The following is a 144,179-nucleotide window of genomic DNA, read 5'->3' as shown; positions in this document are numbered from 1 at the left end:
GTCCTTTCAGTATCCTAGCACAAATTACCCCCATCCCATACCGACTGGCTCTACCCCCCATTCTTAGGCTCTGCCCCACATTCCGTGTCTACAGTACCTTCTTAAACCTTTTCACCGATCCCCTCTTTGGTGACCCCAACCGCAACCTCCTTCACCCTGGATGATTGATGGATTACCCGCTTACACGGTCAATTAAATCCTGGATTGTTGCTGGCACCAAGGATCTCTACAGTACTTGGTTGATTGGGAAGGCTATGGTCCGGAAGAAAGATTCTGGGTACCCGAAAAGCATATGCTGGAATTGTCTGTCTAGGGAGTCAGGAGCCGCCCCTTGAGGGGTGGTGGGGGAGGGGTAACTTTACAACCCCTGTATCTCACACTGTCCCTTTAACAAGGCGTAAACCCTGCCGAAGCACCTAACCAACCAGCTTACCTGTTCTATCAACACACCCCCCAGTACGTCCCTATTTTAGGACACCCTGGCTGAACACAAACTGCTCAGTATTGGAATTTTCTCTTGTTGAGCTGCATTTCTCTTTGCGTTTCGTCACGATCTATCTTTTTGGCTTTTTGGACTCTTCTCCTTTTGACCTCAGTTTACGGATTTCATTTCGGATTTGTTGTTCTCAGCTTTTTGGATTTTTGATACCTGGCCTTTTGAACTGTTTTTTCACTATAGTTTGTGGATACAGTCTTTGGCTTATACACTTGACTCTTTCATCTGATACCTGGTTTATTGGAATTCAGCTCTCGACTCGACTATAACCTCTGGATTACACTCCTGGCCATACTTTTTCACCCTCTGCTTATTTCTCTGCACAGGATCCAATATTCCTCTCTGTCTATATTACACGATCATGACACACATTCCAGTACAGTAATTAGTAGTGGGAATATAGGAACACTGTTCACACACAGGACCACTAGCTGTAGTGAGTAATCGTGCTGACACCGTCCTTTTTTCAAGGTCCTGGAAATGTTCGAGCATGAGTTAAAGAAGTTGTAAGTTATAACTACAGCATCAGCTTGCCTGCTGCTGTATGAGTATGTGTAACAAAGAAATTTGTTTCTGAGACAGCTGCCAAAAGTAATAGTGTTGGGATTTCTTGGATAACACGGAATTCTGTGTAATCTACACTCAAAAGCCTTTTCATTATAAAACACTGCAACATTAATTTTTTTTTTGCTTTCTACGTGGATGGGGAACAGATTCTGAGTAAACCATTACAGCTAGACTTTCTAAGCGAAGTTTGCCAAGAAGTTCGATTTCAACATCAGCCCTAACCAGGACTGCAACAGACATTATTAAATTATTAAAAAGGGTAATCTGAGATTTGCAATACACTTTGCACAGCCTTTGCCTACAACCAAATCTGCCTTTCAGTCATGCTATCCTGCAGACCCACACTTTTGCTTTGTTATATACTGTATTTGCCTACTTGCGCTTGCCTGAGGAGACAAAAACCAAAGACAAATATGTACAATACTTTTGGATTTTGTGTGTGACATTTATTAATTTTACTTTTCTAAAAAAAAAAGTTTTTTTTTTATTTTTAAAAGATCTATTTAAGAAGGAACATGAAATGTCTCCTTCACAGCATGTAGTTTTCTTTAGATTATTTAAAGAAAAGGAAAGCAAACAAAGAAGTAATGGGGCCCATTACACAAGAAGGTCTGCATGTTCACAGTTCTCAAATAGCCCAAGCTTCCTCCTGATAATCAACTGGACACACCTTCCCTGACAGAGACAATGGAAAACACCCTCTGAGGGGGGGTTGGCTAACGAAAGGGATAGAAAGATCCAAGTCTGCGCAGATGGGTGCTCTCTCTACCTGCCATGAGGCCCATGACACAAGGTGGACAGAGCAAGGGATGCCACTTTCTGCCAGACCGTGGGAGAGTGGAACAATTGGTCCAGGAACCACAGACAGAAAGAGCCATTGGCAGCAGAACTGAGGTACAGTGATGGGACTTTGATTTCCTGGGGGAAAGGAACAATGTAACAGTCTGGAGAGCTAATACCGAGCAGAGTGCAGCCTGCGGAGGATTTCCAATATGACGCATTATAGCCCAGCCATTGCGGATACTGGGGAATTTGGACGTGGTGGCATCCACTACTTCTTTGGCTGTTCTTCTCTGCACCACTACTGAGGACTAATGTTTTGTTTTCTTATATATATGGATCCAACTGTAAAGCATAAGGCATTATGGACTTTCTAGTGCCTCTTTCTCATTACCTAAATGATTATCCTCATTACCTTTCGGAGAGTTCAAAGCAATTTCAGAAATGCAATGTACTAGATCATCAGAAGCTTGGCTTTTATTAGTAACTACAAGGAAGCCAGGATTCTCTCCATGGATGAAGACATGCTGATAGGCTGATAGTCAGAGCACCAGTTTTCAAATGGGTCACAGGATGTGAATCAAAAGTTTAGATTTTTTAAAGATGTCTTCAGCTTCAGGACAGAAACTTTTATAATGCCATGTTCCCCGAAAAAAGGGGACCACATGGGTTTGGTGGACAGCCATCTAAATAGTCTGGGGTGCAGGCAGGCGGACAGGCAGACTGATGTGGATGGAAAATAAAAAAAAAAGGATAAATCATAAAAATCGGGCCAGCAGAGCACGGATTGCTCCATCAAGTCAGCAAAGGATAAGGACAGGTGTGGAGCAAAGGTCCAAGGAGAGACTGCATCCCTAGTGAAAAAAGGGAAAAGGCAGCATGGCGCAGCTCCAGCTCTGAACAAACTGCCCAACTCAGCCCGTTGATCGGAATCAATGAACCTCGGCTTTGGGACAGAACTGAGTCCCAAGGTCCACAAAAAAGGGGACAGCTGTGCTTCTCCCTGAAATATTCTCTGACACTCTGACAGAAGCGCTCAGGTGCAAATGGAATCTGAAACCTTAGCTCGCCACTTGGATCAAACTGGGGGAGACATCTGCTAGTAAAGGATAACAAAAAAACTCGTCCTTAGTCCCCTCTCATCTCCCAGAGCCCTGGGTCAGCATAGCTTCAGGGGATGGTCCCAGTCAGAGCCTAAGACAAAGGAATCTTCAGGGAGTTCAGGTTAAAGGGGTGATGCTCACCAAGCTTCGGAGCAGAATCATGAACCCTGGCTCTATAGGAGTAAACAGAGAAGGCTCTGCTGGGGTGCTGGAATGTGGCCAGGAAAAGAGATAAATTGACCCAGACAGCCAGAGAAATCAAAGGTTAGAGAAAGGAAAAAGAGTCCTAAAGGTCTAGAGAGAAAAGGCTACTCAAGAGAGAAGACAGAAAGGTAGCAGGAATGAGGGCAGTAAGAAGGAAGACTAAAGTGCAGAACTCTCTACAGAACAGGAATGGGTCTGCTAGGCTGAGGAAAAGAGGATCCTGTCAGAGCGGGAAAACCTGGAAAACTGTAAGCCCTCATGAGAATGCAATGGTCTCCCAGGGCAACTGTGGATCTAGGGACACCACAGGACAGCAGCCATAACACTCTTACAGCATGATGAAGAAAAGGAAATAATACAGAACATCCACCAGGCCACAGGTGCATATGAGCTTGTTAAAAAATAGAAGCTGCTCTCTTCTCCAAACTCTATAAAATACTTTCAATGCAGACTGCTTTGTAATTGTTATCTCCTTACAAAAACAAAATGTAAAAATGATTTAATTGTAAAATATGCACTGTCACCTGGGTGGAGAAATGAATGTGGCCTTTTGTTCACAATATTTTTTCACTGACTTGGCAAATCATGTGATTTGACTGTATCACAACAGAGGAAACTCTATCAAACCTGAGCTCTAACAAGTAATCTGTTATTATACTGTACATACCCGCTGGTTTTTCAAAATCTCTGTCATCAGGGAAATCAACAAAACGGTCAAGAAAGTCACTTACTGTAGGTCATTACTGGCTATTTTTTCTTCATAGCTGTAAAGCAGGGGCTGGCAACCTATGACACTCATTTTTGGCAAGCAAAGGGATTTCTAATGGCATGGGCAATTAAAGCAGAATGTGCAATAAAAGTCTAATAAGCCACAAAGAAATTAAGCTAAAAAATAATGCTAGACAGTTCTGTAATTCTGTGCATCAACTTTTATGGTATTATTTTTAGCGGGGCTAGCCTATGGTTTTCAAAGAAATGTTTGCAATCTGTGTTGCTGATAACATTTTTCACACTTAAGTGTAAAGTCAAACATTTTGGACAAATGGCGGTTACTAAGAAAGTTAGATGTTCTCTCATTTCAGCCATTTCAAGACATGAATATGCATTTGTTCAACATAAAGACCTACTGAAGCTGTTTGTGTTCTATGTGGTGAGAACATTGGCACACATCAAGTGTTCAACAAAATTTTCAAACACGACAAACACTTCAAGGATGAGGCGGACAAATCTGAATCTATCAAATAGGCCACAGTGAGATACGGAAAACAAAACAGCTTCTTTACTAGTTTCTGTGTTAGTAAAAATAAAAAATCAAACAAGCTACAAAATCGCACAATGTGCTGTGAAACAGATGGGGAATATATAAAAGAAGTTTTCTTAGTTGTTTGGCTGCTTTGTTTAATGGTTTGCCCAAGAAAGACACAAGAGATGCATAAATGAAATGGCTGAAAATGTTAACAAACTACAGATATTGACATTAAAAAATAAAAAAAACAGTGATGCACTTAATGAGTGCGTGGATACAAACAACATACCAAGATTATCAGTTCTTGAGACTCAGTAGTAAAAATAGTGAATTTTCTTGTTTCTCAATCTGCCTTGGTGCACAACAATCTCAAACTCTACTGAACGTTAACAGAGAATCTCTATCATTAACTGTTGAAGTCCCTGCAAGTGAAATTTGAATGTTTGAAGGAAATAGCTTTTTTACAGTTCTCAGCATTTGCAAGTTAACAACTGAACACCTAGAGGCTTGTACACTGCTTGAGTGTGGAGCTACGAACATGAGATTGAAAAACTCAGCAAGGTTTGACATCATTATTGTTATTGTTATTTTTCAATTTAATATGTGGATGGGCATTTAGGTATCCATACATAATTCTCTTAATGCATTCATGATACACATGGAAATATTGTTTTAAACAGCATATAAAAGGTAAATACTATCTAATGACATTCTTACAAGCTTCTTTTATTTTAAAACAAAGTACTTTGCCACTTTCACACATAGTTACTTTTAAGAGATGTCAAGAAGCACATATCTCTTGAGCACTCTGATTATTATAATAATAGTAATCTATAAACATTTTGTTTCATTATAAATATTAATTGGTTTGTATATATAGTGCTACCTTCCTCAGGAAACACACATTGCAGAATATTAGAATGCTACTTTCGCCATCCTTTTAATTATGTAAATTGAAACCTTTTTTCAATTTTAACACTTGTGAGAAAATGTGCGAAAGGGAGCCTGTGTGAATGCAAGCTAGCTGAGGGGTATTGTGTGTGTGTGTGGGGGGGTGTTACAAAAAAACATTTGTAACATACAGTACCTCTCTCCAGTTTTCAAATGAAAATCTGACATACCTTTAAAATTATTCTCAAGGAAAAAAAGTGGCTATGCAGTTCTTATTGGTTCCAAGAAGCTGGCTTTCAATGTGCTTGGTGACAAAGGTGAATAAATTAGATTTTAAATTACTGCTACTACTGCTAATGCTACTACTACTACTTCTGCTACTAGTGCTACTACTACTACTACTACTGCCACTGACACTGCTACTGCTACTACTACTACTACTAATAATAATAATGATTATAATAAGGTTCTACAGATATCAAATACACCTGATAAATGAGAAGTGCTTTCAACTGTCTCCAAAACAAAACAACAAATTGCTTTATGGAATAGCCAATTAAAAATTGATGTTAATGCTTTAAAGAAAGACTCTCTGTGCTGCGAAGCAACAGCATTTAATCACCCACTGACCAGTTATTCATTGTCTCAAAAGCATTCTGTTGTATGACTGCTTGCATAACACAGAATACTGTTTCAGACAATATATAAAATATTGAGTTATATCTTTATTATGTCATACATGTTTTTTTTAAAAGCCATCAACAAGCACAAATCTCTTGTACTCTCTAACTTGAATGATTTAAAAAACGTTTTAATGCCCTTAGAACTAAAATAACTAAAAACTATTTGTTTCACTCTATACTCAATGTGTTTTATATGTAAGATGTTATCTTCTTTTTGACTTTCACATCACATGAAAAGTAGAATGTATGCTTCCAACATTCAGCATCCTTTTAATTATGTACAAATAACATTTCCTTTTTAATTATCACTTCCCCGGGGGTGAAAGAGATGTGCTGCAAGAGGGAATGTAGTGTGTCTAAACACAAGAATGTGGGAAAATATCGATATGTCAACATAACGACCACAAGAGGGGGCTGTGATTGAGAATGGGAATTAGGCAGATAAACGCTACTGTTGCTGTCACTCCTAACAAAAAAACTGAAAGCAATGCATTCTACAGACCTTGAAGTGGATGAAAAAAATGTTAAATATATATTGTGTAACAGATCTGCATCTACTGTCTCATCCCCTGTCCAACACTCAGAAGATGACGAATCACCTGCTTGTCTTACACCAGAGCTAGACGACCATCTGCAAATGCTAAATAAGAGTTTTCTAACAAAGTAGAACATATATAGATTTATTATTTTCATTAAGCATCCACTTTTATTTTTTCTTTGATAGAAAGGAGGAGTGAAGACTTGAAACAGGAGCTGCAGTGCAGGAGGAGTGCAGATTTTGGAACTGGAGCCAAAGTGATCCTGAGACTTCATCAACCTTCAAATTATTCCCAATAATTATTTCTCTATTTCTATGTACTGACTAACAGTGAAAGTTATAATGTTGATGCTGATGTACAAAATGTGGTGAAATCTGTTGTTTGCTGTGTTTTTAACCACTGTTTAAGAGGTATTTCAATTGACGAATATTACACTTGTGAAATTGAAGTTGGACCCAAGTAAGTGGGGCCAGACTTTTGGGACCCAGATCCAGCAGGTATATACTGTACAGTATGTCAGACACTGTATATATGTATAATATATGTAAACCGGTTAAAAATATTGATAGTGATACTGTACCTCATCATTGCACATGTTCAATCCTTGAAACTGTGGATGACAAATTATTGGACTTGACTGTTAACATTGTAAAAAATAAACATTACAAGTTTTTTCTTTAAAAAGCACATGTAGAAAATGTTTGAGAAGGTTACTTTGTGATCATCTCCCACAACCCCCTTTATCCTGTTTTCACAGACTTGAATCAAGCACTGCTGCTGAGGTGAAGAATTATGTACAGTATATATACAAAGGAATTTTTAGAAAGAGTGCTTTACACCCTTCTTTCTACAACACTAGATCTAAAAGTTGCTGATGTGCTAAAATTTGTAAAAGCCAGAAAAGTGCATGCAGAGCACGAATGTCATTAGACAAAGATATCAAATCATAAAATCAGGTGGGGCTGCACATTGGTGGTGGTGGAGGGGAAACCCCATTACCTGTAAAGCGCTTTGAGTGGAGTGTCCAGAAAAGAGCTATGTAAGTGTAAGGAGTAAGATTTATTTTTTTTGCTAATTACTACGTCACTTCATACACAACTTTAGCTTGGTGGTGGCCCCCGTTACTGCACTAATGAAACAAATTACTGGACAGGGCAACTAGAATTCAGAAGCACAAAACCTGTTCAAGGATCTTTCACACTGGTTTATGACGGCACCCCTGTTGAAACACAGTATCCAATGGAAATTGAAATGTATCCAATGTGCGTGTAGGAGCAGTTCTATGGCAGCAGTCAGGTCAATCCCAAATTCTCCACCCTCATGCACATTTTTTTGAGGAACCTCCCCAGCAGAATGTAATTAGGATGTGGATGACAGCAATTAGCACTAAAACTGGCTCTTGAAGAGAGGCGGCAGTTGTTAGAGGGGGCATCAGTCTGTGCTGTTTACTGACCACAAAATTGAGGGTGAAGTGGCTGAATCCAGCATGTACAAGGACTTTATTAATTTTTGAGTTTTATTCTTTACAACTCTTTACTATTTTCTTACAGCACAAATTCTGAGAATGGCAATGCTAATGGGCTTTCTAGTATCTAAACCCCAAATGAGTCAGTTACAGAAACAAAAACCCATTATTCCGTCCCCCTGTATTATATGTGACAGTGTTGGCTGTGAAAGAAGCTGTGAGGGCCCCTGGCAACAGCCTGCCTGGCAAATAGTTTGGTCCATCCTCTGACAGAGCGATGGTGCTACAATAGGGCAATGATTCTTTCAACTGTTTTTTTTAAGAAACAGTTTACATGTAAAATATATGTTTTTCTTCTTCTGTCTTTTTCAGTTTACAATTACATTCTTAAAAATTATTTACTGTTACGGTTCCACCTCCTTGCCGTCAGAGGGCACTTCAAACATTCGTCTCTGGCCCAGCTGCACGGCAGAGACTCAGACCACACAGACGCCTGTATTAAGCCTTAGCCAATCATAGATTGACTAGGGTCCTTAAGACTCCACACCTCCCTTCATCAGCTCTATAGATAATATTCAGTGCTTTCATTCACTTCAGCATTCAATCCCGTAACCTCTGGTTTAAGCTCTAGACTATTACTTATCTGTTTTTGCTGATTCTTGTATCCTGTTTCTTGCGTTGTTCCTTAATGTTGTTCTGATTCGCCTTGGGCAGATCTTTCCAGAAAAAAAATCCCATAAACTTCCATGAACATGTCTTTGGTTTGGAACAAGCTTCATTTTAACTTTCTGAAGGCAGCTCATACTCAAAAAAATAACCCACTTCCACTCTTACCTGGACAGAACATATGGCTATAACGTATGGCAAACACCTTTGCTCGTGTGTTCCTTCTAAGAAACTGGCAATTTGATTTATTGGCCCATTTTTGATCCTGAGCCAAATCAACCTAGTGACCTACTTTTTGGCTCATCTCCCCTTGACAAAGCAGCTTAAGCCTCTGTGTAAAAACAGAGTAATGCAGCTATAAGGAGCCCATCTGATAAGAATCATTCTCTAGGTCTGTAACACAGACCAGGGCACTGTACAGCTGTGTTCACTCTGAACCTCTCCAATGATATACAGTATGGTTCAGTATGGCTTCTCTCAGTCTGTGATTTCCCATCTGTTCAAGATAGTGGGTCAGAGGTTACTGTCTGTCACCCAAAGAATGATATACTGATGATGGACCTGAAGGATAGATATCAGCTCTATACCTGATAACATCCCGACCAATCATCACATGTGATTTCCCACTTTATAAAGTTAATACACAACTCAATTTGTTGGTTGACTCACTGGCTCATCTCTACTCACATTCTTACTAACCTAGCAATCTGACTTTCCCAATAATGTGAATACAACAGGTCGAGTAAGATTTTAACGTTTTCTCAAGACACCAGGCCAAGAAAATGAAGTAGAGAACAGAATTCAGCCCAAGATATTCTCTCTACTACAGAAAAAATCATGGCAAACCCAAATGTCATTTTTGTCTGACCAGTTAAATTAACACAGTTGGACTCTTTTTCATGAACATACTGAATACCCATGCATATTCAATAAAAGCTATAGCCAAGATGAACTGAGCCAGACCTAAGCAGCAGATGACTGTGCATAGACTGTTTCAATGACAGACATCAGCACAACAGTACTTCCATAAAGAGTTGCACACAACAACACTAGGCAGACGTTTCTCCTTTTGCCTGGTGAATCCCAGCACAAAGCAAGCAGCTGAAGAAGTCAGACCGCTGAACCCAGCTCTACCTTTCCAGTGCGAAGTTTAACTCACTAAGATCACTTGGCCAATGGATCTTTGAGTATAAAAATTCTTTATTCATATTATTTTCATATCATATTTTTTCGAAAGTCTTCAAATCTCCACATCACTGGATGCTGTCATCTTTTGCAGTTTGTTTCCTCTGTGAGTGTGTCTCTGTGGGCTGGCCTGCCTTTTGGCAAATACCCCATTCTTCTCTGAATCTCCTCTGTAGCAGTTGATGGGCTACGTGTGTTCCTCTGTTTGCAGCCAATTACAGATGCATCTGCTCAGAATGCTTGAGGTGTAATACACTGTACTGCAAAGAACATCTAACTGCATGGAAAAGCCCAACACCTTTTTATCTTTTCAAATGATCAGATGTAGGACTGCACTGTCAGGTGGCACAGTGAATGCTTAAAGTGCCGTGTGTCTAACATATTGTACATTAAAGTACAGTGCTTTCCTGATCTAGTCATACTGTATAGTAACACTAACAGAATTTTTCCTTAAATACAGTATACAGAATTATTAATATATGTGTATAAATAGTTCATAATCAGCCCAGTCCGGACAGTAATGGAAAAGAAACCTTGAGTCTGTTTGGATACATCTGTACCAACTTTGCACACACAGAGGGAGGAATATTTACCCATTCCTCCTTACAGAATTGTTCAAGCTCAGTCAAACTGCATGGTGACCGTTGATGGACAGCCCTCTTCAAGTCATTCCAAAGATTTTCAATGGGATTTAGGTCAAGGCTCTGACTAGGCCATTCAAGGATATTCACCTTCCTGTCCCTCAGCCACTGTTCAGTTGCGTCGGCGGTGTGCTTTGGGTCATTGTCATGTTGAAAGTTGAACCATTTTCCCATTTTCAACTTCCTGGCTGAGGGCTGCAGGTTTTCTTCAAGAATTTGCCTGTATTTTGCACTATTCATCTTCCCTTCTATCCTGACAAGTGCCCCAGTCCCAGCTGAAGAGAAACACCCCCACAACAGGATGCTGCCACCACTGTGCTTTACTGTAGGGGTGGTGTTCTTTGGATGGTAACATGCATTGGGTTTTCGCCAGAGGTACCATTTTGCATTCCGGCCAAAAAATTTGATTTTGGTCTCATCTGACCACAGCAGCTTTTGCCACTTGGTCACAGAATCTTTAAGGTGCTTTTTAGCAAAGCATAAATGAGACATCATGTGGCTATCTTTAAGGAGTGGCTTTTTTCTTGTCACTCTCCCATGAAGGCCAGATTTGCGGAGCACTTGTGACCGGCAATGACCAGTCTTTGCTATAAAGGCCTGTAGCTCGTTCAAAGTTGCCATCGGCCTCTTGGTAGTCTCTCTGACCAGTCTCCTTCTTGCTCGGTCATCCAGTTTGGAGGGACGGCCTGATCAAGGCAAGATCTAGGTGGTGCCATTCACCTTCCACTTCTTAATGGTTGTCTTGACAGAGCTTCATGGGATACTTAAAGCCTTCAAAATCTTTTTATACCCATCTCCTGACTTGTGCCTTTCCACAACTTTATCTCAAAGTTCTTTAGAAAGCACCTTTCCACCCATAGTGGATTCTTTGCTTTGAAATGCACTTCCAGGCAGTGGAATGCTCTAGAAACAGCTGCTTTTATTCTGAACTAATCAAAATCACTACAGTTGGTCACAGGTGGGATCCAATTAGTTTGTTGTGTGATCTTTAAGGTGTGTTGAAATAAAAGTCCTGAACTCAGGTCCTGAGAGCAGTGAGCTTTATTATATATGCATACAGGAACAGCACCAGTGGAAAAGGACAGAGCAGTTCAGAGTTACGGTGCTACTTTCCCCAGTTTAGATACCGTGATCAAAATAAATTACTGAGCTGATTACATCCTTTGTTACTAGGCAGAGCTTTAGGTGGAACTTTAGGAAACAAGTTAGAACAGAATATTCTCGGAAATTCTAAATATTAAGTTAAATATGGAGTTAGAACAAGCAGTTTACAGCTCCGGATACCCCGCGACAGGGAGTTCAAGAAACTTGAGGAAGTTGACGGTGATGCATACTGTAGCACAGCAGCAGCCTCACTAGGAAAGTGTTTTTAAACTGCACTGAGCTTGACTTATGGCACATATTACAGTAAATAGCCTCTTTCAGGCGATGCCTTTATAACAGAATTCTATTGACTCTTCAGGTGATTGGTTATACCTGAGCAAGTTTACAAATGCAATTGTGAGGGGGGTGTTCACTTATCCAAATTAGGTATTTTACTGTTGTAATATTAATTAATTTTTAGAATTTTATTTTCACTTGGCTAATGTTGGTTACTGTGTGTAAATAAAAATAGAACAAGCCTAATTTAATTTGTTTTTATTTTCAGAGTTATACAACAAAAGGTACAAATGTTTTTGGGGTGGTGGCTTTCTATACCCACCGTAGGTCATAGGCCACTATGAGGAAGAGCTGATGGGGCAAGACACCGTGTACCTCCCCACAGATGTCCAGCTGGGGGTGATCCCAGGGTTTGGCTGGCCAGTCTAGGGGCTGAAGAGGAGGCAGAGGAGGCCCTCCTGTTTTCCCGCTAAAGAGGCAGGCCTCGCAGTTTCTGACCAGTGTCTCTATGTCCCAGTCGATTCCAGGCCTCCACACCAGATCCCTGTACCGTTGCTTGACTTTCACAATGCCCAGGTGGCCTGTATGTGCCATCTGGAGAACACGTGCTTGGAGACTGGCTGGAACAACTGTGCAGGTCCCCAGGGCAAAACAGGAGTCATTCCATCAAGAGAACTCCTCTTTGACACGAAAGAAGGGGCCCAGTTCGGCAGGGACCTTGGAGGGCCGGCCTGAGCATATAAATGTGCAGAGCTGGGAGAGCACTGGGTCCTGTTCTGAGGCCCTCTGTAGGTCCTGGAGAGAGACTGTTGCCTGAAGTGGAGTGTAGAGGCGATGGGAGTGAAAGCTCCATCCTCGTCACCAGTATTACACTATGGAGAGCCAGGAACTAAGGCAGAAAGGTTTCACAGATGTCTTTATTGTACATAACTCCTACCTGACACAGGATGGCAAAAAAACACCAAGGCACCTAAGTGCCGTAATACAGTTACTCCAAAACAGAAGTGCAACAGTGTCATAAAAAATAAGCAGACACTGTGTGCAACATAACAGTGTTACTGGCTCTGCTGTGTTATACTCGGCCAAATGCCACAAACATTATCTAAAATCTAAGATACACTTCTTGGTCACCTTAAGCTGTAACAAAATAATAATAAAAATGTATTTTATATAGCACCTTTAAAAGAGGCTTTTCAGAAGATGCCAGAAAGTTGCCCAGTAGAATTTGTGGGAATTGAAGTTCCAAAGCTAATACAATGTCTGTGAGCGATCAGTCTCGTCCAGTACTGCCTTCCCTTTGATTGACATTAACCTGCATGCTTTAGCAGGCAAAGTGAACTGGTAGCTACTGTCTGTGATGGGAAATTAATATTAAGAGTAAATTATTACATGTAGATGATTGCAGTCTGTAAGAATGGCTATAATAGTTGATGTATGGATATCTGTGAATATAACTTCACAGAATTTCTAACATGACAACTTTTCTTACTCATTCCAACATTACTTTGCTCGAGTAATAATTAATTTACCACCAGATCCAGATGTTTTTACTGTTTTTATTTGTTGAACCATTTGTAGCTAATTCTGCTCTTCAAGTTTAACTGTGCCAATCAGCAAATGTACATTCATGCTTAAGAACATAATGTTCATGTAAAGTATATCTCATACTACAGCATGACCTGTCTCACTAAATTTCTCATTATAACAAATTCCTCTTTTTTCACTGTTCATCTGTCATACCCCTCCTTTACTTTTCCACACTTCTAACTCTGCAGGGGTCCCATGCGTTGTTGTCATCAAAGAGGGGAAGGAGGGGGAGGAGACATATGTGATCACATTGTTTTATAATATCATCTTAAATTTAGGAGTTTATTGTCTCATTAATACCATTTTTTATTTTAGACTTTAATTATAAAAATATATATAATGGCTTTAATGATTAGTATTTAAAAGCAAATCTGCACTTTAAAACTTCAATTGTGATTTCTGTTTAAGGGCATCTTTAAATTCTCTTATTCGTTCTGAACAACCTGTTGTAAACAGGTAGAATTAGTTCTGACTCCCACCGTTGACCATATTCACATTGTGATAACTAATTCACGTTCATTCACAGTATTCATTTATTATTGGGTTTATTTTAATATTTAACATACTTTTGAGGGCATTAACTAAACGTTTTACTAAAAGTTTGTATTATATCTTGTTAACTGTGTATCTTTTTACTTATTTTTAACTAAATCAGTCTCAGGCTGTCTGGTCTCAAAAGATACTTTACGCATAGCTGGCATAGTTCTCAGGGAAATGACCAGTGACCTCTACTGGAACAAATGGTCTATTCAGGAGAAGGGGCTGCTTGTCACGCAAGCTGGCAGTAGAGAAAATATATGTACTGGTCCACTTTCTAGAATGACCATATACTGTATAGCCACAATGCAAGCAGAGAGTCATGTGGGAGTGTATCTTGTATCGTTTGTTTCACTGTATAAAAGAGCACTGTAAGCATTGTCTTTTGAGTCTTGTGTCCAAAAGCAAGACTCCCATATGCATATGAAATGAAGATGACTTTTGTAGGTATCCTCTCACAAGGCACCAGTAAATGTAGGGGTTTGTGCATAACTGGGACAATTATTAATTGTCGCAGTAAGTCACAAAATGATTCTTTTGATGGTATTAGAATCCAACCTTGTGGGATAACACAAACAATGCACACACACGATAATACATTTATTAATACATAAAATGTGCATATAAACATAACAGATCTTATCGTGTGGGTTAGCCGAATACAAAAGACATATTCATTCAGTCACGAAGAGTTACAAATACCAAGAGGGACGTACGTTCAGTATATCATTCATTTAGACTGTTTCGTAAATGAACTTGGTTACAACTTCTACATTAGATACTCAAAACAAGTACACAACTCATAGGAATTCAATTGATATCAACTCAGGTTGAGGTAACAATTGAATTCTCGAGCGGTAATGCAGAATGTTGAATACTCATCCAATCTTTGTGGAGTTGGATCTCCTGCAGGCACAAAGAAGCAGTGGCAGGCTTGTCGCTGTCCAATCGGCGCTCTCTGACTCGGTGCCAGGCAGTCCTCGGTGCAGCTGGAGAGAAATTCCTGCGATGTGCTGCTGATGCTCTCTGAAGACCAGCTAGTTAGTGTACTGACACTAGCAGAGTTTGTGCACAGGAGAAAAGTGACTGTGGGTCCCAGCAGGTCAGGAAGAAGACCGGTTCATTCCTGATGAAGCGCTAGTTCTGAATACTGATTCAGCTGCGCACAGTTCCGACCTGTTCACGAGGCTTGCTGCTGATGCTAACCTCGGGTGGATCCTTTGGTTATGCACTGGCAACCTCCGCTCTCGACTCTTAGAACAAAGGAAAGTTCTGGCACTCGGACACACTGGCCGTTACGTGGTGGTCTGGGCTGAGTCGGAGGAGTTTCAGGAGGTGCTCTGAAGCTGAATGTCCAGCAGGCGTGCTGCGAGACTGTCCTGTTCTTGGGAACTGTCCTGCCCCCGGAACTGTCGTGCCCTTGGGAACTGTGCCACAGGTGCTCTGTGTTGCCTGTTTTTACCTGAAGGAACTGCAGGTCGTTCATTGGTTGAAAGTTTCACGGGCATCCGAGACCCACTTGGGGTTAATCTGCCCTACAAGTTCCTGATTGGCTGATGATGAGTAACCATGCACTCTGACCTTAGGGTTGTAAACCAACTTTGAATAACACTTTCCCTTGGAATCTCAGACTTTTAGGTGCCAGAAATGACATTTGTTAAGGTGGTTGATGTGTACCAGCTTTTGGGAGCTGCTTCTTATCAGGACACTCTATCAGCTAGAAAAACACCTTAATTGTGAACCAAATGGAATGGCCTCTCTGTATCAGGCACCACTGAGATGAAGGAGAGAGGGACTGGCAAGGGAGCAGGAAACTTTAATTCCTGTACTTTAATAAGCCTCGCCGCTACACTTTCAACACACAAACTCTTGGCTGATGCCCTTTGTTTGGCACAGCTCTATGATATATAAAATTAATAAAAATGTTAATGTAGTATATATATTATTTTTTTATATTTTTAGACAGTCTTTATCTGTGAAAAGTACAACTAGTGTATTGGCCAGGAATCAAACCCAGGACCTTCTAGCTAAGAGTTGAAATTTCTACCACTGAACCAAAGCTTGTTTGTTACATTACTGATCCATTGGCTGAAGGTTAGGTGTAGTTATTAATTTTTCAGTGTGTTATGCAAGGTAAAGGCAAGAAGGGCAGCTGCTCACACACACATATATAAATAATTTTTATTATTTATTTTTTCATTAATTTCAGAAATTATTACATAGTGATTCATTCAGATATACTAGTCATCCCTTAATTCATACTGCACAGCCCCCCCTCTGGACCCACAAAACTGTTCCAAGATTCACTTGCATCTGAACAAACACTGTAAATGTTTACAGTGAGAACGAGAATAGGGACAAACTTGTCAACATTTGTCTCCTTTACCCCCCCCCCCCCTTCACAAGCATATGTTGATTCATATTCCAGCATTTATTATTTAGAGATGTAGTTTTTCTGGAGCTCCCTAACCTCCCGAGGGTCACTTCATCTGTACTCTGACAGGGCTCCTGACACTTTGACCATAACTTCATCCTTTTGCTACCCTCTGTTGCATTAGGTGAGTCTGGTGGTCTTCTGGTGGTCCCACTTGGCTGCCCTGTAGAACCTGGTCAGGAGTTTTTAGCAACTGTGTGCAATTCCTCCTCACAACTGCACCACCATCTGTTAGTACTGCATAAGATCTTGGAGCCACTTTCTGAAGCACAGTGCCCATACGATACCATTCTCTCCACTCTGCATTGAACACACTGACTTTGTCCTCCACTTTCAGTGGAGGTAATGGTTTCACCAAGCGGTCATAGTGTGTAGTGTCATAGTGCTGCTTTAGCTGTTCATCTTGTGAATAACAGGTGACTGGACTGTGCTTCTTACTTTTGGAACTAGAGTCTGTAATTGCCGACCTATGAGGAGCTCTGCTTGAGACTTCCCACACTCCAGAGGTGCTGCCCTATACAGTATACTAACAGTGTCAAATATGGATACTCATTTTTTCTGCGGCCTTTTTTATGTTTCTACACCTTTTTCTACTTTCCCATTAGCTTTTGGAAAATGTGTGTAGCCCTGTGTGAATTTATGTAAACAGTTTTAATATTCTAGCGCCCTCATCAAGTAGTGATGGGGCACTGAGCGGATGAGCAATGGGGCTGGTGATGTCATCCCCAGAGTGCATGATGGGATAGACAGAAATTTTGTCTGGGATAATGGGGACAATGTATCAGGGAAATCCCTGATTTACAATATCAGGGACATTGTAAATTTCTGGGCCTTTGGGGGAAGGACAGGGCTTTATGTAAAGTACATGTGTTAGTGTACATGCGTGACTGTCCCATGTTTCCCCATCCTGACCTGTGGTCGTGGGTTCCCACCTTGAACAGCCTGGTCTTTATTAGTCAGGACCCTGCATCTTCACCCTGTTATAGTGGCTATGTTCTTGTTGGGTGGTCTTATACCTCCTATGTTATTCTGATGTTATTCTAACCCCAGGGGGTTAAGGCCAAGCAGCAGCAGCAGCTATCTGGGTGGGAACCAACACTTTCCTTTCCGCTCTTTCTGCCTCCTTGGCCTTAGTCGGTGCCCCTGGCCTGTCTGCAGCACTTGTTCTCTCCTCAAGACTCAGAAGCTCTATCCGCTCCTCCCTCTCTCTCTGTCTCTTGGCCGGACCATGTGTGTGCGCCTCCACCTACAAGGACAAAGGCCAGGGCTCCCTTGCTGCTCCTTCAGCAGCTACCACAACGCAACAAAGAGATGCAGAGAAATGAGCAACAAACCTGGTTTCTCTGATTTCAGGCCTGAACTGATGAGGAAAACGAACCAGAGGACCATCATGGTACACATGTACTGTATAACCTTTATGTGCCAACGGAGCTGGTAACAGGGATGTGAGGGATGAATTTGGCATCTGGACTTGCAAGCGCCAGTACCGGACTGTTCCTGAGAGAGGACCCAGAGGGTGTCGAAGGGTTCCAGCATCCCCCAGCACATTTTACCATTGGAGCGAACAGGGGGTACCTCTACTACCCCAGGATGCCGTATTACTGCAAGAAGTGCAGGAAGTCCGGCCATAAGGAAAACACCTGTGACATCGTAAGATGTCACAACTGCAACATGGAAGGACACACAGCTAAAAACTGCCAGGCAGCCAAGGTAAGCAAACCTTCCTTCACACAGGTGGAGAAAGGCAGCCAGCTGAAACAAGTAGCAAGACAAAAGGAGGAGGGTGAGAACAGAGAATTGACACCCCAGAGGCCACACCACCAGCCACGATGACACCGGAAGACGGCTAAATGGAGAAAGAGCCCTGGATAACCCCGACAAACAAGACTAAGAAGAAGGGGGAGAAGAGAAGCAGGGCCAACGCTCCTTCAGAAGGCCACAAAAAGAAAGCAGTCAGGGAGAATCGTTTCCAGGTACTCCTGGAAATGGAAACCCCTTCCTCCGAAGCCCAGGAACAGCCAGAGGAGGAAGAGGCAGTCCTGGAAATAGAAGCGCAGCCCCCCAAAGCCCAGGACGAACCAGCAGAGGCAGGAGAGGAGAAGAGCCTTCCCAAGGCAGTAGCAGAAAGCATCCTCAATGCAGACGAGGATGAATGCGATGCCACCCTGGAGTCGGAAATGATGGTAGGGCTGGACCTGACCAGCATCTTCAATTTTCAGTCCCCAGCAAGACCAGGAGGGAGCCCGGCATATTCCCCTCAGGCTCCAAATGACAGTGCCTTAGATGTACTCTTCCCATCATGGTAAGTTCAGAAAGAGGAGGTTTAAATTTTCACTCAATTCACCATGACAGTGAAATTTACCTTCCTTACCACAAATGTGAGGGGGCTGAGAGACCCATTGAAAAGACAAGCAGTCTTCCACTATTTGGCCTCCATGCCATTTTCAGTGTGTTTCTTACAGGACGTCCACCTGAGGGATAAAAGCGACAAGCAGACATTCTCCAGGGAATGGACCAAGGGGTAATCATGCTAGAGCGTAGGAGGGGTCCACTGTTCCGGAGCGGGAATCCTCCTTGGAAACCCAGAAATGAAGCTGAGTTTCTCCTTCTCTGTGGTGCAAGGCCAGATCCTGGTCGCGGACATCGACTGGACGGGGCAGAAGTAGAGAGTGATCAACGTCTATGCTCCGACCGAACCCTCTATCTGGAAGGAAGTGTTTGCTGACATGGTCAGCTGCTGCACCACAAACAGACAGGTGGTACTCGGTGGGGACTTTAACATTGACCGGGAGAAGGGGAGCAACGCCAGTTCGGCAGAGCTGGAGTCGCTACTCAAGCAGAAGAACAAGCAAAAGACAGAAGACTGCCAGGGAGAGGAAGGAAGCTGTGTGGCTCCAGAAGCAACTGGAGGAGGAGTACAGCTTGGAGAACATGGGAGGAGCCTTCAATTCAGCCCATGCACGGGACCTGAAGGAGAGGCTCCGCAACCTGCACACCGAGAAAACCAAGGCTTTCCTGGTTAAGGCACAAAGGGAGAATTATGAAAATAATGAAACCTGTTCCTCTTATTTCTTTAATCAGGTCTGGGGAGCCCAAAAAATGAGGGTCATCCACAGCCTGGTCAATGTAAACGGAAACTTTTCCGGAGTACGACAGGGGGTCCTCTTTCACCTCTTCTCTATGTTCTCTTCATAGAGCCATTAGAGGAGGCAGTGAGACAGGACCCCATCATTGATGGCCTGGCGATTCCGGGAGGCGTAGGGGAAACCCTTAAGATCTCCCAGTACGCAGACGACACAACGCTTTTCCTGAGTTCGCACAGGGGGTTGAAGAGGGCCCTGCTGGACCAAGAAGATTGCCAGGGTGAACGCGAAGCTGGGTCTGTGGAAAACACGACTGCTGTCCCTCACGGGGAAAGTGATGGTGTTGAAAGCGGACATCCTGCCAGCTTTGGTTTACCTGGTGGTAGTGAACCCACTGCCAGCTAGACTCAGATGAGGAAGGGAGGAGAGACGTGCCGCATTTCCCCCTGAAATTTGATTGCATCTTCTTCTGTAACCTCTGTTGGGCGCTGCCAGAATCCATCAGCCACAAGTATCAGTACTTTGTTAGGCTGTGGCTCTCCATCCCGATGAGGCACCTGGTCCAGTGGACAAATACTGGGCCCAAAGCAGAAAGGCCACCGGAGTTCTACACACACGCTGTCAAATGGAGCAGGAGGTACGAGGCCAAAAGACAGCCAGAGCTCTGCACCAACCACTGAGCCCTGTAGAAGGAGGTGAGGGGACAACTGATGTGGTCGCTGACAAAAGGCTGCAGGTTCCCAGACAAGTCTGGGAAAGGACACAGCCGAAGGAACTAGACAAAAAGCTGAAGGAACTAGACAAAAAGCTGAAGGACCTCAACTGGATGGCAGTGCACTAGAGGCTCGCAACCAGAGAGGTCCTTTACAGACACTCGCTCACCAGGAACCCGCATTGCCCCCTGGACATGTGTTTCATCAAGGAGACTCAGGAGCACTTGTTCTGGAGCTGCACCTTCACCAAAGCAGTGTGGGGCAGAATGGACAAAATTATGCAACTATGCAACAAATTATGCTGGGGCTGGCACCAACCGGATTGGACAAGGGGACACAGTTCCTACTGTGGCTGCTGCTGTCCCAAACAAAACAAGGACTGTGGAACACGAGGAACACTCTCTTCCGGCACAACACAGAGTGGGGAGTGACAAAGGTGGAGGAGTGGATACTTGCGGACCTCAAAAGGCATGTCGCCGATTGCTCTTATTTTCTTAATATCTGGTTGTCCCTCATCGGGTGTCAGTCTGTTCCCAAGAAACATGATCTCCAGCCTGGCAAACTGACATTTCTCTCTACTTATTTTGAGACCATATTATTTCATATGGAATATTTCATATTTCCATATAATTTTCCTTGGTCTCTTTCCAGATGATTATATCCCACTTCGTCTAAGCCTTCAAAACTAGTTTCCGTGGCTCCATGAAAGATCTCGGGTGCTGAACAAATCCCAAATTTGGGCTGCTGGTAGCTGTTACATCCAAATAGTGTATTGAAGTTACAGAGCTATGCAGTTTTGTCATCAAATTGCAAATTGCAAAAAGCCATGAGATGCATCTAGTTTAGAGAATCACTGCACCCTGTAACAGTGCAGCAGTGGGAAGAGCCACCCCATCTGCGGGAACCGAAAGAAAACAAAATAAAAAGGGAAAAATACAAAAATGCGCTGTTATGTAAAGTGGTGGTGTGCTGTCGTGTAGAGCAGCACCCGGGCTGGACTATTCCCTGTGTAACGGGGTCCAGTCTGGGAGAGCAGGTAGGGAGCAAGGCCAAAATAAAAACTCAGCTTGTGGGAGAAGGTAAGACTGACTTGGTATAGACACAGGACAGGCAAAAAGAAAAAGAAAGTAAAAACAAGAAAAACAACGTACTCGTGCTCGGGTACAATCCCCTCCGGGACTGCCAGTGTAAGGATCCTCCCCTTCAAGGGGTGGCCCTGCTCATCCAGTACTCCTTTAAAGAGCTGAGGAAGAATTTTAGCATTTACCTTTTTTTAAGCGTATAAGATAGTGACTAGTTGGCTTTAGAAAATGCTTTTTACCCAGCAACAGTATGAAAGAACAATTGCAAGCATATTATTTGACATTTTGATATTAATGGTACAACTGCAGGATGTCTAGCTCATTTCACACCTTTTATTTATATACCTCCTTTTGTCTGTATGCAAGGTAGAACTGCTTCTTAAGAAGAATGTGTTCAATTACAAAGAAATGTTTGTAGAGAGAAAAAGCAACTCCTAATATGGAAACTTAAAAAGAGCTTCCTGTGTGAATTTGCTGTATAAAACTCATTGCATTTATCATCTCGGTGGAGAGGTTACTCACAGATCTGTATGAGAGGCTGCTCTCAGATCTGCATGATTATATCCTCCCCATGCGCATGAATAAAGGGACTCTGCTTGACCACACCTCACCTGAGTGAAGACTTTTCTTCGACAGAGCCCTCACAGCTGCAGCTCATCCTTGATTAGTGCGTGCAGCTGTGATTCCAAAGGTGAAGCGTCGCCCTTCCTTCTGGGCTCTGCCTCCACACTGATCACACCCCTCAAGTGTAGTGCCATAGCCCTTGTCATCTCACTGAAGATTTCAACCCTCTTTGGTACACTTGGAAAGTGTTTTCCAAGTATGTTCTCATTTAGCTCTTTTGGGTCCAAATTCTAAGGACTCCATTTGGCTTTTTAACACAGACCATGGAGTTCATCCATTCGGTTGTTCCTTATGTTTGACATATGACTTTAAGGTCCACTATCCTGTCTAATTGCTTACCTAGTTCCTTTTTGAGAGGAATGGGTATTCATCTTGGAACATGGACCAGTGGCTTGACTGTATCTTTCAGTTTGATGCTGTACGTGAAAGTTAGAACTCCAATTCCATCAAATATGCCAGGGTTTCTCCCAGTACTGTGTGTGTTACACATGCTCCTCATTACTTTCTAGAGATGTTGGCAGGTGTTAAGTGCTGTTTTCTGCGTGGTTTGAGATGGCTAGTACATGCCTCACCAGACCCATGTCCTCACAGACATGATCACCCAGTCATGATTCCTTCCCTTTCAGCAATAAAACAAACATCAGAGTTCTAAATGATTTTGTATTGTACCTGCAATTTGCATACACCCGGTGTCTCAATCATCAATCCATTGTAGGCTTTAAGTGCATTATAATATTTCCTTGTTATCAGATCTGCGTTCGCACCTGTATCCAGTTTCATGTTCAGCATAGTGCCATTCACTACAACAGGCAATACCCATTTGTCTTCTTGCAGGGTTTCTATTTTCTTTGCCTTCTGCCCACTTTTGGTTTTACAGTGTACTGCTGCAATTTAAAGAAAAATGAATCATTCAAATCCAGGTAGAATGCCGCAAAGTCTATAAACCTTAAAATTCTAACTATTGTCCACTAGTTTAAAAATCCCATTCTCTTGTCTTTCTCTTAAGTTGATCTAAGCCAGTTTCAAAGTAAGGGAACTAAATAAAAAATGTAACTCTGCGTTAAGGGGAGTCGGGTTTAACATATTGGCTATAGTTGCTCACAGAAAGCAGCGTTTGCTTACGAACTACAACTCCCACAAATGCACTAAGCGACTTCCTGACTACATTTACGTCACTATTATGCCTGGCTGTGGTGACGTCTAGGAGGTTCCTCCCAGTTCTAGCAGCTTCACAGTTGATTGTGTCTTGTCTGTACGCGCAGGAGGTACTTACACCGGGCTCCTTTTTTAAAAGTGTATTTAAAAAAAAATGGGAAGGTTTCCAGAGATATTTACAGGGAGCAAGCTGATAGCTATGGTCTCATTTCCCCGCCTTGTACGTGTTATTTTCCCCTGATTAAAACTTTTACTATAATACGACACATTTAAACACAACACAACAGAATAATTTACAACGTTATTATTATTATAATACACTTGACTCACAACACACAGACACTTTTCACCTAGCGACTTAACGCATTTAGCTAACAAAGCTCAGTATTAGTCTCTGACAACCCGAAGCCCCCGAATCCACTTTTGATACCCTTAAAACAAATATAAACGGTTGAACCTTGAACTACGAAACAGTGACTTCGCTAAACAAAACTGCAGGCCTTTAAAAAACCTTATTAGTTAGGGTTTGCTGGTCTTATCTAAAAAAAATATAGAAAAACCATGGGAGGGTTTTTAGAGATTTTTAGAAATCGGGAGTACAGCAAGCTGACAGCGAGGGTCTCACTACCAGCCTGCGCGAGGCGCTGTTCCCGACTCCTGTGCCCCACACCTCATCAACTTACCCCAGCTATAGGGTATGTAATTGTCACTTCTCCTTCTAAATCCCTGTGGGTTTCCAAATCACTGCATTTTTTATAACAAAAGTGTATTTGCATAGAAACGCTAAAATCATGCAGGTTTCTGAAGGAAAGTAAATGTATGTAGCAAAAACAGTCTGACATGTTAGATTCTCTGAATCATTGTAAAGCTGTAGATTAATTTGTGAGTTTATTTGCAGAACCAAGCACCATTCCCATTTCTCCTACTGTAAATAATAGATGGAGGGTATAAGGGGTTGACAAACATATGTGTTACGTCCCAGTGTGTGGTCTGTGTTTTTGTTGTTATGTTTCACACTGCTGACCTTCGATTGTTCTTCCTCCCCCATTGGCCCACCATTACACTATTGTTTCTGTGTGACATCATTTTTAATTAGCTTCTCAACCAATCACAACTCATCTTATTCAGTATAAAACATGGAGGTTTTCAGAATGAAGAGGCCTTTTGTTTGACTTTGGTCCTGCTTGGCTTTGGTTTTTCCCCTGTGTGTCCGTGCCTTTTTATATAGCTTTGTTGTTTTGTTGGTTTTCTGTTTGTCTCTTTGTATTTTCATTTGTTTGTGTTTATCCTCGTTTTGCCATAACCTTGCCCAAACTTGTTATTGTATCAACCTCTGTGTTCTTTTGTACCCTGTTACTTGTCTACTCTTGTTTGTATTCGTAGTTCACTCGTGTATTTGTGTGAACTTTTGTGTATAGAGTTAGTTCAGGTTGTCGGGTACGTTATGCACACACGTAGTTGATTTTGTATTAGTACACTAGTTTAGTACGGGTGAGTGCTGTTTGTCTTGGTTTTGGGTAGTCAGTGCAGGTTAGCTAGGGTGCTGAAGACGCCGAAGACCGTGTGTTCAGGTTTTCTTTTGTAGTCAGGTCAGCTTTCCCTCCCTGTCCTAGCCAGCTCCATTTTGTTTCTTTTCTTTGGCACCACTCTAGTTCCCTCTCCCTGTGTGTTATTGTGTCCCATTACAATCCAGTCACTTATTCACCTAAAAATAATCACTTTTGCACCAACCCTTGTTATCACACTTCCTAGTCCCTCGCCAGAACCCACCTGCATCCAAAAAGTATCCTAAATCTTACACCCCTTTACCCCTAGACACTTGGGGTTGTAACAATTAGTGAAGGTAGTGGGTTTATTGATGTTTCTTGTCTGTAAAAGATGATTGAGTTTTTTATCCTTCTCTGCAGTGAGTAACTGGTAAAGTTTGGAGTTGAGGGATCTGATGAGGTTATTTATAAAGGGAAGATGATGGGGAGCTGTTAGCCATAAAAATTCCTTGGCTGGGTTGTAACAATATGTCTCTTTCTGCTGTGTCCTTTTTTTTCTAAAATAGAAAGTGTTGTGATGGTTTGGTCATTAGCTTTAATTCTAATTTCTGTTACAAAGCATAAAAGTACTGTCCAATAAAGTCCTACTTTGTTTACAGACTTTTCTTCGTGGCATATAATTGAATTTATGGTGTATCGTACTTTACCAACACCTTTTGCAGTTCTCTTAGGCACAAGGGACAGTTGGGCTGGAATTGAACCCAGACCCATTCACTTGAAAATAAAAGCAAGAACTCTATCACTGAATCACCAGTGTGTCACTCTGACTGGCATTTAATTTTCCATTACTACAGATGTAGTTAAAACTAGCGTGTCAAAACCTTCCCAAAATAATTATAACAATTGACCTAATTTAAGATTTTTAATGAAGAAAATGCTTATGAAGAATATGGATACCTTTTATTTTAGGTATTTATATATTACATAGTTATATGTTATATTATTTAGGTACCTATATATAGATATCTACAGTGCCTTCAGAAAGTATTCATCCCCTTGAATTTTTTCTCATTTTGTTCCTATTACACCTCCAAATTTGTACACATTGAAATAGTTTTTCTTTCTTCAATAACACAATTATATTTTGAATTTACATTCAAACATTTCAAACATTTATGAATAAAACATATTTTTTATTCAAGAACATTCATTTTTCCAGAATGAAAGACTTCCATTTCTCATTTACAAAAGTATTCACCCCCCCCCCCCCCCAAGTCAATAATTTCTACATAGTCCTTTAGCAGCAATTACAGCTGTGAGTCTTCTTGGGTATGTCTGTATGAGCTTGGCACATTTAGATTGTGGAATGTTTGCCCATTCTTCAATGCAAATTTGCTTCAACTCTGCCAAATTCAATGCAGAGCGTTTCAGGTCATACCACAAAGTTTTAATTGGATTCAAGTCTGGGCTCTGGCTGGGCCATTCTAGAATATTAACCTTTTTTTCAAGCCATTCCCTGATAGTTTTTGCCGTGAGTTTTGGTTCACTGTCCTGCTGGAAAATGAATCTTTGCCTTAAACGTAGATCTCTGGCTGACCGAAACAGGTTCTCCTCAAGGATTTGCCTGTACTTGACTCCATCCATGTTGCCCTTGACAGTGTCACGGCCCTAGGTTGACCGTGTTTGTTTTTTTTAAACACGGGAACTGGTCCCAGTGTTTAAATCAACTACTGTTATCCTTTAACATTTTATGTTCACGGCTCCTTCATCCCCTAGTGACTGAGTGAGAAAAAAAATAAGGTGGGGTCATAACAATGGCAACAAGCTTTCCAGTTCCTCCTGCTGGAAAGCAAGCCCAGAGCATGATGCTGCCACCAACATGCTTGATGGTAGGGATGGTGTTACCTGGGTGATGGGCTGTATTTGGTTTGCACCAAACATAGCGCTTTGTGATCTCTCAAGATAACTGAATACCTCACCCAATTTAGGTTGTTAGAACAAACAGGGTGAATACTTATCAATTGTGTAATTTTTTTATTTTTATTTTTAATATAATTCTGAAGACATCAAAATACTTTATTTCATTTTAACATTATAGAGAATTACCTCTACAGGAGGGAAAAAAATCCCATTTAAATATGCTTTAATTTGACTTTGCGACACAGCAGAATGAGAAATTATCAATGGGGGGTGAATACTTTCTGAAGGAACTGTATATACTGTATACTTAAAATATAAGCTACCTTATATTTTAGTTTTAGCTACAACTACCAGCTATATTTACACTATTATACTTTGGTTATTTTTATTTTTAGCCACCAAAATTACATGATTCCATATTAACATTCCATAATAAGTGGATTTAAAGAAGTACAGTAGTTAAACAGATTAGATGAAGCAATCACATGTCTGTGGCTTCATCTGTAGTTTCTTGCAGCACCTGGAAGACGTCTTCTTGTGCTAACATGGCTTGAGCTAATTGCTGGACTGTACACTCCATTTCCATAGTAAAAAAATAAATCTGTTATCCGAGAAGGACAGAGGAGAAAAAATTCCATCAGTTTTCCTTTTTTCTTTTCCTGTTGCACTGCTGACTGTCACCAGTTAGAGGTGCTGTTTCAGTCCCCTTCACCTATACCCTCATCCCCCACCTCTTGATACTTGAAATACGAACATCAGACAGGCACTTAAACAGGCCGTCCTCACAGACTCAGTCAATCAGTTTAATAGTGTTTATTAACCTCTCAAAATTAATGGAAGAAATAAAATAAACTATAAGAAAGCCTAGCTCACAGTTTGAGCACCTGATTAACTATCCTGCCACTTGAATGCTTTCAAATTAGTTTTAACCCAGTCTAAATTCAATCTCATAGTTTTGGGTTTCTGTTTTTCCTAGTCTGACTTTCTTATTTAGATCCGCCTGATATTCAGATCCTGCTCTTGTATCATTCTCTTCCATCCTCTGTTCTAGCCATCAATTTCTTACTATCTGTCCCCTGCCTCCAGAATTCTTATTACACTAGACAGTGCTTGGAGTTTAGCAACCTTTTCTACTTCAGTAAAGTTTTGTTATGTAGAGGTGCACCTGATACGGGCTGGATAGCCAGCTCATATAGCCTGGAACAGGGTACACAGCTGTTCCTTATTCCAGCAATTGCCTCCTGCTGCCATCATAGGTGCTAAAGGGCAGGAGACAGTCTTGTGCAGATTCAGTCTTATTGAGCTGAGTAAGAACAGCGAAACAGCATTGAGACTATCCTTCAGAACAGTCTACTGCTGAAAGGACTTCCCGGCTCTTATACTGTACAGGCTCAGAGAAAAGCTGCTGTTTCACACCTTGAGGGTTTGTCCAGTTTCCTGCAGCTCTTTCAGAGTTTGTCTTGTTTTACGATAGGTTTGTGAGTGTTTTTCCTGTCCTTTGTAACAGAAGTTGGTTTTATACTCCAAGTGCTTGTCCTGTTTTTTGGTATGTGATGACTTCTTCTCTTAACACTTACAGGAGGAAATTATTATTACTTTTAAGGAGGCTACCGCCCCTCTCAACAACAAAGTACTACACCAGTATCCAAAACACACCCTGACTACTTCCCTTATTTTACGCCTTCTGATAACCTTTGTCTTATAAAATATACAACAACCCCTTTAATTTGCTACTTATGTATTCTACCCTTCTACTCAATAATACAGTAACTAACATTCACCAGGTGAAACTGTCTGCAAGTCTGTATTTGGCGGCAGTTCCTGTGTTATTACGGTCTTTCCAATGTACTGTACGAACTTTCACCCTAACACCAACAGCAGACGTTCACAGTATTTTCTAGCACAACATCAGAAGGGATAGAGCATAATTTTTAGTATTATTGTGGTTTACATGGTGTGTATTTATACCAAAAACGATTTGTGTATTTTCTATCAGAAACCACATATAATAGCAAAATATGTTTTAGAAGTGGTTTTAAACTATTTAAATGTTAGATTTAACACATATAGTTTCTATAATACAGTTTATGTTTTAAATTAAATTATTTAGTTGATTATGTAACGACATTGACCGAAAGGACTTTCTCATATGTAAAAAGTGCGAGATTCAAAACCAGAAACGTGTACAGTAATATTTAAAAGGAAGCTCCGTCATTTTCAGCTGTTCCGCCCAGAGCTGTCCTGGGTGTGTAGCGGCACCAAGTGTGTAGAGGCCCGGTGAGAGAGTTTGGACTCAGCGGTGTTCAGCACGATGCGGAGCGCCATTGTGCTTCTCGTCTTCCTCCTCGGTAAGACTGAGCCCGACCTGTTGTATTAATTAAACACAGTTTCAGTAAAGTCACCCTCTGCGATTTCCATTGTGCGACTCCGACATCTTGAAGGTTTGTCTGAGAAATATTCCGTCGACAAACTCCTTGCGTTTTACTGACCTGGGATCCCATTCGTGTACTGGCTGTGGAGTATTTACTGTTAATACTACAGATATTAATGTACCATCGAGGACAAAGAAAAACAGAGTATAGTTAAAAGAGAAAAAAAATTAAAAAATCGAGAGACTGTGTAAACTGAAAGTGAAAGTAAACTTGGGCTTTCTGCATTCAAAATGGAAACGACGACTTACAGTAGATATTGTGTTGACTTTGAACAAATTGAACAAAATTGAACAAAAATACTGTAATTCGAGGACCTCATCCAGCTGTGTCTTGAAAGAAGCCAGAGTATCAGCTTTAATGTCATGGCTGTGCAGCTTGTTCCACACTCCCACCACCCTTTGTGTAAAGAAGTACCTCCTGTACACATTCACTATGCTACCTGATTTTAGATTCCAAAGAAAAATGAATATGCAAAATGAGTGTTTGCAGAGGCATGCTGTTGTATCCTCTACTGTGTCCCCTAACTGGTTGTGTACTGTATGTTTATTACTGAAGGATTCTTTATCTCCTCTCTTTCTCAACTTCAGTATCTTTATTGGCATGAACAATGAATTACAGTGTTTCCAAAAACACAGACATAATTACTGTAGCACAATGTTCATATTTTCACCAGTTCCCTACCCCAGTAGGACTGGAAACTGATATGATACTGGCAGCTGTGGGAATTAATTCTGGGATTAGATTGGTTATTTTAGGGAAGTATGTATGTCTGGTGAGAAGAGTATTTCTCACAGTGTAGCAGAAAGTACATCTCTGTCTCAGCTTCTCCCTGCAGTGGGAGCACAGCCTGTCCTCTCTGAGCAGTCTGGCCTGTATGTGTCCAGTTTCTATGTAAAGGCTGTGGTCACTGATCCTGTCCTCCATTAGAGTCTGTTCCTCTTTGCTGTCTCTTACTGTATCCATGGTCAGATATCAGTGTGTATGGTCTGTTTAGGGTCTTATAGCATCCCAGTTTGTGTTGTGTTTGTGTGTGTGTCCAAGATAATAGTAGTGGGAATTCTGGTCACTGTTTCTCGGGTGTAACCAGTTGTTGATTGCTCTTTTCAGTATGCTGTTTAGTAATGGGTATTGGCCTAAATCTGCCCTGCATGTATTGTTAGGAGGTTTTGATGTTCTTACAGAACCCCTTGGGTTCAGGGCTTGTATGGGATTCTTGTTCCATTTCGTGTAATCCTGGTATGTGAGTGGACCATGCCATCAGTGCCATATAGAGGAATGGGATCATTAGTGTAGAGCAGGAACTTGATCTCTGTGTTTGTGTAGTGTGAGACTGGGTGCTGCAGACTGTTCTAACAGTCTCTGCTAACTCATTGATATACAGATCCAGTCATTCAAAATGAGCGAGGAACGCTGTGTTAAAATGCAGTGGATGTGGCGCATGTTTTTTGAAATAGGATAATAGTACCTTGTAAAATTGCCAGGTGGAGCTCATAAAGCTTAACGTCTCATATACAGCATTTGAGCTGTTGCCAGAAAATGCCTGGTTTCGAATCCCAGTCACTGCTGAGGGACAATCTTTTCCAATTAAGAATTTAAGTTGTATACTGTTTAGACTTTTCATAATTTTATACTGTGTATAACAGCATGTTAAACATTAAAAAGTCTGTATATTTTATAAAAGCAAGATTGCTCAGTTGGACAAAAGTACACAACCTTCCACCTTCACCATAATTTATTTTATTATACATAAATATCTTATGCATCAAAGTCTTTAACTTGTTAACTTACAGTGGGTTCTTGATAAAAAAGTTATAACGTTTCATCCTTTTCTAACAATACGTAGTAAGAACACCACTTGCTGTTAATGTAAAAAGATAAATGTCGTAGTAATTTAACATCACTTGATAGTTATATGAATATGGAATCGTGTAACTAAGCAGCTAAAATATCACAGGTGGACATTTCGGAAACATTTTGACATTCGTTTCTTTTTTAAAAACTTTTATCATCCTTGTAGTGGTAATGGACGAAGCACTGCACCTAATGGTTCAAAGCTCAATCAGAGTTACTTTCGGTCTAGATTATATCTGGATAATTAAGTGATGGTTTTGTGATTAAGGATTTCTTCGTGAAATTCTTTTAATGAAACAAAGAAGGGAAGAAGGGTTATTTTTACAATTGGCACTCTGAGATTCTGACTGATTTGATTCCCCTCATTTAGCTGAAATGGATAAAGAAATCATGGTTGATGTTTTATTAACAGACACTCTGACTCAAACCTGTGTCGTACAGTGATATAGACATGGGTAATGTCATCCCCATTAAACAATGTGCTTATCATGCAAATCCTGCTAAACTAGAAGCATTACAGAAGGTGATAAACTACATTATTTACTGGAGCGCAGATGAGTTCAAAGAAGGAAGTCTGTGAAGCCCCCCTGTTTATTGGTACCAAACATTGACGAGACATCACGGTTCTGTACAGATTATAGAAAAGTGAACGCTGAAACTCCACCAGACATTGTACTGTATGTACTGTTTAACCATAGTCAAGGACCAATACGCTGTTCCCTTTTGTAACAGGGTTACTCCCTGGAAATTAGACACAAGAAGAGTATTATTGGACAATGTTGTGTGGCTCTGGTGGAATTTCTCTGTAAACTGAAGAGTTATAGAGGAGACACATTGTGTATCGCCTCTTTTTACACTTGTCAGAACATTCCAATGTTAATGCGACATGGAATATATTGTTATTAACCTTTTAAATCTGAAGCTGTTAACTCTGCTTCACACCTGCATGTCAAGATCACGGTTTCAAAATAAAAAAACATCAAACCTTTGATTGGATGAGTATGTCATTTCTCAAGGATGTGAAATGTGACAATTTGTTACAGTTACCATCAGGAGAAAAAAAAGTTTGTTTTTTATTTATTTGTGGCTGCTGCAGTTGAACCCTTTGCAATGGCTGGATAGTTTACACTTGCTGATCGCTTTGTCAGTCTGTCCGTGAGGAGAAAGGGGGGGGGAGCTCTCCTTGACAGCTGACACTCCTCCATATGCTTAAGTGAAAAATTAAGAAAAACCCCAATGTAAATGTCATATTTACCATTTGTTGAAAACAAAAATGGTTGTAAAGTTCTCTAAAGCTTTCTCAGTCAAGAACGAGAATTCAGGTAGGGAGCTGTGTAAGCATGCGTAGGCAGCAAAAGATCAGCTAAAGAGGGAAGAAAACGCTTTCAGAGAGAACAGGTGTAAAGAACACAGATCCCCAATTCAGTTGCAGCCTAAACCTTTCCCCACACACCCTGCCCCCGCTGTGATTGGAATATACACAAACACAGCACCGAAAGCTTTACAGTAGATGGTCAGTTGTTACAGCGCAGAATTACGTACTGGCTTTATGAACTCACACCTGGGATTTGATTAATTCAGAATTAATTCAGAACATTCCCTCCCATTTTTAACCATTCTGTGTCCGGATCAAAGCAGCTAAGAGAGAGTAGGAAGAGACACAGAAAAAAAGTGCATCCTGTCTTAATTTCCAATTATATTTTACCTTCATTTTTTTACTTTATAAGTTTGTATTTTACTTTTTTTCTGAAAGTCAGATTCCACGGATATTTGAACAAATTCTTGTAAATGAATGTTTTTACAACATGTGAAAGAAGTGCAACAAATGATTACATTGCAAATTTTAATATTATTGATTACTAATAGTTTATGCTAACACCTGACTTTCTTATTTAGATGTAAATAAAATATTGAACTACTGTAAGTGTGACATTCAGAAAAAACAATCAAGAATAGTCTGTGGCGTTTGTATAGATGAAACTCTTCCAAATGTTTAAAAAAAATAGAAGCTGGAGAACGGTCTTTACGGTTAGTGGACGGTGCGCTATTTTGTCAGCAACCTGCTGATCTGCTTAACACCTGTAGAAAACATGATTTTTTTTCTGTAAGGAATGCGTGTTGCATTTACAAAATTAAAGTGTTTAAAATGTTTAATTAAGAAGTAAAAAGAACTTACAGCTTACACAAAGACTCTAAGCTGATCGCCCGGAAGAAAAACCACCCGTTTTTCGTGCATAAAAAGTGTTTTTAACTGATTTATATATATAAAGATTTATATATTTTGCTTTAAGTGTTCTTCTTTCAGTTGGATTGCATGATTAACATTAAACAACTCGGGGTTATTGTTATGATTTCTCTATTATTATTGAATCCCTCAACTCGTTCACTTGTGGCTGCAATGGAATATACTAGTAGGTAAAAGTTAATTCCAAGCTGGAAAGAAAAGACTCAATGTGTCTCCCCTATAAATCTTCAGCTTACAGACCGTCCAAAGTCATTTATTATTAATAACATCTTCCGTATTGCATTAAAATTGGAACCTTTTTTACGAGTGTACAGTAAATCACCTATTTTCTAACCGCTTTATCCAGGACAGGTAACAGTTTCAACAATACTATCTGGTAACATTTTTTACGATTTTGACAGACTTCAGACTGATGCTAAAAAATGTAACAATGCGTACTGTGGTAAGAGCACAGAACATCTTTCCGCCTGTGAAAAGATTTGCGTATGTAGTTTATTCTTATCTGTGCGAAAACAGGAATTACGGAGGGAGTTTCAGAAATACCAAAAAATGCAATATAGTTTCCATAATATTTTGCTATTTTAGTTTTTGAAAGAAATGATTAGTTGTTAAAAGCAAACTCATGGCGAGAGGTGGGTTCGAACCCCCGCCCTCCAGCCTGTGAGTCACACGCCAAAGCCGTTACACTAACACGCCGCTTGATAACTTAAGCTACAGCTGAAAAGGGCAGGCAAAAAGTTTCCAAGTAATCGGGGCTGAATGAGTCAAATTGATGCTTACAAAGAAAGTGTACTACTGGGATAATTTGAGCTTTATGAATATATTTAAATCGTTATTAATTTCTTTAGATACACGATTCCATATTATATTACCTATTCATCAAATTCTGAAAAGTATGAGTTTTTTTACTGCGATAACGAGCACAAGTAGTCATAGAAAAGGCTAAAACATTATAACTTTTTATGAAATATATAAACTTAATATAGTCAGAAGGAGCACATAAAAACTTTTCCAAAATAACTACAGTAAGTAACCGAATGAAAGACTTTGACTTTATGAAGAAAGTGGAATACTAGTGTGTTTTTTTTTATTTAAACTACCAATATCAGCCATATACAGTTTACATAATATGTTTATATTCCTAAATTAATATAATTTTTTGACATTCAGAGATGTTATGCTCCTGTTATTTTTGTGCTCAGCTGCCAAAATTTCCCTTTAGTTGTAAAATTCCATATTAATATTCAATATTAAGCGGATTTAATGCACAGTAAAGAGATTAAATGAAGAGGTCGTTTCACTAACAACCAATGCACCACAAGTGCTGCCTGTCGGTCATTTTGGCCAGCCAATCACATACTACGGTATAACGCGCTAAATGTGCAGTTAATTTCGCACAGTATTGGGTTTTACTGCGCATTTTGAATGGCTGCATCTGCAGATATTGAACAGTGTAAGGCTCAAGCTGCAGAATACCTTCCCCAGGTTACTGTTCACACAGATGTTCCAGTAGTTGTTGGGATCGAGTCTATCTCCACTCTTATAGATGGGTGTGATCAGTCCTTGGTTCCAGGCCTCAGAGAAACACCCGGCTTTCATTATGAGGTTGAAGAGTTGGAGCAGGGTGTCACGCCCTCTGCAGCCAGAGGACACTCCTACTCTGTCCTGTCCCTAGTTTCCTGTGCTTTGCTGTCCTTCCGGTCTCTCTCTCTCTGGGGCTATACTGTATATTTCTGGGTCACTTATTCTGCTTCGCTCAGCATTGATGCTCGGATGTCCTGAGACCCGCCTAGCACCAGGCCGCCGCTCCGTCCATGGCCTGAGGGCATAGGTTTCTATACGGCAATTCCAGAACTCCTGCACTGCTGAGCCCGGGCTAACTCCCCATTCCGCCACCTCACATAGGGTCTTTTTCCGCTCTCCTGCCTCTCCATGGTTTGTCCCTTCCGACATCCGTGACACAGGGCTTGTTGCAACTCTGAGCTGCTGTGTCTCAGCATCTTGTTGTTAACTCTGTTTTGGCCACAGGCCTTGCATGGTGTAAGGGCCTGGAGTTTGTCTAACAGCTCCTGCTCAGTGATCAGGGAATTCTGAGGGGTTTTGGATGTCTTTTATAGTTAATTTTAGAATTTAGAGTTTTTTACAGTGTGTTGTTTTGGTCTTTTACTAAGGTGTTTAGGATCTTGTGGGTCCGATTTTCTAAATGAGTTTTGTCTACTGATCCATTCCATTTTTCCCAGAAGCCTTTTCTCAGTTTCTCAGAGTGGTCTGTTTATGTGTGTTTCTTTTTTCCTTTTGGCTGTTTGTAGTTTTTTAGCATCTCGCAGTATGTGAGGCAAAGTTCTGTGTTGTGTGGTTGTCTGTGTTCTTTTTCTTTTGTGTTTTGAGTTTTTTATTATTTTAAAATATGATTTCAATGCAAGTTTCTCAAATTTTTGGTTTAAATCTTTCATTGCGAAATTGCTGCCTGTTTTGCTGGTTTGATACAGAGTGTTTAGGAATGTAGTTAATAGTAGTGAATTTTGTTGTTGTTTAGTGCTCTTTGGTATTTGTCCAGACTGTTTGGAGCCCATCTGTATGCCTGGTTAAGGTCATACAGCTGGCTGGGCCGTGTCAGTGTATCTTTGTGCTGGTGTAGCAGGAAGGTGTATTATTTCACTCAGAATTAAGTGTTATTAAGATTTCTAGTAATCTTTTGGTTCTTCGACCAAGCAGCATGGGCAGGGGTGGATTAATGAACAGGCTGACATAGGCTGTAGCCTAGGGGCCCAGATTGATCAGGGGTCCCCAGTTGGCCAGATTTATTGTTATTGTAACTAATACGGCTGACATACAGCTCACTGCTCTCCCCTGTATATAACAGGAATCTCAGCCACCTGGCCTGAGGGAGGTCTCCTTTAGCTCAGCTGGCAAGTTCCCTGTTGAATGATGCTGGGGGCCTGCGTTCGAGGCCGTGCGGTGAGGGCACAAGCCCAAAGAACCTGAATTTATTACGTTATTATTATTTTTGTAACGGACCCCTGGGCCTCCATTGATCCATAAAAACATTAAATAATTTATGAATCAATGATTGGTTAGATGCAATGGGTTCGCAGTTCAAATTAATTTTGGCGGATTTTATATCACTGTTGTGTCACTCATTGGGTCATCTCTGGTGCACGTTTACGGTGGCTAGTAGTGCTGACTGTCTCATGTTAAAAAAAAAGATCGGGTCGGGCAGGTGCGGGCCAAAAAAAGCCGACTCATGCATCACTAGTGGCATCGCTAGTGGCTAGCATCAAAATGGTAATGAAAATGTGACAGTGTGGCACAAAAAAGAAAACCACGGTGGTTAAAAGGTGGGGCTGCACACTGGTGGTGGTGGAGGGGATCCCCATTACCTGTAAAGCGCTTTGAGTGGAGTGTCCAGAAAAGCGCTATATAAGTGTCAGCAATTATTATTATTATTATTATTATTATTATTATTATTAAAAGAGAAGTGTGAGCAGGATCTCCCCAGACTGGTTATTTCTAGTCTGCTGGATCATCATCCAGTCAGCCTGAGCCAGACCCCGACCCCGAGTTTACGGCTGCCTAAGTAGTATGTATCAAGACTGAATCACCTGTTCCTGATGTCCATAGAAAGGTTAGAAAAAGGTAAGAACATTGTGCATTGCTGTTTGGTTTGTTGCCTGTATCTTTTGTATCTAATCGTAGATGGAGTGTATTGACTGATTTGAGTCTATTGGCTGCAATGGACTTGTGCGAGTTGGGAGTGTCCTGTGATTGTTGGTGCTGTTCTTGAAATAATGCGCTCGCCTGGGGTGCTCACTGGTCTCTGCTGTGCTGATCTTGTTGTTGCATATGGTTGGTCTCAAAGCAAGCATGCTCATGATTTCTGTTGTCAGCTTGCAGATTGGTTTTGAATCTGATTTATTGGTTGCATTGCTATACTTGCATTACAGGCTACAGTAGTGTGTGTGTACGTGTGTGTTCCCTGCATGTGCCACATCATATTCCGTTTGAATCGGTGTTAGCAGGCTCTTACTCCGAACGCTTCACTGAATTATTACAGTATTTTCTCTCGCTTTCTTCTGGTCATGGGATGGGGGGGGGGGGGAGGGCTACACAACCTGTAGCCTAGGGGCCTCTGAGCATGGGCCTCGTGTAAAAGCAGAAGAGTGCAGCTAAGAAGAGGTCCCATTCGATAAGAAAGATTTCCCACAATGTCCACAGACCAGGACATCGTAAAGCTGTCTTCCTCCTAAAACAATCTGGCGTTATATAGTGCACTAGACTCTAGACTCCAGTCTAGAGTCTGTAGTCTGTAGTCTGTTTGCTTCCTAATACCACAGTCCAAGGTCACTCTTCATCCCCATAGGAAGATCCACCAATGGGGATGAGGACCAGAACTATAACTAATGATAAAATCACAGCTGGTGATTGATTAGGTGCTGTACCTCAAAAGCTGGCATCCAATTCATTTTTTGTTGGTTATTTTGCTAACTTCTATTCTCTCTCCAACTGAATTTGTGCTCTGACTTTCCAACCACTAAGCAATAGCTACAAATAAGTAAAAGGCGCAAATAATGTGCCTTATTGTAGGATTTAATTATTCTCTAGTGAGTAAAACCTTAATTGATTTGGTCTGAAAGTCCAAAAGATGATTTGGTCCATGTTTTAATGAACATCTTGGAGGTTAGGGGAGGGGTTAGCTGCTATTAATGTGGGCTAGTTTTAACAAGGAGGAAACAGAGAGGGAACTGAGGAAGAAGAAAGAGGAAGAAGCAGAAAGGTCAAAGGTCAATTTCACCTGCCTGTTGAGAAAAGGAACAAGAAATACAGTTTTGGTGAAAAATATTGTCCACATTACTGGAGCTCATTTGTCAAAAAACGTCTTTCTTTCCTGAAACAGGAGAGACCTTGTGTTTGCAAACCATCTTTTATTTTTCCCTGATCAACAAGATGAGACATTTAGACTCCTTCTTAGTTGACATCCTGAATGTCCAGGTATATTCAGTAAAAAGCTATAGCGAGGCCGAATCTTGTCTTCCACTTTGGGGACACTTTTAGGGTTGAATTTAACTCTGAGGTTATTAACTCTGATCTTTGTAATCCCTGAGTGAACGATTGGCCTTTTGAATCACAGCTGATCGTTTCACTAGTATATTCTATTCATTGGTTGTTTTGTTATGCATGTTTTTGGTGTTATATCAGTAATCATATACAATATGTTGTAAACCCAAAGAAGGCTCCACAGACTAAACATTATGTCTCTTTTCTTTTCCTTTCAGCATGAAATAAACCTTTACTTGTTCCTTTGTAGCCAACGCATGCTGATGCAGCTCCCTACTTGAAGTACTTCAACCCACTATGCCTTCCGTTAAAACTTTTTCTAGATCTCTTCAGCATTCCTTCTCATCCTCCCTGGGCTACTTGCCCCCTTCTCTCACTAAACCAGTATTCCGTCTCTTCACAGCGATCTGTTTCAAGACGAGGCTTTGTCATTATAATATAATTCCTAAAGAATTCCGTCTGAAATTTAGATAGATAAGACTTTATTGATCCCGAAGGGAAATTGATGTACTGTAATTAACACCTACAGATTACAGATTGATTTATTTAACACCTTTTCCTTTGACTGACACCACCCAAAGAAACACTCAGAGACTTCTACAACAATTTTCGAGAAAACTAATGTTTACTACCATTTTCTCCCTCAAACAACAGATTACTCTTTCTGACAACAACATCAAAGAAGCCAAGGAATTTTTATGGCTAACAGCTCCCCATCATCTTCCCTTTATAACTAACCTCATCAGATCCCTCAACTCCAAACTTTACCAGTTACTCACTGCAGAGAAGGATAAAAAACTCAATCATCTTTTACAGACAAGAAACAACAATACACCCACTACCTTCACTAATTGTTACAACCCCAAGTGTCTAGGGGTAAAGGGGTGTAAGATTTAGGATACTTTTTGGATGCAGGTGGGTTCTGGCGAGGGACTAGGAAGTGTGATGACAAGGGTTGGTGCAATAGTGATTATTTTTAGGTGAATAAGTGACTGGATTGTAATGGGACACAATAACACACAGGGAGAGGGAACTAGAGTGGTGCCAAAGAAAAGAAACAAAATGGAGCTGGCTAGGACAGGGAGGGAAAGCTGACCTGACTACAAAAGAAAACCTGAACACACGGTCTTCGGCGTCTTCAGCACCCTAGCTAACCTGCACTGACTACCCAAAACCAAGACAAACAGCACTCACCCGTACTAAACTAGTGTACTAATACAAAATCAACTACGTGTGTGCATAACGTACCCGACAACCTGAACTTACTCTATACACAAAAGTTCACACAAATACACGAGTGAACTACGAATACAAACAAGAGTAGACAAGTAACAGGGTACAAAAGAACACAGAGGTTGATACAATATGCCTGGGCAAGGTAATGGCTAGACATGGATAAACACAAACAAACAAAAATACAAAGAGACTAACACAAACCAAAAAAAGCCAAAGCTATACGAAAGCACACACACGAATGAAGCCGTAACACTAAACCTAACCTTGTTGTTACTATACCCTCAGACCTTTCCCTTTCACAGGACAAGCGATCTCTTCCCAGCAAAGGCCTCAGTTTTGTACCACTGCCCAAGACACAGTTTGACATCTACTGGTTGTACTGCAGGATCGACCTCAGAGCACATTTTACCTCTTTACTCACATCTGACAGCAACCTAGTTATCAATGCTATCAAGAAAAGTAATCCAGAACAAAGCTGTCAGACTCCCCACCCAACCATCAAGCTCCCAAGACCCCTTCCACACCCAGGAAACACAGGTCTAAACTTTCTAACACCTGAAGAAGGCTCCACAGCTGAAACACTGTGTTTCTGTTCATTTCCTTTCAGCATGGAATAAACCTATTACTTGTTCCTTTGCAGCCTACGCATGCCGACACAGCTACCCACCTGAACTTCTATGTTATTTGGAATCTGTGTGTGAGACTGAATGATTATGTTTGATTGACTCCAAACAATGGTCAAGAACTCTCTCAATTTACTGTTCCAATTTCTAGCTGTTACAGTAAATTAAAACCCTCACATCACTAGACTGTTGTGCTCTCTTTATGTACAGTGAGTATTATCTGACTGTGGTCGGAGAGAGGAGTTTGTGGCCTGACAGTGCTTATAGAGGAAGGGTTCAGGTCAGAGACAGCATAGTCCACCACACTGCTGCACAGAGCTGAGCTGTACGTGATTTCTTCCCTAAGTGATCGGGAAATGACAGATCTCTGTGTGTGGACTGCAGAGAATTCCCTTACAGTAATTTGAGGATTCTGCAGGAGGAATGTGGACTGTACACAAGAAAACCTCATTTTCTGTGTACGTAATATTTCTATTGATTTTAAGCCAAACCTGTAAAGAGAGGAGAGTCACAGGCTTTATGTAGTGACTGAGCTCTGACCTGTACCACACAATAACACCCTCAGAGTCTGAACTCCTTATAGCCCGAGGGACACTGAGTGAGCATGTACAGTATTATGATGTGTATTCCTGTTACTGTATATTCTTCATGAGCTCAGGATTTGTGCTCTGCAGTCCGAATGCTGAGGAGCCCAGGCCCTGAATGTTTCACTTAATAATTGAAAGTAAGTTTCAAATTGTTTGAACTTAACAGTTACTGTTGTATTGTAATCAGTCGGGGTATTTACACGATCGACAAAATACACTCATACTCCGGTATCCATACCTAATTAATTCTGGAAAATCTGTTCAGAAGGCAGGAGATTGTAAATTGAAAATAAGAATTCCATTATTTCTGATGGGGAAAATTCCACCCCGTTCCAAACTGAAGACAACTTCACTCAAAAATCACCCTAAACGTACAGTACAGTATAATACCGTACAGACCATTATAGCAAGCTTAGTGAAAAACGCAGTTCTACTCAAATAAGCCAGCTGTAGCTGTAAAATAATTAATGATATCATATTTACATTTTTCATTCTTTCGGTATAGATTGCTATCCAAGTGATCAGCTAGAACGATGTGCATACTGTTGTTGACTATTACGCTAAAGAATTTTTTCTCTTTCTTAGAGCCCAAAATTATCAGCAACTACAAAAAACACAACAAAAAAACTTTGAAAACGAGAGCACAAGCTTTCGCTGTGATCGTAAACAAAGCACTGCTGCCTCACACCATCCTTAACCACAATGCCTGTCGCATGCACAGAAACAAACAACTGTTCTGTAGTGCTGAATCCAGATGTTCGCAGAAGATTCTCGGCCAAAGTCGGTCACTTTTGAGCTTCAAAGTTCAGATTAGCTAAATTTCGTTCTTATAATGAATTACAAGGTACAAATTCTTCATGTTCAGATTTGCGAAAATTTGTATACCGAATGTTCTTATACTGGGGTGTGAGTGTATGTTAGTGTTTAGCTCATGAGCGGGGAGCTTGGGAGGTTTTTAATTTCTCCAATAACTGCGCGGGTCGAGTGTGGTTCTGGTGCCGTTCTGGATGAGGGGGTGCAGGGTGGTGCTGGTTCTGGTCCGGCTCCGCTGCTGGTCTGATTGAGGGCTTGCAGGGTGGTGCTGGTTCTGGTCTGGCTCTGCTGCTGGTCTGGATGAGGGGGTGCAGGGTGGTGCTGGTTCTGGTCCGGCTCTGGTGCTGGTCTGATTGAGGGCGTGCAGGGTGGTGCTGGTTCTGGTCTGGCTCTGCTGCTGGTCTGATTGAGGGCTTGCAGGGTGGTGCTGGTTCTGGTCTGGCTCTGGTGCTGGTCTGATTGAGGGCATGCAGTGTGGTGCTGGTTCTGATCCAGCCCTGCTGCTGTTCAAGATAAGGGAGGCGTACTATAGCGTTGGGGGGGGCCCAGGAGGGAGTTGCAGGTCTGGTAAGACCTTGGTAAGACCTACCAAGACCTTGGTAAGTAAAAAGTTGCCACAGTTATTAAATTAAATCCTTTATACATTTTTATAATATTTTGTATAATATCATATTTTGAATAAATTAAGATTAGTGACAGAAATATGACTAAAACTAATCAATTAAATAATTTTACTCAATTAACCAATTTCTAAGTGGTGACTAGTATGTGACTATTATACAGATATTTTTGTTGACATGACTAGGGCTATGGCTGAATCAGAGACAAATGACTGCATTAACACTGTTTTACAGGAATGCACCTGTGTTCCAGCCAGTCTCCTGAGCAGCCTGTGAAGGGCACTGTGGGACAGAACTTCATCTTCAATGCCAGTGTATCAGGATCTGGGTCTTTCTTCAGAAGATCTGACACTCTTGCAAGGGTGACCGGTGGGGTGCCAAAAGTTTTTGATGATTCAGGGCGAGTGAGCTGGGACAAGCAGACGGGATTCTTTCAGATCAAGGACCTGAAAACAAGCGACAGTGGCATTTATACAGTGGAGATTCTGAATGGACCGAGAACACAGTTTAATCTCATAGTATACAGTAAGTATATTTGTGTGCGTTGAATTCAATCTTAAAGAGTCCTGTCTGTCTCTCGACGGTGTTTAACCTGACAGAGGACAGTCAGTGTGTCCATTGTATTCACTGTATATACAAAATTCAAAAAGTATTTTTTTTTTCCTTCTTAACTTTTCCTACATCACATTAGTCTCCAGGCAGTGTCTTCTATTTTTATGTTGAAAAATGAAAATCAAACTTCTAATGTTTCAAAATTAAAAACTGGGTTGTAGAAAACCAGTAACAGCTCAGACAACTGAATATGGTTTCATTTTTAAAGGAGCAGGTTAAAGGATTTCTACCTGTCATGTTTCTACTTAAATGTACTTTACTGTGTAAAGACTCTCAGTAGTATTAACACTGGTGGAATGTTTTTCAATTTGATCAGTAAATGCCCAGCAAAATTCAAAAGAGTAAAAAATATTTTCATTAACCCTCAGCCATCCACATCTTCATGACTTTACACTTCAATCCCTAACTTTTATCAGTGACTACAAAAATATTGAGCAGCAGTGCTCAATCCATCCATCCATTTTCAGGGTCACGGTTATATAAAAAAATATCAAATCAAGAAGATATCATGGCTCTAGAATCCCCTTTCAATAAAAATAAAAGCAATATTCTCTGGACATATATCCTTATGAGAATTAATCCATTATTTTTTCCAACAGCTTCTTCCAATTCAGGATTGTGGGGTAGCCACAGACTACCCAGCAAGCAACAGGTGCAAAGAAGGGGTACACCTTGGACGTAACACTAGTCAATCACAGGGCATACACATCCACAGGCACACTCACACCAGGGACAGTTTTCCCAGAAGCCAGTTAACCTACCAGCATATTTTTGGACTGGTAGGAAACCTGAGCAATCGGAGGAATCCTACTTGAACACAGGGAGAACTCAGAAACTCCACACAGATAGCACACCAGGTCTGGAATTGAAACCAATGCTAATGGTTGTAGCATCTTGCTGCCCAAAAGAACTTCTTCTTCCAATAAAAAAACACACAGAAAATGTCAATGGCTGGGCACTCTGCTGTAGAGAAAGATTCAGATCGCCCAGTATCTTCAACTGTGCAGTTTATGAACAAATTATTTGCTGCATAGTTCATTCATTTAATTCACTGACTGTTCTGAGCACTGATCTGAATAAGTCAGCACTGGATATTATTCGGTTCGGGTCCTAGAGCTCGGAGAACCAAGGAAAAAGCTTGGACGTCTCGAGGCAAAGCCATACAGTAAATATTAAGAATTTGTAGACGTTTTAAGAAATAAACACATTCATGTGTTCATTAAAGCATATACAATATATAAAGTAAACAGCAATCCCAGTGGTGCTGTTTTTTATTTTAATTCAGATAATGTAAAAGACAAATATTGAGAAAAACAGTCTAAAGCTATGTTCCCTCTAATTTTTTTTCCTGCTGAGCGGATGACTTAATAACCCGAGCGGTGTTAAAATGCTGTAGTGCGGGATACACAGGGCTTCGTACGGGCCCATGTGAGAACTCGGGGCTCGACTGAAAAGACCCCAGGCAAGGCCCAAGTGCTATAACGACATGTACTGCTGTTGCTGATTTGGTGAGTTTGCAATTTTGCCAGCAAAACTAAAGGAAGTACCTACTGTACAATATGTAGTTTTAAGAGACGTTTTCAAGTAATACCTATAGAGTTGACGATAATTTACTGCAAAATTGTGTTATTTAACCACTCCCATGAAGGTCCGTTTATTTTGGCATATAATCTGAATTTTTGATTGTTTGCTGTTCAGTCATGTCATTAATTATGCGTGAACCGCACCTCCCGAATTCTAAAAAAAACTTTGATGATGTTCTTGAAGATTCCACTTACAACGTGCAGATGTCTATTTTCTGATATTTCATTTGATGTTTGTTCAACAGTTGATTGATGTGAATTGCAATAAACCGCTTACTTACGTACTTAGCATTGTGCACGCTGATGCAAACAGTTTACCATGAACTTTTTATATTCACATTGCAAACACAGTTCTACTCAAATAAGCCAACTGTAGCTCTAAAATAATTAATGATATCATATTTACATTTTTCTTTCTTTCGTAATAGTTTGCTATCCAAGCGATTGGCTAGAACAAAATATTAATATACTTGTCTCTCTACGCAACGCCTCACAATGACGCTACACATTATAAACAGGAAATGGCGAAAGCATAACATAGTGCGCTAGCCTATGTCAAAGACTCTAAATAAGTAAGACTAGAGCCATAACCATAGATACGGTAGCCACCAGCCATATCATCCTGCAACTTACAACTGGCAACCCACTGAAGCTCAGCAGGTGTGAGCCTGGTCAGTACCTGGATGGGAGACTCCTGTGAAAGATAAGGTTGCTGCTGGAAGAGGTGTTAGTGGGGCCAGCAGGGGGCGCTCACCCTGTGGTCCATGTGGGTCCTAATGCCCCAGTATAGTGACGAGGACACTATACTGTAAACAGGTGCCGTCTTTCGGATGAGATGTAAAACCGAGGTCCTGACTCTCTGTGGTCATTAAAAATCCCACGGTGTCTCTCGAAAAGAGTAAGGGTGTAACCCGGTCTCCTGGCCAAATTTCTCATTGGCCGTTACCAATCATGGCCTCCTAATAATCCCCATCTATGAACTGGATTCATCACTCTGCTCTCCTCCCCACTGAGAGCTGGTGTGGGTTGAGCATTCTGGCGCACTATTTCTGCCGTCGCATCATCCAGGTGGGGCTGCACATTGGTGGTGGTGGAGGGGATCCCCATTACCTGTAAAGCACTTTGAGTGGAGTGTCCAGAAAAGTGCCATAAATTATTATTATACGCGTGAAGGTCAACATTAACAGGAAAATGCCAACATTCACAGTCACAGTCAAAAAACTTCCCTCCGTGTTTGCTGCGCGGCAGCTTGAAAAAAGGTGCACGGCCGCACGTCTGCGACGCTTAGAGGGAACAGTGGTCTAGGTTATGTATTCCTTCCTTAAAGGTACTGTATCATGCTATGGTTAATGCAGCAGCAATCATTCAGATATATCAACACACCAACACAGATTATATAATTATTTCAGAGTTTTCCGTTATTCATAGTAATTTTAATTTTCAAAGTTTTGTTTCTTTAAATCAGTAGTTCTTAAACTTTTTGGACCAAGTACCACCCCTGATCAAACCAAAGCATCCAAGTGCCACCTACAAGTCAACTTCTCATAGGAACCCCAGAAAATCTCAATGACCAACATGAGCGCACGTGCACGCACACACTCACATACACATATAATAAATATTACTATAATAAACTTTATTTCATATAGCGCCTTTAAAGGTGGCTTCTCAAAGCGCTTTACAGACAAAAGGAACAACCAACAATAATTAAAAATAAACAATAAAAAAGCACCATTTCAGTGAGAGGGGTGAGCTTGTGTAGTCGAGCAAAGCAGATTTGAATTCATTGGCCGAGCCCTGATACAATTCACAACAGAGTCTAACAGATTTTAAACCCCTTAGGCATTTTCTTGGCTGCCAAGGTCTCGCGGTGGATGTTGCGATGCGTCCACTTCATATCTGGAGCAACCTCTCTAATTCGTGCAACTACACCGCTCTCTGCCTGTCATCGCTCTAGCACCATCTGTACCAACTCCTCTCTTTGATACATTCATTCGGAAGCTAAAATATGTGCTCTCCTGTAGTTCTTGTTGGTAGCGGCTTACAGAACAGAAAGTCCTCATGGGACATGCCCTTGAACTGCCTGTGAAGTTTAGCAGTGAGCTGGACTGTGTCTCTATGGTCTCTGTACAGAGTGACGATGACAGTTCATGTGAAGTTTAGCAGTGAGCTGGACTGTGTCTCTATGATCTCTGTACAGAGTGACAATGACAGTTCATGTGAAATTTAGCAGTGAGTGTCATGCCCAAAAGTGCGCTGGTGATCGGTAGCGTATACACCTGTAGGACACCTGTAGGACAGCACTTATTCCCCGCTGTGTTAAAACGCACTCTGGAAGACATTCACAGCAGGTGGCCAATTGATCTTTAATTCAATTTTTATGTCTCTGTTTGTCCCATTTTAATTTCCTCCCATTGCCCGTCACTCAGGTGTCTGACATTAGCTGAGCTACTGTGCGATTGGTACTTTGTAGCTTCCTTATGCCAGTTTTATTTTATCCTCTATGGAGCTTTCTTTGTTCCTTGCAACTTCTGCTCTGCAGGCCTAAGTGTTTGTTTACGTTTTTGTCTTTTCTTTTGTCTTTTTGCTACCTTTTTTCCTGTTGCCTGAGATCTGCCTGTGAGCTCTCAGTCAGATGCATTTGTTTTTCACATTGCCACATCATTACAAAATGACAGAGCCACTGAAGAGAAGCTCAGTGGTAGCCAGTGAGCTGTCCCAGCTTCTGGCTCGGTATGAGGCGGCACTTCAGGACCAGCACTCCATGGAACTGGCAGGAAGATTAGAAGACACCAGGAGACTCTTACAACAAATATTACTCTCTATCAACATCTCCCATGCCTCCACACTGAGTCAGCATCTCCTACAGGCATACCATCATACAACCCCACTTACTTCCTCAAGTGTGTCCTCTCCTGATGCCAACTCTACCAAGCTACTAAGAGCTTCGTCTTCATCCCCTCAGCCTTTTTGAGGTGATCCACGGGAGTGCAAGACTTTTTGAGATAACGTGAAATAATTTTTGCTGTCCAACCGTCTTCTTTTCCTACTGATCAGGCAAAGGTGGCTTTCTTCGGTTTACAACTTTCGGATGAAGCCTTGGCCTGGGCCACTGCTGTGTGGCAGAAAAAAGACTCCACCTGCTTTGACCTTAAGCTTTTTCTCAAGACATTTTCTCTTGTTTTTGATTCGCCTGGACAGCCTGAGGAGGCTGTCAATTGGGTATTGGACCCGAAGCATGGGGAAATGCCCTTGTATCTGTACAGTATATCTCCCAATTTCAGACTCTCTGTATAAAGAGTTGGTGGCGGGAAGATGCACTTCAATTGGTTTTTCGCAAAGTCTGTCTGGACCCCTGAAAGATAAATTGGCCTGTTTGGACCTACCTTCTACCCTAGAGGAACTCTTCACCTTAACCACCAAACTAGATGCCCGTCTGAGAGAGTGAAAACAGGAAAAGTGGAAGAAGTCTGCCCCTTCGCGAGTGTTCCCACCTATTTGCAGGGAACTCGAAGAAGACTCAACCTCTAGGCTACCTGCCAAACCTGAACCCATGCAGCTCAGCAAAGCTCAGCGGCCTTGGTTCGAGTGTCTTCGTTGTCACCAACAGTGGTTGTTATCATGTTCGTCATCCCTCTTCTTAAGGGTGCTATTCCTCGCTCAGCATTGGAAGACACGTGGGCTTCCGGGCGTCCACCAGTGGGTCCAGGAGAGACCTAACGGCATAGGCTTCATCATGGCGTCCTGACCATCTGAGTCTGGGGCTCTGAGCACCTGGCCTCATAACCCTGTTTTTATCTTCCTGTTTCCCTATTCCTGTTCCTGTTCCGGATCCCATTCCGGATTTTAACCTTGTCTGTCTTGGATGGATCTCCCAGCACCTAGACCCTGGACTGTGCCCCGGATGTCCCCCTTGGACAGTTTGAACTCGTTCGCCTGCGGCACGCCCCCTGAGCACCGGATCACCGTCCTCATGCCCCCCTGTCTGTCAACCCGTCCTGATCCTCATCATGTTTTCCCTGTTGTCCTTCTCCACTTACTACCGGATTATACCGTCTGCATAGGGTCCTAAACTACACTTAAACTACACAGTTGTGTGTTTACTGTGCGGTGAAGGATAATGTTCTGGGGGTCTACCCGTGTCTTTAGGGAAATGGCCTTGCTCAGTGGTCAAGGTGGGGGGGGGGGGGGGGTGGTCTGCTGAGCGTTGCAGCTTCTCCCACACATTCTCATATGTGCCCCACCTTGCCAGCATGTCTTCAGTGGTCCAGCAAATGTCAGAACCTCTAGGCTTTCATTGACTCTGCTGCTGTAGGAACTTTATTGACACTGGCCATGTTTGCCATGCCATCAAGTTCTAGCCCTTGACAGAGCACCGATATGCTCTGGGGTTTTCACCAAGAAAACTGGTCCCCTCACCCTTCAGGTAGGCCCCATACACAGTGAAACTTTCTAGTTTCTCTGCATCACTACTCTTCAGTCTCCTCTTGTTTTTGGCTTTCCATGGCTTCAATTACATAGCGCACATCTGGACTGGAGGCTACAAAATTAAAGGTCTTTGGCAGCCATGCTACCCTGGTTCCTGCTTAACTTTTTTGCATACCGTTGGGTCTGTGACCATTTATCTGTCTCCTCTCCCCTCTTGCAATCGCGATTTAGCTGACGTGTTCTCTAAAAAGAAGGCATTAACTCTGCCTGCCCACCGGGAGTACGACCGTTCCGGCCTGTCCTGCCTGGTGCAACACCACAGAGATTTTGCTCTTTCTCCAACAGAAATGAAAGCTATGAAAGAATATATCAACGGAAATCTGTGGACTGGGTTCATACTCCTGTCCTCTTCTCCTGCAGGAGATGGATTCTTCTTTGTCAAGAAGAAGGATGGATCTCTATGGGCATGTATCAACTATAGGGGACTATAGATCCCCTTTTTTCCAGATAACCAAGAAGATTACCTGTAGCTTCAGCATCCTGGTCGATCCTATTACCAACCTCACAAACAAAGGTTCCGCTAGGATGAAGTGGAACCCAGAGGCGCAGCGGGCTTTTGAGGAGCTAACGAGATGGTTCATTTTAACACCCATTGTATGGCATTCAGATCCGTCCGTGCCATTTGAGGTTGAGGTTGATGCTTCTGAGGTGGGAGTAGGAGCCGTTTTGTCCCAAAGGTCAGGTTATCCTCCTGAACTGCGTCTGTGTGCCTTCTTCTCTCGTAAACTTTCTCCCGCAGAACAAAATTCCAATGTGGGGGATAGGGAACTACTGGAGGTGTAGATGGTATTCACAGATCACAAAATCTTGAATATCTGAGAATCCGCCAAATGGTTAAACTCTCGTCAGGCACGTTAGTTTCTATTCTTTTACAGGTTTGAGTTTAACATCTCTTATCACCTTGGTTATAAGAATGGGAAGGCTGATGCTCTGTCAAGAATTTACTAGCTTGATGAGAACCTAACCTACCTACTGCCATCATTCTCCCAGAGCACATCCTTGGTACTACCCTGCTAGATGTCTGGAAGGCCATTGACGAGGCCACTCCTCAAGAGTCTGCACAGCCTGAGAACCCGAGGTTCTCAAATGGGTCCATTTGGCTCACTTCACTAGACACCCGGAAATCATTTGGATCACAGAACTTCTTCAGAAGTTCTTTTGGTGGCCTTACCACAGAAAGGACGTGGAGAATTTTGTTGCTGCCTGTTCCAGCCATGCAAAGGATTCTCGACAGGCCCCAGCAGGTCTTCTCCAACCTCTTCCTGTCTCAGTCACTAGGCAGTTCCATCATTTTAACCATTGTTAGATGGTTGCATTGTTGCTTTTCTAAGGCAGTGCATTTCATTGTGCTTCCCAGGCTCTCTGTGTTCAATGATTAATTAAATAATTTTTGTAAGCTGGAAGAGTCCTAGTTTTATTGTATCATGATGCAGCTCTATGTCAGTGTTTTATTTTGGCCCTCTAGCTATTTCTGACCCAGAAGTTTCTCCCCAGATCCCTTCTTCCCCAGTGTAGCAACCTGCATGTATGAATTAGGATTAAGGTTTATCATGTGGTCTCAGACATTAGTGCTCCCTTGCTGAGTACTTTAGTGATTTGTTACTGCCCTCCTTGAGTCCACAGAAATGTGTACTGCTGCAATTTGAAGGCATTATTATCAGAATTAAAAATCAATTTAAAAAATGTTGTTAACTGCCATATTTGCAGTCTCAGTTTTCTTTAAGTGGGGTTTATATTGTGGAAACTGTTGTAAGTTCAACTCTTTATTTATTTTTTATAAATGTCTTGAAAATATAATATATGTTTAAACTTGATTTTCCTTTTTTATTTGTGTTCTATGGCGGCCCTGAGTATCTTTGCCCTCACTGCTCTTGTCTGTACAGATCCTGTGTCCTTTCCTCATGTGAGAGTTCCCAGAGGGATCAGGGTCAGTGAGAGGTGCTCTCTGCTGTGCTCTGTGAAGAACGGGAGAGAGGTGACCCTGTCCTGGCAGAGAGAGGTGAAGATACTCGACCACACCAGCAACCCTGATCTCAACACCCCCCTGACTCTCCCTCTGGAGACAGAAGGACTCTTTAACTCCTACAACTGTGTGGCCTCTAACCCAGCCAGCAGTAAGACAGTCACAGTTCATCCTGAGCAGTACTGTGGAGGTGAGTCTGTTTCAAGTGCAAGCACATAGACCCTGAGCTCCCTCTGCTCAAGAGGCAGACTGTATGAAATTAAGAATATGAATCGCAGACAGCTCAAAATAAAGCAATTCATGTTTGTCAAAAATTATTTGTTTATCTTTTATAAGAGTGGGGACACACAGAATTGAATTAGATTTGTATGAATATGATTATGCAAAAAGAGTGATAATTGTCACAGTTATTTCTGTATTCAAAATATGATATTGTTTAAGTATATTCATTACTGTATGTTAAACAATACTCTGCATCTTTTAAAATGGAATAGACTGAAAAAAATAATCAAAAGTGTTTAGTTGCTGAATTAGAGCTGTTTCTCTGGAACACTCTAAATTGCAAAGCGTGTACCTCATTCACAGATCATTGTGATATCACCCATTTCATTTCAGACGCCCAGCCAGTAAAAGCCACTGAAGGAGAGTGGGCCATTCTTAGATCTCGAGAGTTAAAGGAGGGGACATTGATTCATCAGGGATTTGGTGATGTGGCAGCTGTGTACGATGAGAATCTCAGTGTCTATGAAGAGGAATTTCAAGGAAGACTGTCCTGGGACAGTCAGACTGGATTCTTCAACATCAGTTACCTAACCATGCAAGACAGTGGGACCTATGCAGTGGACTTCAAGGATGGAAGAATAATACGTTTTTACCTTTTAGTGAAGGGTAAGTGTCTCCCTTGTCTTCAGTCATGTCGGTTTCTCAGTGGCAGAGCTTCACTGCCACTGTTCTCCTGAGGGAAACATCACTGTGTGAGAGTCTCTTCACTGGATGTGTGTGTGTGTGTGTGAGAGAGAGAGTCTCTTCACTGGGGATGTGTGTGTGAGAGAGAGTCTCTTCACTGGCGATCTGTGTGTGTGAGATCCCAGTGAGATCCACAGAGTCTGTTCCCTGGGGATCTGTATGTGTGTTAGAGTCTCTTCACTGGGGATCTTCAATGCCTATAAAAAGTATTCACCCCCCTTAGACTTTTTCACATTTTATTATATTTCAGCATGGAGCCATGATGTATTTAACTGAGAATGTGTGCCATTCATCAACACAAAGTACTCTATAATGTCAAAGTAAAAAAAAGAATCCAGACATTTTACTAAATTAATTAAAAATAAAAAACAGAAAATAATTAAATGCACAAGTATTCACCCCCTTGCTTTGACACACGTACCTTACCTCTGAAGTAACAAACTCTCTTCTCCAAGTCACAGAATTACTTGACTGGAGTCCACCTGTGTGCAGTTGAGGTGTTTCACCTGATTTCAGAATAAATACACCTGTGTCTGGGAGCTTCTCCACTAAGTTAGTGCATTTCCAAGGAAACACTACACCACAAAGACCAAGGAACATTCCAGGCAGATCCGAGAGAAGGTTCTTGAACAATACCAGTCAGGGCAAGGATGTAAGAACATTTCCAAGGCACAGTAAATATACAGTACCTCGCAGCACAGGGGAGTCCATCATTAAAAAGGTGAGAAAATATGGAACAACTGTGAATCTGCCCAGAACTGGCCGTCCTCCAAAACTGAGTGTCCAGGCGAGAAGAGCTGTAGGAAGGGAGGCCACCTAGAGGCCTACGGCAACTCTAAAGGAGTCAGAGTCGTCCATGACATCTGGCTTGTATGGAAGGGTGGCAAGAAGTAAGCCTTTGTTGAAAAAACTCCTATCACATCTCGGCTGGAGTTTGCCCAAAGGGATGTGAGAGACTCAACAATTTGGAGGAAGGTTCTATGGTCTGATTAGACCAAAATTGAACTTTATTCAATTTCAATTTCAATTCAAGCTTTATTGTCCCCTGGGGGAAATTTATTTTACGGCACAAACACAGCACAATGACAAATAAACATCACCAAAAGGGAAGAGAATACAGTAGTGTTACAGGAGAAAAGAAACAAGAGACAAGGTAGCGACTCTGCATTGTTTAAGAATATAATTGCAGTGGGAATGAAAGACTTCCTGTTGGTTTTACACCTGGGGGCACAGAGGCGTCTTCCAGATGGGAGAAGTGTGAATTCAGAATGGAGGGGGTGAGACACACACTTGTGTGTTCGAACTGACGGTGCTTCTGCGGCACCAGGAGTCGATCCAGATTCGGGCTGTTGCATTGATAGAGGAGGTTGTTCTTGATGATGAAGGACTTAGGATGCTTCTAGCGGCCTTCAACAGGTTGCCCGTTCAGTTTTACTACCTGGTTTTAGGCGTGAGTGAGGGTAGCGTCTTCAGCCTGGTCTCGGGGAAAGTCTGCGGTTAAAATCCACATTTCCCAGTTGTCGAGGGGGTCTGTGTGGGCTAAAGCAGCCTCCGATCTCCTAGTTCTAGGGGTGGAAGGAGAGGGGGCTTCAACATTAGAATCCGTCTGGGTGGCGACCCCCTTTCCACCTCGTTTGCCCAGTGCACAAACAGCTACCTCTGTTTTTTTTCTTTTTTTTCTTCTCAGCTGCCTCCTGTTTCTTTAGGGAGTTGTTGTTGTTGTTGTTGTTGTTGTTGTTGTTGTTGTTGTTTTTCTTCCGAGGGCATGCCGAGATGAAAAGCTCTTTAAATTGGGGAACGTTTCTCCCCAAAATAAGGGAATGTGGCAGCCCCAGTACTATGGCAGCCTGGATGTCAACTCTCTGAGATTGTAGGCGGAGGCTCAAATGAGCTACAGGGTGACTCTTGTGTTCCCCATGGATGCAGCCCACTGGGATCCAGTGATGTTCCTTAATCTGATTAGGTAGAACGACCTCGGGGGACACCAGACACCGAGTCGACTAGAGCTTGCAGGGTTTCCCCGTTCAGAAATACTGTTTCTATTAGAAGGGCCTGGTCCATGAGCAGAGCAGAGAGACTCCTAGTTGTTGGTTTATGGAGGCATGGATGATATTGCAATCCAACTTCATATCCTGAGAGCCACTGGTCTACCTCATGTCACTCCGCACCGCATCTGGAACAGCTGGGTGGCCCTTGAGCTCCCCCTGCTGATGGTCTCGGGAAAGCGATGGCTGTCCTGGGCTTCAGGTGGACCCCACTGAAGCTCTTTGCTTCCACCTTTTTCTCTTCCTGGCGTGCTCCAGGATAGATAGCAGAGCCCTCCTCTCTGGCGACACTCACTGCGGCAAGATGTCTCTCCAGAGTGGCCATGACGTTGTCTACGGACTGCAGGCCACGTTTTGCGACCGTCTGCTGTATCTCCAGGTGTAGTTGCCGCAGATGTTTCCTAGCCGATGCCCTCCACTATCTTGCTCTGAGGGAGGACATCGAGTTCTGTCATAGTGACTACAAGTTAAGGCAGCCCCGCGTTAGGCACCAAATGTAACAGAGTGTGTTTTCAGGCTGCCTTTCTCACCGGCGGAGGGATGATACCTCTGGTTGAGGCAGAGAGCTGGCATGTGGTCATAGGGATGTGTTCTCTTTAGCCCGTACAAATGTACCTAAGAATCTACGCGAAGTTAGAAGGGAAATGAAATGGATGTCCGCAGCCTTGTAGCTGGTGCCGTGGTTCTGAGGCGAACCCAGGGAGATTGCATGAGAATGTGATATAGGGTTTCTTAATGAGGACCCAGGTGGTGCTGATATACATTCTCACGCAAAACTTGTTAGAGAAAGGGCAGCCAGAAAGCCCTCTAGTGGTGTATAGTGGGAGAATCCTCCCCACTGTCACGGAGGGTCTCTTCACTCAGGATCTGTGTGTGAGAGTCTCTTCACTAGGGTTTTCTGTGTATGTGAGAATCTCTTCACTGTGGATCTGTGTGTGAGGGAGTCTCTTCACTGGGGATATGTGTGTATGTGAGAGTCTCTTCACTGGGGATCTGTGTGTGAGAGTCTCTTCACTAGGGTTTTCTGTGTATGTGAGAGTCTCTTCACTGGGGATCTGTGTGTATGTGAGAGTCTCTTCACTAAGTTTCTCTGTGTGTGTGAGAGTCTCTTCACTAGGGTTCTCTGTGTGTGAGAGAGTCTCTTCACTAGGGTTCTCTGTGTGTGTGAGAGTCTCTTCACTGGGGATCTGTGTGTGAGAGAGTCTCTTCACTAGGGTTCTCTGTGTGTGAGAGAGTCTCTTCACTAGGGTTCTCTGTGTGTGTGAGAGTCTCTTCACTAGGGTTCTCTGTGTGTGAGAGAGTCTCTTCACTAGGGTTCTCTGTGTGTGAAAGAGTCTCTTCACTGGGAATCTGTGTGTGAGAGTCTCTTCACTGGGGATCTGTGTGTGAGAGAGTCTCTTCACTAGGGTTCTCTGTGTGAGAGTCCCTTCACTGGGGATCTGTGTGTGAGAGAGTCTCTTCACTAGGGTTCTCTGTGTGAGAGTCCCTTCACTGGGAATCTGTGTGTGAGAGAGTCTCTTCACTAGGGTTTTCTGTGTGAGTGAGAGTCTCTTCACTTAGGATCTGTGTTTGTATGAGAGGTTCTTAACTGGGGACCTGTGTGTGTGAGTCTCTTCACTGGGGATCTGTGAGTGTGACTCTGTTCACTGGGGATCTGTGTGTGTATGAGTCTCTTAACTGGGATCTCTGTGTGAGAGTCTCTTTACTTTGAATCTGTGTGTCTGAGAATTTCTTCACTTTGAATCTGTGTTTGTGAGAGTCTCTTAACCGGAGTTCTGTGTGTGAGTCTCTTCACTGGGGATCTCTGTGTGTGTGAGTCTCTTCACTGGGGATCTCTGTGTGTGAGAGTTTCTTCACTGAGCATCTGTGTATGTGAGAGTCTCTTAACTGGGGATCTCTGTGTGTGAGAGCCTCTTAACAGGATCAGTGTGTGTGTAAGTCTCTTTACTGGTAATCTGTGTGTGTGAGAGTTTCTTCACTGAGGATCAGTGTGTGTGAGTGTCTTCACTTGGGATCTCTGTGTGTCTGAAAGTCTCTCACTGAAGTTCTGTTTGTGTGAGAGTCTCTTCATTTAGGATGTGTATGTGAGAGTCTCTTCACTGGGGGTCTGTGTGTGTGAGAGTGTCTTCACTGGGGATCTGTGTGTATAAGTTTCTACAAATTTATCTGATTGTGTGAGAGTCTCTTCACTGGGGATCACTGTGTGAGAGTGTGTTCACTGGGAATCTGTGAGTGTATGAGTCTCTTAAGTGGGGATCTCTATGTCAGAATCTCTTCACTTTGAATCTGTGTATGTGAGTCTCTTCACTTTGATTCTGTGTGTATGAGAGTCTCTTTACTGGGGATCTGTGTGTATGTGAGTCTCTTCACTTTGATTCTGTGTGTATGAGAGTCTCTTTACTGGGGATCTGTGTGTATGTGAGTCTCTTCACTTTGATTCTGTGTGTATGAGAGTCTCTTCACTTTGATTCTGTGTGTATGAGAGTCTCTTCACTTTGATTCTGTGTGTATGAGAGTCTCTTCACTTTGATTCTGTGTGTGAGAGTCTCTTCACTTTGATTCTGTGTGTATGAGAGTCTCTTCCCTGGGGATCTTTGAGTGTGTGAGTCTCTTCACTGGGGATCTGTATGTATGTGAGTCTCTTCACTGGGGATCTGTGTGTATGAGAGTCTCTTCACTTTGATTCTGTGTGTATGTGAGTCTCTTCACTTTGATTCTGTGTGTATGAGAGTCTCTTCCCTGGGGATCTTTGAGTGTGTGAGTCTCTTCACTGGGGATCTGTGTGTATGTGAGTCTCTTCACTGGGGATCTGTGTGTATGAGAGTCTCTTCACTTTGATTCTGTGTGTATGTGAGTCTCTTCACTTTGATTCTGTGTGTATGAGAGTCTCTTCCCTGGGGATCTTTCAGTGTGTGAGTCTCTTTACTGGGGATCTGTGTGTATGTGAGTCTCTTCAGTTATGATCTATGAGTGTTCGAGTCTCTTCTCTGGAAATCTGAGTGTGAGAGTCTCTTCACTGGTGATATGTGAGTGTGTGAATCTCCTCACTGGGTATCTCTGTGTGTGAGATATTCTTCACTTAGGATCTGTATGTGTGTGAGTGTCTTCACTGGAGATGTCTGTGTGAGATTCTCTTCACTGGTGATCTTGGTGTGTGTATGAGTCTCTTCACTGGGTTTATGTGTGTGTGTGAGAATTTCTTTTGAAGAGTTAAAATCTACAAAGACCTTTTTCTTAAGCAGAAGTGTGTATTGTATATTTGGCCAAAGAGAAGTACCCTCCTTGCAATTAGGATGATGGTTCTAACAAGAAACGTTACAACTGAGTGTGTGTGAGTGTCTCTTCACTGGGGATCTGAAATTGTAAGTATAAATTGCGAGAGTACTTAATGACTTTTAGGAATTAATCAAACATAATTATTTCCAGTCTCGCTAACAGATTCTAAATTCTAAATACACTATATAATTTATTGATTTAACCAAAACATGCATAACAAACAAAAAAACATAACATAATAAATATACAGATGTAGCCATTCACAATGTTACAGCATACAGGGGCTGCGCTTTAACTCGCTGTACTCCGTCGTTGTGATTTACTGGCCACAGAAGATCGATAGGTGGCACTTGTGATAGATGTCAATGAAAAAATGTGCTTCCTACAACAAAAGTGTAATACTTTTTTAAATCCACTTAATATGGAATATCAATATAGAATCGTAACTAAAGGGAAATATTGAAAAAAGCTGAATATACAGATCCAGCCATTCAAAATGAGCGAAGAACGCTGTGTTAAAACGCGGTGGACGTGGCGCAATATACCGCATGTTTTTTTTAAATAGGATAAGAGTACCCTGTAAAACCGCCAGGTGGAACTAATAAATCTAAACGTCTCATGTACAGCATTGGAGCTGTCGTTTCGAATCTCGGTCACTGCTGAGACCCAATCTTTCTCCAATTTAGAATTTGAATTGTACACTGTTTAGACTTTTAATAATTTAAAACTGTGTCTTAAAGAATGTTAAACATTAAACATTAAAAAGTCAGTTTATTTTATAAAAACAGGATTGCTCAGTTGGACAAAAGTACACAACATTCCACCTTCATCATAAATATTTATGCAGAAATATTTTATGCATCAAAGTCTTTAACTTGGTAACTTACAGTGGGTTCTGGTTTTAATGTGCTTGTTTAACATTATTAAGCTTATATTCTGTACTTCATAAAAAGTTATAATGTTTCATCCTTTTCTAAGAATACGTAGTAAGAACACCACTTGCTCTTATTGTAAAAAGATAAATGTTGTAGTGATTTAACATCACTTGATAGTTTAAAAAAGGGTGATTTTTATTCCTCGTGATCAGCTTAGAATCTTTGTGTACACTGTAAGATTTTTCTTTTTAATTAAATGTTTTAAATACTTGAATTTAATAAAAGTTGTACTGATATAATACCTCTTGATAGTAATATTAATATGGAGTCGTGTAACTAAGCAGCTATAATATCACAAGGGGACATTTTGGAAACATTTGATGTTTGTTTTTAAAAAATATATTGTCCTTATAGTGGGAATAGGCATTGGACTGTCATGTAGTGCGCTGCACCCAGGCGGTTCAAAGCCCGATCAGAGAATTACTTTGTTTCTTACATAGCCGAATATATAAAAATAGTCCACTATTATAGCTTGTTGGCTACGGTGTGAGTGTGTGTATCTGGATGAATTATTATAAGTGATGGTTTCATGATTTAGGATTTCCTCACGCAATTCTTCAAGTTAAAGGAGGGGAAAGGGTTATATTTACACGTTGTGTATTGCCTCTTCTTGTATTTGTAAAAACATTCCAATTTAAATGCAATACGGAATATATTATTAATAATATTGTAAACAATTCAGATTCTTGGGCTTGTGCTCTCGCTGCTCCTGTCCTGGTTCATCCTTCACCACATGGGCTCGAACACGGGTCTCCTGCGTCGTTTAACAGAGGTTTTGCTGGCTGGGCTGAAGGAGGTCTTCTGTAGAGAACATCCCTGTAGAGGGGAGCAGAGGGCTGTACTGTCACAGCGCTGCAACCGGCTCGTACCATCTGTATGCCTGCCGTTCGTTACAATATTAATAATGAATGACCATGGACGAGCCGTAAACTGAGGGGTTAGAGAAGACACGTTGGGTATTTTCAGCTTGGAATTGAACCTTTACAGCGATCCTTTTGGCTATATTTTTTTACATAGCCGGATGAGTAAAAATAGATTGGATTAATAACTGGAGTAAGAAAAGATATTTCACACATACTTTGAAACCATACGGCTTTGGAACAGCGGGCAGCGAGACCTGGCTGGGGGGGGGGGTTATGTTGATTTTCCTGTGCGAAATGGATTCGCTACAATACTATAATGAGTCCCTGAGGCACATCGTTCAAATTTCGGAATTATAAAAAATAAACCTTTGTTGAGACAAAAGAAACCTTTTGAGAAGTCGTGTACTGCTTGTAAAGTAGCTGATTTTGTCAAACAGCTATTTTTGCTTGAAGAATTTAAAATCTGTCTGTACTGTAGCTTTATTTAATTGAGCAGAAAGTCACCTTGCTCTTACAGGAGGCTCTGTTAAGCAGTTTGTGTTAACACACCACACCCTTTTGAATGAGTTTTAATCAACTTTGTCTGTCCAGGGGGATTGTGCAGAGTGAAGGAAAGTGAAATAAATGACCGCCGGCACTTTTCCTCCCCCCCTGGTGTGAGGTGATAATGCGGAAAACTGTTTTTTTTATTTTACTTTGAGTGTGAACACTGAGTGAGCACTGAGGCGTACAGTGAGACTAACACAGTGAGATTACTGAGATGGATAGTTTTAGTAAATATGTTGACAAATATCTGAATTTTTGCTTTCACGAGGCAAGATAAAATTGTATCCAGCTGTGAATCAGCTATGTGACCTTGCCCCCATGAAATTTGTGGGAAAGAGGTTTAGTGGGCAGCGTTATTCACAGTGTAGTGCTCATAGAATATTAGTTTTAATAAACTTTACAGTATCACACTATAAAGCAAGTATGTTTTTTAATGTTTGTAATCGCTATTCTTGCAAGTACATTTTGTATTCAGTTTGCTTCTGTGTGTTAGCTAGTGTGCAAACGTTCGAGGTGAAAATTCTTCCACAAGGAGTGTACCTTTAAAGCGGAGAAGACCGCTCCAAACTTTTTCGTCTCTGTATGTCGTTCAAGCCATTTCTCTTTGACACTTTCTTTAGTCATAGAGGTAGGAAGACGCCTCCCCCTTCCCTCTGCCTCCCTCACCTGTTCCCATTTTAACCGTTCTGTGTCTGAATTGTAGTGGGCGAGAGGGAGTAGGGAGAGACAAAAAAATGAACCCTAGTTTAATTTTAAATTATGTTACCTTCATTTTTTATTCAGTTTGTATTTTACTTATTTTTTGATAGTCAGATTTAACGTACAGTGTTTGAACACAGTTTTTACAAGATGTGGAAGTGCAACAATTTATCACAGTGCGAATTTTAATAATAATAATTGATTACTAATAGTTTATGCACCTGACACCTGACTTGAGATGTATATAAAATATTGGACTGTGTCATAACATTCAGAAATACAATTGAAAATAGTCTATGATATTTGTGTATATGAAACGTTTCTAAAATTTTTTAAAAATTAAAAACGTGTCGGTAAAATGTGTCATCTTTCGATGTGTAATGTCATTACAAAGTGCAATAAGCCCCTGCTTTGTTTAACGATGGTTTCAAACATAAAACTAACTGGTGAGAATGCTATGTTTAATGATATTTGAGATATCAAATAATGAGATTTGTTTCACACCACGGGAAGACAGGAGAATGTGATTGTACTGTATCTGTACGAAATGCGTGTCGCGTTCACAAAATTAAAGTTTTTAAAATGTTTAATTGAAAAGTAAAAAAAACTTACAGCTTACACAAAGATTCTAAGCTGATCACAAGGAAGAAAAATCACCTGTTTGTCGTGGATTTCGTGTTTTGAACTAAACCCATTTTTTATGGGTTTTTAAGATCATGCAATGTCTGTTTTAGGCAGACATGTTATTGTTTCTTATTTTTGATTTTCTTTCAAATTAAAAGAATCAGTTGCCCATCGTGCCACACAATATTATGTTACATTTTTATGTGTTTGAGAGACTTCAGAAGGCTTCAGCTGATGCATAAAAAATATAGCATAATGCCTTCTCGCGTTATGAAGTCACTTGCACCTGGGATCCACTTTATTCAAACTAAGGTTTCTAAAAATGCAACCAAGTACTAGATATTGATTAAATAAAAGCTGTGAAATTTTTCACAAATCGCAATCTTTAAACTTGCAGGTTGCAGGCTCTGTGTCATTTGTTCACAAAGTTATTGACATCTGAAACATTGTGTCTCATAAATAGGCGTTTTAATAAGCGAAGCTTATGAAAACTGAAGAAAAAAATGACTCTGAAAAAGATAGAAGAAGCTTGAAATGATTATTATTAAATTAATACTGTCAATAATGACCAGACACATTATTATAGTTTCAGTGGTATTTTTAATACCGCTTTGTTATTCTTGATTCTTATTACAATATATACAATTTCATTTTAAGGTTTGAGGCGAAAAAAGTGCTTTGAATTAAACCGGTTGAACAGTTGACAGTATTCACGTTTTTTAATTCATGTTTTTATTTCATTATTAATATCACTTAACATTGAATATAATAATAATAGTTAATAATTGCTTACACTTATATAGCACTTTTTCTGGACACTCCACTCAAAGCGCTTTACAGGTAATGGGGATCCCCTCCACCACCACCAATGTGCAGCCCCACCTGGATGATGCGACGGCAGCCATAGTGCGCCAGAACGCTCACCACACACCAGCTCTCAGTGGGGAGGAGAACAGAGTAATGAAGCCAGTTCATAGATGGGGATTATTAGGAGGCCATGATTGATGAGGGCCAATGGGAAATTTGGCCAGGACACCAGGGTTACACCCCTACTCTTTTGGAGAAGCTATATAAATACATATATTTCGATCCTTAAATTAATATTGTTATTAAGTTCTTTAGATAAGCAATTCCATATTATATTCCCTATTTAGTGGATTCTAAAAAGTATGAGTTTTTTTACTGTGATAATTAGCACAAGTATTCATAGAAAAGGTTAAAACGTGGAACAGAGAGGGAGTTTCAGAAATTAAACAGTGGTCTGGAACACCCTGTCTCAAAAATAGACGTTTAATAAATTGAAGTTTGTGAAAACAGTGACATCACCCCGTGATATTTAGAAATACCAACAAATTCAATATAGTATCGATAATATTTACTATTTTAGTTTTTGAAAGAAATGATTAGTTGTTAAAAGCAAACTCATGGCGAGAGGTGGGTTCGAACCCCTGCCCTCCAGCATGTGAGTCATACGCCAAAGCCGTTACACTAACACGCCGCTTGATAACTTAAGCTACAGCTGAAAAGGGCAGGCAAAAAGTTTCCAAGTAATCGGGGCTGAATGAGTCAAATTGATGCTTACAAAGAAAGTGTACTACTGTGATAATTTGAGCTATATGAATATAATTAAATCGTTATTAATTTCTTTAGATACACGATTCCATATATTACCTATTCATCAAATTCTGAAAAGTATGCGTTTTTTTACTGCGATAACGAGCACAAGTATTCATAGAAAAGGTTAAAACATTATAACTTTTTACAAAGTATATAAACTTAATATAGTCAGAAGGAGCACATAAAAACATTTCCAAAATAACCACAGTAAATAACCGAATGGAAGACTTTGATGCTTAAAAATGTTTAAGAAGAAAGGGGAATACTGGTGTGTTTTTTTTATTAAAAAAAACAGTACCAATACCAGCCATATACATTATACATAATATGTTTATGTTCCTTAATTAATATCATTTATGACCTTCAGACACGTTATGCTCCTCTTCTTTTTATGCTCAGCTACTAAATGTTCCCTTTAGTTGTAAAATTCCATATTAATATTCAATATTAAACAGATTTAAACATGCACAGTAGAGAGATTAAATGATTAAATTGTTTCACTTACAACCAATGCACCACGAGTGCTGCCTGTTGGTCATTTTAGCCAGCTAGTGACGTACTACGGTATAACACGCTAAACTGCAGATAATTTCGTGCAGTATGGGGTTTTACTGCGCATTTTGAATGGCTGCATCTGTAAAAATGTTTCTGAACATCAAACGTTAAATATATTTATTTAGCTACTTTTACTTTGTCACCTGTCTTTATTTTGAAAACGTTTTGACGTGCTTATTTTAACAACATTTCCTGCTAATTACAATTTAACTATACTGAAAAATGCAAAGTTTGCTGAAAAGAATCATTCAACCAGAGTGAGAATTTGGTTCAGTGGTGACATGAGTCTAAGTTAAGGTCATGGGTTCGCTTCCTGGCCAGTGTTCTAGTTGTACTTTTAAGAAATTAAGACTTTCTGTAATATTTACATCAAATAATGTTTACAGTAATTTACATATATTTTAATTATATACAGTATGCCACAATATTTATATGTAATCCTTTTATATTATTAATAATACACAAATGGATATGAATGAGCAAAAGAAGTTTGAGTAGGGAGTTACGTCAGCTGTAAAGAGGTAAAGTTTTATTCAATGCTGAAAGGAAAAGAGGCTGTGGAAGTTTCTTCAGGTGTAAATGAGCAAATGTGTGAATCCAGACCATGGGGGGCATAAAACACAGTTCTGCCGGTCAGATAAGACCAACAATCTCTAGTTGTTTAATGTTTCAACTTAAAGTGGCATTAAAACACAAACAACAAAAACTTCAGATTACTTGTATTATGAAACCAAATAAGAGCGTGTTTGCATCTCCCTTGAACTCAGGGAAGATTTTTTTTAAGTAAACATTTCCACAACTCCCTTTCCTGAAAAATTACAACAATGGCAATGCCAAAAAAATCTTCCATGCAACTAACTGGCTACATTGAAATAAAAACACTAACATAGAAGAAATCAAAGCAAACAAACACAAACAAATCAAATACAGATGCAGCCAAAGTTGTATGGTGTGTCGCAGTATGTAATTCACCAAATCCAATCGACAGGTGGCACTAGTGGTGTGTTAGATGTTAGTGGAATGATTGCTTTATTTAATCTATTTCTCTACTGTGCATCTTTAAGTCTGCTTAATATTGGATATTAATAAGTTATTTTACAACTAAAGGATGAATGAATGATGAACAGCCATAGGAAATGTTTAATTTTTAATATAGTAATATGTGATCTGTTTGTGCTCTATAACGTAGCATTTGTCCTGCTTTGGTTCCCAAGATAAAGCTTTTTTTTCAGCTCCACTACAACGACGCAATAGAACCAAACTCTTGTTTTTTACTGTCCTTTTTGTGTTTATTCATCATTGTAGAAACCAAGAGATTCGAGCCTGAGGTGTCCGTTCGTCAAGCCAAGCTTTATTGTATGCATACAAGGAACAATACAATGAGGATTATTGTAGTAGTTGTTCAAAGGGGATATGGCTCAACACAGCTTATATACACTTTTCTCTTCACCCTTTCTCTCCTGTCTTTGAGGTACTTTCTCAAGGAACTCCAGGGCTCAGAGAGCAATTAAAATATTCCTTCCCCATCAGGTAGTTTAGTACAGAAGATGGGGGTTCAGTACAGGGAGGGAGAAGCATCTGTGCTAAAGCAAGCGTGAAGGTTCGAGTTTAGCATGTGAATTCAGCAGGAGTTCACAGCTCCTACCACTATATAGGTACAGAGTAACATAGAGATTCTGCTAGCAGACTCCATCATCCTTAAATACAGTATGGTTTTAAAGCCACTACAGTATATGTATAATATGTTTTTTATAATCAGTTATAATAAAATTAATTTATTTACTAAATTTATTTAGTTTCCTATTATGTACTAATTACTTTTTGCTTAAATTGGCATTAAGCAAATACAGTCATCCCTCACTTTTCAGGGGGGATAGGTTTCAAGACGTTCCGCGAAACGCGAAAATCTGTAAATAATTAACCGCCCTCTCCAAAACAACCAGGGTCCCAAAAAACAACATTTTAGTGTCTTTTTTCTAATCCAGTGTAATTAAGAGAACATTCGAGAGCATATTGCTTGATTTTCGCATTTTTCGATACATGGAAAGGGAGGGGGAAGACGAAGGAAAGACATAAAAGTCTTGGTAACAAATTAATAACTAATTTTTTCTGTCCAATAAATGACTTTATTAGTATTTTTAAGAGTTTCTATACAGTTTTTAAGGTTTCTTTATAATTAAATCTCTTTTAGTCATTTAACGAAAAAATGAAAATGAAAAGTAATTTTACAAAAGTATAAATTTTGCATTGCAAAACGTAAACATGTTGGGGATGAAATTGCGTATATGCCAACAAAAGTTTTGCATTATACAGACATCTGCCCCCTATTTATCTATCACGTATGAGCCAATTCGCGTTTTGGAAACTCGTGTAATAGCAGAGATCAGTGTAGTTTGATTTTGTCTCGGTTGGTTCCATTGAATCATTAATTCAGGATAATTAATTCCTCATGTTGGAAATATATTTCAGTGCTTAATGAGCTCATTTTTTATTTTATACTTATTCTTTTTCTTCATATTTATCAAGGGGAGTCCACTGTATGTACGGTATATGGATTGTGAGCTGGTTAAAGAACAGAAAACAGCATGTAGCCTGTCAATGAGCAGAATCGAGTAGTGCTGCTGCAGGGATCTATACAGATTCTGGATTAGTGCGAAAACAAATTTGCTGATGATATTAAAGCAGTGGGAGAGGCAGGAACAGAAACAGTATGGTGGCCCCAAAGTGCAAAACATGAAAAAGGTTTTTTGGTTTTGTGACTTCTGCATTGTCCTTGTGTGCACAGCTTTTTTGTGCTTGTATTGATTTTGTGCAGACTTACTGTTTCTTGTGTGTGCATTGCTTTTTTGTGTGTGTTTTTCACTTTGGGTCCACCGTAAAACTGTGGCAGGGAAGTTACAAAAATAGTTAGGCAAATTATGGATACTTATAGACCCTTTTTAGTTTTTGACCAGAATCTCCTCCAAAATTTTGTTTCAGATTCCCTTCCTGGGGAACAATCAGCTACTACCGAGGTCAGGATATAGATTAGCTTAGTTATGGGTTACTTAGTTACTTAGGGAGTGTTGCTGTTAATCAAGACTTCCTCCGCCTGCGCGATAATTCTCATTAAGATTTCTAAGTTCTTCCTTCATGGATACTCAGATTTCCCCATATGACCTCACCATGGTGTAGCTCTAACCTCTTGAGCCTATTCCCTGTGTTTTCTCTAACCCTAGTTACTCAGCCTTACCTAATCCCAACCTCCTCCAAGGTTAGTAAGGTCTTCCAGATCCCTTCCAGGAAGCTCTCAGCTGCCTGCTGTTCCCAGTGCCTGGAGTGAGAAATGTTCCCTTTCCAGCCACCTCACTCTGCATGAGGACTTACCCACAGCAGAATCCTATCCCTTCGCTCGCAGACTCTGACAGTTGACTCTGATATATGTGTAGCGGCGAGGCTTAATAATAAGGCAGAATTAAGTGTTTCTGAGCTTCCCAAATGAGGCCCCATTTCTCTGTTCATCTCTGTGGTGCAGCCACAGAGAGACCATTAGTGCAGGGTGATTTAAGGTTTCCTAGGACAGCTCCCAAAGGGGGATGCACTTAGCTAAGTCTGGCTATCATGATCAATGGTCATCCATTGGCGCCTATCTGTCTAGGGAGTGCCAGATGGACATCTGGACTGCATTACTAAGTGTCAGGACTAAGTGACTCATATCTCACCTTGATCAACCAATCAGGGACTGGTAGGGCTGAGTAACCCACGTGGGACTCTGATGCCCATGGAACTTTCAGCCAATCAACGAGCTGAAGTTCCTCCAGGTAAAAACAGGCAACACAGGCCTGGAGATTCAGATTCGGGAGATTCAGCAAGATTCTGGAGAGGATTCTGTGGACTGTTCTAAAGGGAATTCAAAGGAGAATTCCAGGGCAGGACGGCCCAGGAGCAGAAGGCTCCCAAGGGCAGGACATTCTCGCAGCGCGCCTCCTGACCATCCTGAGACTCAGCCCGGACAACCACGGAACGGCCAGTGTGTCCGAGTGCCAGAACTTTCCTTTGTTCTAAGAGTCTAGAGTGGAGGTTGCCAGAGAGTAACCAGCAGCAGGCCTCGTGAACAGGTCGGAACTGTGGAAAGCTGAATCACTATTCAGAACTAGCTCTTCATCAGGAACGACCCGGTCCTCTTCCTTACCTGCTGGGACTCACAGTCATCTTTTCTCCTGTGCACAAACTTTGCTAGTTAAAGCCAACACTAACTAGCCGGCCAGTGAGCATCTGCAGCGCACCGTCGCAAGCCGCACAGCACAGCCTGGCACACAGCCAGAGAGCGCGGATTGGACAGCAACAGCCTGCAACTGTTTCTTTGTGCCCGCAGGAGATCTGAATCCCCAGAAATTGGATGAGTATTCAACTTCAATGCATTACAGCTCGAGAATTCAATTGTTATCCCAACCAGTTGATATCAATTTAATTCCTAAGAGTTATGTACTTGTTTTGAGTATCTAATGTAGAAGTTATAACCAAGTTCATTTATGAAACGGTCTAAATGAATGATATACTGAACGTATGTCCTCTTGATATGTGTAACTCTTCGTAACTGATTGAATATATATCTTTTGTATTCTGATAACCCTCTCGATAAGATCTGTTAGGTTTACATGCATATTCTATGTATTAATAAATGTATCCTCGTGTATTAGTACCCGTGTGTGTGCGTTGTTTGAGTTATGTCGCATGGTTGGATTCTAAAGCCATCAAAAGAATCAACTTTGTGATTTACTGCTACAATTAATAATTGTCTCAGTAAATGCCCAAACCCTACAGAACTGGTGCCTTCAGAGAGCCACTACATTACATATTTGGCGTCCCTGAACGGCTATGAAACACTACATTTATTTGGCGTCCCTGGACCGGCGTGGCAAGACTGAAATGAATCAACCAAGCGGAATAATTCATATAAAACGCCGCGGGTTTCATACACGATAATACAGTGTGTGCTGAAAGCCAAAAGAAAAAAAAGTTCCCCTTGCTCTTTAAGCAGTGCTTGAGTGTTTTGTGATCTTTTGCAATCTACCGGGTTGATTGTATACTTGATCTTGTGGTTTTCTGTGGTAAAACTGTGATTTCGTACTTAAAAGTAATACTCTTTAAGTTTAACGATGGTTGCTAAAAGGTCTGAATTCGAGTCGCTATTAAGCACTCTCTCTAGCAGCGACAAGTCTGACCACGATCTCTTCCATATCTCCGTCAGCGGAGAAGCTAGAAGAATAAATCTCCATTCTCTGAGAGAGCTAGCGAAGGACATAGAGAGATTTGACCCCGCAGTGTCAGAGAATAATATCGAGAGTTATATTCAAGACCTCAGGTATAACCTGCAGTACCTGCCAAACGCCACAGAACAGGAGAAAGTGTTTCTGGTCAGGAAAACTACCAGCAGAGCTGTACATGAGTGGATGGCTAGGCAGATGAAAGAAGTCTGTAATGACTTTGAACAGCTTTGTCATGCACTTATCAAAGAATACAGTGCGTTTATTGACCCGACTGCCGCGATAGCCGCCGCTCTTAACATTAAGCACGAGAGAGCAGAGTCCCCTCGCGAATATTACGAGAGACTTAGACGAACTTATTTTGCAGGGCGAAATGATGAGGGTTGCGAAGAGAACATACATTTCAAGGGTTTATTCATTGCGAATCTCCACCCATCAGTCAGAAAGATGATCTTAATGCATACAGATGCACAGACCATGAAAATGACTGATATTAAGAGATTCGTGCAGAAAGCCTGGGAGTATGATGTCCAAAGTCGCTCTGAGCAAAAAGCTGTTAAAGCGACTGTGTTCGCCGTCAGAGCCAGCAGGGTTAACTCCCTCCTGCTCGAAGGAGCACAGGCTCCTGAGCTGGCTAAGCCCCGTTCCAAAGCAGGCACACAGGACCGCACCCAGCGTCCTAAGTGCCATGAGAACACCGGGGGAGGGAAAGGGCTAGATAAAGCTGAACAAAAGGATTCAGTAGCCGCCCGCCTGGCCAGGCTTGAACAAGTTTTATTAGGACAGGGACAACCGCTCCCCAAGGCTGCCGGAAGCGTGAATGAGCTGATACTCTCCACTGGAGGAGGCGGAGACCCGCCCCCTCCCACTCCCTCAGTCTATCTGATTGAGCGGAAGGGTTCCTGCCTGGATGAGGTCAGCCACTCCCAAGTGAGTGGTGACTCCACCCCTGAAGTCACAGAGCAGGCAGTAAAACACAGAGGAAAAGCAGGAAGCTTTTACCTCAAGGCTGCCATGGGAGATGTCTTACCCAGTGAGACACTGATTGACACTGAGGTTGAAAGGTGTTTGATGTCACACAGCAAGCTCAAACGGGTAAAAAAAGAAAAGGGTATGCGACTCAGAGTGGAACCTTTGGTGGATCACCGGAAAGGCAAAGTGTGGAAACAGGTCAAGGCTCCTAAGCCTTCTGTACAGAAGGAAAGGGGGGCCAAGAGGCAGACTGTGCTCACACAGTGCCCACCGAACACAGAAGCCTATGTGGAGATTCCTTCTGTTCCCTCTGGACAAGAAATAAAAATATTTTCTTGTTCCCCGGATATACAGGGAAGTCGTGTCCCGGCTGAGGTCACAACAGCCTCCCTGCCACAGGAGCGGTGCTCCGAGCAGCCGCCTGATCCACCAGGTAAAGCACACACCTTTTACATCCCTAAAGAGGAGCAGATCTCCCCACCTGGCGATGAAAAGGAGCTTTCCCTGTGCACCCTGGCACCCAAGAGGGGTCAGAAACACCACCCTGCAGTGGTGGAAGGGATCCAGATGGCAGGAGAGCAGGTTGGTGATGTAGCCCTCACCCTTAGCCCTGACAGGTCCTCTATTAGTGAGGATCTGCTTGAGCAGCTGTCACAGGGCCACCACCAGGTGCCCCTGGTGCAACATTCACAGGTTAGACAGGAGGTCCAGCTGGACGCTGAGACTACTGCGCTGTGGACACACCTGATCCCAGATGCCGATTCCCTCTGCTGTGACCCAGGGAACCTGCAGTCAGGTAACATTATTTCTCACAACTACCAGGTAGTGAGTGAGACTGACCTGATTGTTCCTGCCTCAACGGCAGGGTTTCCAACACACCCAGTCCCCCAGAAGGGACAGGGAATGAAAGCCGAGCTGGTTTTCTTACAGCCACCAGCTCAGTCTGTCAGTCTGAGTCTGACCAACAGTGGTTCACCCAGACTGGAGCTGGATGGTCAAGCCACCCGCCTGTCAGTGCAGGACATCGCAAAGAGGGGTGTCAGAATCCCCGCCTGCACTGACATGGGCCTGGTGGGTGATAGCGAGTTCGAAGACAGTGAACTAGCTATCCCAGTGCTGGGGCAGCTCCCTGAACCCCTAGCGAGGGAAGGGGGGAGCGAGCAGGTGTCCTACACCCACGCCCAGCGAACGATTGTAAACATGCCGATAGAGGGATTCCTCAATCAGGAAGTGTGCAGGGTGGACCTGAACAGTGAGAATGGGTTAACAATCCCAGATCACTCAGGTGCTCCAGATGACCACTCAGCCGAGGGTCAGGTATGCTCCACCGCTGCACCGCCCCCTGCAGGGTTCCTAGAGCACAGGCATGAACAAATCGAAAAAGCAGATGCCCTGGAAAAGGAGGAGCAGCATCAGCAGCTGTGTCAGATCTCCCCAGATTTCCAGGATGTTGGTGCCCAAGATGCCACATGGCATACTGAGAAAAACACCATGTACATGCTGCACCAGCTTAGAAAGGCAACAGTCACTCAGAAGGAGATGACTGGGATCAGCCACCCGAAAAGACTTTTGGGAGGACTGATTGCTGCCGCCACTGTTGCACGTTTGCTTTTTCTGGTAGGTTTGTGTGCTACTGGCACTCTCACCCTGACTGCCCCAAGAAGGCAGGTGAAGGAGATGCCAGAGGGTAGTGACAGACTGTATCGACAGCAGCAAAAGTTGGAAAGCTTAGGGAAAACCCTACAGGCAACTTCCTATGCAACAGGGTTAAACCTTATTCCCCAAACAGTGGACATGATTGTTGGTGTTATACAGTGGGTATATGCTTGTGTGCAACAGGCCAGAATGTTGACACAAGACCTGTTAAGGGAGTTTAGTGCCACTGTAGCCAGTCTAGCCATGGCACAAATCCCAACCCACTTGATTCCACTCTTCTCAGTAGAGGAGTGTGTGACATTAACCCCATCGCTCATAGCTCACCCAGAAGGCAATCCAAGATCGAATTCGGTTCCAAATCTTGAGATGGGTATGGCTACCAAAGCTATCCATTGGCTGTGTCTAAACGATTCACCAATGAAGGGTGTAAAGCTACTAACGAGCAGAGGGAGATTAATGAACCCCATGAAGAGCAGGTGGGACGTAAATGGCTGGTCAAAACACCACATTTAACTGACACTATGACTTGTGACAGGCATGATACAGCTACCGCGATGCAGCTACCTAATAAAACAGTTCCTTTAAGTTCCTGAGGAGGCCATAGTACAGCATGGTAACTTAACACTGTACGGTCTGGAACCAGACAATATAAGACCAAACTTGAGGTCATGGATGCCTTCAGGTGCCACACTATTGAATTGGATAGAAATCCAAGAAACAGTTAGCCCTGAAGAGGTACAGGTAGTTAGTTTGCTTTAATGGAACAAACCTCCAAACCACCCTAGCAGATACCCAACACAGGTGTTGTGGTTCATCAGGGGGGCTGGGAACAGGAACCGGTGTTATTGTAACACTGCTGCCGGGTAGCTGGATCATGACTGACAGTGTACTCTGAAAGCTGTACTCTCACATCAGGATGTACTCTGGGTAGCACGAATGAGTCAAAGGTAGCATGTCAAAAGAAAGGAAGTGACTTCTCCCTAAATATCTACCACAGAGGTATCAGATATTGATAGTGAACTTCCTGATGTGTAATTCCTAGACTTAGATAATGTCTCCTACCGTGTTTATACATACTCCAGATGTTATTCATCCTGTTTGTTCCCAATGCTGGTTCCAGTATGAATTCTCGAGGAGTAATGTAGACAGTTAAGATTAATGTTCTAATGGCAAGGGACATCACTTAACTCTGTTTTGCTTTGAAGGCAACAACGCCTCAGGACCTCGTGACCTTCAAAAAGGGGGGATATGTAGCGGCGAGGCTTAATAATAAGGCAGAATTAAGTGTTTCTGAGCTTCCCAAATGAGGCCCCATTTCTCTGTTCATCTCTGTGGTGCAGCCACAGAGAGACCATTAGTGCAGGGTGATTTAAGGTCCTAGGACAGCTCCCAAAGGGGGATGCACTTAGCTAAGTCTGGCTATCATGATCAATGGTCATCCATTGGCGCCTATCTGTCTAGGGAGTGCCAGATGGACATCTGGACTGCATTACTAAGTGTCAGGACTAAGTGACTCATATCTCACCTTGATCAACCAATCAGGGACTGGTAGGGCTGAGTAACCCACGTGGGACTCTGATGCCCATGGAACTTTCAGCCAATCAACGAGCTGAAGTTCCTCCAGGTAAAAACAGGCAACACAGGCCTGGAGATTCAGATTCGGGAGATTCAGCAAGATTCTGGAGAGGATTCTGTGGACTGTTCTAAAGGGAATTCAAAGGAGAATTCCAGGGCAGGACGGCCCAGGAGCAGAAGGCTCCCAAGGGCAGGACATTCTCGCAGCGCGCCTCCTGACCATCCTGAGACTCAGCCCGGACAACCACGGAACGGCCAGTGTGTCCGAGTGCCAGAACTTTCCTTTGTTCTAAGAGTCTAGAGTGGAGGTTGCCAGAGAGTAACCAGCAGCAGGCCTCGTGGACAGGTCAGAACTGTGGACAGCTGAATCACTATTCAGAACTAGCTCTTCATCAGGAACGACCCGGTCCTCTTCCTTACCTGCTGGGACTCACAGTCATCTTTTCTCCTGTGCACAAACTTTGCTAGTTAAAGCCAACACTAACTAGCCGGCCAGTGAGCATCTGCAGCGCACCGTCGCAAGCCGCACAGCACAGCCTGGCACACAGCCAGAGAGCGCGGATTGGACAGCAACAGCCTGCAACTGTTTCTTTGTGCCCGCAGGAGATCTGAATCCCCAGAAATTGGATGAGTATTCAACTTCAATGCATTACAGCTCGAGAATTCAATTGTTATCCCAACCAGTTGATATCAATTTAATTCCTAAGAGTTATGTACTTGTTTTGAGTATCTAATGTAGAAGTTATAACCAAGTTCATTTATGAAACGGTCTAAATGAATGATATACTGAACGTATGTCCTCTTGATATGTGTAACTCTTCGTAACTGATTGAATATATATCTTTTGTATTCTGATAACCCTCTCGATAAGATCTGTTAGGTTTACATGCATATTCTATGTATTAATAAATGTATCCTCGTGTATTAGTACCCGTGTGTGTGCGTTGTTTGAGTTATGTCGCATGGTTGGATTCTAAAGCCATCAAAAGAATCAACTTTGTGATTTACTGCTACAATTAATAATTGTCTCAGTAAATGCCCAAACCCTACAGAACTGGTGCCTTCAGAGAGCCACTACATTACATATTTGGCGTCCCTGAACGGCTATGAAACACTACATATGAAATATATGAAATGGATGTATGACCTGTTGTAACCCTGTTGATGTTCTATCTGCTTTTCCAAGGTATTAGAAGTCCCTGGTTTTATATTAATCTCTAGGAAACCCTCATTGTCATCCCATGTCAACCAGTCATGGTAAGAATTCTTACCCTTGAGGATTCACCCTTGTGAGGCTGACCCACCCTCACCCTTGGTCATCTAACCAAAGCTTTCTCCAGTCAGAGTTTTGGAGAGAGCTAACCATTGCACTGCCCAGCTACTCACCTATGCTTTCCTGAATAATCCCATCTGTCCCTAAAGACCAAGACAATTTACCCCACAGTCGCAGTGTAACTCACTACTCTGTATACTGTATGTCGTCCGGCCAGGTTCACTGTACCATTACTGGCGACCCTGACATGAAAACACACCAAGTCTGCTACTGTTGTACTTCTTTTACATCACAGCCTTTATAGAAACCTGGAGCCTAACCTGATGGCTTCTCTTTGAGAGCTGTCGTTTCTTCAGCCCTTGATGGCAGACAGGAACCACTAACGTATCAGGGCTCTGTAGGGACAGAGCACCCCTGATCCTCTCCTGCCTGATGTCCTTGAACCCAGAGCCTCCCAGCTCCTTGGACACCTATCTCTGACTGTTGCCTACGTTTAGCTATTCTGCTGTTAGTCTAAGACACACATATAACAACCAGCCTTCCGTGATATCTGGTGTAGGGGTGGATACTCTCCATGCCAGGTTCTCTGATGTTCTACATTTATTTTTGGTGCTCACAGCTTTCTTTCATCAGGTGGATTAAATGAGCATGGCAGCCATGCTACAGTGTTGTCTGATCTGCTTTCACAGGAGAGAAATGAGCATTCAGAATAATCCTGTTTCTCTGATCTTACTAATCATCCTAATCATCTGTAATATACTGTACTGTTCTCGTATTCTCATGTGCTGCTCAGATTAGGCGTTTTGACCGTTATCCATAACACCCTACTGCTGGCAGGTCAGCAGTGATAGCCATCACTGCTCATCTCCTCCCAGCCTGCAGCTTGACTCCTCTCTGCTGTTCCAGAACCAGCATGAGGCTCTCTCTCTGCTTCTGCTGCCTTTCCCAGCATTCAAACTGCTGTCGTCCTGTCCCTCCCAGTCTGCCCCACAGCTGTCAGCATTCTCCACATTGATTGTGCAGATAATCCTCTGCATCCAACCTCCACCAGGAAAATCCACGTCTGCCACCCTCTGCAGTGTTGCACCTGTCTTAGTAATTGGCACTTTTCCTCTCAAAGGTCTCCTCACATCCTTCCTCCCATGGCACCATCAGCTTAATGAGGATGATATTTCTCACTTCTGGGGGCCACATCACCACATCTGGCCTTTGGGATTTTTGTACAACCTTGGGAAACTGCAGTCTTCCTCCAAGGTACACTCTCATATCCCACAATGGAGCTTTATGCAGAATAGAATCCTTGATTTTTCTGGACCTTGTCAGCTTCTCACCCTCCCCGACAAATGCAACTGTGTTTATATCCTCCATGAGCTCGTCATTCCTTTCATCTCTCTTACTCCAGGATGTCCACCAGTGTCATCAAGACCTTGTCATGATGCTATCTGTACCTCCCTTGGGAAAGTGCTACTCTGCACCCAGAAAGGATACTGTACATGCCATGGTACCCCTCTCTCCACAGAACCTGCACAGTGGTTCTTCCTTCATAGATTTGTTAGTGATGGCAGGGTGTCGTAGACTGCTCACAGCAGGAAGGAGATACGAACGGGCTCCAACCTCCATAGTTTTGTCCAAGTCAATCTTCTTTCAGGAAGATTCCCCTTTGTAAATTGCTCCCTGCACTCCCAACTACACTGGACCTCTGGCCCTTTTCCTCCACATTCCTCACTTCTTCCAGTACCGTGGCTCTCCTTTCTTTGAGCTGGCTTTTTCCCACTCCTGGCATATATTGTTCCCAGACCTTTCCTATCAGTTCACAGGTTCCCAAGGATGTCCCAAAGTTTTAAAGCTCTCTCTGTTTGGGTTACAGAGACTGCAGCTGCCTACATCCTTCCTGATCTTCTCACTAGATCATCTCTAGAGTTCCTGAACATCTCCTCCCTGCATTTTGCCACCTTGGATTCTTTCACAACTGAGACGGGGGGAGTTACAGTTGTTCTGATCTATCCCACTGGTGTGAAACTTGGAGGGTTTGTTGAATTTTCAGAGCTGCTTGTTGATCTTTCTCTTCACTCCTTCCACCATTGTCATGGGTAACTCATATACTGTTAGCAGACACAGGAGTCTAGACAGCAGACCCATGTTGATAAGGTCATGCATTGAATTTCCCTGGGGGTTCTGATCCATCAGTCTTCCTCAGCCCCTTGCTTACCTGTGATTCAATTTTTCTGTCATTTTCCCTGTCCGATCATATGTAGTCAAACCACTTACCCAGGCATTTGCCTAGATCTGCCTCCACTGATGGAATGGCTTCACCATGGATCTGGAGTTTGAATCTATTGGTCACTTTGCCTTTCCTGATCACCATACATCTTGACTTAGTTGGTTTGAACTTCATTCTTGCCCAGGTTGCCATGTCCTCTAGTGTTTTCAAAACCCACCTCACTTGCATATGAGATGGTGTTGTTACCTTAAGATCATCCATGAACCCCCTTAGGGCTGGTTGGCGTGTACCTGATTGCATCTGAGGACATAAATTGTACTGACTTAAAATGTAACTTGATTCCTCTGTAGTAGCAGGTCATTATAAAGCATAAAATACTTGGATATATAGAAAGACATGTGGGATTTAAATCTATTTAAGTTATATTGGAGCTCTATGGTGCTGTAGTAAGACCTCATCAAGAAGACTGTCTTGAGTTTTGGTCACCAGACCACAGAACAGATATTATAGCCTTGGAAAGAGTTCGAAGAAGAGCAGGAAGAAAGATTGTTGCATGTGGAAAGGCTGAGAGAGATTAATCGCTTCAGTCTGGAACAAAGCAGATTTGATCCAGGTATACAAATTCCTTAGGAGCACAGATAGTTCAAGTCAGGGGCATGTTTCACACTCCGTGGCAAAATGAGGACAGGGGGTCACAAGACGCTTGGGGGAATTCAGCTGAGACAGAGAACAGGAAATGCAGATTTATTCACAGAGAATGGGGTGTCTGGAACAGGCTTCCCAGCCAAGTGCTTTAGGCTCAAAAGGACAGCTTAACAAAATTTTAAATTCCCTCAGCTTCTGAACCACCAAATGATCAAGGTGGGTCGAATGGCAAGTTTCATGTGTTTTTATGACACAGGTTTCTCCTTGACATTCAGTGTGATTATTGGTTCTGTATGTATAGTTAATGTTTCTCTTCTGTGCTATCAGAATAGTGCAGTGTGAAATTAAATTCAACGTAGCACATCATCTGGGAAAACAAAAATTAAATAGAACATGGGCATTTTTAAACCTTATATTTCATGACAAATATGACGTTTTTTCATTTGAGCCATGATCCCAACTGACATGAAGAACAAGTGCTGCAGAGAATAAATGAACTGGATAGATTGTCCTATTCTTGTTTGGAATTCGTCTTAATTTCTGCAGTGAAACCACTTGATTTCAAGAGGCTTATTCCAGGAGAGCCAGACTTGTTTAAGAGATGAGGATCAAGGCTGATCTCTCTTGCCTACAGGTCCTCAGAAGGTGGAGCTCACTGAGGGAGACTCCTTCTCTTTCCAAGCCCCAGTGAGGCAGGAGGGGTCCTTGACCCACCGAGATCTTGGCCGTATAGCACAGGTGTCTGCTGGGAAGATGAGCCCAGTCAGAGTGGAGAGCTTCAGAGACAGAGTGACCTGGGACAGAACGACTGGTCTCTTCGGTATCAGCAAGCTGGAGACAGGAGATTCTGGGGAGTACACTGTGGAAGTCAAGGATGAAGGCAGGATCAAGTTTCTTCTCTCAATACAGAAAGGTAAGTGTCTCCATTGTTCTCAATTTAGTATCTAGAGATATTACAACAATCTCTCTCAGTGCAGTGTTAATGTACTGGAGTGTCCAGTCAGTGTGTCTGTACTGTATTAACCCCTCTCTCTCAGTGCAGTGTTAATGTACTGTAGTGTCCAGTCAGTGTGTCTGCACTGTATTAACCCCTCTCTCTCAGTGCAGTGTTAATGTACTGGAGTGTCCAGTCAGTGTGTCTGGACTGTATTAACCCCTCTCTCTCAGTGCAGTGTTAATGTACTGGAGTGTCCAGTCAGTCAGTGTGTCTGTATGAACCCCTCTCTCTCAGTGCAGTGTTAATGTACTGTAGTGTCCAGTCAGTGTGTCTGTACTGTATTAACCCCTCTCTCTCAGTGCAGTGTTAATGTACTGTAGTGTCCAGTCAGTGTGTCTGGACTGTATTAACCCCTCTCTCTCAGTGCAGTGTTAATGTACTGGAGTGTCCAGTCAGTGTGTCTGGACTGTATTAACCCCTCTCTCTCAGTGCAGTGTTAATGTACTGGAGTGTCCAGTCAGTGTGTCTGGACTGTATTAACCCCTCTCTCTCAGTGCAGTGTTAATGTACTGTAGTGTCCAGTCAGTGTGTCTGTACTGTGTTAACCCCTCTCTCTCAGTGCAGTGTTAATGTCCTGTAGTGTCCAGTCAGTGTGTCTGTACTGTGTTAACCCCTCTCTCTCAGTGCAGTGTTAATGTCCTGTAGTGTCCAGTCAGTGTGTCTGTACTGTGTTAACCCCTCTCTCTCAGTGCAGTGTTAAGGTATTTTACAACTAAAGGATGAATGAATGATGAACAGCCATAGGAAATGTTTAATTTTTAATATAGTAATATGTGATCTGTTTGTGCTCTATAACGTAGCATTTGTCCTGCTTTGGTTCCCAAGATAAAGCTTTTTTTTCAGCTCCACTACAACGACGCAATAGAACCAAACTCTTGTTTTTTACTGTCCTTTTTGTGTTTATTCATCATTGTAGAAACCAAGAGATTCGAGCCTGAGGTGTCCGTTCGTCAAGCCAAGCTTTATTGTATGCATACAAGGAACAATACAATGAGGATTATTGTTGTAGTTGTTCAAAGGGGATATGGCTCAACACAGCTTATATACACTTTTCTCTTCACCCCTTCTCTCCTGTCTTTGAGGTACTTTCTCAAGGAACTCCAGGGCTCAGAGAGCAATTAAAATATTCCTTCCCCATCAGGTAGTTTAGTACAGAAGATGGGGGTTCAGTACAGGGAGGGAGAAGCATCTGTGCTAAAGCAAGCGTGAAGGTTCGAGTTTAGCATGTGAATTCAGCAGGAGTTCACAGCTCCTACCACTATATAGGTACAGAGTAACATACAGATTCTGCTAGCAGACTCCATCATCCTTCACCACCGCGAAATACCCCACCCGTTTTGAATGGCTGCATCTGTAGTTGTAAAATTTCCCAATTCAACACAGGAGACATTCTCTTTAAATGTTAACGTACACCTGCTTTCCCTCCACCCACGGCAAGGATGTAGGTGCTAAGTGAGAAAGCTTATGTGAAGCCTAATGAGTAGAAGTTGATTATAAATGATATAAAATTATATTGCTTGAAGAATTTAAAAACGTCTGTATTGAAGGTTCGTATTGTAACTTATCTGAAGGAACAGAAAGAGCATTTTGAGGTTCATTTAGGCTCAAGTCTTCTGCCGTTGGTTGTTTTTACTGATCACATTTATTCAGACTTTGCTTTATCGTATGTACTGTATAACCAACATCAACGACTGATGCGCTGGTCACTTATGTTACAGAGTTACTCCCTGGAAATTAGAAGGGATTCGAGAATGTTGTAGTTGATCACATGTTTAGCTTTGGGGGAATTTCTCTGTAAACTGAAGAGTTATAGCGGAGTTTATCTTCTGGACTGCCTACAGAGGGTGGGGGTGTTACATCCTGCCGTGATTATTAATTGGAATAAGTAGGCTTGTTTGAGTTGTGGGTGTTTTTCCTCTGTAGGACTGTGTAAGTCCAGCGTGGTGACTGGCTGGAAAATCGCAAAATTATGTCATTAATCTTTAAAAACTTGTTAGCAAGTTAGGTCTAAGTGTGCAGTTCAGTAAATACTGTGGCCTTGAGGTCCCGGCACTCTGCCTAGTTCCCTAGTGCGTGACACCTGCACTCATGTCCGTCTCATTCTCGTACTCGTACTCTCACGGATCGAGCTCTGCTGCTTAGCAGCCCCAACGATAAGAACGTTGTAACCCGCTCATTATAGTGTGTATACAGTATATATATGCAGGGAAGATGCGCTGCAGTTTGAGCTCCACTTGGCCATCTTTGAACTGTCTGCTCCTTGTGTACACAATAAAGACTCGTTCCTCTGACAGAACCCAAGTCAAGTTTCTGATTCAACGCTGTATACGTATTATTTGATTTAAATATTACAGAAAGTCTCAATTTCTTAAAAGTAGAGCTAACACATTGGCCAGGAAGTGAACTCAGAACCGTCTAACCCGTAAGCAACACTGCTACCCAAACAAGCGTTTCATTTTCCATTATAACAATCACAACAGAAAACGTAGTTAAAATAAGCATATCAAATTGTTTCCAAAATAACCACAAATGACCAGGTTAACTTAGATGCAGTTTTTTCTGAAGAAAGTGGAATGCCCTGCCACACTCAGCTAAATAAATGTTTATATTTATAAATTAATATTGTTAATGATGTTCAGAAACTTATTTTTATTTTCATCTATTTTCAAAATTTCCTTTTAGATGCATGATTCCATATTAATATTCCATATTGAGCAGATTTTTTAAAGTATAAAAAAGATCATATTTCGGTTGTAGGAAGCTCATGTTTTCACTAACACCTAAAGCAGCACAAGTGCCACCTTTCAATTGTGTTTCACAATGATGAGGTATACCGCGGTACAGCGAAGCAAAGTTCAGTCCCTGTAACGTGTTATGGGTTTTAATGCACATTCTGAATGACTCCATCCGTATGTACAAAGTTCACAAAGACCCTCTCAACAGTACAGGCAGCTGTAGAAGCCCTTTTGAGAGCAGACACAAGTTTTCTAATGGCTCCTCCAAGGTGTAGACACTGAACAAGAACAAGTAATAGGTTTATTCCATGCTGAGAAAAGAAGAAAGAAAACACAACGTTTCAGCCGTGGAGCCACACACCTGAAGAAGGCTCCACGGCTGAAACGTTGTGTTTTCCTTCTTCTTTTTTTCAGCATGGAATAAACCTATTACTTGTTCCTTTGCAGCCGACGCATGCTGACGCAGCTCCCCACCTGAACTGACACTGAACAAGGGCCTGTGGTGAATTATTTAGTTAGACGATCTCAAGATGCTTATTCCAGGTCTCTGTCCTTAAAGAGCAGAGACAACATTGCTCATGTAAAAATGTTCTATACTGTATTAACCCCTCTCTCTCAGTGCAGTGTTAATGTCCTGTAGTGTCCAGTCAGTGTGTCTGGACTGTATTAACCCCTCTCTCTCAGTGCAGTGTTAATGTCCTGTAGTGTTCAGTGTGTCTGTACTGTATTAACCCCTCTCTCTCAGTGCAGTGTTAATGTCCTGTAGTGTCCAGTCAGTGTGTCTGGACTGTATTAACCCCTCTCTCTCAGTGGTGTTTTAACCAGTTTCTTTTTCTTCTCCAGCTAAAAGATTACCAACATGGGCAGCTATTCTAATTACTATTCTTGTGATCGCACTGGTTGCCGCACTGGTTGTCGGACTGGGTGTTCTTTTCAGGGTAATGTGTAAAAGCGGTAAGTACCTCGACCTCTCCCTGTCTGTGTGTCTCCTGGTTTTCTCTGTCCCAGAACTAGACAGCATGACAGTGTGATGGTTCTTCTAGCTCTGCTGTGTGTGACTGCAGCTCCTATCACACAGTATAGGGAGCTCTCTGCTGTGCTTGTTGTAAATAACCATGATGAACTAAACTCCCTTCAGGTTTAGAACTTATTACTTTTGTCATAGTAAAACAGTTTGTAGGACTTGCTAGCTGAGTGCAGTATAAGAGAAGACCCTGTGCTTCCTGTTGGAAACCCTGTATCCTGCGTCTCTGCTGTGTATCAGAGAGAAGCTGAGGGAAAGGCCTGTGAAGAGTCTCCCTTCTCTCCCTGCTGCTGCCTCAGCTGCTGCTCTGTCTCTCCTCACAGTCTGAGCAGCTTATCCTCCCGGCAGACCCAGAGCTGAGGTGACTCTGAGCACATGGACCTGCCTCTTGTGCTGCTCAGTCTCTTCTAGCTGGAGACTCTCTGTCCTTCCTTCTCTTCCTCTGGCTCCTCTCCAGCAGGGCTTCTGTAGACAATCTTCTCCTGCAGCCTCTCCTCTCAACCAGAGTCAGATCCTCCTGGACTGCAGCTTCTCTACCTGGACCCCCAGTCTTTCAGCTCCGCCTCTGAGCTGATCATCCTGACTGGAGCTCAGGGAGGGTGTCCTCCTACTGCTCGGCCTTTTCCAGCTCTGTCCTGAGACTGGGGCTGTTTCCTCTCACTGCCCATCTCCTCCAGTTAACTTCACAGTGACTCTTCCTGCTCAGCGTCTTAGACTTTCTCACGCTGGACTCCATGCTCTTCCTCAGCTGTTCTTTAAGCAGCAGAGTCCCCCTCTGTTCCCTGAGCTCACAGGACAGCTCTGTGGTTTCATGCTGCAGGCTTCCTCTTCCTCCTGGAGACTGGAGTGGCACTACTGGGACTTCTCCAGGTCGTCTGTTATGTTTTCTACTTGGGTCTGAGATTGAGTGAGATTACTCTAAGCCCCTCTCAACCACAGCTGTTTCACAGGAATCCTCCAGAACTTCAGGTTCCCTCTGCTGCTCTGGAGTCTGCAGGCGCCCCCCTTGTTTCCTTCAGCTCAGAGGTCAGCTGGGTGCTGTTTTGATACAATTTCCCAGCTCCATGCCTTGCTGGATTTCCTCTCTGTAAGAGCTGGATCCATCTGGACTGCAGCAGCCCAGTCCTTCAGCTCCATCCCTGTGCTGATCATCCTGACCTGGAGTTCAGGGAGGGTGTCCTCCTCCTGCTCAGCATTTTCCAGCTCTGTCTGGACATCCTAAATCTGGACTCCAGACTCTTCCTCATCTGTTCATTAAGCAGCAGAGCCTCCATCTTTTACCCAGGTCACAGGACAGCTTTGGCTGGGTCTAGTGTGTGTCATCACTCTCAGCCCTGCCAGACCACAGCTGGCTGATCTGTGTCCCACAGGTATCCATCGTCTCCAGGTTCCTTTTCTGCTGCTCTGGCGCCTACAGGGCCTCACTCTGCCCCCTTCAGCTCAGAGGTCAGCTTGGCGCGGTCTCTGTGCTGTTTCCCATCTCCGCACCTTCCTGGATTTCAATCTGTTTGAGGTTCCTGGTAAAGGAGTGTTGAAGCGTTTCTGATCCCTGGATGTCCTGCAGGATATCAGGCTGGTCCAGCATGCAGCACTAGTTGCTGGCAATGAAATGTCTTTTCTACGAGGTCACTGGGGGGGTAAAAATCACAAAATTTAAGTTACAAATTAAGGTTACATAATAACACATAATAGTGCGATAGAAATTGAATAAAATAAACTCAGACAGAGCTCAATATGAATAGAGCTGTGATGTGTCCATGATGTATGCAATACATTATGTCCAAGTAGTGCAGTATGCTGAATACAGTGAAAACTGTGTGTCCATGTAGCCATTACGGGTGATTTGCTAAAGGAGCTGCAGGTTGGCTATTTAGCAGTCTTATTGCCTGGAGGTAGAAGCTCTTCTGTAATCTGTTAGTCTTTGACCGAATGCTTTGGTACCGTTTACCAGACGGTAGGAGGGAAAACAGTTTGTCACTGGGATGACTGGGGTCCTTGAGAATGGACCTGGCCTTCTTCAGACATCTAGCTGAGTAGATATCCTGGATGTTTGGTAGCTCACAGCCGGTGATGAGCTGCGCTGACTTCTCCACCCTCTGCAGTACTTTGCGATCCTGGGTGGAGCAGCTCCCATACCAGGCAGTGATGCAACCAGTCAGGATGCTCTCAGTAGTGCACCTGTAGAAGTTGGCCTGGATATGTGACGGCATGCCGAACTTCTTTAGCCTGCGGAGAAAGAATCGGCGCTGCCGTGCTGTTTTGACCACGATGTTGGTGTGGTGGGTCCAGGTTAAGTCTCTCTGTGATGTTAACTCCCAGGAACTTAAAACTGCTGACCCTCTCCACTGCAGTCCCACTGATGTAGATAGGTGTGTGATCTCCTCCCTGGTGTTTCCTATAGTCCACAATCATGTTCTTAGTCTTACTGATGTTCAGAGAGAGGTTGTTCTCCTGGCACCATGCTGCCAGGGTTTCAACCTCCTCCCTGTACGCAGACTCTTCACCATCTGTGATCAGGCCGATGACTGTTGTATCATCCGCAAACGTGATGATGGAGTTTGAGTTATGCCTGGTGACACAATCATGGGGAAATAAGGAGTAGAGGACAGGGCTAAGCACACAGCCTTGGGGGGCCCCAGTGTTTAGAGTTAGGGTAGAGGACATGTTGGTGCCCACCCTCACCACCTGAGGACGTTCCGTCAAGAAGTCCAGGAGGCAGTTACAAAGGGAGGTGTTGGACCTGTTGATCGAATCACGACTGTTCCCTGTGACTGGAGCTCATGTGGGCTTGTGGATCAAATCACGACTGGTCCCTGTGACTCGAGCTCATGTGGGCCTGTGGATCGAGTCACGACTGGTCCCTGTGACTGGAGCTCATGTGGGCCTGTGGATCGAGTCACGACTGTTCCCTGTGACTGGAGCTCATGTGGGCCTGTGGATCGAGTCACGACTGGTCCCTGTGACTCGAGCTCATGTGGGCTTGTGGATCGAGTCACGACTGGTCTCTGTTACTGGAGCTCATGTGGGCTTGTGGATCAAGTCACGACTGGTCACTGTGACTGGAGCTTGTGTGAACTTCTGGATCAAGTCACAACCGGTCCCTGTGACTGGAGCTTATGAAGCTGATTCCCCCTGGAACCAGCTTCAGCTCTGGTAATTTTCCTCCAGGAGCTCCTCTCTCCTGAGCTCATGGCAAACTGAGGTTGGCTTCAGGTCCTCCTGCACTCCTTCATTGTTACCTGGTTACCTCTGACCCTTCTTCCTCCTTCTCTTTTTCCTTGGGGGAAGATATCTAGCCCTGCCATTCCAGATCTTTGCCTCCCTCCTGGCAGGCAGTAGACTGCCCCTGTTTCTCATGCTCACTGGATTAAAAGGGTTTTCTATTATGAAAGCTGGAGAAAGTGAAATGCTTTCTTTGATTTTCCAGGCAAAATTCCTTAAGGCAAGAAAGTCTTTTCTAACAGATGTTTAATAAATGTCATTCACTGCAGTGCTAGAACCATTCGGGTACTGCAGCCAGCTTATCTATTAAATTGTTCTCTTTTTGGTTCTTTTGCATTTTTACAGCAACTGACTTAATATTTTATCTGCATGTCAGCCTGTGTCTGTAAACAGTATAATAATACATTTATTTTTACATAGTGCCTTTCAAAGTGGCTTTTCAAAGAGCTTTACAGAACAACAAAAAAGAAATACACATTGAGAGGAGATAGTAGATGGGGGTATGGAATACAGTAGGAAAGCAAGGGGGCACACAGAACCCTTGTAAAGAAAAAGGTTTTGAGTCTAGATTTGAAAGAGTTTAGGGAAGGTCACTCTATGATATCCTTAGGGATAGCGTTCCAGAGCTTTGGGCCATAACAGGAGAAGGCCCTGTCATCCATAAAGTGAAGACTGGCTTGGGGAACAGACAGGGGAACAGAATTATAAGAGTGAAGGTTGCAAGGTGGGGAGTAGGACAGTATTAAGTCAGACAGCTACTGAGATGCCAAGCCATGGAGCGCCTTGTAGGTGAGCATCTGGATTTTGAAGGTGATACAAAAACCTGACAGGAAGCCAGTGCAAAGACTCCAGGATAGCAGTAATGTGATCGCTTGTACTAGACCTGGTTAGGATTTTGGCTGCCGAATTCTGGACATACTGGTGTTTGTTCAATGTAGATTTAGATACCCCAGTGAGTAGAGCGTTACACTAGTCAATTCTGGAAAAGACAAATGATTTGACCAGCTTTTCAGACAACACAGGACGTAGTCTGGCTATATTTCTGAGATGGAAGAAAGATGTTTTGAAAATACATTGTACATATGGGTCAAATGTCAAAGGCTGGATCAAACATCACCCCCAAGTTCTTCAATTTTGATTGAAACTCTAGTACAGTACCATCCACAGAGAAGGTTACTGCATTGGCTTGACAGGGTTGATGGCAGAGACTGGAGCATGACTTCAGTCTAGTCGCAGTTTAGAAGAAAGAAGTGTTGAGTCATCCATGTTTTTATGTCAGAGATGTAATGTAATGTCAGACAGCAGAGATGGACACATTAGTGTCAGGTTTGATATGGATGTAGATTTGAGTATCATCAACGTAGAAATAATAATTCAGATCATGTGACCTTAATAGCTGACCAAGTGGGAACATGTAAATGCTGAAAAGTAGGGGGGCCAGTATCGAGCCCTGAGGAACACCAGACTTAACGAGTCCAACTTCAGAACTGAAACTTCCAAGCGAGATAAAGTGTTAGTGATCAGTGAGGTAAGACTTGAACCATTTGAGAGCAATGTCAGAAACTCCAAACACAAGACAACAAGATTGTCCAGAGCCACATTTTTGGCCAAGGGGTAACAGCAGCAATTTTGAAGGCTATTGGTACCATACCAGTGCCCAAGGATTCATTTATTATGTTGAGGACAATGGGGAGGAGAGTATAGAGACAGGACTCAAATAAAGCAGTGGGAATGGGGTCTAATAGGCAGGTGGTGGATTTCATATGCGAAACCAGTTTACCGAGGAATGCAAAGTCAAGCAGAGAGAAACTAGAGAGAAGGGAACAGTAAAGCTGGGCAAGCAGGAAGGAGGTGTGGAGGTGACATGCATTGTTGAGAGAATGTGATGCTGGATGATGTCGATCTTGGAGCTAAAAAACTGTAAAAATGCATGAAAAATGTTTTGTCCTTACAATGATGACTCAAATACTGGGCCAAAAAGGGCCAAAACATTTATCTACAGGGCAAATTTACCATGCTGTTCACCCTTCTTAATAAAAATCTCAAAGAATATGTTTTGAAGAATTGATCTTTTACATTTACAGATGAGATTACATCACCAACCACTTATTATGCAAATCCAATCAGCTCAGAGTATAAAGAGATCAGTTCAGCCCTTCAGTAGTGTCCTTACATCCCTGTGAATGAGCTCATTTCCACATCCTGAGAGTTCATGTCTGATGCTGTTTCTCTATTCTTCACAGTTTTGGAGGAACTTCCAGAAGGAGAATCATTCATTGTTCCCTTCCCAGTGAAGAGAAATGGAGAATTCAGACACAGTGATCATGGCCTCATTGCAACGGTGTCCAGTGGGAAGAGCAGCATTGAGGAGAAGTACAAGAACAGAGTGACCTGGGACTCACGCACTGGATTACTTACAGTAATCCTGGAGAAAGGAGATGCTGGTGTTTTTACTGTTAAAGATAAAGATACAAAGAAAAACAGCAAAATGCATCTGCCAATAATGAGTAAGTAAAAGTAATGTGTTTTACATTCATTTACAGAGACCTGGGTTCAGTACAATGCCATAAAATTATATTAATGAGGAATATGTCTCAAAAGATTATATTGAAGTTTGATACTGTATTAACCCCTCTCTCTCAGTGCAGTGTTAATGTACTGGAGTGTCCAGTCAGTGTGTCTGGACTGTATTAACCCCTCTCTCTCAGTGCAGTGTTAATGTACTGGAGTGTCCAGTCAGTGTGTCTGGACTGTATTAACCTCTCTCTCACAGTGCAGTGTTAATGTACTGGAGTGTCCAGTCAGTGTGTCTCTACTGTATTAACCCCTCTCTCTCAGTGCAGTGTTAATGTCCTGGAGTGTCCAGTTAGTGTGTCTGTACTGTATTAACCCCTCTCTCTCAGTGCAGTGTTAATGTACTGTAGTGTCCAGTCAGTGTGTCTGGACTGTATTAACCCCTCTCTCTCAGTGCAGTGTTAATGTACTGTAGTGTCCAGTCAGTGTGTCTGTACTGTATTAACCCCTCTCTCTCAGTGCAGTGTTAATGTACTGTAGTGTCCAGTCAGTGTGTCTGGACTGTATTAACCCCTCTCTCTCAGTGCAGTGTTAATGTACTGTAGTGTCCAGTCAGTGTGTCTGGACTGTATTAACCCCTCTCTCTCAGTGCAGTGTTAATGTACTGGAGTGTCCAGTCAGTGTGTCTCTACTGTATTAACCCCTCTCTCTCAGTGCAGTGTTAATGTCCTGGAGTGTCCAGTTAGTGTGTCTGTACTGTATTAACCCCTCTCTCTCAGTGCAGTGTTAATGTACTGTAGTGTCCAGTCAGTGTGTCTGGACTGTATTAACCCCTCTCTCTCAGTGCAGTGTTAATGTACTGTAGTGTCCAGTCAGTGTGTCTGTACTGTATTAACCCCTCTCTCTCAGTGCAGTGTTAATGTACTGTAGTGTCCAGTCAGTGTGTCTGGACTGTATTAACCCCTCTCTCTCAGTGCAGTGTTAATGTACTGTAGTGTCCAGTCAGTGTGTCTGGACTGTATTAACCCCTCTCTCTCAGTGCAGTGTTAATGTACTGGAGTGTCCAGTCAGTGTGTCTGGACTGTATTAACCCCTCTCTCTCAGTGCAGTGTTAATGTCCTGTAGTGTCCAGTCAGTGTGTCTGGACTGTATTAACCCCTCTCTCTCAGTGCAGTGTTAATGTCCTGTAGTGTCCAGTCAGTGTGTCTGGACTGTATTAACCCCTCTCTCTCAGTGCAGTGTTAATGTCCTGTAGTGTCCAGTCAGTGTGTCTGGACTGTATTAACCCCTCTCTCTCAGTGCAGTGTTAATGTACTGGAGTGTCCAGTCAGTGTGTCTGGACTGTATTAACCCCTCTCTCTCAGTGCAGTGTTAATGTCCTGTAGTGTCCAGTCAGTGTGTCTGGACTGTATTAACCCCTCTCTCTCAGTGCAGTGTTAATGTCCTGTAGTGTCCAGTCAGTGTGTCTGGACTGTATTAACCCCTCTCTCTCAGTGCAGTGTTAATGTCCTGTAGTGTCCAGTCAGTGTGTCTGGACTGTATTAACCCCTCTCTCTCAGTGCAGTGTTAATGTACTGTAGTGTCCAGTCAGTGTGTCTGTACTGTATTAACCCCTCTCTCTCAGTGCAGTGTTAATGTACTGGAGTGTCCAGTCAGTGTGTCTGGACTGTATTAACCCCTCTCTCTCAGTGCAGTGTTAATGTACTGGAGTGTCCAGTCAGTGTGTCTGTACTGTATTAACCCCTCTCTCAGTGCAGTGTTAATGTACTGGAGTGTCCAGTCAGTGTGTCTGTACTGTATTGACAGTTGTCTAACTCCTGTGACTCCATTTAGTATAGGCTGCCCTTCATTCATCCACAGGATTAAGAGCTGCTGTTACTAATGAGCTCTCTTCTCTGGAGTGCTGACTACTTTCTAGCTAGAGCTTCAACACAGTCTGAAACACATTTCTTCCCAGCTGCTCTTATTCTCTCTATTATTCTCATATTTAACCAGAGGAGTGGCTGCTTCCCTTTAGAGCCTATAATGACTGCTCACTTCCCTCCCATGAAGTTTCACTCTTGACAGCTCATTCAAACCAACTGTTCCTCACTTTTAACAGGTTCATCCTCCATCAGTAGATGTTAAAAGTACCTCTCCCTGTCACTTCTTAATTTTTTACAAGGTTTGACTACTGAATTATCATAAGAATGAAGTCTATTTTATATACTGTAGGGCCTTTAAAAGTGGCTTTTTAAAGAGCTTTACAGCAAATAAAAAAAGCACGCAATGAGAGGAGACTACAATTACACAATTACAGTAAGAGATTGCTGTACAGTAGGAAAGCAAAGGAGCAGGCACAAAACCAGCTAGATAAAAGCCCTTCTAAAGAAGAAGGTTTTGAGCCTTGATTTGAAAGAGCCTGACAGGAAGCCAGTGCAAGGACTCCATGATAGGAGTAATGTGTACACTTGCACTAGACCTGGTCAGGATTCTGGCTGCTGAATTTAGGACCTACTGCAGTTTGTTCAAGGTGGATTTTGATACCCCAGTAAGTAGAGCTTTACAGTGATCAATTCAACATAAGACAAAATTGTTGACCAGCTTTTCAGATATAGTTAGTGACAACATACAGTAGGATTTAGTCTGGCAATATTTCTGAGATGAAAGAATAATATTTTTACAATATGTTGCACATGTAGGTCGAATGTCAAGCCTGGATCAAATGTCACCCCAAGTTCTTCAGTTTTGACTGAAGTTCAAGAACCGTACCATCCACAGAGAGGGTTACTGCATTGGCTTGACAGGGTTGATGGCAGAGACTGGAGCATGACTTCAGTCTAGTCGCAGTTTAGAAGAAAGAAGTGTTGAGTCATCCATGTTTTTATGTCAGAGATGTAATGTAATGTCAGACAGCAGAGATGGACACATTAGTGTCAGGTTTGATATGGATGTAGATTTGAGTATCATCAACGTAGAAATAATAATTCAGATCATGTGACCTTAATAGCTGACCAAGTGGGAACATGTAAATGCTGAAAAGCAGGGGGGCCAGTATCGAGCCCTGAGGAACACCAGACTTAACGAGTCCAACTTCAGAACTGAAACTCCCAAGAGAGATAAAGTGTTAGTGATCAGTGAGGTAAGACTTGAACCATTTGAGAGCAATGTCAGAAACTCCAAACACAGTCTCAGGACGAGAAAGTAAGATGTCATGGTCAACAGTGTCGAAAGCAGCACTGAGATCAAGAAGAATAAGGATAGGAAGAGAACCAGAATCAAAAGCAATAAGAAACTTGTTACTGATTTAACCAGTGCTGTGAAATTGTCCGAATCCAGATTGGAAGAGTTTGAAGAGGTTTTTTGCAGAGAGATGGTTATTTGACTGAATTGTAACATGTTCTAAATTTTTGCAAGAAAAGGTCAGTTGGATATAGGGCAAAAGTTGTTTACATTGTCCAGAGCCACATTTTTGGCCAAGGGGTAACAGCAGCAATTTTGAAGGCTATTGGTACCATACCAGTGCCCAAGGATTCATTTATTATGTTGAGGACAATGGGGAGGAGAGTATAGAGACAGGACTGAAATAAAGCAGTGGGAATGGGGTCTAATAGGCAGGTGGTGGATTTCATATGCGAAACCAGTTTACCGAGGAATGCAAAGTCAAGCAGAGAGAAACTAGAGAGAAGGGAACAGTAAAGCTGGGCAAGCAGGAAGGAGGTGTGGAGGTGACATGCATTGTTAAGAGAATTTGATGCTGGATGATGTCGATCTTGGAGCTAAAAAACTGTAAAAATGCATGAAAAATGTATTGTCCTTACAATGATGGCTCAAAAAGGCCCAAAAAGGGCCAAAATATTTAAAAACACAAGACTAACTGGCCTCTCAGTACATGAGGGATTTCACTGACCCTGCAGGGCTGAATTTCGTCCAGCTGTGAGGACTGGGTCTGCTGGAGCTCCCTGTCTGATAAAGCTAAGCTGCAGGAGATCTGTCCTTCAGAATCAACCAGGGACACAGCATCCCTTCAAGACCAGGACCACTGAAGAAACCCACAGACAACCGTTTTTACACAGCCCTGTTTATAGTAGATCTGTTCTCCTGCATAAGCCAGTGAAGAACCCAGCCTGCACATCTCAGATTTACACACACTCAGCTATGACGTTACACAGGCCTCTTTGCAGGTCTCACACACACGAGGCAACATGTCTGCCAGGATGTCAGTCTTCATCTTTTATGTCATGAGCTCAACAGCCTTATTTATACCACATTTATGGAAGCAAACACTCCACTTGATGACAAGTATCGCTTAGTAAATATTATATGAATATATACATGTAATAACTTACTGAATGTCAAATTTATCTACAGGGCAAATTTACCATGCTGTTCACCCTTCTTAATAAAAATCTCAAAGAATATGTTTTGAAGAATTGATCTTTTACATTTACAGATGAGATTGCATCACCAACCACTTATTATGCAAATCCAATCAGCTCAGAGTATAAAGAGATCAGTTCAGCCCTTCAGTAGTGTCCTTACATCCCTGTGAATGAGCTCATTTCCACATCCTGAGAGTTAATGTCTGATGCTGTTTCTCTATTCTTCACAGTTTTGGAGGAACTTCCAGAAGGAGAATCATTCATTGTTCCCTTCCCAGTGAAGAGAAATGGAGAATTCAGACACAGTGCTCATGGCCTCATTGCAACGGTGTCCAGTGGGAAGAGCAGCATTGAGGAGAAGTACAAGAACAGAGTGACCTGGGACTCACGCACTGGATTACTTACAATCCAACACCTGGAGAAAGGAGATGCTGGTGTTTATACTGTTAAAGATAAAGATACAAAGAAAAACAGCAAAATGCATCTGTCAATAATGAGTAAGTAAAAGTAATGTGTTTTAAGTTTACAGAGACCTGGGTTCAGAACAGTGCCATAAAAGTAAATTAATGAGGAATATGTCTCAAAAGATTATATTGAAGTATGATACTGTATTAAAATCTCTTTCCAAGCACAATTAATGTAGTGTAGTGTCCAGTCTGTATGTATTATATTAGCCTCTCTCAGTGCAGTGTTAATGTCCTGTAGTGTCCAGTCAGTGTGTCTGTACTGTGTTAACCCCTCTCTCTCAGTGCAGTGTTAATGTCCTGTAGTGTCCAGTCAGTGTGTCTGTACTGTGTTAACCCCTCTCTCTCAGTGCAGTGTTAATGTCCTGTAGTGTCCAGTCAGTGTGTCTGGACTGTATTAACCCCTCTCTCTCAGTGCAGTGTTAATGTCCTGTAGTGTCCAGTCAGTGTGTCTGTGCTGTATTAACCCCTCTCTCTAGCTATCATATACTCTGCCATGTCTAGTAAGGTATTTGTATGACCAGCTACAGCCCAGGTGGCAGCCTCTACCCAGAGTGTCACATATGGTGGAGGATGCTGGCACTGCAGCTGCAAGAGGGTGTTGTAGGCAGTGCAGTTGTCCTTATGGGAATACTGTCCATTGTGTGGTCAGGTTGTGAATTGTGTGAGGGTGTCCGATCGCTGGTGGGTGAGTACTCTTTGGACCCTAGAGACCAGAGTGGTGTTGCTGTGTGTTTGTTCTGTGTTGTGGTTTGTCTGGGGACTGCTGTGTTGCTTCAGCTCAGCTCTCTGCAGATAAGGGTGCTGTTAGGTGAGTGTGTCTTGAGAAGGCTACAGCTACAGCTCTGGTGAGAGGATGAAGGGCAGTGTCAGTTTGGAGGAGGCTGTGGAGAAGGAAACCCGGAAGGTACTGGGAAGCGTGTTAGTCTCGGAGGCTGCAGGGAAGAAACAGAGATTTAAAGGGACAGCAGCCAGCCTGTTGTGAGAGCAGGGCTGTCTGTGTGTCCGCTGTGTGGCAGTGTGTGAGTGTGTTAGTCTGAGTGTGTGAGTACCAGAGTGTCGGCTGCGGTACAGGGACCCTCCCCCTGGCAGTACAGAGTACCGGGGGAGAGAGCAGGGTCCGTCTGGCTGGAGACCTCTGCTGGCTGAGAGGACAGCACGGTCAGGGTGAATGAGGGAAGGTCTGTCTGACTACTGGCCTCCGGCGGTGAGTGATCCAGAGAGCAGGGGTGTGTTGGAGGAACCTTCACTCTTCAAATGTGCAGCATGGAGTGGGGCTATACACCTGACTGAACTGTGTGTGTATGGTTAGAGTGGGGCATTGGAAGCTGGACACAGGTCCGAGGTACATAGCAGCTGCAGGTATACCACCTGGGGTGTGAGAGAGGCACCAGAGAGGCTCTCTGTACGACTCTGTATGACACAGACTCTGTGTGTGTGAGACTCAGCCTGGTGGATGGAAGTGGACCTGGAAGTCTGAGGCTCGTTGAGCCCAGGTATCCAAGAGTGAAGGGCTCGGCTCTGTGCGTGTTTATCACTGAAGGATTGTCTGTGATCTCCTCTCTCTCACTGTGTCTCCTGTCCTGTTGTGTGTGTCTATTACTGAGGGATTGTCTGTGATCTCCTCTCTCTCACTGTGTCTCCTGTCCTGTTGTGTGTGTCTATTACTGAGGGATTGTCTGTGATCTCCTCTCTCTCACTGTGTCTCCTGTCCTGTTGTGTGTGTCTATTACTGAGGGATTGTCTGTGATCTCCTCTCTCTCACTGTGTCTCCTGTCCTGTTGTGTGTGTTTATTACTGAGGGATTCTCTGTAATCTCTCTCTCATTGTCTCCTGTTCTGTTGTATGTTAATACAGTAATTTGTGTTCATACAGTAGTTAGAAATGTAGAGACATCAGAGAACTAATTCTCTTCCCCATTTCAGGTGATAATTCTGAATATCAAAACGTTTCATCATCACGGAGTTCCAGCCATTCCCCAGAAAAAGAAAACTTGCTGCCCGGAGAGGTCAGTAAATTTCAATAGTCACAAGTAACCAGCAATCAGACACAAGCAAGACTACGTCTTCCAGGCAGTACAATGTCTTCCATAGTAGTCCACAACTGGCTCTATAGCCTAATCCGAAATCCTCATGTCTTGTCTCCAAGAGGTAGTATTTCCAGAAGACACCGTGTTGCTGTGTTGAATTTTCTGGTGTCATGTGTCATTTGCGCCTGCAACTCCTCTCCTGCCTGTCTGTGAGCTGATTCAGAGTGATTTCAGTTTTCTTCCCACAAAACCCTCCTGCATTCTGGATGGTCCCGAGAAAGAGACTCATAGTCCTCTGAAAATTCATCGAAGATGGTTTGTAGGTCTGTTTCAGGACCTGAATAACGAGGATCTCAGGCCCTGAGTGTTAATAATGGAATATTGGAGAGGGATTTCATTCTTAGCGTTGGGATCTGGTTTATTGTTGTGTCCTGGAACGGCAGCACGTTGGCATAGAATATTAGTCCCATCAACAAGACCTCATAGACTCAGTACAGTCTATGACTATGGCTCAGCGCTGGTTCTGCCCGCTGTGCTCGGTCCAGTCCTGCTGCTGAGCTGCGTGAGGGCGGTGCTATATACTCCTGGTCCTGGTTTGGTTCTGTTGCTGAATTGGGTCAAGGCTATGATGTGGATTGCTGGTCCTGGCCTAGTTCTGCTGCTGGCCTGGGTGAGGGGGTGCAGGGTGGAGCTGGTCCTGATCCAGTTCGGCTGCCGGTTCTGATCCAGTTCTGTTGCTGGGCTAGGTGAGGGGGTGCAGGACAGTACTGGTCCTGGTCCTGACGGACAGAGCTGGTTGGGGTTATGTACATTGAGGGATTCAAGAATGGGGTGCAGATTATCTCTGTTTGCCTCCAGGCTGTTGCCAGGGTATCTGGGTGTCCTTCAGTGTTCTGGTGAAGAACCCACTGGCCTGTTTCTTGAGGTGCTTGTGGTCGTGCAGGTGTTGGGGCCCCCAGGTTGGGTGGTGAGCCTGGTGGACGTTGGGGAGCAGAGAGCAGATCTCAGAGCTGATTTGCTGGCTTGTGTGACGATGGAGGTCCTGTCTGGGCAGCAGGGTGGAGAACACAGCTCTGCAGTGAGGGAACTCCTGAGTCGCCCCCTCTGTCTCTCTCCTGGTGGACAGGGCCACCTGCTCTCTCTTGGTCGTCGGGTCGTTGGTGCAGGTGTGGGTGATGTATTTTGGGGTTCCAAGGGGTGCCTTAGAAAGGACCAGCAGTGTCCTCTCTTGTTGGGCACCAGAGGGTTCTTGTTAGAGTTCTGGGAAAAGCCTGTTAGTTTCCGAATTTCCCACTGGAGTCAGTGAGAAGGGCAACTTCTGGATTTCTGCTCTGGGCCTTCAGTGTGCAGTGGGGGTGTTCGAATGTGCCGGGTGGCTGAGTGAGGGGATGAACAGTATCTGTGGGGTGCTGTGTTGGGTGTGATAGTCTGTGGGGTAGGGGGAGAGTGCTGGCTATGAGAATGATGGTGCTTTGTTGTTTCTTTTAGGGTGGGGTGGGTTTGCTGTGGGACTGTCAGATGGTGCCAAGAGGCAATCGGATTGTGTCAGGGGTGTTCAGGTGTGCAGTGGGGGTGTTGGAGTGCGCAATGGGGGTGTTGGGGGTGTTCGAGTGCGCGTTGGGGTTGTTGGGCATGTTTGAGTGTGCAGTGAGGGTGTTGGGGGTGTTCAGGTGTGCAGTGGGGGTGTTGGGGGTGTTCGAGTGTGCGTTAGGCGTGTTCAGTTGTGCAGTGGGGCTGTGTGGGTGTATAGTGGGGGTGTTCGGGTGTGCAGGGGGCACAGTGGGGGTGTTCGAGTGCACAGTGGGGGTGTATAGTGTATAGTGGGGGTGGATTTGTATTTTTTCATTTGTTTATTATTCTTTACTTTTTCTGTTGTTTTACTGATGTTGGATTCCCTTTACACTAATTGATTCAGTTCAGAAAACAAAATCTCAGAGAAATTAGAAGCTCATCTCTGTACCTCTTTCCCACTCAGCTCTCTGTCAAACACAGTCTCACACTACACTCTTCTCTCACTCTCTCACAGCTGGAGATCAGACTCTGGACAGTTCCTCTTCACCAGTGTGTCCAGTGACAGGACTGGTAGAGTCTCAGACTGACCATCAGACTCTGGACAGTTCCTCTTCACCAGTGTGTCCAGTGACAGGACTGGTAGAGTCTCACACTGACCATCAGACTCTGGACAGTTCCTCTTCATCAGTGTGTCCAGTGACAGGACTGGTAGAGTCTCACACTGACCATCAGACTCTGGACAGTTCCTCTTCATCAGTGTGTCCAGTGACAGGACTGGTAGAGTCTCAGACTGACCATCAGACTCTGGACAGTTCCTCTTCACCAGTGTGTCCAGTGACAGGACTGGTAGAGTCTCACACTGACCATCAGACTCTGGACAGTTCCTCTTCATCAGTGTGTCCAGTGACAGGACTGGTAGAGTCTCACACTGACCATCAGACTCTGGACAGTTCCTCTTCATCAGTGTGTCCAGTGACAGGACTGGTAGAGTCTCACACTGACCATCAGACTCTGGACAGTTCCTCTTCATCAGTGTGTCCAGTGACAGGACTGGTAGAGTCTCACACTGACCGTCAGACTCTGGACAGTTCCTCTTCACCAGTGCAGTGTGTCCAGCTCAGATCTCAGTGTCTATTGTATGGGCTCTCATACTGTCTGTTCCCTGTGTGAATGAGGAGTTATATTGCTGTGGGATTTTTAAAATGTGTTGGATTGATTGCTTATTGTACAGTAGTTTGTAGTTAAAGGTAGACTGTACTCCTGTTTGCTGAGCCCTGTTTTCACAGTGACATGACAGCCAAGTGGGAGAGGTTAATGTGGCTGAAATAATCACTTTTTTCCAGGTGTCTCTTTTCCCTATTTTACCCTACCTCAGTGTGAAGTGCAGCATAATTAACAGAGACCTATATTTACAGTGCATGTCACCACACAACTGTAAATATTGTAGTATAACAGAGATGCTTTCAGGATTTGCAAAGTGCTGATATTTTACAAGGTGTAATATGGGCTTTGACATAATTTAGCAGCAGATCATGTTTGGAGAAAAAGATCAGAAAACCTTATTTTGGGAACTGAAAGAGGACAAGACTCCCAGTGAAGTGTAGGTGTACAGGGGGTTCACAGTTCACTGTGTGTGTCAGGCTGTCTTGGGCAGGATCACATGGGTATTTCCTCTGATGTTGTGTTTCTGTGTCTTTCTCTCAGGTGACCATTCCAATGGATGGCCTGGAGAAGACGTCCTGTGATGATAACAGTGTGCTGTGAGGTTCACACAGAGGTCACCTTCCAGAGAAATAGGGACAGCGTCATGTCTGCTTTAATGTGACCTCTTATAAAATAAGTGACTTAGCCCAGAAAATCAAGAAACTCATCTTGGTAGTTGTACAGGTAGTTGCTGAGTTATGTTATGGATTATTAGTTGAAAAATGTGACAGTAGTAAGAGGATGCACATTTCCATACACATAGCGACTGACTCACACACACACACAGACTGACTAATATACTTTTCAGTATAAATCAGTGTAAATTATCCACTATGTTCATGTATGTTATAACACAAAACGTAAATTGTAGAGGTGCTCTTTCATGAAATTTCAGATTGATATTCACAAAAATAAGGCTTAGTGGGCAGGAGAATTCGGCAATGCAAGACATTACAGTACAGTGGAAAGAGCTGCTTAAGGTGAACTGTCACCTACAGTAAACTGGTGTCTCCTGTCCTCACTGGGATTGTCCTCTTCAACACCTCCATCCCCAGTGCAAAATGCCTGAAAACTTCACTCATCCTTTTCCTCACCAGCTGTTCAGGTGTCGAGGTGGAGATTTCTGGATTTCTGCTTCCTCCCTCTGCTCTCTCACTCTTTGTTTCTTGAGCTGCATCAGGTCCTCAGTACTCAGCTCATCCTCATGCAGCTCCACTACATCATCTTCACCTGCTTCATTGCTGCTGAGGCTGAGACCCGCTGTCACACTGTGACCATCAGACCCTAGACAGTCCACCAGGACTCTCCAGTGATGGGACTGGTACTCTCCCAGGACTTCCAGACCCATCTTTACCTGCTTCATCACAGCCGGGCCCCCAGTCTCCTGAGACCCGCTGTCACACTGTGACCATCAGACCCTAGACAGTCCACCAGGACTCTCCAGTGATGGGACTGGTACTCTCCCAGGACTTCCAGACCCATCTTTACCTGCTTCATCACAGCCGGGCCCCCAGTCTCCTGAGACCTGCTGTCACACTGTGACCATCAGACCCTAGACAGTCCACCAGGACTCTCCAGTGATGGGACTGGTACTCTCCCAGGACTTCCAGACCCATCTTTACCTGCTTCATCACAGCCGGGCCCCCAGTCTCCTGAGACCCGCTGTCACACTGTGACCATCAGACCCTAGACAGTCCACCAGGACTCTCCAGTGATGGGACTGGTACTCTCCCAGGACTTCCAGACCCATCTTTACCTGCTTCATCAAAGCCGGGCCCCCAGTCTCCTGAGACCCGCTGTTACACTGTGACCATCAGACCCTAGACAGTCCACCAGGACTCTCCAGTGATGGGACTGGTACTCTCTCAGGACTTCCAGACCCATCTTTACCTGCTTCATCACAGCCGGGCCCCCAGTCTCCTGAGACCCGCTGTCACACTGTGACCATCAGACCCTAGACAGTCCACCAGGACTCTCCAGTGATGGGACTGGTACTCTCCCAGGACTTCCAGACCCATCTTTACCTGCTTCATCACAGCCGGGCCCCCAGTCTCCTGAGACCCGCTGTCACACTGTGACCATCAGACCCTAGACAGTTCACCAGGACTCTCCAGTGATGAGCTGAAGAAGGCTCCACGGCCGAAACGTTGTGTTTTCTTTTTTTTTTTCCAGCATGGAATAAACCTATTACTTGTTCCTTTGCAGCCTACGCATGCTGACGCAGCTCCCCACCTGAACTTATATGGGCCATTTTGCCCTTCTATGTCAAGAATATTATATTGAAAATGCTATATGGAAGACTGAAGTGAATCAGCAACTACCTGTATATTTAAAATCACAATGGGCATTTATGACTTATTTAATAACAAGCAACATTTATTTTAGTAGATTTACTTTCAGAACAGATTATTAGTTGGACTTTGCAATACGTTTAGATTACATTGTTCTGTTCATCCCTACGTTTCTCTGGAAAATCCCCATGAGCTCTGAGTGAAATCAGGCTCAAAGAAAAACCCACACTGAGCTCTGAGTGAAATTAGCCTAAGGAAGCTTGTGCTGGTTGTGCTTTTATAACTGTACAGAGCAGTGAAGGGAGACCATGTGCATCTGTGTTGTCCATGTGATGAATCCTTCTGCCTGGTATATCTTAACTGTGTCTTGTGTGTGTATCTCTGAAATATCTACCCAAATTCCCTTGAAATCAAGGTCATTCTCACTGGTGCCTCCACAGTTAAAGAGGTGGCTCAGTTGCCTCTGTATGACCTACAGAAAGGGCTGTTGCTCAGTGCAGTGAACAGGGGCTCTTGCTGATCTCTGTAGGTCAGGCTATTAGGCTGCTGTTGTCCCTAGAGCTGAGGGTCCATTTCTCTCTGTGTCTGGTCAGACAGGCAGGGTGCAGCAGTGAGAGAGCTGTCAGCCCCTGTTGGTAAGTCCTGATGCAGCTACCTGTTTTTATTTCAATTTGAACTTCATGCCATACCAGTGAAGATAACGAGTTGTGGTTTAAATTGCCATAAGGCTGGAGTATACAGTTTGCATGGTTCAGACTTTATTATAAATGTGAAGAAAATATTCCATTTACAATGGATTGAATAAGCATGTTACAGAAGAGCGCATGGGAATGAGCTGTTTCAGTGCATCAGTGTTGTTGTAACATGATTTGTTTTGTTTATCTCCTTTGCAGACATTCGTATGTTCTTGTTTCCTTGAAACCCAGGTTAGGAATGTTGAGAACAGGAACAAGTTAGACCAGATGCTACATTATTTTGCCTTTGTTTTGTTACAGTGTATTGTACAGCCAAAAGAGTTACAGAATGTACTTCCACACAGTTGATACATTGACATTGATATAGTTTAGTTGCAGTTTAATACTGCAAAGTTTTAGAAAATGTACTCACACATGTCCACACTCAAGGACTTCTGAGATGTCCTGTGTCCCAGTGTGTGTCACAGACACTGACATTATTAAAACCAAGGATTTAAAATAGTCATTAAATTGAGGGCGCAGTGACTTTGCTACAGTTCAGTTATAATTTAGGGCTGCAGAGTATTCACTATCCAGGTGAAATAAGAACAGAGGGTCACTATCTATCCTCACCCCAGCGATCCCTGAATCTCTACAGGGATCGCGGTCAGCAGACTAGATCTGTCTCTGACGGTCACACTTAAACATGTCCAGGTCTGTAGACCAGAAATCTCTGGTGACTACCGACTCATCACAACCAGTCAGAGCTCCATGTTCAGGTTATCTGAACATGTCCAGAGATGGAGGTATCTGCTGTGTTTATCAGTCTCAGTAAGTCTGTCCCCTGTGTCACTGTATCTGTCCATCTTACTGGCTGTCTCTATCCCCCCATCTACAGTTTGCACCTGTATTTTACTCTTACATCTTGGAATTTTAATCATATTAAAGCTTTATTTTAAAAAAGTCAGCTTGGAGTAAATTGAAAGACTAGAATCATAACACAAAAATAAATCCAAATGATCTCTCTGTGCCTTGACAATCTCAGTGCTTGTGGTTCTCACTCATGATCCTGGAGAACTCTAGACTATCTGGGCCCTTAATCACAAGGGCTAGTTACTTCTTGTAATTGACAGACTTTTTCTGCTCTCAGCTCTCAGGTTCAGAAATACGCTGAGGTATTTCCAACACCATCTGCACTTAACAGGATGTCAGAACAATGATCGTAACATGAGATCATGTGATGAATGTATACAGGAGGGAAAGACACTATATTGAACTGTGTCACACTCTCCCATTGTGGGAGCGACAGTGTATCACACTCGTCCACAGTGGGAGTCGCACTGTGTCAGTTACGCCCACAGTGGGAGTTGAACTGTAGCAGACACACTCACAGTGGGAGTGACCCTGTAGCAGACACGCCCACAGCTGTAATGACAGAGTATCCACTGAGGGCAGTTCTGAAACTCAGGAAGTAGCATAGGGTTGATACCAATTACAAACACTCAACTTTTTAAGAGCTTAAAGAAAACTTCACAAGATGTTAATTGGAAAGTTTGATTTATCCTTTGATTACTTCTAAGGACTAGGGTAGAGAACACCTGCCAGATGCCATTTTACTGATTTTTAATATTTTTGCTTCTAATGTTTTTATATCCATTTCAATCCTCTTAATGACTTTAGTTTTCATGTATATACAGCATGTCTCTGTGCTCTTGCTGTGTGCTATTGCAGCTGCTCTTTCTCAGCAGGACAGAGAAACACTGTGAGATCGGTGTCTCTGTCCTGTCCCCACTCCTGTCACACAGCCCTGTCCACTGCAGGACATACAGCACAGCAGCTCCGCCTGCCCTGGTCTTTGTCACTTCACCTCCTCACTCATCTGATCGGGTTGTTACTCAGTTCAAGAGACGAGTGACCCTTGCGACAGAGAAAGGGAAAACTGGATTTCACCACATCATCTTCCCAGGTTTTCCCGATCCCCCGTCTCCTTCTGTCTGCAATGTCCCAGGATGAGGACTCGTCCTCCCGAGGAGTCCTGCAGACAGGCTGCAGTGTGTTACAGTACCAGTCACCCGGCTCCTTGGAGTCAGACGCCAGTTCACTGAAGTGCTGCTTCTGTCACGTCTCTCCTGTGGGGAAAAGAATATTGCTGTGAAATTGTTAGACAGGCTTAAGTGAAGCATTCATCAGTCATATTAACCTGTGTGCTGCTTTAACGCTTGTTTAGCTTTGTTTTTTAGATTTTGTATTTTGGCAAGATGTTACACACAGCTTATCATGTATTAACAGCGGGCTTTATAATGTTTTTGTTATTTTCATTTTGTTCATTTCATGTTTTTGAGTTTGTGCAAAAACAGTATATCTGCTCCAAGTGCACTTGCAGTTTTGTATAGCTTTGAAGTGCTGCTCGCCATGTTATCGATACACTTATAGATAAAATAGATTTTATTTTATCTAGTTTAATAGACATTTCTCTGTTTTAATTTGCACCTCTCTATAAATACCTCACAGTTAAACCTGTCAAAGCTGTGCTGTATTTGTGCTTACGTTTTGTACTGGTGAAGAGCAGCTGAGGTTTAATTGTGTGGGGAGACACTCTGGTCTAGAGCCTCTGAATCAGATCCCGTCACACAGCAGCTGTCCTGGAGGAAGGCAGCAGATTCGGGGAGCTGTACCACTGGTCAGTGTTCATCCAGTGGACACAGTGTGTCTGTCCTCCTCTGGTCTAGGACACTGTGAGACTCTGAGCAGCTCAGTCCATGATGACTGTCCCTCTGGGTGAAGCTGCACAGAGCAGTGGTGGCGACTGCTGGACAGACTGAGAAAAACAAGTGATGACTGTTTATAACAGAGAGGTGTCAGGTGTGGGTCTTGATCGTCTGCACACCTGCGTGAAGTAGTAAGATTCAGACTTTGAAAAGAGATGTGTCCTCATTTATGTTTGCCTGCTTGTTAAGCTCTTTGAATACTATTTCAGGAAATAAAGCCATAATTGGAATAAAACAGTGTGTACCGACTCATTTGGAAACTGCCTGCTGTGCCTGTACTGATAAATGTTACCTACTGTATATTTAAAGACATTTAGAACTGTAACCTGAAGGAGTAACATTATTGTGAATGGATTACAAATGACACTTCATAAAGGAAGATAAATACTAAAACATCAACTGACTAGTAGTCAACCATTAAAACAGTACCTTCCAGATTTAATCATACCTTCTATAAAATAAGATCCAAAAACAAAGCTTTATGCAGTATTGAGTCACTGTTATATCACTTGAAGCACCATCCAATAAGTATGGAACCATTTCCTTCAACATAAAGAAAATATTTCTGTTACTGTTTCTTCACCTCCATTCCTCAGTTCTATAATTTTAGTTGTATAATTTTTTTGTATCAAAACTGAACCAGTTCCTGAAGTGGCCATGCATGGCCTTTCACAGGCCAGCGTCATAGGAAATAGGAGCGTCTGTAGTTCTCTTCTCTCTCCACAGTCCAACCTCCATCACTTCAGTGAAGGTTTACAGGATCTCGGTCTCATCTGTGCCACAAACATTGGTCTAAAACTCCCCCGGCTCATCTCTTCCAGCTGACTAAACAACCTTCTAAATCAAATTTCGAAAGAACAAATTCTCATCTGGTTTTTGTGTTCTAGGTGCTGATGAGAGATCTTGCAGTGTAGCCCATGTAACCTGCTGTCTCAGAACTGTGGATTTCGACACCTTCACCCCTGCTCTCTCAAGACAGACTGAATATTTCACTGACAGCTGCATTAGGTTTCCTCAACAGCTGTCATATTTTTTCTTCATCAACTACAGATGTTTCTCTGGGCTGATCTGGCCTTAGATTATTGTGATTCTAATCACCCAACGACACACACCAGACACGCCTGTTGGTCAGTTGTGCCAGTACCTCTGCCCCTTCACAATGAAGAGGTTCAACACTATCCGTGTAACTGACCCAAGAGGGTAGAACTGCTTCATCCTTATTAAAAATAAAATACAGCAGAGTCTCACCCTCTGCCAATTGAACATTCACTCATTCGTGATTCAGTCTTACCAGGTTTTGTATGGAAGAAGATCAGAGCAGGATGTAACCGAATGTATTTAATGCAACGTTCAAATTAAGCAGGAGCATTAAGCATGAGCCAAATACATTGACACATAAATGGCTTTTTTCCATGTCCCTCACAAGTAACCATAATTGGTTACTATTTACATCATGATACAGTTTTGTTTATATTGAGCCAAGTAATGTCCAAATGAGTAAGAAAAGTTAAAGAATTCCATAAAGTAATATCCACCGCTATCCATACTGTACTGTACATCACATATATCAGCGTTATCGCAGACTGCTTCCATCCAGAGGCAGTGATTTACACTTAATAAGAATACTTCCCCACAGCAGGCAGTAGCTACTAGTGTAAGTGCTTCGCTAGTTCTCTGTTGCTGACAGGCTGGGTCTCCAGAGGTGTTCGCAGGTCAGGAGGACTGCAAGCTGCTAAGGGGGATAGAACAACAGTACCAGCCTGCACTACTCCAGACTCCTCATCACCTGCACATGCACCAGACACATTCGTTCAAAGGCATACTCTTCTTTTTAAATCTGACCTCTTTTTCGTGCACCTTGACCACTGGCTGGAATTGGACTTGGACCTTCCTGTGTGGCAGATGACAATTCCACCACAGAAACACCAATCAGCTCTCTGCTTGAAGGAGCTAGAAAGACCAGCTCTGCTCTCCCCATTGCACTGCGAAGAAGCTTTATACAGTACAAGATATATAACTATATATAACAGCAACAAATTAAAACTACTGATGTTATAATATCTTACAGAGGAAGTGAAACCAAAGAGATATTTCAACCACAACTCTGAACTAAAACTTGCACAGAATAACTCGTACACACTATAAAACAGCATATTTATGAAGTGGGTGTGCTGTTGTCGTCTCATGCATCCTTGTCATGGAGGACTGTGACTCCTTTAGAGTTGCCGTAGGCCTCTTGGTGGCCTCCCTTCCTACGGCTCTTCTCGCCTGGACACTCAGTTTTGGAGGACGGCCAGTTCTGGGCAGATTCACAGTTGTTCCATATTTTCTCACCTTTTTAATGATGGACTCCCCTGTGCTCCGAGGTACTGTATATTCACTGTGCCTTGGAAATGTTCTTACATCCTTGCCCTGACTGGTATTGTTCAAGAACCTTCTCTCAGATCTGCCTGGAATGTTCCTTGGTCTTTGTGGTGTAGTGTTTCCTTGGAAATGCACTAAGTGGGGAAGCTCCCAGACACAGGTGTATTTATTCTGAAATCATGTGAAACACCTCAACTGCACACAGGTGGACTCCAGTCAAGTAATTCTGTGACTTGGAGAAGAGAGTTGGTTACTTCAGAGGTCATTTAGGTGTGTCAAAGCAAGGGGGTGAATACTTATGCATTCAATTATTTTCTGTTCATTATTTTTAATCCATTTAGTAAAATGTCTGGATTTTTTTCACTTTGACACTACAGAGTACTTTCTGTTGATGAGTGGCACACATTCTCAGTTAAATATATCCCAGTTCCATGCTGAAACACAATAAAATGTGAAAAAGTCCAAGGGGGGTGAATACTTTTGCAAGGCACTGTATGTACATTTATGCTTGTGTTGTTTGCTGTGTCATTGTCTTTATTAATAAATATTTGTTCAACCCATTGTGCCTGACTTAATACTCTTTTCAGCAAAGCTGTGCCAGAGATCAGATCTCAAGTGCCTCAAATCTTTTACAGTTTTGGGGTTATGGTTATTTATTTTTATTATTGATTATACCTCTCAGTCTGTATTTCTGGTATTCTCTGTTTTCTCAGCCCACTATTTAAACTGCAGCAGTGCACTGTAGCTTGTGAAATACTGTTGTTTGAGGGGGAAACATTGTAGGGGAAGTGTATTAAAAATGGAGAGGTTATATTTATACATTTGTTTTCTGCCTGTGGAAAAGCTGATTCTGTCAGATCATTTCCTGTTCAAGCCTGCAGTGTGACCACTTCCCAGTTCTGTTCACAGAAATAAACTCCTGCTGCCTTGTTGGGGTCCAGTTAAACAGAAGTAGGTTCTTTCACACAGACAGACAGAGCTTTGCTATATAGTGTTCAGCGTTTTCATTGTTTGTACTGCAGCGACACCCAGTTAGCCTTCACTGAATCTTCACTAGATTGTAACTCAGCAGCAAAAACCTTATTCACTGCTCTCTGCTACATAGTTTTAACATGCATATTCACATACAGTATAGTGGTGGTGGCTATTGTCAACTAAACACATCTCCAGTCTGTTGGAAATAATATTGCCAGGATGTCTCATTGAACAACTACACACAGCCATAAGCACACTTATCTATTGCTAAACTACAGGACTAAAATTATTCTAATCATTTATTCAGCAAAATCTTTATCCAAAACAACTTCATTCTGTTCTCCTGTATGCAGTTGAAACACCCTGAGTGAAGCATCTTGCTCAAGGACACAGCAGCTGTGCCTCAAGTGTGATTTGAACCCACAATCCCCCCTTTTCTAAGTCCAGGACTGTACAGCCTGACACAGTGAGAACAGATACACTCCTGAGTGTGTTTCATCTGGACAATGTTTCATCTGGACATCTTCCTCTGGAAAACAACAGACAGAGACAGTGGATCTCAGTAGGAGAGAGACAGTAATGAGCTCACAGTGTCTTCCTCTGGAAAACGACAGACAGAGACAGTGGATCTCAGTAGGAGAGAGACAGTAATGAGCTCACAGTGTCTTCCTCTGGAAAACGACAGACAGAGACAGTGGATCTCAGTTGGAGAGAGACAGTAATGAGCTCACAGTGTCTTCCTCTGGAAGATGACAGAGACAGTGGATCTCAGTAGGAGAGAGACAGTAATGAGCTCACAGTGTCTTCCTCTGGAAGATGACAGAGACAGTGTACCTCAGTAGAAGAGAGACAGTAATGAGCTCACAGTGTCTTCCTCTGGAAGATGACAGAGACAGTGTACCTCAGTAGAAGAGAGACAGTAATGAGCTCACAGAGTATAAAATACAGAGTTTCTCAGTAGTACAGGACTGAATCTGCTCCTCTATACAGTATCTTCTTCCTGATGTGAACACTTGCCTCCTCTGTCCTCTCACTGCCAGGGTCTCTGCAGCTGGTGTGGGGTTTAGTCTATAATGCCTCTCGCTGCCCCCCTCCACCCTTCACCTCTGCATACACTGTGTGCTGCTCTCCAGCAGGGGGCGCTGCTCTCGGCTTCTGTCTCTTCATGTCAAGAGCTGCATAGGCCACCTCCTCAGGATACTGCGAGAAACCAAAGGAAAGAGAAAGAAGAGAGATCATCTCTCCACAATTCGGGAGGAAAGGAGATTCCGTTCAGTTTCTGAAAGGTCCTCTGGGCTGTGTTTCCAGTCTGAACTTCTTACACGTGCAGCTTCAGGGCTCAAGAAGGAAGCAGGACCAGAGGGCCAGAGTGTCACTTAACCTGGGGACAGGACCAGAGGCGCTCCTTTACCCAGAGAGCACTGGGGTTGTAAACGGGCTGCAGCCTTCCTGTTCCACCCAGCGGTGGGAGAGCTCCTTCAGGGGAGAAGCTGGGTGAGACTCTGGGGCTGGTGGGTTACGGAGAGGTCAGATGAAAAGGAGTCGAATGGAGTGTCTTTCATGCAGAAGAAACCTGACTACGTAATGTTGATACCTGAAACACCTGAAGAGGATCAACAGCCAAAATATCTCCTCTTTCTCTTCAGTTTTTGGAGTTGTTAACCTCCACTGAGCGCTGGTGCAGAGCCCCGCCCTCACCGTGTGTGTGAGAGAGGGGTGATAGCGTCCGGCAGCAGGTATCTGTGAGTAACAGCAGCACCCCAAACCCCAGTGGCTTGATGAGGTGCTAGTCACAGTGAGATTGGGGTTACATGAGTTGATCCCCAGGCAGAGCGAGGAGTGAACCAGCAGGGAGAGAGAAAGGAGGCAGTGAGGAAGAGGAGGGATGCATGAGACGAAAGAGTGAAAATTATAAGAATATTTTTTTTATATCTGTAATGACTTCAGAACGTTTGGGGGGCCGAGAGAAAGTGAACTTGGCTACTGTCATCTCTCCCAAAATTTCAGTGTCTACTCCATTTATCAATTTATTAGTATTAGTGTATTAATTCGTGTCCATTATCACAGAAAGGGACTGCCCTCTTCCTGGGCACTAGTATGGCAGAAGATGCCAGATATTCAGGGTATTGAGGCATGTGTAGAGCCACAGAGGTACAGTATCTGGGTAAATAACTGCTCTGATAGTGGAGACCAGATGGCTGAACACCACTAGAAATTCAGAATCTCTTCCAGGATTATTAATGAATTTAAATGCATTAATATATAGTTTTGAACCATAAGTAAGTCATCATGAATAAGAAAATAATAAGAATATGAGAGTTGTTACAGTTGCATCTTCCCAAGACTTCAAACAGCGTTAAAGACACTAAAAATTCATTTAGTTTTATTTTTGAATGTTGAAAAACGCAGTTAAATGTGTAATCATGTTAAGAAGCAGAAGCACCTGTCAGCAATCTGTTCCTCAGTACAAAAGCTGGGCCTGTCAGAGCTGCTTGTAAATGAGAGTGGTAATTTCTAAACTAGACACTCTAGAGATCTCAGGACCCAGTCCAGGATGAATCCTTAGAGCCTGGAGATCACAGACAGGGTCCTAATGCAGACTCTACAGTTAGAGCAGAGAGCATGAACTCACACTTTCCGGAGCTCCATTGTTGGAAGGAGAACTGTGAAGACAGAAGAAAAAGACAAGATAAGTACTCTGTTAAATATAAATGACTTCTTTAAACATCACAATTCTCATACTGTATTTACTTCTGCTGGAAAAAAGTTCAAAACCTGTTATAGACAGCAGAATAGAAAGATAGTGCTAAATGCACTGAGCTCACTAATATGAACATTCTCTGTGTGACCTGTTACACTGTACCTGTCTTCATCTCTGGGCTTTTTACCTGTCAAGAGAAAAGAGACCTGAGTGAGTGATTCTGCAGAAAGTAGCTGAACACACAGTTAAACAGTGATAGTCTGCAAGTGATCCTGAACACAGCAGTGTGAGGAGTGATGAGGGCTCTGGACTGGTGGCCAGCTGTGGGTTTAGTGATCCTGAATGATAATGATGATGGTGATGGTGGTGATGATGATGGTGATGATGGCTGTAATGGTTATGATGATGATGATGGTGATGATGATTACCTCGGAGTCTGCAGTACAGCATTAGAGCCACAATTCCCAAACACACAGCTCCTCCACCAGCTGCCCCAGCGTATAGAAGGATTCTGTCATCAGCCCCTGTAAAACAGAGAAACATTACTGCAGCTCCTCTCTAGACTCTCCACACTGACTGGACACTACAGTACATTAACACCGCACTGAGAGAGAGAGGGGTTAATACAGTCCAGACACACTGACTGGACACTACAGTACATTAACACTGCACTGAGAGAGAGGGGTTAATACAGTCCAGACACACTGACTGGACACTACAGTACATTAACACTGCACTGAGAGAGAGAGGGGTTAATACAGTCCAGACACACTGACTGGACACTACAGGACATTAACACTGCACTGAGAGAGGGGGGTTAATACAGTCCAGACACACTGACTGGACACTACAGTACATTAACACTGCACTGAGAGAGAGGGGTTAATACAGTCCAGACACACTGACTGGACACTCTAGTACATTAACACTGCACTGAGAGAGAGGGGTTAATACAGTCCAGACACACTGACTGGATACACAATGGAGAGACTGACTATCCACTGTCACCTTAGCATTCTGAACATAATAATGATGCACTTTGGGGGAATTCTGACCATCAAGTCTCTGTACTCCTTTCAAATATCATGGCACTTCCAAGTCCTTTTAAAAGGTGCAGTCCAACTATTCATTTAGTCAGTATGTCAGTCAAAGAAATCTCAAAAAGTAAAACATGATAAGAAATTAATAATGCACTACACGTGCTCTTCATTCTACTGCAATTAAACTCTTTAGGACTCATTTTCAGACACGCAAATGTTCTCATATAGAGGTCTTCAGTCATCTAAGAATAAATCATTAATCACTTGAGAAACAGGTAAAATGACTACCCAGCTGCAAGTCAAACAAATCTACCAGTGAACACAAATGAATCAAAAGAACGAATACTCCTCACAGTCATTTCAGATCGGTGGACACGGTCCCAGTACAGAGGTGAGCATACCGACACTTACTGTACACAGTCAAGCTGAATTCCACTGTCGTTGTGTGCTCCTCTTCCTTTCTCTCCACTGTATAAACCCCAGCGTCCTGTGAGCTCAGGGCTGTGATGGTGAAGAATCCAGTGGCTCTGTCCCAGGTGAAGCGCTCTGTACTTTTGAACTTCCCAAACACACTGAACTCACTCTTCAAGACAGCTGCTATGGTTGTAGATTCTCCATATTTCAAATACCCCTGCTGTAGTACTGGGATTTGAAAAGTGACCGACTGTCCGACAGCACGAGTCAGCTGCCTGTTGTCAGACTGGGGGCTGGTCGGCACTGTGAGGGAGAGAAAATAACTTCAGTTGATTTTGCACTTAAATACCAGTATTTTTTGTGCACGTGTTTGAACAGGAAAATTACATTTGTCTCCAATATCATAACATAATCACAAAAGTGATCATACCGTAATCACAAACGTTGCAGGTTTAGACTTGAAAAGTGAACATTAGGAACATTGACAAGCAATTGCATGTTCTGAAAAAAAAGCCTAAGTAGCACATATTAATACTTTGTAGCTGTGTCAATTTTTTTTTAAATCTGAAGAAGTAATAGGTTTTTCATCAAGGGATGTTTCAAGATTGACCTGTCTTTTGAGCCACGTACAGTACAGTATGTAAAAATACTAGAATGAGCAATTTCCCATGTAGCGAGTTGACCTACAGTAGGTAGTTCATAACACATCTGCAAAACTATATGGAAACTGTACCGTCTCACCCATGCAGACCTCGGAAATATTCGGAAATATTTTTTTACATAAAATAATTGAACATACATCCAAGTTTAAAAAAACAAACATCACGATCCATGACTTTGTATTTACAGTGCTGTTACTTGCAAACCTAACACAATTAGGTCACAGTTCTTTTATTTGTGTAGATTTGTGAGAGTACACCCTGACATCTGAAGACACAGATACGAGAGCCTTTGTTAAGTCATTTCTCCCAGCTGAAATCGTGTCTTTTGCAGTATGCAATGTAATGACCCAGGACATGTTTGCTTGTCCAGCTCAGTGAAGATGCCCCCACCCCACCCACACCAACAAACAGCACAATCACTGAAACACACCGCATTGCTTAGTGCTCCATTTGTGCCTCTGGAAGTAGTGTTTACGCTGGGTTCCTTACCGAGACATAGCGCCTTGTTTTTCCGGGTAAACACGTGACTGCCTAAAAGGAAGTTTACAGGTAACTACATACTCTGTACTTTTAATCACTGGATGTGATTACAAGTACCGAATGCTTTTTGCATCAGCAATTACAGAAAGGTCGTGACCACCAAATCATTTAATCGTGATCTTTTGATAAGTTGACCCCGGTGTTTAGTGTTGATTTGAACTTCTCTTGACTTGCATATTTAAAACGGACACAATGAGAAATTGATTAAGCAGGTAACTGAGTCAGCTTGCGTTGGCTGCAAAGGAACAGGTAAAGGTTTATTCCTTCGTGTGTGTAAAGAAGCCGAAACGTTATTTTTTTATCTTTTCAGCATGCGAAATTGATTAAATGTTTGGGACAAATTTAATTTTCCTGTTCACACAAATGCGCAGAAAATCCTGGTATTAAAATCACAATCAATCACCGCCCCCCACCCGGACACACAGAGAAACAGAATCGCAGATCTTGTTATCCTCGCATCCGGTAATACTATTTGAGCTTTTCAGATAGTGTAACTAGGGGGTCAAAATCGCTGTACCTGATCGCGTGATTACCCGAAAAAACAAGGCGCTACTGTATATCTCGGAAAAGAAAGCAGCACAAACGCTACTTTCAACGGCATAAACCGGCACAAAGGCAGCACTAACGAATGAGGTAGGTTGCATCGTTTTTGCCGTTTGCAGAGGGAGCAAATGAATTTCACACTTTTAAAAAGGTTAGGGTACAGACAGGCTGGCTTTTAAGACTTAAGGGTCCAACTGTATATGTTAAGAGGTCTTTTCCACTCCCTGTTGTAGTGAAGGGCAATACTTCCTTCTTTTCTGGAACAGACTTTTGATCTTCAGTTCCAATAAATCTCTTTTCTTTTAGTTTCCTTTTCCTTCATACTTTGAAAATGTTCTTTTAAGCTGTGCTCTCACACTGCTGGAATCGTCCAGCTAACCCACCTAAGCCCTGCAACCGTGCCTTTTTAAACCCCTAGCGCCGTGATTCACCCATACTAACCACTGCACCAGTATCTCAGTAACTCCTTTGATGCTGTACGTGTGTTTGCCACTCCCCCTCTCTTAGTATTATGAGCAAATGTGTGCTAACTGTACTAACAACGAGACCACAGATATTCAGTAGATTGGGAAGAACAGAGATCCTAAAACAGACCCCTGCAGAACCTCTGCTCACACTCGATCCAGTGAGAGACAACACAGTTTCCTGTTTGCCGGGCTGTTCTCGATACATGTGTATACTGTACGTTACCCTGGATTCCTGAGGCTTTCAGTTTGAGAATCAGTCTTTTATTAAGGGACTTGTCAAACACCTTCTTGAAATCTATTGTATATCATGTCATATGATTCAGGGTTTTTATGTAACTGTCATTTGCACAAAGAATTCTAGCAGGTCAGCTAGACAAGACCTTTCCTTTCACAGCCCATGCCGACTGTCTCTTAACATGTCCCTGTTCTTCTGGTATTCTTCTAACTTAGCTCCAGCGATCATTTCCTTACAGTCGCCAGTAAGAGAAGGAAGACACGAGGAAGGAGGTCTGCAGTTTTCTGGTCCAGTTGTGGGGACCAGTGTGAGGTGATTGCGATTGTCCCTTCTGTGGGTACTGCTCCCTTTCTCATACTCTCGCTTGAAGTCTGGGAGAAACAGATTTCTTTATTTTCCTTCATTTCCTTAAATATGACTGGTAAAATACCTTCAGGCCCCAGGGATGAATCTGTTTTTAACAGAATCCTAGCCCCTGTTATAACTCAGCATCAGTTATGCTACAATTACCTGGTACTGCAGGTGTCTGATCATTCACAAGGGCTCTGTTACTGACATCTTCCGAACACCAGTATGAAACATTCATTTAGTATGTCTCCGTCATCTTCTATAATTAATCCCCTCTATCTCGTAGACTGTTTCCTCCCACTTTTACTGTTGTTGTACTGATGAAAGTACAACATGTTTTTTTAGTCTCTATTACAATCTTATTTTCTCTCTCTCTCCTGGCAATTCTAATGTCTATTACAGCTGCACCTGTTTACTCTCTCTTGTCTCTGAGCCATGGACGCTTGTACAGAGTCTGAGGAACGCTCTCTGCACATTACACATTCCTGCTGCTTTTTGCCTGTTCAATAGATGCTGTCAAATTAATAAACTAATAGCTTAAGGCTCGGAAAAGAGGACTGAATAATTAATGTTTAAACATTATTTAAACTGAATAATTAATATTTAATTCAATAAGAATTGAATTGAATTAATGTATTTACAACTTTTTGGTGATTCACTACCTACCCTTACACCGTCACAGTGATATTATAGTTAATAAAAACAGAATCACTTCTGACCGTGTTCAAAAACCATTTTGCTTTTTTCCTCTGTTTCTGTCTTAAAGCCCCCTGTGTTTTTTTTCCATTTGTTGTGTATATTCTCGTTTTGCTCTGCTAACAATCAGTGTAAAAACATTCAACAAAAGTATAAAAAATATTATTGGTTCTACAATTATAAAACACCCACAGTGTACCACAGAAAACATGCAACATGATTAAGAACTAGAATAAATACTGCATTGTTAAGGCTCATGTCAACATCCACAGAATCTGTTTCGAGTACTAATGACTTTTAACAGACAGGAGAGCGGACTGATCCGAATGTTTGGAGACATTCAGAGGAAGGCGTTTTCTTCTGTACTGAGGACCTGGCTCCTGTTCCACCAGCAGGTCTTCAGCTCAGAGACGTGCCCTCCCGGGACGCAGACAGCACAGGCGCAGACAGGAGCAGAGACCCCAGGAGCAGCCCTACCGTTCAGCCAGCAGACGCCCAGCAGCAGAAGAGCGTGGAGCCTCATGTCTGAGTCCCGTCGTCTCTGCAGCAGGGACTCACTCGTGCAGGTCTGGGCCCATCGTAGCCACTCCTCCTCCTCCTCCTCCTCTCCTTCAGAAACTCTCTCCAGGCATGAAGCCGCCCAGCTGCAGCCCAGCGATTCTAGCTCCCCTCCTCCAAAGGGGTTGGTGGGTTCAGACGCAGGAGCAGAACTGAGATTCTGGTTAACTTTGCACAAGCAAATGTTATGTTTAATCCTAGTGTCAATGAGGCTCATCACTTAATATCTTCCTTTGACTCATTATGCCTCTTACATGTTATTCATATTCATATTGATGTAACCCTCTTCTCCCCTCTGAGCCCTACAAAGTTAATCAAATGATCTTGTTGCCATAGAAATCCATAAACCACACACTCCACCCAGGTTACTGTGCATTAGGTTCGAATCCACATTTTTCAGAGATGTGACACGAGGTGAAAGGACCTTTCTTCTGCTCTAGTTCCTTATTGACCGTCTTCATCTGTGGATGTGGAGTTCATCCGGCCTGCATGTGATTATTCATCAGAAAGAGCTGCTACATGTCATTCCTTCAGTTGCAACATCACAGCCATGTGGTCTGAGGAAGCTGGCGGCTCTCTGCTTCATTTACCACAGCGGCTGCTGGAGAGCCCGAGTCCTGAAACTCTCCTTCGCACTTCGAGCAGAACGGGGTTTGTAAATATGTTCACCTCTGGCAGCTTCTGGGGCACTATGTACAAACATATGTACATCCATAAATATTGGAATAGCTGGCTCACACTTTAACTGTATTATTTTACAAACTATTCACAAACATTCATTTTATGTTTAACAGGTTTTTAAATATTTTTGTTGTGTGAAACCACAAACTCGTCTCTGAGCCAAACCGTTTTCTGTGCAGTTTGACTGGTGATTTGCAGCCTCTGATATACCGGACTGTGGCGTTTTGAATCCGTCTGCCCACCGGCGTACCCTTTCCGCATCAGAGTGCCGGTGTGGAATCGATCCGCGGAAAGTATGCAAGAGCCGATAGAGAACAGAGACCAGGAGAAAAAAATATTCTCTTTAGTGAGAGTGGGCTACACCCAACCGGTGAAGTTTATGGCGTGCTTCTGTGACAAACCCCACACCCCCCCCGTGAGCATTTCATATAGGGTTCCCAATTAGGGACACCCATGTTGTTTGACAAGAAACTGCATTCCCACGCCGCTGTCAGAGTGTCGAGATCCTCTGGTGGCGAACAGTATCGCGATGCCAATTTCGCCGGCGAATTTTTGCCGCTGTGTCTCAGTCATTAGAAACACAATGTTCCCAACTGCTCCCGCCCCGCTTCCCTGTTCAGCGCCGACTCCCGGCTCACAGACGGTCAGGACTGTTTCTGCAGTGAGGTGGGTTCAGCCGGCGATGGGTTCCGTGAAACACTAGTCTCCCAGGACAGGAATGTTATCACTTTGGCTATACCAGTGGTTCTCAAACTTTTTGGACCAAGTACCACCCCTAATCCAACCAAAGCATCCAAGTACCACCTACAAGTCATCATCTCATAGGAACCCCAGAAATTCTCAATGACCAACATGAGCGCGCGTGCACACACTCACACATATAATAAATATTATAATAATAAACTTTATTTGATATAGCGCCTTTAAAGGTGGCTTCTCAAAGTGTTTTACAGAAAAAAAAAACATTAACAACAACTAATAAAAAAGCACCATTTCAGTGAGAGGGGAGCCTGTTTAGTTGAGCAAAGCAGATGTGAATTAATTTTTCGAGCCTTGATACAATTCACAACAGAGTCTAACAGATTTTAAATCGTCAGGCATTTTCTTGACGGCAAAGGTCTCGCGGTGGATGTTGTAATGCGTACATTAATTTCTGGAGCAACCTCTCTAATTCGTGCAACTACACCGTTATGTCGGCATGTCATTGCTCTACCGCCGTCTGTACAAACTCAGACGCATTTTATCCAGTCGAGGCCATTCTCTTCGATAAATTCATTCAGAAGCTGAAATATGTGCTCTCCTGTAGTTCCTGTTGGTAGCGGTTTACAGAACAGAAAGTCTTCATGGGACATGCCCTCAAACTCGTATCTAACGTAAACGAGCAAATTGGCCAAATCGACTACAGACTCATCTAATTGCAGTGAAAAACATCTGCTCATCTTAACGCGCTCTATCAGTGTACTTTTGATATAATCCTTCATATCAATAATTCTATGAATGACTGTGTCTTTCAGGGGGAGGGGGGCAGCAGGTCGAGCTGTTTAGCAGCTTTTTCTCCACACATAATACGTGTCAGCTCTTTTGCCAACGGTAAATAAGGTTCTTCAAAAATAGTGTAGCTTACCTGCTTTAGCAATCCGCAAGCTTGCATTTTTCCGCGTTTCCGTTTTTTATTTCCGTAAAGTTTTTATTTCATTCGCATGGGAGCGAAACACAGAGACGTTCGGTGTATTTTTCTCAAATTAGAACAGTTCTTAAATATTTTTCTGTTATCACGCTTTCCTGTGCTCACAAGATTACCTGCGTTCGTAGCACGTATTTCTATGCATTCCTGTGTTTACAACGTTGGCATTGTTCCAAAATCACGCACATTCTCCTTCCTCCCTATTTGCTGGAGATACAGTAGCTTTTTTTAAATACAATTGGTCACTTGCGTCCGTAGCACGCATTCCTATAGAGTGGTATAGAATTACAGAGTATCTCTCGTGTCCGCTGAAGTATTAGCGCGCACTGTATCGTAGTACGTAGGCTGCGTATTCGACACGTATTAAAATACAAAATATGAAAACCCGTCCTGATTTTTCAGCGCACACGACACAGTTCCAGGGTCATTTGGCGTACCACTGGGCGGCACGCCACGGACCACTGCCGGTACGCGTACCACAGTTTGAGAACCACTGGGCTATACTGTACTTCATCTGTTACACCAGGAACTGAATTAAAATGTTTAGGGGACGTGGCTGCGTTTTCTTGTGTGCCTGATGTGAGCCTCGCTCTTTCTTACGTAAAACAAAAAATAAACGGCAATGTTTTCCAGGCATTAAGGTTCCCCAGATGAAAGGAAATTAAGATGAATTCTCGTAAATTAACATTAAGCTTTAATACGTGTTGAAAGTCTGTTGTATACAGATCCCTACAGCACCAATACCGGCTGCCGTGGTCAGTACACACTATACACAAGGTTAACACCAGCTGCAACCAACGTGGCTGCTAAGATGAGTCTATTGCTCTGTACTAAAATGTTTTCCGTTGCAACAAACCCAAATTAACAGCAGCTGCCCTCTAGGGGGGACTCAAGTACTGGACCGAGTTAGTACCACTCTTGCTACAGACGATTTCATACCATGCGAGGCGCAATACTGGATCGCCAGGAAATGAATGCGGTAACAGCTTATTACTGTAATAATATTGTTACTACGAAATTATTTAACTGTCCTTTGCTGTGAAATTTATTGTAATATTTGCCTAAAATTACATCCCAATCACCATAAAATAGACCTACATCTTATGTTCTAATCACCAGTATCACACCTATTGATGCACATACTATAGTACCTGTAGTCAGTGTTGGAGGATTCTGAGAGAGATATATATATACAGTGTTGAGACACATGTTCTGTGGAGGGAAGCAAACTGAAATCTAGACAAATGGGACATGACAGGTGTGTCCAGTCACTGCCTGGTGTCACTTGGATATTTATTCTGCTGTTATAGTGAGGGGCTCCACTCGGGGGTTTTATACAGGGGTACAGTGGGTACAATGTGTTAGTTTACAGTATGTAGTCAAATGTAAGGGTATATGAAAGGAAGATTCTGTGGATTGCAGTCAAGGAGCTTAATCCAGTAATTTAAAGCAGTAGGTTGATCAGGGTCATTATCAGAACTGGTTTGAAGACCCGAAGAAGGCTTCACAGCCGAAACGTTGTGTTTTCTCTCTTCTCTTTTCAGCATGGAATAAACCTATTACTTGTTCCTAAGTAGATATTTGTTTACTTACAAATATTTCAAATATTCCTAAACAGAGAACCCATTAGTTTAGCTTGGTAGAATATCATTTTTAATGCTTATTACTCTGTATGGAGTTCTAAAACTAGTCCTGTTTCATTGGAGGTACTGTATCTCCAATGGTTGACTTAGTGTTGTTTTTTTACTATTTGTCTTGCATTTGTGAGGTGTCCTAAACTACAGCATTAACTCTTTAGGTAAGAGTTCTAAATGTCTTAAAATATAGGAAGAATTATAAATAGAGGGACAGTTTCCAAAAGAATGACAACACATTGTGGGTTTTTTTTTCTATGAATTTATTTCCTGAAATAGTATTCAAAGAGCTTTACAAGCAAGCAAACATAAATGAGGACACATCTCTTTTCACAGTGTGAATCTTAATACTTCACTCAGGTGTGCAGACGGTCAAGACCCACACCTGACACCTCTCTGTTATAATCACAGTCATCGCTTGTTTTTCTCAGTCTGTCCAGCAGTCGGCACCACTGCTCTGTGCAGCTTCACCCAGAGGGACAGTCATCATGGACTGAGCTGCTCAGAGTCTCACAGTGTCCTAGACCAGAGGTGGACAGACCCACTGTGTCCACTGGATGAACACTGACCAGTGGTACAGCTCCCTGAATCTGCTGCCCTCCTCCAGGACAGCTGCTGTGTGACGGGATCTGATTCAGAGGCTCTAGACCAGAGTGTCTCCCCACACAATTAAACCTCAGCTGCTCTTCACCAGTACAGCGCCTGACTGGGTGAGCTCTCTTGACATAACCCAGCATCTCAAGGACTACTCAAACATAACCACAAGTAAATCACGGCACCAGTTTTGCTTTGACAGGTTTAACTGTGTGATATTTAAAGAGAGGTGAAAAATAAAACCAAGAAATGTCTTTTAAACTGGATCATATCCATCACTTTCCAATGATGTACAATAAGTGCATTATAACTGTGAGCATTGCTTCACGGCAGTATAAGAAATCCAGCTTCAATAAAATACAGCACGTGCAACTGAAGAAGAAGTAACTATAAAGTGCAAAACATATAAAAATTCAAATGAACAACATACACATAGCTAAAATGTCTTACTAGTAAATGGCAAGGTCACAGTTAAGCAACAGTGTGGTTTAAATAGATAGATAGATACTTCATTGATCCCGTGAGGTAAATTGCAGTGCAACAGCAGCTTAACACAGTCAACACACAGTGTAACGAATGATACAATAAAAATAATACAATAAATCGGGCCATATTAGTTAATTAATAATTAACTAATTAATTAGCCATATAAATGAGCCACTATTAGGCACAATTAATTAGCCATATAAATCACTGCAATAAGGACAAGAGCTAAACAGGCGTTAATGCAGCACACAGGTTAATATGACTGATGAATGCTTCACTTAAGCCTGTCTAACAATTTCACAGCAATATTCTTTTCCCCACAGGAGAGACGTGACAGAAGCAGCACTTCAGTGAACTGGTGTCTGACTCCAAGGAGCCGGGTGACTGGTACCATAACACACTGCAGCCTGTCTGCAGGACTCCTCGGGAGGACGAGTCCTCATCCCGGGACATTGCAGACAGAAAGAGATGGGGGATCGGGAAAACTTGGGAAGACGATGTGGTGAAATCCAGTTTTCCCTTTCTCTGTCGCAAGGGTCACTCGTCTCTTGAACTGAGTAACAACCCGATCAGATGAGTGAGGAGGTGAAGTGACAAAGACCAGGGCAGGCGGGGCTGTGTGACAGGAGTGGGGACAGGACAGAGACACCAATCTCACAGTGTTTCTCTGTCCTGCTGAGAAAGAGCAGCTGCAATAGCACACAGCAAGAGCACAGAGACATGCTGTATATACATGAAAACTAAAGTCATGAACAGGATTGAAATGGATATAAAAACATTAAAAAGCATTAAAATGCTATAGTTCTCAGCCATGGTCCTGGGATACAACTGTCAATCCTGGGTTTTTCTTTAGACTTAATCATAAGATAATTGATTTTAATTTTCCATGTATAGCCTTTTGAGATGTTTCTCAGCCCTTAAAAAACTGAACGCGCCTTGTTGACTTTCAGATCGCCCTCATTCGTGAGCAAAAACTCACGACCAATTGGATTTGGACAGAAGAAAAGACACCGACCCACTGCGAGTGTGTTGAATTCATTATCGTTCCCACTGTGGGTGTGTCTGATCACCTGTTGAGGGCTGTTTAGTCAGACATAAGGACAAGAATTCTTCATTGGAATTGAGTGAGCATGCTCGGGGGAAACTGCATGATAGTCTATAAAGTTCTGTGTTCTGAAGCAGTTTGAAAGACTTCCGAGTATTTTTGTTATCAAGGATTGAGTGTAGAAAAACATCTAAAGAAGCAAGTCAATCTATTACAGCACCTATTAGCCCTGATGATTAACGGTCCACCTGCAGTAAAAAACTAGCAGAGACAGGGGACTCTAGGACAATGATGATTTAGTTGTATTTAGAGCTCCTAAGGGGTTTTTCTACAGAAGCTTAGGGAGAAACAAGTTCAATCTAATTTAAGCGTATTACAAAGTCTATTTCAATTTATCAAAAGAAATGAAGATACATTTACTAAGACAAAGTTTGTTTGTTGCAAAATGTATCATATTGCCTTTGACCCTTCAAAAACAGTGAACACAAACTGCACTTGTTTCTGGACTATTGTGACTATGCAGTAAATATACAGGTAGTTGCCAGTTTCCATTGGTCATCACTACAGTATTTCCAATATGAAGTTACCAAACCGGGGTTAACTTTTCTATATGAGTGGTGTACTGTAGTCCCCTCGACCCTTCCCCCTCCTGCCCACGAACATCATTGATTTTTCTTCTTCCTTCCTCCGGGGGTTCTGCTAGGAATCTGTCCTCATCGCTTGAGCTCTACCGAATTCCGGTTCTGGACAAACTGCCTAATTAACGGAGAAGAGCATTGGGGTGATCCTTTTGGAGGTTGTGACCCCATTTGTGGTCAACACTGTCATTTTGTCATTTCCTCAACTGGGCAAGTCAAAACCTGGGAAGTAATAAGTACGCTGTCTACTTATAGGCACCAGCTGCTCCAGTCATTGCTGTACGTTTGTGTTCTGTGTAGATTTGTATAATTCTGGGGGGGTTGGGAGCTGGAAGATCTGCATGATTTCCCCAATTACTCATATGGCATTTACAATGTAAAACAGCAACTACCAGTACTTCAGTGGTGCAAATGTCTGGAATGACACTAGTTTTATGAGAGGTGATCTGAAAGGACATGGTGCTGTCCCCTTTCACTGGAGGATGGGGCTTGTTTGAACATCACAGCTTCACAGTTTCATCGAAAAACGTTTCCTCAGCTTCTCTTCGTCTTGCCACCTGAGAGACAGAAACAGGCAGTGAAACGGAGAGACAGATGCTAAGGAAATACCTAAATACTAATGTAATCCTGACCAGGCCTGGATTAGTCCGCATGCAGTAATGTACAGAACACCCTAAGGGAAAGTTAGAGACAGAGATGTCTATATACTCTACTGCCCTTTAAATATTCCAGGATAACAGCATTAATACTGTGGATTAAGGGTTTCCAATCGTCTTGGATTCCAGGGCCCTACACTATTTTCTGTCAAGACCCATATACATGTGTTGGAGAGTGACAATAGCCTCGCACCTACAGCCACTGTGCACAATGGTTTTCCCACAAGTGCTGTAGCCATGATCAAGTGGTGATGGGGACAGGACTGAGACCTAGCACTTCCTGGTCATGGACTGGAGTATAGGTGCTCCCAGTTGCCCAGGGGAGTGCGGTGGTGAGGGGGACAGAACCGAGATCGGTCCATTCCTGGTCATGGCCTGGCACATAGGGGCTCTCAATTGTCCTGCTCAGGGACAGAGGCAGTAAGGGCAGTTTGGCTACTTCTACCAAAACTGATCCTTTTCAGATCCACTCTGCTGCCCCACATGGGGAGGGAGTTTGAGAAGGAGCCCTAATCGTGGGCTGTAGAGGGGCATCAATAGTACTGAAAATTATTTTTCAATGGCTGCAACTGTAAAGATGACTGATTAGAATATCTGTTTTTTGTGTGTGTGTTACACAATGCACTGAGGCTCTGTATTTTAACTAGTTTTCAAGTACAATGGCAAAACAAGTGCAATTTATTTTACTGGCCTCATCTTTTTGTGGCCCTCTTTCTCCTAAGCAGATGGATACGAAGAGGTACTTACTTCAACTTTCAACTTCCTCTTGTAATACACCAGCACTATAATCATGACTGCATTCAGAAATAATGATACACTCATGACGCATAGAATAACAGTTGTTGTGTTAAGACCTAGAAAAGAGAGAAAAATTCAGACTTTTGCTATACGCTTTGTACCCATTGCAACAGTCAGAAAACATCAATACAATACTGCTCTTCCTGATCAGGAACCTCTATAATTCAGATATACAAATCGAGCTTTATAACACCTGTAAAATGACTATAAAGAAAAAATATTAGTAATAAGTCAGCATGCTCAGAGGAACAATGTAAATAATGTAAACTCTGAACTGCTGAGTGGCCAGAACTCCCTTACTTGTAGTAGCACTGTGACTGGTGACTGACAATTGAGAGAAGAACTGCAGTCCCAATTTCTCAGACCAGTCATTACATCTCGGTAAGAAAATAAATAGGAAACATTGATTATTTTCAAATAAAATCATGAACTTTGTGAAAGTACTGTTATTGTGACGTATTGTGGCCCTTCCTGCTCACTAGTCACTGTAATGCCTAATGTAATGCGATGTACTAGCGCATAAGTACAGGTTGTGCAGCAGACATTTCACTCAGAAATGTTCCAGCGTGATCTGCATGCAGAGTTAATAAGTAAGTTCTATTTATGGGCAAAACAGTCTTGAAGTCGAGAGCAATATTTCAATTGGATTAAAAGAGATTTTCACAAGACTGCTTGTTTACAATGTCATAGGAACTGGGGGTTTCACAAGTTACTGTGCACATTTGACTTTTATTGTGGCTTGAAATGCACTCATCAATGCCGAAAGTTTCTAAACCTGAAATATAAAAATTACGTTGCAGTTCCCCTTGAATGTGTAATGCGATGGATAACCTGAGTATGCCTTTGATCTAATGTCTTATGACAAGGCAAACCATTGACTGACGCCTGCTTCCATTATGACTGGTCAGTCCTGGCCCGCCTCTCTCCACACCAACACCGATCACGTGAGCACTGAAACTTCACACAGTCCTTGTGAAGTTAATAGGATGTTTAAAACTTCAAAGAGACCGGTATAAAACTGCAGTTCACAGATTCAGAGGAACTCTTATGATGCACAAAGACACAGGACTGAGGAAATGGAGACACTTACCTTTCTGTATTGAGAGAAGAAACTTGATCCTGCCTTCATCCTTGACTTCCACAGTGTACTCCCCAGAATCTCCCGTCTCCAGCTTGCTGATACTGAAAAGACCAGTCGTTCTGTGCCAGGTCACTCTGTCTCTGAAGCTCTCCACTCTGACTGGGCTCATCTTCCCAGCAGAAACCTGTGCTATACGGCCAAGATCTCGGTGGGTCAAGGACCCCTCCTGCCTCACTGGGGCTTGGAAAGAGAAGGAGTCTCCCTCAGTGAGCTCCACCTTCTGAGGACCTGTAGGCAAGAGAGATCAGCCTTGATCCTCATCTCTTAAACAAGTCTGGATCTCCTGGAATAAGCGTCTTGAAATCAAGTGGTTTCACTGCAGAAATTGAGATGGATACCAAACAGGAAGAGGCCAGTCAATCTATCCAGCTCATTTATTCTCTGCTGCACTTGCTCTTTATGTCAGCTGTGATTATGGCTCAAATCAAACAAAAGAAGTGTCTCAAAATATTAGGTTTCAAAATGTCCATGTTCTCCCTAGTATATTTTCTATAGTATATATTTGGGGCCAGCAGGGGGCGCTCACCCTGTGGTCCATGTGGGTCCTAATGCCCCAGTATAGTGACGGGGACATTATACTGTAAACAGGTGCCGTCCTTCAGATGAGATGTAAAACCGAGGTCCTGACTCTCTGTGGTCATTAAAAATCCCAGGGTGTTTCTCAAGAAGAGTAGGGGTGTAACCCCAGGCCGAATTTCCCAATGGCCCTTACCAATCATGGCCTCCTAATAATCCCCATCTATGAATTGGCTTCATTACTCTGCTCTCCTCCCCACTGATAGCTGATGTGTGGTGAGCGTTCTGGCGCACTGTGGCTGCCGTCACATCATCCAGGTGGGGCTGCACATTGCTTTACCTGTAAAGCGCTTTGAGTGAAGTGTCCAGAAAAGCGCTATATAAGTTTAAGCAATTATTATTATTATTATTATTATATTCCCATATGGTGTGCCATTTTGAATTGAATTTCACATTGCACTATTCTGACCAGACAGGAGAAAAATATTAGCTACGTATACCAGAAATCACACCACACTGTCAATGAGAAAGTAATGTCATAAAAACACAAAAAACTGTCAATTTGACCCATCCTGATCATTAGGTAATTTAGCAGCTGAGTGATCCTAAAGTTTCTTAAAGGTGTCCAGAGTTTGGGCCTAAAGCACTTGGCTGGGAAGCCTATTCCAGACACCACCTCCTCTGTAAGTAAATCTGCATTTCCTGTTCTCTGTTCCAGATGAATACCCCTGAAGCTTCTCGTGACTCTGTGTCCTCATTTCATCATAGAGCATGAAACTATTTTCCTTGTAACAGGAAATCCCATGAGTATTTAATTGTGTTTGGTTAACTTTGTGTATAAATGTGTAGAGTAAGAATCCACTGTTCCTCCTCTCTCTTTCTCCACATCTAGGGCCCATTCTCATACCTGGCTGCACTGTGGTGGACTGAAGATTAACTCCTGATTATATTTTGGGATGTCTTCAAGCATCACCTGTTTGCACAGTACCCACAATTTCTTTCACAGTGTTGTGATCTTTTGCTGCCAACTCTCACAACACTCTGCTCAGTAACACTCTGTTCAGTATTAGACACCAGTGATCTCACACTATACTGCACTCTGCTTAGTATTAGACACCAGTGATCTCACTGTACTGCACTCAGAACAGTAACACTCTGTTCAGAATTAGACACCAGTGATCTCACACTGTACTGCACTCTGCTCAGTATCACTCTGTTCAATACTAGACACCAGTGATCTCACACTGTACTGCACTCTGCTCAGTATCACTCTGTTCAATACTAGACACCAGTGATCTCACACTGTACTGCACTCTGCTCAGTAACACTCTGTTCGGTATTAGACACCAGTGATCTCACACTGTACTGCACTCTGCTCAGTATCACCCTGCTCAGTATTAGACACCAGTGATCTCACACTGTACTGCACTCTGCTCAGTATTAGACACCTGTGATCTCACACTGTACTGCACTCTTCTCAGTAACATTCCTTCCACGCCAATATCAATGATGCCTTAATGAAACACTGAATGAAACAAGGTAATGAAATGTAGGAAATACTGTATGTACCGTTTGATTGAACGGTGCTGTTCCCAGTCACAGCTGCCTGGTGAGCCTCTACTATACCCCAGCTTCCTCTAGAACTGTGTGGGTCTCTTGCCTCTTGATAGCCCCACACCCTGTGGGACTGATCCTGACTAACCAATGACCTCAATTTATCTCCAGGACCCTGAAGTGTGCGCACACATACATTCTCATGTGACACCTTGAGGTACCCCAACACTTTATACTATTTTTATTTAACCCAGAGAGCATAGGGTCTCACTCACACCCACACAGATCCCCAGTGAAGAGATTCTCACATACACACAGAGACCCCCAGTAAAAGACTCACACAAACAGATCCCATGTGAAGAGACTCACACAAACACAGATCCACAGTTAAGAGACTAGAGATTTCCTGGAGGGAAGTGCTCATCAGGGTGACAGGGTGACCTGCACTCGTAACAGAAGAGCAGGGACGTGAACTACCGACCCCCACAGTGGAGGGCGTCTGACTCGAGAGGGGAGATGGAGAATGGAGATGAGGGGCTTGAATCTGTTTCCTTCCAGCCTGCCTTGTTGGCAGCCCTGATATCGAGAAGTGTGGAACTAAAGAGAAGGGTGTAATTATAGCTCTTTGTCCCCTAGAGGCTGCTTCAGGACACTACAACCGTCAATAGCCACAGTGGGGTTTAATTGGCAATTACTTCATTGTTAAAGCATTAAGAATTTTAACATTTTCACATGGATACAGTTCAGCTTTGTTTGCTTTCTATAATAATGTTTAAAGCATGTTATGAACTACTGTGATTAATATTAACTGCAATATTTCTTCAGTTAGCCTGCTTTTCAGTTTAATTCAAATTTGAGCTCTTGTGAAACTTGCATTATTTTGAGTTGTATGTGATTTGTACCCTCACTTCACCCAGACAGTCTGTCTACTGAGCGGGTGCAGCACAGGCAGAGGGAGCTCAGGGTCGGTGTGCTTAGATTGGAAACAGACTCACCTGCACAGTACTGATCAGGGTGGGCTGTGACTGATTTATTGCTGGCTGGGTTAGAGGCCACACAGCTGTAGGATTCAGAGAGTTCTTCTGTCACTCGATGGAGAATCAGGGGGACGTTGAGGTCAGGGTCAACGGTGTGGCTCAGTGTCTTTCCCCTGCTCTTCAACAACAGGGTCACCTCTCTCCCGTTTTTCACAGAACACTCCAGAAAGCAGGTCCCACCTCCCACCCAAGTGACTCTCACTTGAGGAAGAAAGACAGGATCTGAACAGAGAGAGGAAAGCAGTGAGGTCAAAGTTGCTCAGGGCACCCAGAGAACACAAACCAAAAAAGGAAAATCAGATTTAAACTGATTTATATATATAATATATATTACATTTTCAAGATGTTTATTAGAAATAAATACTCAGTTGTACACACAAAGGATATTCCTCTCCTGACACCACGTAAAGACACATGTGACTACAATCAAATTTTTAATTTGATTTTACATTCTGGCAATAACACTAAAGCAGAAAGAACACTGTAAAACCAAACTGTCCAACTGTGCAGGAGTACATATTCGTGTTGTAAGAACTGAAGAAACAGAGTAATGGTCAGGTCAATCCCCAATACATCCATGCAGAGTTCTGGAGCTAGTTTCCTTTCTCCTGCTGTAGTTACAGGACTGGAGAAAATATGGACATTGAAATCTGGGCAGACCATACAGCTATGGTGCCACGTGTTCCTGTATGTCAACACAAAACCTAACTCCTGAAACACCCTGCCTACCCCACTGCTGAGACTGACTGTGGTGGTAAAACAGAGAGACAATCTAGCTCACTCCTAAACTTCACTGAACCCGTCATCTCTCCAGCTGTCAACCCTCAAATCAACACCTCCTGCTGGATTTCTTCTGCACAAAGACACAGTAACACTACCAAGAAGCAGTGGTTACAGTATCTCTAGATTAGACTGAGTTCAATCATTTTGACAAAACAAGCAATACAGCGCAGACCACACAGTGAAAACCACAGCACTGCAAGTAAGGAAACACAAAGTCACAGCTGGTATAAAGACACCAATGGGGTACTGTACAACAGGAGTTCTTCAAACCAGTAAACCACTTGAGAGTAAGTTCTCATTTCCAGTCACAGCCTAGAAGTCCTGATCCTGTAGCCATGAGCTTGTGGTGCAGAGTGCAGAGCCCTGCCCTCTCCCCATGATGCTGGTAATCCAGCCATGGACACTAGCAGAGCAGTCAAGGGACACACTTACCGTACACCTCTAGGGTAAAAGTCACCATGACTGGCACCTCTCCACCAAAGTTCTCCACTTTATAATCCCCTCTGTCCTCTGGGTTCAAATTGGAGATCTTGAAGAGTCCCGTCTGACTGTCCCAGGTCAGTCTCCCTTTGAGACGCGGTGGAGGATCATCTGTTTCCTTTCCGCTCATCACCTCTGCGATAGTGAGACCATCCAGCTGCAGAAAACCCCTCACGAACACCGGGGCTTCAAAACTGACACTCTGTCCAACAGCCCGGTTCAGCAGGGTCCCTTGCAACAAGGAGGCGGACGCCCCTGTAAATGAAGAAGAAACAGGGCTTAACAGCAGCAGCTCTTCTCAATGGAAAGACTAGAGCGAGCAAATCACAGCGGCGATCAGGGACAGCTGGGGAGGAACATGGAAAAACACTCGGCAAACCGGTCAAGACCGAGGAGAATGAAAAAGCAGAAGGATGAAAAGGATGGGAAAACAACTAAATTAACTGAGGAGGGCGGGGTGGCCGGCCGACCTACAAAAACACTAACTCCACCAGTACAGAAGTGAGACACGGGAGGTGAAGAGGAATCAGGGGAGAGCGCAGTGGATGTGAAGGGGATACAGGCGAAGATCGAGCAGCGCAGGAGGACAGGACCCACAGGAGGCTGAGCCCCGCTGCACATGCAGATGGAACAGATTGGGGCGGAGCAGTGGCACTGTGGCTAAGGATCTGTGCCTGTGGCTGGAAGGTTGCTGGTTCAAATCCAGTGCCATATAAATGGTTGACCCTGCGCTCTGACCCCCAGTTTCTCTCTCCCTGTCTGTGTGTCTCATGGAGAGCACGCTGGGGTCTGTGAGAAGACAAATTCCTAATGGAAGAAATTGTATATGGCCACTAAAGTGATCTTATCTTATCAGGGCGGCAGCTTCACCTTCACTTTGGTAGCCATGGGGCAGCTCATGAGGCCTGTTGTCCGCCCTTCAGCCACATGAGGGCGCCAGTGCCACCCTTAGAGTCCAGTTCTGTACCTGTAACCAGATGCTGGACAGGATCCACAGCAGCAATATTTTTTCTGGAACTTGCTGATCAAAATTGGAAACGATATTCTTAAAGAGGCCTATCTAGCATGTTCTGCGCTTTAAACTATGTGAGGAATATGTGTGTCTGAACATCTTAGTCTTCCTCATAAACAGCCTCTTTGAGCTCAGCGTTTCCATTTTCTATATCTAATTTATCATTTTTACTCCCTGCTTACAAAGCACTGCAATTGTCTACATGAAAGGTCATCTGCCAGCTGTTTGCCCTGTTTTGACACGTCTACATCACTTTGTCTCCAGACAGAATGCCTTGTGAAATAAGCAGTGTTAAAAAATGCACATAATGCACTCTCCACTTTAGGCATTTCCAGTTAGAAAATTCCATTTTGGCCAACTTCATCTCAAAAAAGCAAATGCCAGTATCACTTGATATGTGTGATTTAATTATGAATAAATGCCATAAAGCAGCAGTACATTGACTGCAATAGAGATCATGGTCTGTGCAGGTAAGACCTGTATGAGTGAGGATACTGAAGCCTCTAGTCCACAGTCTGCAACAGGTTTAGTAACACACTGGCACCAGACAGTGCACTGCAGCCCTGATAAAAATTCACTTTGGCAGCGATCAGGAAACAAGCTGCGCCTCATCTCCACAAGCACACCGCAGGCTGACACCTCCATCTGACCACCAGGGTCAGGGTGCAGTCAACAAGCCCAAACTGACCTTCCCCGCATGGGCAGGGGACAGTGGAAAATAAAAACATTCCAAAGAAAATTGTTGTGCACATTGTTATACGAGAAACAGCACTCTATTCCACACCAGTCCAGAGTGTCCAACAGTCAGTACTGGGAAATTTCCACAGATCGAAAACTCTCAATCCTTGTTCTCTGGATCATTCCTCCTCTTTACATCTCATGGCTTCACTGCCCCTTCAGGAGATGATACTTCTCTTTGAATTCAGAGCTTTTCGATACTGATTCATAGACAAAACCAAATGACTTGTAGCAGGTGGAGCACACAAACTCAGCAACTCACAATCAGCACAGAGGCAGCGCTGTATTGCTCTGAAAACGTTCCTTTCCGAAAACACCCCTCCACGAGTTACAGGGTAGAACTCCAGCACCCCGTCAGTGCACACACAGACCTACATGCACCCCACTTCTTATCAGTCAGTTAGCGCTGACGTTGAGATAATGAGACTGGTCTGCCAGGACAGGAATCCACTTTTATTTGTTCATTGATTTGTGATCCATCCAAGGATTCTCCAAAGGTAGTGAATCCAACGATTCAAATTCCCAAATGGTTTCCAAATACATCCAAACAGCCATCTACCACGCCCTTCGCCCCCCTCACCTGAGGGACAGGCTGCGTTAGTTACCACGTACAACTGAAGTATCACATTGTGTTCCACCAGGTCTGGAATCCGCTCCAGAAACTGATTCCGAAGGAAACTGTAAATTCCTGATCTTTCTCTTTCTCCAACAAGCTCTTCTTTCTTACTCTGTTTCTCCCTGTACTGCAGATAGAGGTCTATGTCCCTTGTGTTTATCTGCACATCTCCAGAATGAAACAGGAGCCCCGGGGCTGTACTGACTTGGTGTGCTTGCCTATAACCTCATAGCCACATGTGGGAGATGGAGTCTGCATGACTTTGGTAGAGGAAGTGAAAAGGCTATTTTGCCTTCCTTGCATTAAAACAGTATTGTAGGGTGTCTCAGCCCAGGTGTGTACCCTGTTTCAGGGTACACTTTATAAGCCAAGTATAGAGCAGGAAGGAAGGGGGAGACAAGAGAGATGAAAGAGAAACCTAGTGCAGAAAGACCTATGAGAGGAAATCTTTGCAGAGAAACAAAGCTCGTCGTGTCAAAGCTGCTAAGTGTAGCGGCAAAGCTTGTTAATAAGACAGAATTAAGTGTTGCTGTGCTTTCCTAAATGAGGCCCCATCTCTCTCTTCATCTCTGTGGTGCAGCCACAGAGAAGCTATTCATGCAGGCTGGTTTAAAGATGTTTTCTTTTGATGAGGGACAGCTCCCAAAGGGGGATGCACTTAGCTAAGCCTGGCTATCATGATCAATGGTCATCCATTGGCGCCTATCTGTCTAGGGAGTGCCAGATGGACATCTGGACTGCATTCCTAAGTGTCAGGAGTAAGTGACTCATATCTCACCTTGATCAACCAATCAGGGACTGGTAGGGCCGAGTAACCCATGTGGGTCTCTGATGCCCATGGAACTTTCAGCCAATGAACGAGCTGAAGTTCCTCCAGGTAAAAACAGGCAACACAGAGCTCTGAGACTATTCTAAAGAGAATTCAAAGGAGAATTCCAGGGGAAGAACAATTCCAGGGCAGGACGGCCCAGGAGCAGAAAGGCTCCCAAGGGCAGTACATTCTCGCAGCGCGCCTCCTGACCATCCTGAGACTCAACCCGGACAACCACGGAATGGCCAGTGTGTCCGAGTGCCAGAACTTTCCTTTTTTCTAAGAGTCGAGAGCAGAGGTTGCCAGAGAGTAACCAAAAGATCCACCCGAGGTTAGCATCAGCAGCAAGCCTCGTGAACAGGTCGGAACTGTGGACAGCTGAATCACTATTCAGAACAAGCGCTTCATCAGGAACGAACCGGTCCTCTTCCTGACCTGCTGGGACCCACAGTCATCTTTTCTCCTGTGCACAAACTTTGCTAGTTAAAGCCAACACTAACTAGTGAGTCTTCAGAGAGCAGCGCACCGTCGCAAGCCGCACAGCACAGCCTGGCACGGAGCCAGAGAGCGCGGATTGGACAGCAACAAGCCTGCAACTGTTTCTTTGTGCCTGCAGGAGATCTGAATCCCCAGAGATTGGATGATTATTCAACTTCACTGCATTACTGCTCGAGAATTCAATTGTTATCCCAACCAGTTGATATCAATTTAATTCCTAAGAGTTATGTACTTGTTTTGAGTATCTAATGTAGAAGTTATAACCAAGTTCAATTACGAAACGGTCTAAACGAATGATATACTGAACGTATGTCCTCTTGATATGTGTAACTCTTCGTAACTGATTGAATATATATCTTTTGTATTCTGATAACCCTCACAATAAGATCTGTTAGGTTTACATGCATATTCTATGTATTAATAAATGTATCCTCGTGTATTAGTACCTGTGTGTGTGCGTTGTTTGAGTTATATAGCATGGTTGGATTCTAAGGCCATTAAAAGAATCAATTTAGTGATTTACTGCTACAATTAATTATTTGTCCCAGTAAATGCCCAAACCCCTACAGAACTGGTGCCTCGTGAGAGCACACTACATAAGCGTTATGGTGCGTGAGGGCGTGTTTTTAAACTTGTTTTGCAGAACATTCTAAAAGAGAAGTGTGGGAGGATGCCTGCTCGAGAGAGAAGGTGGCTGTTTGAAGTGCAGGAGAAGACAGAAGCCGGGCTGAAAAGGAAACCAGCAGACTGAGGGGAGGGTGCACCTGCTGCCAGACTTCACAAAGAGGAGAAAACTAAACTAAACACACTGGGGGAAGAGAGAAAGGAAGAGACTGAATCGCAGGACCAAAGACTGTAATAAGACCCTTGGACCTGACTGAGTGGGGGAAAGACATTATTTTTGTTTTGGTTTTCTGAACAAATTACGGCAAAACAAATAGTTTGTTTGAGAAGAAAACATATCAGGGGCAGGTAAACCCCAATACATAATCAGGGAATTACCCCAAATTAGCTACTCCCAAAGTGACCTACAGTAGGTGTTATTTTAGATGTGTTTGTGTATTTGTGCATATTTTCTTTATTCAGTTAAGTCACTGTTCACTCTAACCTCAGTATGGAGGTGCCTGTATTTGGAGTCCCTCCTATTCCAGTGGCCGGTAGATGACTGTACCCCCTGCGGCATCACACTATTTACATCTATTACACAGAAATGAAAGGCTGTGCCCATATTGAACTGGTCTTGAAATTAAAATACATAGCAAATGTATACATATGATGTACTAGCATTGTATATTTGTGACATTCCCCTGTGGTAAATAAAAATGATTAAATCATTACCTTTGAATGGTAAAAGCTGAGGACACTCATACCTCCACGTATCTAATGATGTCATGATGGCATGATGTCACATGTGGAAGAACACCATGACTTCAGACAGCAATGGTTCAGATGTTTTTGAATTTATAAAACAACCTTCTTGACATGAAAATATTGCCACTGGAGGAGTCCAGTTCCCTGCAGGAGGAGCGAACCAGCCCTGTTTGCCTTCGTGAGTAATACAACGATGACTTACTGTGGGGCGACCAGTTTCAGCTGCAGTTCTCTTTAGAAACCCCCTGCTTTTCCAGCCCTAGAAGAAATACAATCTGCTGGGGCAGCTGACATGCCCCTGGTGTCAGTTCCTCCTTCTTCAAAATGAAGAAGGAAGATCTCTGCTGTATCTTGCTGTGTTGTTGTGAAATGCATGGGCTTAGGCAGCCCAGCTCATCGCAGTGCATTCACACTTCACACCCACTCTTCATGCTGAACAAATTGGTCCTCATCTCTCCAGAGGACTGAAACAGCGAGTACAAGACAACTGCGGTTATAAACACAACAGCGCTTTACTGTCCCACAGGGGAAGTTTGTTTACCAGCACACTCCCAACGTGACAACACAGTGACAGACCGCATCTCACAAAACCAAGAAGTCAGCGCAGCAGTGTGACGGCTAGACGAGGCAGAAGTTACGATACAATTCTTTTCCAAAAGATTATTGCACACCTGTTAACTACAGCAAAAGCCATCCTGCAGACTGTGGTCCTCTGCTACCACAACAGTCGCTGACGACTGACTTCCACAAGGAAATTTCAATGGGGGGTATAAATATACTGTATAAATCATGGTTAGATATACTGTATTGGAACACCCCTGGGTTCACATGGGTATGCACCCTCACCTCTGCTACCTCAGGCCAGCCCCCCACCGTCAGGGACTCAAACCCAGGCCTCCAGGGGTCACCCAACAGGGACCCAGCCTCTTGAGCCAAAGGGAAATCTGCCGTCAGCCCAGCGGCTGCGGTCCCTGCTATTCACAGGGAAGGGCGGTGACGTCACCTCGCTGGTAAACCGGCTCTAACAACCCACAATGGTGGCCGTATGCGTTACAGTATAAATCATAACTTAGTACGCGTGGGAATGCCAGGGCGTTTACGGGAGAAGGTACGAGTCGTGGCAGGGTACACTGAGGTTGGACTACCAGGGGGTTTCACATTAACGAGGAGGATTTTTCCTCCTGAACTTTCAGTCTCCATACGAGCAACCAGGTCCTTCTGTTTATTCTGTTTACAGTCATTAACTTACTGTAGTGCTTCAGGAAATGGACCTGCACTGCACTTTCACTTTTGATATCACACTTCCCCCAGAATAATTCAGTTTGTTACAATACGTATTTTCACTTATTTAAAGCCTTAATAAATGAGTACAGTGGAGTGAGTTCTTACTCCGGCTAGTTAATCTAGAGTTTAGTGAAAAGTGAAGATTTTTTGCGCTCCCCCCCCCCGTCTCTGTTCCTGTTCATCGCCCTTTAATACGAAGAACAACCAGCTTGAGCGACAGCGATCGAAACACCGGAGAGAAGCTCAGCCGAGCGCGTTTTCTTACCAGAGAAGACGGCCAAAAGGAAAGCGAGGTGACTCCGCATCGTCCTGTAGCCACGGGCACCTGGCTCTGGGACTGGGCAAACCACTTGTCTAGAGGCAGCGGGTCTCAGGTCTCTCTTGAACACAGATTTCCGAAATTAAACCGCGCCCCTGTGGTGACGTCTTTAAAACTCTTTGTCTTAAAAACTCCTTAGCGGGCTATTTTTTTAAAGCCAAATCCTGGGGGCACAAAACAAGCAAACAATCCGTTAGCACTAAGTATAATACTAGCCTGCAGCGCAGGTGAGGGAGCACCACACAGCTCTGGCGCTTAACGGCCCCGTTGGTACAAATCAGGTAGAGACAGCGCTCCCCCGCCCACGAAACCAGTATTGGAAACCGCTTATCTAGAACTGGAGTTCCTGGTACCTTCCCTGGAAGTCCACACATCTGCTGGTGGTCATTCCAGAGCTTTAACCCTTAATTGATTCCTTACTTCATTTACAAAGTTGCTTAATTGTAAAAGTTCCTATTTTTTTCTACTCAAAAGTTTTAAATTAAATGTCACTTTTAAAATATGAGCGTTAAAAGGAGGTCCTGACTCTCTGTGGTCATCAAAAATCCCAGGATGTTTCTTGAAGAGAGTAGGGGTGTTACCCTGGTGTTCTGGCCAAATTTCCCATTGTCCTTTACCTCTCATGGCCTCCTCATAATCCCCATCTCTGAACTGGCTTCATCACTCTGCTCTCCTCCACACTGAGAGCTGGTGTGTGTGAGCAGACTGGAGCATCATCCAGGTGCAGCTGCACACTGGTGGTGATGGAGGGGATCCCCATTACCTGTAAAGGGGTGGCGGAGAGGAATCCCCAGTAATTGTGTAGGCTGTTGAGTGGAGTGTCCAGAAAGTGTGAGGAATTATTTATTCATGATTAGTATCTTCTCTGTCTGCCACACAGCCTGCGTGTACAGAGCTGCCCTCACCAGGCACATCTAGGTTCGATAAACACAACCAGACTCACTCGCAGGGGACGGCCAGGGGAAGGAATAAGAGCGAATGGCAAGCAGTGCCACCAGACCATTTAGTCAAGAACCACAGTGGTGTAATTCTACTTAGTTAAATACTTTTAAATGAATTGTATCAAACTGAGAGCAGCGCACTAACTGGAAGAGATCCCCCGGCCAGTAAGCAGCTGTGTACTGGGACAGTACTCTAGGAAAATACCAATCACAATGAGAAAATACCAATCAGAGAGAACAAGTACAGGATTCAGCAGGACTGCTGAAATTAGTCCTCAGCTCTGTACTAATAATATTCAAAGATAGGATCACTTTAGTGGCCCTATACAATTTCTTGCATTAGGAATGTGTCTTTTCACACACCCCAGCTTGCTCTCCATGAGACACACAGACAGGGAGAGAAGCTGGGGGTCAGAGCACAGGGTCAGCCATTTATACAGCACCCCTGGAGCAGCTGGGGTTAAGGGCCTTGCTCAGGGGCCCAACAGAGTGGGATTCCTCTGCCAGCCAGAGGATTTGAACCAGCAACCGTCCAGCCACAGGCGCAGATCCTTAGCCACAGTGCCACCGCACCACAACTGGAACGAGCTCAAGCTGACAGCTGGCAGCCCCCTAGAGAGCACTGAAGTACAGGACTTGGCACAACTGCTGTACACTGAGCAGCAGCTCACTAATGAAACCATGCCGTGACTCCAAAACGATTTTAAGCGTAGCCACAAGGGAATCTATTGGAATATTCAACTAAAACTGTATTCCAGCCTTCCACAATACAAACATGACCTCTCATGTTCGAGTCATGAAGGAAGATGTCATCGGTATCACACCTACTGATGCGCGTCGAGACTGTAGTCTGCAAGAGTGAGTTTTGAGATATACTGCATGCTGGATGTGAAGATAAATGTTCTAGGGAGGGGAGCAAACTGACAAGAAGGCAGATACTTAGAAGTAAACAGGTCGTGACTCTTAGGTGTGGTTCAGTCGTTTCTGGGTGTCACCTGAATGTCTGTTCTGCTATTAGTGTGAGGCGAGCAAACACAAGGGACAGATGAAGCCAGCTGAGAGCTTGGGACCCTGGTATTTCTGCTCGGCCTCTTCATTTGATGGAGATTTAACTGCAAGTTTGTGTCTTTTTGGTGGTTCTTTTGTTTTTTAACGGGTGGTTCTTAAGGGCAGCAGGGATATTGAGGAACAGGGGTACAGTGTGGTATTTTATGTAGTTAAATGTAGGGATCTATGAAAGAAAGTGCTCTTATTAGGTGGATGCTGCACATTGGTGGTGATTAGTGGAGGGGATCCCCATTACCTGTAAAGCGCTTTGAGTGGAGTGTCCAGAAAAGCTCTATATAAGTGTAAGCAATTATTATTATTATTATTATTATTATTATTATTATTATTAATTATTGGGGTCTTCTCAGACGTGATTATCTGTGACAGCTCATGAACACAATGCTTCTCTTTCCTGTGGCTGTGGTACAGTACCAACAGTGTGGACTGTCCTGGGGGGGGACCAGGCGGCCCTGGCTAGTCCGTATCAAGGCTGGGGTGACACAGGGAAGCTGCTGGCTCTTACTGGACTGGTGCGCCAGAGGAATGCGAGATTCTGTAGCTCACTATGCCAACTAGCAATCTTCAGGGTGCGAGGACCATGTTTCCCCCAAAACAGGTCCTTTCTATCTCCCAGAACCACCAGCACACCAGACAACACAGTCATCCTACACAATATCCCGTTTTCATAGTGTCTGTCAATCGACCCCATAACACAACATATACAAGTCTAACTATCTGTAACATTTCTCTAACTGCCCGGCCCACACACACAGAACACAAGAGACAAATCATCCACAAAGGACACACACTCACACACCAACCTAGTTTCCACAACCCAGTGCCCCAGAGGAGCAACTCCTAATCAATTTCATAGTTTTGTAAGCTAAAAATAAACACAGGAAACCGCCTTACCATCTGGTGTTCTGACATCACACCATTAACTTCACTCTACTCCATTGATTCTGATCCGAAAGGCCTCCCCGCTTCAGCAAGTTTCATTCTTACGGTCTCTAGCCTCCCCATATTTACTGCGCATATTCTTAACCTTCTGTTCCTATATACTGCGTGACGCTGTTGAACACTATTAAACCACCAAGGTGGGATTGATCTCATTTCACTGCCATTGATGCTGCCTGTGTGACTGAGTCATTAGCCAGAACGAGCCCAGCTGCCGGTGTCCTGGACTCCTCCTCTAATCTACTGTAGCGTCTCAGCTCCTTGTCCACGTGATAGAGACGTCATCAAAGAGTCCCTGAAATCTGTGCCTGCTGGCCGAGGGCCTGCAGCTGTCTGCACACCTGTATTGGCGAAACCCTGGCCTGAACAGCCACATCCTGTTTCCCATCAGCCTCTGCTCAGGGCGGCAACGGTCAGAGTCTCCACGCAGCCACGCACTCGCTGCCACATTCCAACACCCTCCCTTCACCACAATTAACCTCTTATCCAACCACTTTTCCCTCTACTTAAACATTATTACCACACCTCTCCATGCTCACTGTTGAGTTCTAATCGCCTGAGCTAGGTCTTTCTCACCCCCTGATTGTCTGGCCACTTTGGATTACAGATTTTGCCTTCCCACCGACTACAGACCTGCCTTACGAATCCGATTTGAGAGATCACTTTATTGGCCATATACAATTGCTTGTATTAGGAATGTGTCTTTTCACCTACCCCAGCTCGCTCTCCATGAGACACACAGACAGGGGTCAGAGCACTGGGTCAGCCATTGTACAGCGCCCCTGGAGCAGTTGGGGTTAAGGGCCTTTCTCAGGGGCCTAATAGAGTAGGATTCCTCTGCCGGCTGTGGGATTTGAACCAGCAACCTTCCAGCCACAGGCGCAGATCCTTAGCCACAGTGCCACTGCATCGCGCCGCCCCAATTTGGTAATCGCACTCAACTCTTTGGCTAACAGATTTTGCCTTCCCACGACTACAGACCTGTCGCCCCCCACACTCTTCCTCGCAAACGGCGTTGCATTCCCAAACCCACTGTTTCACAATCTCATTCCTAATTGATCCCATCACAATCTCACGTGCTCCAGATTCCACAAATTCTCACTCCTGAACCAATTATCCAACCACATCCCTTTCCTTTCAGTATTTAAAGTTCCCTCACACACCACCCCATGCTCACTATTGAGAAGCCTCTAGTAGAATTCTCCTTTGTGTGTTTCCAAGCCTTCTGACTGATCTAGTACCAAATCTTTGCTCCTGCCTTTTGGATTTCTCTCGTTTCTGGACTCATTGCCTCCCTAATTGATCAAGCCCCTGGATTTTGTCTTTTGGATTGTCCCTGTGCTACTCCGCGTTCTGTTGGGATTCACAGTTACGTATTAGGATCCTCCTATTCTAACAGCTGGTTTCCTGACAGGACCTGCCTCACGGATCGGATTTGGTTATCGGACTCTGCTCTGTGGTTTACGGATCTCTGCCCTCCTTCTGACCACAGAACTGCCTAACAATTTGGACTTCGGTTACGGGACACTCTCTCACTCACTCGACCCCTCACACAGCCTCACACAGGGTCTGAATCCGTCGGCTACTGGTCCTCGACAGCAACTGCAGTACATGCTTGTCTTGAAGAGCTGAGCTCTTTGATCATTTCCAGCTGGCGTTCAGACAGCGACATGCTGAGACGAGCCTTCGTTAAAGACAACGGTTTGCTGATGGCTTCACACCCGGGGGCCACTCGTCCTCCTGCACCTTCTGGGCTTCGTGCAACGTTGGTCAACCACAGCACCCTACTGGATCACATGGGAGACTGGCTGGAGGAAGTCATTTTGTGGTATCGTGAAACAAAATCAAGCATTTCCCTGCAGCGATCGTTCCAAAATAAGTTGATTTTGATTGAATTAGATCTGATGCATGTGTGCAGGTCACAGGTGGGGCCCATATCGAAGGGTTGTAAGGTAACCGTTAGAAACTTTGATATTTATGCTTTCGTTTGAAACCTTTTTTGTCACAGGAACCCGTGTAATTAATTTGTAATAAGTAGTCAACAGCATTCTGAGTAACCCTGTTTTCTTCCTGTGATGACTAATAAAAAAACAGGCGCCTTGGTGACACAATGGCGCCACCCTTGGGTCACAAACAGGAGTCTACAAAAGCTAGAGAGAAACTGCTTTGCAGGTTCCTAAGTCTGGAAACTCAAAAGGGCTTTTCAGATCAAAGTGCTGGTGCTACAGACAGTAAACATTATTTCTTTTCATGCAAGACAATGTTCACTTTTAAAATATTAAAATATAATCACCACTGTCAGAACGCCTGCATGTTCAGCAATTTGTATGAGTTCAACGGCAGAGTATTGTTACAGCTATAGGTGACTATGGAGGTGTCTCCAGTACAATGGGTAACATCTGGCACGTGTCACCATTTCCAGCCACAAAGCAAAGGGGGCTGTTTGCTGAAATGTAGGGGGTCCGGGTTCAGTGAATAAAGCAATCGTACAACTTACCTTGGTAAATCTTGGTTAATTCAGTTCTGAGTAAATGATTTCATGTCCATTAACAGTGCAGAAAGACACTACATAAGGAGGGGGTGGAAGGTAGACAAGGAAGATATCTATAGTGAGAGCTCCTTTCAGATGTCTCAGAAAGACCAGATTGGAGCTAAACTGGGGCGTAGTCACGGGTGGGCCTGGGCTCACCCTGATTGATCCTAGGCCTACCCAATCAGTCCAAAGTACCTTAAGATTTTTTTTTCCTTGTTTGATTTTTTTTCATCGGATGTAATTTGCTATTGGCTCGCTGTATCTTTTGTGACCAATACGAAAATTATGTAAAGGTAGTGGTTGCATAGCCGTAGCTTAATTGGCTATCGTTTTTGTCAGACTCTCTTCTAGCTATCCAGAACTAGGTTTTTGGTTTATTAGCCAACATGGCAAACCAAACGCATATATCTACGTTTTTCAAAAAGCTGCCTGTAGACGACCAGACCAGTCCCGAAACAAATAAGACACATGAGATGCTACGGGCATCTTGGGTTTTAAGGAGCACAGCCTGGCTTCCCGAATACACGTGTTTCTGGACCGCAAGAGGCAGCGCACGCGTTTGCTTGTAGGAGCTCGATACCTGCTCGACCTGTAGGAGTTCAGCACGAAGAGGTTCTAAGTTTTGGAATTCATGAATAATATTAAGAGAATATTGACGGATAGATACGAGTGTGCATTTTAGAGATAGCTATTCATATCGCTTCTAACTGCCCTGCAGTATTTTTAAGTACGTTTACAGAGCTAAAATACATTTGACGCTTTTATTAGCAGACCATTCTGGCAATTAAAGATACGATGAATTGGTTAGCGCTGTAATGCGGCTATAACAGTGTCAAGTCTTATGGAAAGTCACGAATTTCCAAATTAGGTGTCTTTTGGCATCGTAAATAGAATACTAATTTGGTGGGGTTCATACAAGTTTAAAACCAAACCCGTCTCATTTGTTACTGTACAGTGCTACAGCCTTGCTTTTCCGGCGATCACGTGACCATGCACGGCGACTTTGACCTCCAGTGACCCCGTCTGCTGAGTTCAAGCGCTCTGTTACAATTTCGCTCGTACCCTTAACATTTTAAAAGACAATCAATATTCAGAAACATATGAGCCTCCTTAGATGTGAATAATACTAAGACATGAAGCATGCCGACAAGTTAACCATCTATGACATAAACCTGTGGTTGTAATGTATGTAAAATCACCGTGATTGTCAGATCTATGGTTTTTAGTTTCTAAGGCACGTTTTCCTTTTCTTTCCCTACCGTGACACGCTGTTGCCAAACGCGTAACTGTGGGATACCATCGCGACAAGAGCACCGCAGCATGTCATGATAGGGACCCCATGTACAGTATATCGCGGCAGTGTATATCACGACTGGCGCCTTGTTTCCATGCCACCCTGGCACCGCTGTCACAACAAAGATCTCATATCAGGATATGATAAACCCAGATAAGACGTGTCACGACATGGGGTCAGCATATCCTGTCAGAGTATGTCCTATCGCAACATATGGATTCCATGTCGCGACATGTGGGCGGGGCATTTTTGTCGGGGTATTTCATATCGTGATATACGGTCTTCATGTCGCGACATGGGGGCGGGGTATTTTGTCGGGGTATTTCATATCGCAATATACGAGTTTCATGTCGCGACATGGGCGCGGGGACGTCTGTCATATCGGGATATGTGGACTCGGTGTCGTGACATGGGGGTGGGGGCGTTTTGTCGGGGTATGTCATATTGCGATACAGTGCCTTGCGAAAGTATTCGGCCCCCTTGAACTTTTCAACCTTTTGCCACATTTCAGGCTTCAAACATAAAGATATAAATTTTTTATTTTATGTGAAGAATCACCAACAAGTGGGACACAATTGTGAAGTGGAACGAAATCTATTGGATTTTTGAAACTTTTTTAACTAATAAAAAAATGAAAAGTGGGGCTTGCAAAATTATTCGGCCCCTTTACTTTCAGTGCAGCAAACTCACTCCAGAAGTTCAGCGAGGATCTCTGAATGATCCAATGTTGTCCTAAATGACTGATGGTGATAAATAGAATCCACCTGTGTGTAATCAAGTCTCTGTATAAATGCACCTGCTCTGTGATAGTCTCAAGGTTCTGTTGAAAGCGCAGAGAGCATCATGAAGACCAAGGAACACACCAGGCAGGTCCGTAATACTGTTGTGGAGAAGTTTAAAGCCGGATTTGGATACAAAAAGATTTCCCAAGCTTCAAACATCCCAAGGAGCACTGTGCAAGCGATCATCTTGAAATGGAAGGAGTATCAGACCACTGCAAATCTACCAAGACCTGGCCGTCCCTCTAAACTTTCAGCTCAGACAAGGAGAAGACTGATCAGAGATGCAGCCAAGAGGCCCATGATCACTCTGGATGAACTGCAGAGAACTACAGCTGAGGTGGGAGAGTCTGTCCATAGGACAACAATCAGTCTTACACTGCACAAATCTGGCCTTTATGGAAGAGTGGCAAGAAGAAAGCCATTTCTCAAAGATATCCATAAAAAGTCTCGTCTAAAGTTTGCCACAAGCCACCTGGGAGACACCCCAAACATGTGGAAGAAGGTGCTCTGGTCAGATGAAACCAAAATCGAACTTTTTGGCCACAATGCAAAACGATATGTTTGGCGTAAAAGCAACACAGCTCATCACCCTCAACACACCATCCCCACTGTCAAACATGGTGGTGGCAGCATCATGGTTTGGGCCTGCTTTTCTTCAGCAGGGACAGGGAAGATGGTTAAAATTGAGGGGAAGATGGATGCAGCCAAATACAGGACCATTCTGGATGAAAACCTGTTGGAGTCTGCAAAAGACCTGAGACTGGGACGGAGATTTATCTTCCAACAAGACAATGATCCCAAACATACAGCAAAGTCTACAAAGGAATGGTTCACAAATAAACGTATCCAGGTGTTTGAATGGCCAAGTCAAAGTCCAGACCTGAATCCAATCGAGAATCTGTGGAAAGAGCTGAAAACTGCTGTTCACAAACGCTCTCCATCCAACCTCACTGAGCTCGAGCTGTTTTGCAAGGAAGAATGGGCAAGAATTTCAGTCTCTCGATGTGCAAAACTGATAGAGACATACCCCAAGCGACTTGCAGCTGTAATCGCAGCAAAAGGTGGCTCTACAAAGTATTAACGCAAGGGGGCCGAATAATTTTGCACGCCCCACTTTTCATTTTTTTATTAGTTAAAAAAGTTTCAAAAATCCAATAGATTTCGTTCCACTTCACAATTGTGTCCCACTTGTTGGTGATTCTTCACATAAAATAAAAAATTTATATCTTTATGTTTGAAGCCTGAAATGTGGCAAAAGGTTTAAAAGTTCAAGGGGGCCGAATACTTTCGCAAGGCACTGTATATGGACAGTGATGCGCCAGTCGAAATGGGTAGAGCGATGTGATCGTGATGCGCGCACTCCTATCGTGACTCGTGAACGCGCTGTGGATGCCATGACATTCTTTGTCTGCTATTCAGTTTTGACCTCAGTGCGACTTCTCTTAGATTGATCAGTAATTGGAAACCAATGGATGTGTTACTGTGTATCCAGCGTGCTCATACAGCACACACGGTACCCACAGAACTTCCGCTGTGGCGCTTTACCCGATCAGAGTGTCGATTCTCACTTCTCACCCAATCGCGGCCCGAACTGTTCGGGGCTTTAGCCAATCGCGGGTCTGAGAGCTGTTCAAGCCAGCAGCGCCAGGTGGATCGGCTTGCTTACTGTAAATGAGAATCTAGTTTTAAAATGCCTTACTTATTTGCAAAATTACTCATCGGCTTGTTTTTTTAACTTCTTTATTGATTCACAATGATCCCGTACTCTTCGAAATAAATACATTTTTTTATTAGCAATATAACTGTCTCCGCTGCTTTCTGTAATGAATTCTTGGTATTTGAACAATTTTAATCGTATATTTGAGGTAGGGGAAACACCTTCTGCTTTGTACTTCAAAAATGAATAGAAATGTAAAGTGTATGATCATTATATTATTAAGATCGTGCTTTCAATTTTGTTTTTTATTGTGAAATTATATCGATCTGGAAACTAATACTAAAATGTGAATATGGGCTCTCGTGTTGTATCAGCGGTAATTTGGAAACTGGCGTCTCTTCACCAATGAAAAGAGTACACAAGCAATACATTTTCTAGAACATGGTTGAAAATTAAAAGAAAACACCTAACCCAATGTTCTAACATAGTAACTCCTCTCTAAATGTAAGTGTTTATTCGTGTAAAGGCGACAAAGTCTGGGGTCAACTGATCAAAAGATCACAACTGAAAGATCTGGTGACGTCACAGCCAAGGAAAGAAGGCACTATATTGAAATATAGTGAAACATCCCCCCGCCTGACCAGACAGACTCGGAAAACAAATTGCCCCCATTGTTTTCATCACAACCAAAAGTTTGTTGGTACCCGTAAACTTCCTTGTAGATACTCACGTGATTACCCGAAAAAACAAGGCGCTATATGTCGGTAAAGCAGCACAAACGCTACTTACAGCGACACAAACCGGCACAAACGCAGCACTAACGTTTGCGGTGAGTTTCGTCGTTTTTGTGCTGTTTGACGGGCGGGTGGGCAACTTCATGGAGCAGGACGTGCAAACACGTCTGGGTCATTACATTGCAGACTGCAGAAGACTCGACTTCACCTGAGGATCTAACACAGGCGCCC

At 43.1% G+C, this 144,179-nt stretch overlaps 3 protein-coding genes across 3 annotated transcripts; 1 reads left to right on the top strand and 2 right to left on the bottom strand.

The window, feature by feature from the left end:
- Positions 1–28,691: 28,691 nt before the first annotated feature.
- LOC148832589 (uncharacterized) lies at positions 28,692–102,319 on the top strand. The gene is made up of 10 exons (XM_088918546.1): positions 28,692–28,816; positions 42,165–42,455; positions 50,497–50,766; positions 51,192–51,464; positions 76,925–77,203; positions 80,866–80,976; positions 86,512–86,775; positions 91,374–91,640; positions 93,533–93,615; positions 96,853–102,319. The coding sequence occupies exons 1-10, from the start codon at positions 28,780–28,782 to the stop codon at positions 96,910–96,912; spliced, it is 1,935 nt and encodes a 644-aa protein (XP_088774672.1). The 5' UTR covers positions 28,692–28,779; the 3' UTR covers positions 96,913–102,319.
- A 4,088-nt stretch (positions 102,320–106,407) lies between these two features.
- On the bottom strand, positions 106,408–113,844 carry LOC148832588 (uncharacterized). The gene is made up of 6 exons (XM_088918555.1): positions 113,547–113,844; positions 109,576–109,881; positions 108,553–108,648; positions 108,287–108,311; positions 108,056–108,086; positions 106,408–106,623 (listed from the first exon to the last, which is right to left on the bottom strand). Exons 1-6 carry the CDS (start codon positions 113,842–113,844, stop codon positions 106,492–106,494), a joined length of 888 nt encoding a protein of 295 aa, XP_088774681.1. The 3' UTR covers positions 106,408–106,491.
- Positions 113,845–117,864: 4,020 nt separating this feature from the next.
- LOC148832587 (titin-like) lies at positions 117,865–134,308 on the bottom strand. Its single transcript, XM_088919197.1, has 6 exons — positions 133,950–134,308; positions 127,307–127,609; positions 126,050–126,313; positions 122,934–123,212; positions 121,793–121,899; positions 117,865–120,946 (listed from the first exon to the last, which is right to left on the bottom strand). The coding sequence occupies exons 1-6, from the start codon at positions 133,987–133,989 to the stop codon at positions 120,890–120,892; spliced, it is 1,050 nt and encodes a 349-aa protein (XP_088775323.1). The 5' UTR covers positions 133,990–134,308; the 3' UTR covers positions 117,865–120,889.
- Between the last annotated feature and the right edge of the window lie 9,871 nt (positions 134,309–144,179).

The sequence above is a fragment of the Atractosteus spatula genome, chromosome 6 (genome assembly GCF_055471065.1).
Source record: "Atractosteus spatula isolate fAtrSpa1 chromosome 6, fAtrSpa1.hap1, whole genome shotgun sequence".
Classification (NCBI taxonomy): domain Eukaryota; kingdom Metazoa; phylum Chordata; class Actinopteri; order Semionotiformes; family Lepisosteidae; genus Atractosteus; species Atractosteus spatula.
Note: the sequence above shows the minus strand (reverse complement) of the source record. Positions and strands in the feature narration are given on the sequence as shown.

What these genes read in the sequence shown, in the direction of transcription:
- LOC148832589 (XM_088918546.1), top strand. Translation starts at nt 28,780, where the DNA reads ATGCGGAGCGCCATTGTGCTTCTCGTCTTCCTCCTCG. An exon ending in GTTTAATCTCATAGTATACA is followed by an intron (nt 42,456 to 50,496) that starts GTAAGTATATTT and finishes TTGTCTGTACAG; the next exon opens with ATCCTGTGTCCTTTCCTCAT. An exon ending in TCTTCTCTCAATACAGAAAG is followed by an intron (nt 77,204 to 80,865) that starts GTAAGTGTCTCC and finishes TTTCTTCTCCAG; the next exon opens with CTAAAAGATTACCAACATGG.
- LOC148832588 (XM_088918555.1), bottom strand. Translation starts at nt 113,844, where the DNA reads ATGAGCCTCATTGACACTAGGATTAAACATAACATTTGCTTGTGCAAA. An exon ending in ATTCAGCTTGACTGTGTACA is followed by an intron (nt 108,649 to 109,575) that starts GTAAGTGTCGGT and finishes TCTGTTTTACAG; the next exon opens with GGGCTGATGACAGAATCCTT. An exon ending in AAGCCCAGAGATGAAGACAG is followed by an intron (nt 108,087 to 108,286) that starts GTACAGTGTAAC and finishes CTGTCTTCACAG; the next exon opens with TTCTCCTTCCAACAATGGAG.
- LOC148832587 (XM_088919197.1), bottom strand. Translation starts at nt 133,989, where the DNA reads ATGCGGAGTCACCTCGCTTTCCTTTTGGCCGTCTTCTCTG. An exon ending in CCCTGATCAGTACTGTGCAG is followed by an intron (nt 123,213 to 126,049) that starts GTGAGTCTGTTT and finishes TCTTGCCTACAG; the next exon opens with GTCCTCAGAAGGTGGAGCTC. An exon ending in AGAGGAAGTTGAAAGTTGAA is followed by an intron (nt 120,947 to 121,792) that starts GTAAGTACCTCT and finishes TCTGTCTCTCAG; the next exon opens with GTGGCAAGACGAAGAGAAGC.